A 144,179-nucleotide genomic window follows, 5' to 3' on the forward strand; every position below is an offset into this window, starting at 1 on the left:
ACAGTATGACGTATCTGGAAAAGCTCATAAAGCGTACGGTACCACTCCCAAGGGAGCAGGGTGTTCCATTTAAATCTGAGAGGCAGCATGACACACACTGCAGATTATATTTAGACCAGACATATATGTCAAAATGAATCAAGATCTGTTATCCTTTTAAACTGTATGATGCCGAATAACTTAATGTAATCTGACATTGGCAACAGCAAGCTTTATCTCCATTCAGTCTGGAAATCTCCCTAGCACTTCCATTCCCCAAATAATTGCTCTCTTCACAATTCAAATAAATTGAATACAACAATTTCTATTACTGAGTAATCAGAAAGGAGATAGACGTGAAAGAAACTAGTCTAGGGTTTTCAAACTAATAGCTCAATCATAAAACAAAACTTATGTCAGAAATAACAGCGTGGGGAGTAGGAGTATATGTGCACAGTCATAGTTTTCCAACTTCATTTTTTGCTAAACATTAATTTAATAATAGTCATTTAATAAGAAGAGATAACAACATTTAAAAAATAAATAAAAGCACAACTTTAATACCAAGGCACTTGACAGTGGAATTTTTTAAGTGCTGTTTACCTAGGAAAACTTCTCCGTTCTCTTTGAAATCTGTATTTCTGTGGGATAATGTTATTCTTTAACCAAAACATGCTCTATATAATCAGATCCATCACACCCAAGTGTTCATTTCATTCGAAACATACACATGCATTCACAGTAATAGATCAGTGTATAATGATGAAGATGAAATTTTTGCTGACATGATATTTTTATAGGATACAACAAGTGAGTCAGGACTATATTCTAAATTTGATCTTGTAACTAAAAATGCATCTGAAAACCTCATTTCAGAATGTCATAGAGAATTTTTTATAGTTATAGTTTCTAATAGAACTTGTCTTCCCATAAAAATAAATTCAACTAAAATATAAACTCAATTTTCAAATAAAATTAACATACTCTTTTAGGAAAGTCTAGCTTATAGATCTGGAAGAATACAAAGTGTCCTGTTCAAATCTTCTTCCTGAAGGTAAGACTCCTAATCTGTTTTATGCCAATTTGTACAGATTTCTGGAGTGGAGTTTTCACTACAGGATAATCATGGTTTGAAAAATCGCAATGACAGATTGGTGTCTCAGAGCACGTAGAAAACAAGAGGCTTCCATGATAATGAGGTCTTTTCTAACTCAAAATATACATGGTTCTATACTTTTTGGTAAAGTTAGGAACTGCATTAATCTGTCAGATAGTTTCATGGTAGGATTCATATAAATCTGTTCCTTTGCTATACAATTTAGAACAAAATAGAGTCTAAGAAATAATCTTTGGTAAATTGAGAAGAGGTATTATGTAATAGATCATTTAGAAAATACAGCCAAACTATCCCATTTGGAAATTTTGCAAGGCTTTGTTGTTGTTGCTTAATCATTAAGATATATATCAGGGAGTATGCTTCCACTCTTTACTTATTGTGTCAGGATAATTGTGCAGCAAAGAATTAACCTTGACCAATGAGAGGTTTAGCCTTTGCCCTGGTTTCTAGGAGGTAATTTCAAGGTTCTTCTCATGTCTTACCTTCTTTACCTGGTGGCCTCTGGCCATGCCTGGTAATCTATGCTAACAATGTGGTTTATGGTGGGGGACTTTGGACCACTCAGTATCAGCTCAACCCCTGCAAGGGTTGAGCCTAAGGTCAGCCATGTGGGTGGTGAATCATTTTTATATGATCAAGCCCTAATAAAAATTCTGTACACCAAGGCTCAGGTGAGTTTTCCTGGTTGGTAATACTCCATGCATATTGTCACACATTGTTGCTGGGAGAAATAGGTGTTTTTTGCACTACTCCACTGGGAGAAGACAATTGGAAGCTCTACACCTTGATGTCTCCTGGACCCTGCCCTATGGACTTTTCCTCTGTTGATTTTAATCTATATCCTTTCACTATGTAAGTCCTAACAATGAGTTGATGGTGCTCAGGGCAAGCTGCCCCAGGAAGCACCACTCTGGTATGCGGATTATTTCGAGCTGAAGACAATAAGGACTCAGAGAGCTCAGGAAAAATATTTGAGTTTCCCCTCCCAAACTGCCTAAAGAATTTAAAACCAAAAAAATCTGTTTTAGGAAGGGGTTATTATCATGACTGCTATAAAAGATAATTTAGGATAGAGGTTACAATAGAAAAGGCACCAACAAGCCCATCTTATCGGGAGTCCTGTCTCTCTGGCCACATTCTTTGGATGGCCCTGCGAGGAGTTGTCAGACAATCATTTACAAGGGAAGTCTCCATTTGTAAAGGTATCTCCCTCTCTGTATTGAGAAAAAGGGGGGGTGAGCTCATTTCTAGTAACTTATCAATGTGGAAGATGAGGCCTTGGGGCTGTATAATAAACCTTACTCTTGTTTACTGTGCTTTAGTGGTAATCTCCTGTAACTGACTCCCCCACCCCCAAAATCCTCCTTTGTCATTGGCTGAAAATGATATTTAAGACGAGAATTTCTGCTATTGTGTTGAGAAACGCAGTGTCCCTGCTTTCTCCCATGTATACATGTTATTAAACTTGGTATTATTTTCTCCTGCTAACCTGTCTTGTTGATTATTTGGCCAGCTAGAAGAACCTTAAGGGAAAGGGCAGAGGGAGATTCTCCCTCTTCCCCCAACAGAGTAAAACAGCTTTTCTAAGTGAAAAGTCCTTCTAGCAAATTATTGAATCTAAGAGGGGTCTTGGTGACCCTGAAACTTGCAATTGGTGTCAGATGTGAGAGTAGTCTTGAGATACTCAAACTTTGTACCCTCAGAGGTCACTTTACCTCTTAACTGCACCAAATCATGAACTAAATCCATTTACTGGGAACAACATTTTCTCATCTCTTTTTTGGGGGATTAGGGGAGGGAAAGAAGCTGCTTAACCTCTATCAATCTCAATTTTCTCATCTGTGTAATGAGAATAAAAATGTCTATCACAAACTATCTGTGAAAATTAGGTTTTTATAAATATGTAAGTATTCTATCAAATAAGTCTGGCATGTGGTATGGAGGCAGTAAATGCTAGAACCTAGCTCTTCTTTCTAACTGAAATAATATATACCATAATAATTTACTGAGCTTTATAATCAATTCACTGATTTGTATACAAAAGAAAATTATTTTTCTTTTTCTAATATTATTTAGTTGTATTCATTTCACCTAAAGTATTTTCTGTCACTGAAGTTGAATACCAATATACGTGGGTGTACTAAATTATATAGAAATATAACTAAAACACTTTGGTTACTACGAATATTCTGTTTCCATGACTTTGCAGTGAGTCCATGTATCTCCATAACAGCATTCTGTTGATTTTTCTCTTGAAAGGTTTTAAAGTTATGTAAAGAAAAAAATATATATAACTCTGTGCAGTTCTGAGACCTGCCGTGATGGTGCTGGGAGTTATTTACAGAAGATGTATTTCTTCTGTTGGGAATACATAACACAAGTTTTCCTTATTGTTCTGGACATCTCACCCACTAAACCATTCGTTTTCTCTGAGGACAGAAGTAAATAGCACAATTTGTTCTCAAAGATGACTAGCTGTTTCTGAAATGCGAGGAAGCTCATGGTAAATGGGCAGAATGTTAGAAATAAATAAGAAAAATGGGGCAGCAGAAATAAATCTTTTATGATGCCATGTCTCATTCATTTATACGGAAGTAGTCTTTTGCCACAGCTACAGGTGACAAGAAACAACAGAGATTGCTAATTTGAAATATTCCTGAGAGAATAACTTTAGCATCAAAGTACTTTCATCAGCAGCCTCAAAAGGCACTTATGTAAACTTTTTTAAAAAGTACAAACCAAAGATTGGTTTACAGAGAACAATGATTTATTTATTTACAATCCTAGGAGTGTTATTTTGTTATTATTAAATTTAATCCTTATGAGTCTCCTTTTTTTTGCAGTAAATATTATATAAATCAGTTATTAGAGATGAAGGAAAGAAATATTGGGATTTCCAAAAATGTTATAATGGTTTTCTTTAACTGAGTATAGCCACTTGTAAGTCGTAGCTTTATTACTTGATAGACAACAAATAGTTTTATCACCTTTTTCCCAGGAAATACTTTCTTCTCACTCAAAGTAATTGGAACAAGATAAATTGTCCTTCTTCAAAAAAATAAGGCAAACAACAAACAGAACAATGTGAGATAGAGGGGTAGAATTAGGCTAGGTCAGTACTTATTCAAGCTAAAGAAATTATGGCAAATTATATTTTCCAAACATGGCCACGCCCATATGTATTCCATCTCTTATGTTCTTACAAAGTGAAGTCTAATCCCCTCCAATTGAATATGGGTTAGCCTCAGTAACTTGCTTCTGTGAAATAGAATACAGCAGAACTGTCACTTTATGACTATACTGCTTCTACACCGTTATCTTTCTCTTGTGAAGCTCACTCTTGGATCTCAACCACCATGTATTGAAGAAACCATGCTGCTACACAGTGTCAACAAAAATCTCCAGAGTACAAGAATTTTTAGTCAGGAAAGCTTTACTGTGCAAACGCTTTGCAAACCCAGGAGACGTGACAAACGGAAAGTACACTCCCAAGAACAAAGAAAGGGGCTGCCTTTATAGAAAAAGTTCTCACCCAGGTTCTGTTACTGAACCAAGTGGGCTTGCCTCCTGGTGAGTTAAATAAGACTCTACACCAGTGGAATTTGTCTCACAAAGTAAAGTGTATTTGCAACAAATAGGAGGCCATGAGGAATCATTTCCAAAGTCATGGTGTCCCGGAACAAAGGAAAGCAGGAATTTTTATTTGGTTGGGGAATGAATATTCAAAAGGGAGAGGCGGGTATTAACTTGCACAGGCTCCATTGGAGAAAATACTTCCACATAATGAGGCCTAAACTCCTCCTGGAGAGATCTTTGCATTAAAAACAAGGCAAAGGTCATGGGCATAGCTTTTGTGGTGAGGCTTGGTCAGTTTCAGGATGGTTGGCGGTTATATCTCCTTTGAGTGCCTCACTTGGTCAGTTTCAGGATGGCTGGTGGTTACATCTCCTTAACACACAAAAGGAAAAGAAACAACTTGGAAAAACAGTTAATTGCTTCCAAACTCACTTTTGAGTTTCTCAAGGCACCTAGTCCATGACAGTTCCACTCAGCTCCGCTTTCACAAATGAGGGTTTCAAGCCAGCTTAGATTGGTTGGCTGGGTCACAGTTTTATTGGTGAAGTCCACGTGGCTGTTAAGGGCTTCTGTAAGATCAGGAACTTTGGCAGAGTCAAAGCTTAAGAGTGCATTCTGTGGTTTTTCCTAGAACAGAGTATGTGTCTGCATCTCGTCAGTCTTCACCATCTTGTGTTGAGGTCCTGGTTAGCCACACAGAGTCCATCTCGTTCTCAGGGATCTTTTTGATTTCATCTTATTCCACAATAGAAAGGAGACATGTGAGTTTTCTGGTGGTAACCCCAGCTGATAACACAGCTTCAAGTACCAGACGCTCGAGTGAGTGAGCCTCTGATGATTCTAGCTCTCAGTCTCTGACGCTGTGTGCCACGTGGAATGGAAATGAGCTGTCCCCCTTGAGGCCTGTCCAAATTGCATATTTTTGAGCAAAATAAATGTTGTTACTGTCTTAAGCTATTAAATTTTGGATTTTTTTTTTTTTTTTAAATCTAGCAATAGATAACAGGAACACTAAATTTGAGGCAAAATGTTTTCAGACAAGATTAGTCCTGTGTGTTATTCAAATAGTAAAGATGATATAGTCAGGGTGGAAATACTGCAAATTATGATTGTTTCTGATGACTTTTAGTGGAGATCTTTGTGCATATTTGGGCATAACCAGTGTTAAGTCTCCAAAGCCCCATATAAACAAACAACATATACACAAGTAACTGGGGTTAAAATTGTCATATATTTGATAATTATTAGGTAATCAGTATTTTAAAATAAATTGGGCTAAATGGAGCATAATCCTAATATCTGTAAACACCTAAAATGGTGTAACAAACTTTATTCCTTTATGTTGACTGAAAGATTGCTTTATTTTAACAACTTGTTTTGAAAGAAGTAACACACCTAATTGCCATGTGTTCTTGAGAATGTGGAAGATATTGCTTTCTATTCTTTGTCATAATTATAGTATTTATTCTGAAGTTCAGCCTTATTGTAAAGGTAATTTCAAACATTTAAATGTCTCATCTATTTTACATAAATCATGTGAACCCTAAAGGTATAGTATATATATAGAAGATAATATGACAACTTTTCTTCACGTTCTTTTTTAAATATTTATACTCAGATAAAAAGAATCACCTGTTTTATTAAAAAAGGTAACCTTGATTGTGCCTTTATATAATCATGACACAAGTCCCTTACATAAAATTGAGAGAAATCTCTATGGATGGTGTAGGAAGTGTGTCCTGAATAAAGGGAGATACACCCTTTCTCTTCACTCATTTATCCATAGGCTATCACCTTTTTTATCACCACTTTTTGGTTCATTTCCTCTTTTTGTGATCTTAATAGGAAACAGTGGAGCAGTAGGAATGTTTACTAATCTTTTCCTAGACTTGTGAAACAAGGAATGAAGAGAGAATTAGTTCGGTACCCTGCATATGTGTATTTAATCTTGTGCAAAGTTATAGTCCTTAGGCAGGGAGCCTCAAAAGGACACAGGCCAATTCAGGCCAAAGAACCAGCAGACAACTTGCCTCTGCACTCAGAAAAGAGTCCAGTATGGTGCCAGTGATGGCAAGAGGATGCTGATGGGTCGAGGTGTAATATCAAGGGCTGTGTTATTTTTTCTTTCTAATCCAAGAAGTCTCATTTTTAAGCCATTCTGGTTAAAAATGAAAAATTTTCATTGCATTTTATTCCAACTCAAGCAAAATGAACAAATTCAGAAGATTTTACTTATACAGTCCTTTAAGTCCCCTTAGCAACAATAATTATAACACACTACTGATATCAGTGGCCTAAAATTTAGATAAGACTTCCCAAGGAGCTCAAAATAATTTCTTTTTTGCCTTGAATATCATCAGACATTTCTGAAGAGTAAGTAAAAGTTATTATTATTATTTCAAAGGTGGAAAAATGAAATAATGAATTAAAATGAATCCCCAAAGATCATATTGCGATATAGTAATAAAACATAAAGGCTTAGTAAGAGAGTTCTATGTTAAAGGCTTATTAAGAATGAATTGCTTATTTTGCATCCTAACTTCTTCCCTCTCTTTCCATCCCTTCCATCCACAGATGTTGAATGAATACCTACTATGTGTCAGGTACTTGGGCTCTGGGAATGTGAAAATTGTTTATCCATGATCTATGCTTTCAAAGTGATCACTGTGTACTTTACTACTAAACAAGAGCGTGATTTATATTCAAGGAAATGCAAGACACCGTTTAGTTATTTTCTGTGGATCCCTGTCTTTCTATCCATCTGGGTTAGGAGTCTCTCTTACATAGATCCCATAGTTCCTCTTTCTGCAGATGTTTTCAAACCGTATTGTAGTCAGTTATTTCTATGTAGCATGTCATGTTTTGTCTAATATGACATTCTTATTAAGAGGCACAATGAATTAGACGAGGAATCAACATCCTAGGCAAAGACCCTCCTCTAGGCTCAACATGAGTGATAAATGATCCATATTCCATAGGAACTGATTGATTCAATCAAATCTTAGTCTCTAGGGAAAATTGAATGTAAGACACTCAGAGAGGGAGTGATAAAAACAAAAACAGACAAAGTAAGAGAATCTGAGACTAGAGAGAGAAGCAAAGTCATGATCAAGGGGGAAGTCAAGGCAGTAGGGAATAAGACTCCCATTTCCTAGAGGACAACAAAAGGCCAAGTCACCAGAGCTGCAATTTGGATCACTAGGATTTCTTGTTTCTGGTCTCCAAGGCTCAACTGTGGTACGTTGAGATGGCTTTATATATTACAATTACATATATATATACACACACACACACAGACACATAATTTATATGCATGTACTTATATGTATATATAAATTTATATATAGTATATATACATATATATATTTTTGCTGTCATAAAAAGAAACAAAGCAATAATCAATTACTTCTCATTCATGGGTATGCTGGCTCAGCCAGTCTCAGCTCTAGGCTGCAGGTAAAGTTCAAATTTGCTCTTTGTGTCTCTATTCCAGCGTCCAGGCTGAACGCTCACTGGCTACTTGAGCCATAATCTTCTCAGATGGATAGAAGGAGCTCAAAAAGTCAAGCTGAAATACAAAGCATATATAAAAATCAGCATGTCTAAAAGCTGATATTCAATTTGTAGGAAAAATGTCTGAGAGTATTATGTAGCTTCTTAGGAGCTAAAACTGTAATTTTAAACTTATTTAAGAAATACCAGCAAACATTTATATATAAATCAATTTAATAACTGAATATATATACATTCAAATACCCTTTAAAAATTGCCATCAAGATTTTTTCAAAGTCTAAAATACTTCAAAAAGTTAACATATTTTGTTTCACTTTCCACTGTAAAAAAAACACAAAACTATATTATATAAGAGCTATCTGAAACAATGGTAGATATGTCAGCCAAAATTCAGATAATGATGCTAGATGTATAAAGATTCAGAATTCAATATATTTTAACACTATGAGTCATTAAGCCTTGTGAAAAATCAAACATGCCTAACCTTGTCCCATCTTATGACCTTTTGACTTGGTATTCCCTCTACAAGGTATTCTCTCTGCCCAGATATTTGCATGGCTCTTTTACTCACTTCATTGAGGTCTTTGCTCAGTGTCAGTTTCCCAGAGGGGTCTTCTCTAACTACCCTCATTAAAATAGTGCAGTGTTAGAACTCTGTTTTGTTTCTTCCAACAATGCTTATCACAAACAAATATTGCTTTATATACTGAACGGATTTTGTTCCTAATAGAGTAGAAACTTCATGAGGGCAGAAGATGTATCCATTTTATTCATTGAAGTGTTTCCAGGGCCTAGAATAGTGCCTGGCACATAGTTGACACTCAGGAAATGTAAGTTGAATAAATGTATTATGCCTTTGAGTGTTAGATAGACAATGATAAACTCATATTGAAAATTAGAAGTCGAGAAACATTGGAATAAACATGACAATTTATATTTCAGTTTTATCTGTGATTTCTCCTCATCTCAACATTAGTTCCATCAGTGAACTATACTCATTAATTACTTTTTTGCCCAGGGCTCCTTTTAATGTAAATTATTTAAATTGTGACAGATTTGCCCTCAAGGAATGTGTTGCCTAAGGATAAAGAATATAATCTAGACATATTTAAATAAGCATATCAGCAAATCTGGGAAAATGATGCTTTAGTGTAACCTTTATCATGATGTATGAATTAAAATCTAAGACTTTTCTACTTAAAAAACATAAAAAAATAAGTATTATTTGTATTGTAGTGTGGCTTTTAAAAAACATTTCTGTTTAAATTTAGTGTTAAATTATAAACATATATACATCATTTCAGTTATATATGTATATGTATTAGGTAGACAGACATAATTTCAGAAATGAACATAGGTTAAATATTTAAGTCCTACTTCTCACAAAATTTAATATTCCCATTTGGCTGAATGGATTGTTAGGCTGGGATTTTGAAGATTAGTGATAATTCCGTTTAATTTAATACATATAAATATAAACAATTACACAAAATTACAGTAATTTATAGTAGTTAGGCTTTTGCACAAAGATTACAAAATTAGAAAAAGCTGTATACTAACAATTTACCATAGAATCTATACCTGTGTGTGTGTGTTTATGGTGTGAAGCCAAGAAGACTCCTTTCCCCAGCACAGGGTTAATAAAATCAAGCAAATGAGAGCATATGCACTGATTCTTCAGAGTTACAATTAAGGGTGGCTTTGCCATTTAGGATCTTTCTGCTATTCGTCAAGTTTTGCATCTATCTATCTGTCTATCTATCCATCTATCTATTCATCAAGAAGAAAAAGTATTTTTCAAGGATAGCGTAATATCATATAAAGGCACAAGAATGTCTAAAAGGAAACATAAGCATCGTTATCTATACTCATGTTGTACTCATTAATTACTTAGTAAAACCAGATCTATTAATTTGGTAGAGCAGATGAGAGGTTTGTGCATTGTTTTGTCTCTAAACAAATTTTTTGCTTTTACTTTGCAAAATTAAAATGTCCATTGAGAAAATTTTTCCACAGAAGTTAATATTTTCCACCAAAGTAATAAGGTCTCTCCCGGTCACAAGAAGGTTGCCAGATCTCTGGATGCTGCATCCCTTAACACTGATTTCCAGTGGGAAGGGATTCTCTCTTTCTCCAGCTATTTATCAATGATTAATAAATTAAATGTTCAGAATTCCACTCTAGTTTGACCATCTTAAGTCAGAACCAATCACTGTCACCAACCTGACGAAATATACCTCAACTAAGAGGTGTGATTAACATCAGCTCTTGCAGAGCTTTTCAGGGTAGGCTTTTCCAAAGCACTTGGCAAGAATGGGGAACCCAGTCCAGAAAGTAATATGACAGAAAACGTATACTTTCTTCCTACAAGGAGCCTTTCACTTTTACATTCATAATACATTTGTTTTTATGTATATGTATGTATTAAATATTCATACCTAACACACATATAGAAAAAGAAAAAAGAACTATATGGAACAATAATATACATCACTCAGAACAGAAAAATAAAGTTTCATGTCTTCCTAAGGGGTTCACAATTTAAATCTTGTTTCACAAACAATCTTGCTTTTCCTAGATAAAGGATTCCTTTAAGAGCCAAGATGTGAAGAGGCTTGTTTGGGAGAATGTTGCTCATTGCTCTAAAAAATAGTGAGCCAAGAAGTAAGAGTTCTAGTTTTATGCTTTCTTACTTAAGCAAGAAGTATATTTTACTGAAGAGAAAAATTGAACTACAAAAATAACCATTTCATAAAGAATTTGAGTCTCAAAATTCAGAGTCTATGGAACTAAATCTGAGGAAGATGAGATACCTCAAAGTAATTTTTTATGCCTTTGTTTGAATATTTGTATTACCTAATTTTATGGAAACTATGATTTTGTCAACTGTAAGACAATGTTATTTTCTGTTTTACTGAGAAAGAAAAAAGGCTACCGATTATAACAGTAAAATGTCATTGATTTTTAACTATGTTCTTATATCAGAGATGTCAAATCATGAAAACATGAGTCACTTACAGTTTAAGAAATATAATTTGTTCATTTTTGGGCAAAACTATTCCAAAATATTATATAAAGAGACAAATGCACTTCTCTATCAATTAAAAAACAAGAAACTCATCAGGACTTGTCTTAGACAAGAATTATTCTTGTTGATTAAAATTTTCAGAATACTTACATGTAAGCTTAGAATATAGATAATATATTTCAATAGGAAATCAGGACATGTCAAATAAACTGGTATCGTTTTTATATGGTAATTTTAAGAGGATATTTAATTTTTTAATCTTTAATCTTATAAAATGCTATCTTTGGTAGTATTAAAAACTAGCAAGTGAAGATAACTAAAGTAAACAGTCAGTCAATATCTTGAACAATGGTAAAGGGCATACTTGAATGTTAGAGTATTACGATATAAAAGAATCAAAGAAATTAGCATTCAAATTCTTAGCACAGCTTTAATGAAAATGGAAAGCAAGCAAGTAATTCATTCTCAAAGTAAACATAATATGGGGGCCGGCCCCATGGCGTAGTGGTTAAGTGCACACACTCTGCTGATGCTGGCCAGGGGTTCGGATCCCGGGCGAGCACCGACGCACAGCTTGTCAGGCCATGCTGTGGTGGCGTCTCACGTAAAGTGGAGGAAGATGTGCATGGATGTTAGCTCAGGGCCAATCTTCCTCAGCAAAAAAAGAGGAGGGTTGACATGGATGTTAGGTCAGGGCTGATCTTCCTCACAAAAAAATAAATACATAAATAAATAAACACAATATGTCTATTGTAGTTCCTTTATTTTTTTTTTTCCTCTGGAGCTGAGCAATCTCAATGATATGGTCATCAGATCAAACATTAATTTATTTCAGCACACTATGTTTGCACAAATTTACTTCCTCTACTTGTTTTCATTTATGTAGTGGTTGTCTGATCAAAATAGCTTGTATAAGTCTGAGTGTCCCCTGACAATCATTGTGGAAATGGTCAACTACACCACAAAAAGTACATTGTTTGTCAAAAACTCTTTTAAGGCTAGTTATCAGTCATACCATAAGCTTCAAGTAGAATTAAAAAATTTTGCTACTTGGTAAGTACATCAAAATAAGAAGTTTGAATAACACTCACTTTGCTAATTGCAGCAAAGATACAATAATCCAAATATCTAACAAAACTGGTAGAACTAGGTAAGAGGAAAGAACTGGTAGAAAAGAAATGAGGTGTCTGCACACTTCTTTTCTCAGAAATATTTCAAGCTGATTCCAAAAGTCTGCAGAAGGCAATAGAAATGTGCTAAAAAATATTGATCTATATTGTTTTTTTTATAACGTGAGTTTTGACCTTTGTTGTCTAATTTGTTGCCCTAAGTATTTCACAAAGTGGTGTAAGTATCTCGTTAAGATCTAAGGGCTCTGTAGAGAATACTTCTTATTTGATTTCTGATACTGGTCATTTGTGTTTCATTTCTTTTTCCTTTCCTTAATCAGTTTTGCTAGTGGTTTATTAACTTTATTGATGTTAAAAAAAAAAAACATTTTTGCCTGAAAAATATTGATCTAGATGGTTCCCCTTTAGTCCCATTTATCCCCTTATCCCGTCTTATTTCTTTATAGCTATTGATGCTGTATATAAGAATTGACTTTGTTAATACACCTTTGTGTTAATAATTTTGTATCTCCATGTCCTGTTTATAAAAAGGAAAAACACCACTGTTCTATGGAAAATTTCTAGTTCCAATTTTGGAAATATTTAAAATTTTGACTCGTGCAATCCATTTTTTTTAACTTGCGTTAAACAAATATATCAAAATTTGGCTTTCTGCGGTCAAGAACTGTTATAAAATTGTGTTGAGAATGGAAATTAAATGAAGCAAAAGAACAGCAAAATGCAACTAAACTTTACCTTCCTTCTGTAAGTGCCCACCAGGAACGTCATGTAAGTAATGTAAGTGCCCATTCCTCCTTCCTCCCCTCATATGAGTCAACTGCAGGTTAATGGCATTCTTAATTTAAGCTCTGTCTTAGGCAATGCAAGGGATACACTAGAAAAGTCAGACATGATTTATACATTCAAAAGTCTAGCATTTTAATTGGAAAGGTTAAATATTTCGTGTAAAATAATAAGCAAAAAATACAAGAGAGTATGTAATAAAAGGCTGAGAAGTATGATAGAAAAGTAAGTGAGGTCAAGTGACAAGTAGGTTAGAAGACAAGGAGGTCCCTGAGGAAGTAGCAGGCACTGGGACATGCAAGTCAACCTCTAAAATGCCCGTTGTCATTCAGTCTTTCCTTGAGTCCACTACCCAGATCCAAAGAGGTCTTCATGCAATGGCGAGATCTGTTAAGTCATGGAGCACTGGTAGTAAGTATGCAGAGGACAATGCAGCATCTCAAATGGGATTGGCCTGTGAAGGAGCACAAGAAATCCATCCTCTCTGACGCCACAGCTCCTGCAGTGCTTACTTCTGAACAGATAGCAGGCTGTGGGCAAAGGGAACTCCACTGGCCTACCTGCACTGTGATGCCTATTACTAACTTACTGTGATCTGAAATCTTTTTCCCTCCAATGATGAGAAAATTGACAAGGACTGTCCTCCATGTAGGTAGAAACCAGGGATAAGTTGGGGCCCTGCCAATGACTGGAGTGGGCAATTATGTCCTTGCAGGTAAAGTCTCTACTATCAATATTAGTTTCTCATGCTTATTAATTTGGGTTTGCAAACCAGCTGAGAATCTCCAACAGCTAGTCTAATATATATGTCCTCATCACTTTAATAAATGCAAAAGCCACCTGAGAAAAAATCATTTTAACTTTCTGTGTTGCCCCATTTTCATTTATTTTTTGAAAATGTTTGATTTGCAAGAAAAAAATGCATGAGATGGTTTCAAGTTTGTAGCCTAGAGCGCAGGGTAAGGGACTGAGAATTAGCCTGGGATTAAAAGCAAGAAAAGCTAAAGCAAAAATAAAAGCAAAAGGCTTTCCAAATTTTTCTGTTTTTAGCCCAAGGAAAACATGTCTGCCTTGTCAATCTAAATCCAGGAGTTGTCTGTCTAATGTTTTCAAAATGTAGGTAGATTTCCTCATTCCTACAAGATTCAAATTCAAAAGATCAGTAGTTCTGTAGCTTCATTGTTGTTACTACTTCAGAAATATACCTCTTATGTGTATTTTTGAATCAGAAGTTTTATGAATAAACCATCCTGAATAAAGTATGAGAGGTAGAGAGAAAAGCAAAATTGGAAGGTCCTACAAAGAGAGAAAAGCTCTACCATTGAGACCTGAGACTACATTCTCCTGGGATCAGGTTCAGGGAATCCACCTCTACTACATCGTTAAGCTATGGATATCAATAGACATATAGTAAATATTGCCATGTAGATATTAATCTACTATAATTGGAAGGAAGTGTGGCCGGCTTCAGACATATCCTGATCCAAGATCATCAGTCTCCATTTCTAGATCCCCCTTGTTATCACAGTCATATATCACTTAACAACGAGGTTGTGTTCCGAGAAATGCGTCTTTAGTTGATTTTGTCATTGTGTGAACGTCACAGAGGGTATTTATACAAACTTAGGTGGTACAGCCTACTACACACCTAGGCTATATGGCATAGCCTATTGCTCCTAGGCTACAAACCTGTATAGAATATTACTGTATGGAATACTGTAGGCAATTGTAACACAATGGTATTTGTGTATCTGAATATAGAAAAGGTACAGTAAAAATAGAGTATAAAAGATAACAAATGGTGAACCTGTATAAGGCACTTTCCATGCATGGAGCTTGCAGGACTGGAAGTTGCTCTGGGTGAGTCAGTGAGCGAGTGGTGGGTGAATGTGAAGGCCTGGGACATTACTCTATACTACTATAGACTTTATAAACTGCACACTTAGGCTACACTTAATTTATAAAAAAATATTTTTCTTTCTTCAAGAATAAATTAACTTTAGCTTACTGTAACTTTTTTACTTATAAACTTTTTAATTTTTTTTTACCTTTTTGACTCATAGTAAAACACTTAGTTTAAAACAAAAACATTGTGCAACTGTGCAAAAATATTTTTTCTTTATATCCTTATCTATAAGCTTTTTCTATTTTAAAGGTTTTTTTATTTTTCTTTTACTTTTTAAACTTTTTTGTTAACAACTAAGACACAAACACACACATTAGCCTAGGGCTACACAGGGTCAGGACCATCAATATCACTGTCTTCCTCCTCCACATCTTGTCCCACTGGAAGGTCTTCAGGGGCAATAACATGCATGGAGCTGTCATCTCCTATCATAGCAATGCCTTCTTCTGAAATACCTCCTGAAGGACTTGAAGATTTGTTTACACCAGCATCACCACAAACACATGAGTAATGTGTTGTACTGTGACGTTACTGAGGCTGTGAAGTCACTAGGCAATAGGAATTTTCCAGCTCCATTATAATCTTATGGGACCACCATCATATATGCAGTCCATCATTGACCAAAATGTAACTATGCAGCACATGACTGTACTGTTTTCAGGCAACCTTTCTCCACAATGGCCAGAGAGACTGCTGCTGGTAGTTATATGCCTCTATTGCCCTTACAGTTCCTTTCCTGAAAAATAATAGTTTGGCAAAAGTTTAAGGAAATACTGACTGGTCCATCTGGTTTCAAGTGTCCAGCAGTGAACTAATTGTTATGGGTGAGCACTGGAAGAAATAATTGGCCAGACATGGGCAACTGAATGCACTTTTGTCTGGAATGATGTTAAGGAGAAGATTCTCAAGTGAAACGCGGATTAAGTATGTTTTTACACATTTCCTTAATGAAGGTGAAAGAGTATGGTAAATATCATCTTTACATGTAGGAAGAAACAGAGAAAATTCTTTTGGAAACTGATATGAAATTACACACATATTATTTACATATATTTATTCAGATTGGATCTATAAGATATCAAAAAACTTTTTTCATAGAGCTTAGCATACTTGCTTATACTGTAATTATTGTTGTACTGAATGGGAAAAATAACGGAAAATTATCTATTGCTTAAAAAAATTAATTTAAAGATGTTTTGGAATTTCCATGGCTAATAGCCTCAAAATATTTATAAATCAAATTTTTTTGTCTTCTGAGAATTTAATACTTTAAATGCACTAAAATTATTGTTTTATTTGTTTTATAAGTCTCATCCAGTTATCAGACTGATAATGACTTTTCTTCAGATTGAGAAGTGTCCATGAGTGGTAGCAGTGAATGACGGATTGATATAATGAGGAATGAAATGACTTCAAGAGACTCTGCTTTTCCTTGAATCATCCATCTGTGGTGCCACTTTATTCAGAAATTAATGCAATTCCATAATGATTTAAGTGTACTCATAATAACTGTTAGTGCACAAGCATTTTCCTCTGCCATATAGTCAGAAAAATTGATGTGGCTGTGGCTAGACTCATGTTCTTTTATAAAGCTATTCAACACAGACACTGACAAAGAACAACAACAACAAAACTACTTCTAATATACAATACATCATGTAAATTAAATGGTAATACTCAAATTTTTCAAACTTGATGTCCTGAGATTGATAAAAAGATCATTTTTAATATTAAGGTCTGTAAGGGTGTTTGTCTCTGGGGAAAGCTACTGTTAAATATGATGAAACTGATTATTTTAAATGTAATAAATAATTCATACAATAAAGAATTTTAACAAGTACAAAATTAGTTCTTTCCATTGTTCAATAAAAGACAAAAAGGGTGATGGAAAGTTAGATCCCAATTAAGTGCAACTTAAGAGAAGAAATGGTTCAGAATCTATGATTTCTTATTTATCAAATATTTGTGCAATGCCTATTTTTTGCCTGTCCTCACAAAATATGGATGATACAGAAATGAAAAAACAAATATTTTATCATTGAGGAATTTATTGTCAGAGAATCTGAGAAATTTAAAAACATGGTACAATGAGAAATGCACCATGATATGAGACTGTCAGGTACTATATTCGTCTACCACCTCTGAGTGAGCCTGCGACCCGAGAGTGCCAAGAAGTATTCAACTCCAAGGACATTGTGTTTGGGTCTGGGATTACAGGCCCGTCCAAGTCTTCTCCGGTGTTGGGATTGAGATATGGACATTGGGAAAGAACTGACATTACTAAGCTGGGATGATATGAATGTGGGTTTGCCAGAAGTCTCTTTGACCATAGTTGGAGAAGAATGAAACCAGAGACGAGCAAAGACAAGAGGTCCAGAGGAACAGCCTTCTGATGACACTTCTGGCCCCTAAATTAATTCACGAACAAAAACAAAAGCTGTGCCAAAAAAATAGAAGGGCTGGCCCAGTGGTGTGGTGGTTAAGTTCACATGCTCTGCTTTGGCCACCCGGGGTTCATGGGTTTAGATCCCGGGTGCAGACCTACACACTGCTTGTCAAGCTATGCTGTGGTGGCATCCCACATACAAAATGGAGGAATATTGCCACAGAAGTTAGCTCAGAGCCAAGTTTCTTCACCAAAAAAAAAAAAAAAAGAGTGAGAGAGAGACAAGTTCCTTGAAATTTGAGCCTCTGGTTCCCCTCCAAATCTGTTTTTAAAACTGGTTCATGTTTCTACTTGTAATTGAATGTGCCTTGCTACTATTATGGATGAGATAAAAAGATGGAACCCTCCTAGAGGTGGAGATATTTAAGCTAAAAATTGAAGTACGGTTATGAATGAGCTATTTAATGATTCAATGGGCACAGGTGTGCTCTATAACTGAACACACATGAACAGCTTGTATAAATTATTAAATAAAAAAGAGTAAAGCATATTCAGGAAAATATGCATGCTGAGGCATTCTAGAAAAAAGTGGTAGGCAGGGTTTAGTTTCTGAAAGAACTTTGACAATATGTTGAGGATTTGGAATTCATGTTGAAATTATTGAAAAGATCTTAAAGGATTTAAGGAGGGGACTGAAATTATGAAAATTGGATTTCTACAATGATCTTACTGGAGCATGATAGGGAAAAATATTGGAGGCAGGGGAGCTACTCAGAATTCTGTTGCAATTCACATGGGAAATAACAAAGGCTTAAATTACAGCATTTGCCAAGACATTTTAGTAGGTAGAATCTACAGTAGTTGGTGCGAGCATTGTGTGTAGAGTGAGGAGAAGAGCTTAATTTAACATGACTACCAGTTTTTTGACTTGGGTAATCCAGTGGCTGATGGTGTCAATTCATTGAGATATGGGTACTAAGAAGAAAGGAAATATAAAGAATGAATAAATTGTATATTCCAAGTGATATACCTATAAGCTGAAACCGGTGTTTCAATGATTCTTTTAGCCACCTCCTATAGTAGTCCCTGTGAAGTCCCCATCTGAATATATTTGGCATTTCTCAGACATTTACCCACCAGGTATCACCGATTTTCAGCCACTTTTCCCCTCAAATCTCTCCCTTTGGCCTCTTCCATTGAATATTCCATAAACATCAAGTGTGGTTTCCATTTTGGGATACAACAATGTCCCATCAGATACAGATACTGTGGTTTCCTAGCATATATAACTTTTTCTGTAGTCATTTCTTTTGCTTCCTCTGGACTATGCTGAATCTTTCAGCGATAGCCAAACTGCACTGAACACTGCTGTTACTGCCAGTGGTCTGGACCTTTTTGGTATCCATTGAAGCAGTATTTTTGTATAAAAGCTGTATTCTATTTGGTGCAGAAGTTAAAAGGCAGAGTTTTCTCCCTTGAGAACTTTATTCTTTCACCTGAGCACCAAAGGAGTACTGCTTACGGCATCAGTGACTCACAGAGGTTTAGTGAAAAATCTTTTTCCATTTTACTCACCAAGCTCTGCTCTCCCCAAATCTGGACATGGGCTGTGACACAATTTTGAATGACAGTCACCAAATTGCACCCTCGTAATATTAGGCAATGTTAATTAATTAACCTGTCTGTTTGGATTTCTCTGTCTTAGAGACTAATTTTCATATAGGCCCCTCAATCAAACGGACTTATCTTGCCAATTTGCCAGAGATGCTCACAATTCTCCAATTTTACTATTAAATCCTTAGACTTTCCAGGGTATGGTTGACTTGTACATGTTTACATGTTCCATGGTATCATACAAAGAGTACTTTTCCCCAAGGGGCTGGGATGAATTCCTGACAAATGAATTAAAGACAGTCTTAACACTCCCATTAGACAATTAAATTTTAGATCATTAAAGACAGGACTGTGGTTTTTGTAGGTTTACATGCTCTATAGAATCATAAATAGTACTTTTCCCAGAGGAGATTTTTACTGCACAAAAATGGGGTTCTCCTACCCAATGTGTGTAAACAAGCCAATTAATTATGGCATCAGCTTTTGGGGGAGAAAGCTTTATTCTGCGAGATGGATCTGCAGGGAGACAGAGGGTGTGTACCCTCAGATCTGTCTCCCTGAGTCAGGATTTGGGGCAAAATTTAACAGGTTAAGGAGAGGAGGCTGACACATGGAAACACTGGTGGGACAGATTTTGATTGGTAGGCTTGAAGCATTTGTGGTAAGGTTCTAAACATTTATGATGAGGTTCTAAACATTTATGATGAGGTTTTAAACATTTATGGTAAGGTGGGGAAGGAATGTTAACACCAAATCTTCCTGAATGAGGGACCCCTCACATCTGAGGAGTCTGACTTCTAAGTTCTGATCATGTCCCGGTCCTTTGGTTCCACGGGGAGGAGAATCTTTGGTTCCGTCGTCATTTCAGGTCAAGATTCCTTCTTCTGTGCATCCTCTGGCTACATGACCCTGCAAATTTTCTGAAAGACAATTTCTTAACTACTCTGTTGACAAGATGGGGTCAGTTGAACTGGTCCTATAGCGCCCATGGTTACAAGATCTGAATAAATTCCTGATAAAGATGTTTTGCTATATCAATCGTGTTGTCTTAAAATATTTTAGAAGGAGGTTTGTATAGATTTCTTCTTTGAGGGATTTCAGCTATATTTTTAATCGTCAAATTCAACTACACATAAGAGAATTTTATTTTGAAAATTTCTGAGGATGATAGGAATAAGCCAGTCCTACGTAGTCTGTTCCAGTTGATTTAATATTAAGTAACATGCTATGTTCAATGTACTCTTCAAGGCACTGGGGGTACAGCAAATGAGCAAGAATGGCAAACCCTGTCTTCAGGAAGCTTATATGCTAGTGGAGTTCACACGGCACTCACATTCTACAAACATACTGAACCTAGGGTTTAAAGAAAATTAGCTCATACTTAAATGATGTAAAAAGTAATGTTAATTCCAAGTTGTGAAACTTGACCAATTCCTTCCTGCGCTTTCAGTGTACAAATGTATTGTGTAGTTACAGAGATAGGCTCAATAAGGTGTAAATAAGAATGCCTTTACTTGTATCTCTGTTATCTAGTTATGCACTTTCCACTTGATTGTAGGTCCCATAGCTTTATTGTCACCTGTAGGTGTTAAAATTATGTCCACTCAAATAATTAAAAAAAAAAAAATCTCATCTAATTCAAAGTTTTTCTTCTCCTACAGTTGAGGCCTGTTTCCCTAAGTTGTTCTTTTACTCCTTTCCCTCCATTCACAGACTGTATGTAAATTTGAATAGGTAGTAGGGAGGAGAGGCACGAGAGAAAAATCCTATTTAACTAGAAGAGTTGTCCTCTGCTTTTGGTGCCCTGTAGATAAGTCCATTCTAAAATTCTAAATACTTACTCTTTATTTCCTGAGGTGCTTTTGAGAATTTTATTTTATACGTCCTCTAGTCCAGGAATCTTTTACTATAGGTTTTCTTGAAGTGAGTGATCTCTTCTGTAACAAACAAAATATGAATCGGACATTGTCATATTTCTGCTTCTCACACCTCAACGACTTCCTGTTACTCTTAGAATAAAACGAAAATTCCTCAGCACAGCCTCTAACGCAGTGCTGTCTGCCCCAAGTCTCCTCCAGCCACAATGGCCACCCCCTCGCTCACCCTGCTTACGGGGTATGGAAGCAAGATGCTTGTTTCCACCCTACATGTGTCCCATGTTGTGGTTCCCTCTGCCTACTATAACCTCCATTCAACTCTCTGTATCTTTTCCATCATTCAATTCTCAGTTTATATATTAGCAAGTTAGATAAGCCTTTTATGAAAACATAATCTACATTGGCCTAACCTTTTATTTTTCACTTCAGCACATTAATTTGCAAATGCATATACGTATTTATTTATTTTCTCTCATTCCACCACACTATAAGCTTCAACGTGCTGTGAGATGTGTGTTCATTTGTTGGTTAGCACTTACCTGTTAATAGGAATGTATCACGGATATTTAGAAGGAATATTTAGTCATGTGTAGCAGAAAATATTGCAGTATATAAGTGAAAACATAGATAAAATATTTACCTGTAGTTAACATTTCATGTTTCCAAGTAATGCATTTGTTCTCTGGAAATGGAGTTTAAAAATATAGTTATAATTTTAATATGCCACAATTACTCTTAATCGTATTCAACGTATACCAAAAAAGAGACTATAATGTTATTTTTCTAGTTTCTCATGATTCTCAAGTAAGGGTCTACTCTCAAATATATGCCTTAAAATTGCAACACTATAGTACTTAAAATTATGTTTCTGGGGCCGGCCTGGTGGCATAGTGGTTGAATCCTTGAGCTCCGCTTTGGTGGCCCAGGGTTCGCGGGTTTGAATCCCAGGCGCAGACCCATGCATTGCTTATCAAGCCATGCTGTGGCAGCATCCCATATACAAAATAGAGGAAGATGGGCACAGATGTTAGCTCAGGGCTAATCTTCCTCAGCAAAAAGAGGAGGATTGGCAACAGATATTAGCTCAGAGCCAAACTTCCTCACAGAAAAAAAAGTATGTTTCTGCTTGTTATAACTTTATAAATCAGAGTTCCAAAGTTAAAACATACACACCATGTAAAGTAAATTAGATAACTTTTTTATTAACATATTATAGCTCTCTAAATATCTGTTTACTTTACAACCATAAAAAATCCTATCTTCCAAAATACCTGGTTATTAGCAATTTCTAAAAAAAAGAATTATACAATTGGAATAAAAGTTTATCAGTATAGAAAAATTGATATTATAAAGACATTTTGAAGAAAATAATGTAAAAATAAAGACAAATAGAAATTGGCTTGACCCTGGAATATAATAAAGACTAATTTTTGCTATCAATTCAACTATATTAATATTTAATGTATTGATCTATTTTGCTAGTGTTATTATTTTAGCTATAATTTATTGAGATGATTTATTAAAATAATCAGTTCAAAGCTGCACTACTCCCTACTTTATCTGCATAGCTACAGTCACTTGCTTTCATCTCCCCCTCTACCAAGCATCTTCCTACATAATCAAAACCTTCATTCTGTATATAAAAGAAGGTCTTGTTGTCCACTCAGAAAAGAGAGGAAATAATAAGAGGAAAGGCTATTTCTCTGTTTAAAAGCAATGACTTGTTAGTGAAATGGAATTTATAGATATGTTGGAAGAAATGTAATAACCCTAGGGACAAACATGATAGAGATGAATTGGCAGGAACAAATACATCCATTAGATAGAATTTAAAGAAAAAACTTTTCAAAAATTCTGAAGGAAAAAGATCCTGATGTTTTCAAAAGGACAAAAAGGCTTGTCCTTGGCAAGAAGGCTTGGAGTGACTTAAAATAAGTAGCTTTTGACTAATCACATATGATCAGGATGAAGAAGATTTAAAGAAACCTCGGAGTCAAATGTGGCAGGCATGGCGCTCTCTGATGAATTTCTGTTTTAAAAAGAAAACTCTGGAATGAGGCACATAGCCAATGCCCACTCTAAACAGGAATGATGAACCTGTATAAGGGTAGTGTCAGGAAGATTAATGTTCAGAATAAACTGAGGCTTGCAAAAATTTACAAGGAGAGAAATAGATTTAGCTTAGACTTCTGAACATCCAAATGAAGATTTGCATATCAGATAAAAGGCTCTTTCTATATTCAATAAATATTTTTTATTGCTACACTGCAGTAATGGTTAATTTTATGTGTCAACTTGACAGGCCATGGAGTGCCCAGATTAAATATTATTTCTGAGTGTATCTGGGAGGGTGTTTTGGGATGAGATTAACATACGAATTGGTGGACTCAGTAAGGAAATTGCCCTCCTCAGTGTGGGTGGCATCATCCAATCCATCCAGGGCCTAAATAAAACAAAAGGTGGAGGAAGGAGGAATTCACTGCTTTTTTTTCCTTCCTCGCTGCTTGAGGGGAGACATCTCATCGCTGGCCCTCAGACTGGGATTTATACCATCTGCTCCCCTGGTTCTTAGGCCTTTGAATTTGGAGTGAATTATATTACCAACTTTCCCAGGACTCCAGCTTGCAAACAGCAGGTTGACAGGGTGTGGGACTTCTCGGCCTCCACAATCACATGAGCCGATTCCTCATAATTACGTATATATCTTACTGGTTCTGTTTCTCTGGAGAACTCTAATGCAATAGCATAGCTAACTAACAAAATGTTTTATTTTTATCTACACGTTTCTTCCAAAGTATTACAGACTGCTCTAATCCAATTTTCCTGAGTTTCCAGACACAAAGCTAACATATCCTAAATTTTCTTAAATTCCCATTTGTTAATGAACTAAATATTGGACATGGATGCCTTTGTGATCATATTCTCAGACAGTTATCAACTCCTGACTATATAGAATTTTCATATAAGACAAGCAAAATTTATCAAATTTCGCCATACTATTTTTATATTTGATCCCCAAGAATTATTGCTCATTTACAAATTTGTGGAAAAAATCATAAATACTATTTTTCCTCTTAATCCCATTGTGTTCTTTTTTTTTTTAACCTCTACTTTAAATCTAATTAGGCTTCTGTATTCTTGGGGCCCTGGAGAACGTCACTCACTTTCATGATTGTAGGCAGAGTGTTCTAAGGTAATGATGTTTAAAGCGCATTACTTATTCTGTATTTCCATTGGGAAACAATTTTTAAATAAACTGGAATGTTGTTAAAGTGAGGTCGGTTGGAGTTGATTAAAGTTCAGAGCCTCTCAATTAAGCATTAGAAGTCTTTATTAACAACTACTTTGGTGTTAGAGAAAAATACCATCTTCTACATTCCATTTTCTTATTTATTAAACCCAGTGACCAAGTGAAAATTGATAATTTCTTACTCTTATATTGATTTTCATTTTTCCTCTAATTAATATTAAAAATCTAGAATATGTTGTTATTTACTAGGATATGAAGGAAAGAGCCAATAAGAAAGATTGTCAGTTGGCCTTGGAACCCACAGCACGTGTGTGGAGGGATGTCAGATTGAGAGGACAAGAAGAAGATGCAGGCATTTCCCGGTTACAGATGACTCTTACAGTGGTGACCTGACTTTTTTTCTCATCTCAATTACCATACACTTCCATATCCTTGCCATGGTGTGTTGTCGTATCTTTTTTTTTTCATTAGTGAGCCTTTATTTTTTTTCAGCTTTATTGACGTGTAATTGATGAATAAAATTGTAAGATATTTAAAGGGTACAATGCGATGGTTTGATATATGTATACATTGTGAAAGGATTCACCTCATTAAGTTCATTAATGTATACATTACTGTACATATTTACTTTTTTTGGTGAGAACATTTAAGTTCTACTCTCTTACCAAATTTCAATTATACAATACGTTGTTATTGACTCTAGTCACCTTGCTGTAAATCAGATCCTCAGGACTTATTCATCTTAGAGCTGAAAGTTTGTACCCTTTTACCAACCTCTCCCTATTCCCTGCCCTCCCCACCCCCACTTCCCCAGCCACTGGCAACTACTTTTCTACTCTCTGTTTTTATGAGTTTAATTTTTGTGTGTGTTTTTAGATTCCGTATATAAGTGATATCATGGAGTATTTGACTTCCTTTGTTTCGCTTCTCTCATATAGCATAGTGCCCTCCAGGTTCATCCATGTTGTTGCAGATGACAAGATCTTCTTCTTTTTTAAGGCTGAATAATACCCCATTATATACATATATATATATATATCTCAGATATATATATATATACGACATTTGCTTTATCCATTCATCCACTGACACTTAGGTTGTTTCCATGCCTTGGCTATCATGATTAATGCTGCAATGAACACAGGGGAGCATATATCTTTTTGAATTAGTGTTTTCCTGTTCTTTAGGCAAATACCCAGAAGTGGAATAGCAGAATCATCTGGTATTTCTATTTTTAATGTTGTGAGGAATCTCCATACTGTTTTCCGTAGTGGCTGCACTAATTTACGTCCCTACCAGGGGTGTATGAGGGGTTCCTTTTGATAGTAATCTTGCTTACAGGTGTGAGGTGATATCCCATTGTGGCTTTGATTTGCATTTCCCTGATGATTAGTGATGTTGAGCACTTTTTCATGTACCTGTTGTCTATTTGTATGTCTTCTTTGGAAAAACGCCTATTCAAGATCTTTGCCCAGTTTTTAATTGGGTTATTTATTTTTTTACTCTTGAGTTGGATGAGTTCCTTGTATATTTTGGATATGAACACCTTATCAGAGATGTGGTTTGCAAATATTTTCCCCCATTCTGTAAGTTGCCTTTTTATTTTGTTGATTGTTTCCTTTGCTGAGCTGAAGCTTTTTAATTTGATGCAGTCCTACTTGCTTATTTTTGCTTTTGTTGTCTTTGTTTTTGGTATCATATTCAAAAAATCATTGCCAAGACTAATGTCTAGGAGCTTATCCCCTATGTTTTCTTATAAGAGTTTTATGGTTTCAGCTCTTAAGTTCAAGTTTTTAATCCATTTTGAGTTGATTTTTGTGTATGGTGTAAGATAGGGCTCCAGTTTCATTCTTTTGCATGTTGCTATCCAGTTTTCCCAACACCATTTTTAAAGAGACTGTCCTTTCCTCATTATGTATTCTTGGCTCCTTTGTCTAAAATTAATTGAATATATATGGATTTATTTCTGGACTCTCTATTCTGTTCCACTGATTTGTGTGTGTTTTTATGATGATAATATACCATATGATTTACTATAGCTGTGTAATATAGTTTTAAATCAGGAAGGTTGGAGTTTATGCCTCCAGCTTTGTTCTTCTTGCTCAGGATTGGTATTAGTTAAGTGTTTGGTAGGATCCACCAGTGAAGTCATCTGGTCTTGGACTTTTCTTGATTGGGAGGTTTTTGATTACTGATTCAATCTCCTCACTAGTAAATGGTCTGTTCAGATTTTCTATTTCTTCGTGATTCTGTCTTGGGAAGTTGTATGTTTCTAGGAATTTGGGTTTCTAGGTTATCCAGTTTGTGGGCCTACAATTTCTTCTAGGTTATCCAATTTGTTGGCATATGATTATTCATAGTAGTCTCATGATCCTTTGTATTTGTGTGGTATGGGTTATAATGTCTCCTCTTTCATTTGTAATTTTATTTATTTGAGTCCTCTCTCTCTCTTTTTTTTCCTTCTAAATCTAGCTAAAGCTTTACCTATGTTGTTTATCTTTTCTAAAAACCAGCTCTTAGTTTCATTGATCTTTTCTATTGTCTTTTTATTCTCTATTTCATTTATTTCCACTCTAGTCTTTGTTATTTCCCCCCTTCTACTAACTTTCGGTTTAATGTGTTCTTCCTTTTCTACTTCCTCAGGGTGTAAAGTTAAGTTGTTTATTTGTGTTTTTTCTTCTTTTCTTAATTGCTGTAAACTTATTTTTCCTTTTCTTATTGCTATAAACTTCCCTCTTAAAACTGCTTTTGGGGCCCAGCCCAGTGGCATAGTGGTTAAGTTTGTGCACTCCACTTTGGTGGCCCAGGGTTCATGGGTTCAGATCCTGGGCATGGACCTATGCACTGCTCATCAAGCCATGCTGCGGCAGCATCCCATATATAAAGTAGAAGAATACTGGCACAGATGTTAGCTCAGTGACAATCTTCCTCAAGCAAAAAGAGGAAGATTGGCAACAGACCTTAGCTTAGGGCCAATCTTCCTCATCAAAAAAAAAAACCAAAAAACAAACCAAAAAAACGACACTGCTTTTGCACATCCAATAAGTTTTGGTATGTAGTATATCCTTCTTCATTTGTCTCAAGATATTTTTTTATTTCTCTTTTGATTCTTTTCTTTGACCCATTGGTTGTTCAGTGTGTTGTCATATCTTGAATTGTTGACTGGTGGAATTGGGTTCTTGACAAGTATATATGTGTACTCATACAAATACTTGTGCACATAAAGGCAATGGAGACCCAGGTCTGATTCAGTGCAGTACACAGAAAGCTTCCCCAAGTTCTGTCTAAATATAGTTCTCTTTGTCTATGGTGATTGACAAAACTGTTTCCCACTCTTTTTTATCAAAATGGTCTCCTATCTGTGATATGCCTCTCTCCTTTCACTTCTATTTGTATGCTATCCCCCCACCAAAATGTGCTCTTGGAATTTACATTCCCGTAAACTGGTTGTCATAGATAGCCAAGGAAAAATGGTCATATTGGTGACTACATCTCCCTTGCTTTTCTCTTATTTTCTACAGAACAGAATGGGTAGTATTTTCCCCATTTACTTCAATAACTTTTCTTGTTTTAAATTTTGATAATCTGATAAATACAATTTTATATCTCATTACATATGTCTTTGCCAAAAACGTTCAAATTTGAAATAGGGTTTCGCATATGGTTGCCCATGTTCTATCCCACAATATGGATTCATAAGGATAAGAATATTTCCCAAATTACTGTAAGCAACGCTGTATTAATCTGAAAGTTTCCCTAGGAGAATGTTCTCCAAGTGCCATCCCTGGAACAGCATCATCATCATCAATACAAACAGAGCCCTAACCTAGATGTACTGGAGCAAAAATGTTGGGGGTGGACCCCAGCATTCTGGCTCTTACAAACCCTCCTGATGATTCTAGTACAAGCCAAATTTGAGAACTTACATGTTAGAATATCAGAGGCAATTCTAATATAAACAGCATGCAATTTACAAGAAAAATTAAAAAATGTTAAATTTAAATCACTATAGGGAATGGAAAATGTCAGCAATTACTACAGCCTAAGGGAAAGAAGAACCACAACTCATTCATTCATTTAAAAATATTTGTTAAGCATCAGTGATGTTTAAGTCACCGGGGCTATGTGCTAACTATAAAGATATGACAAAAGCTGTGCTTTTCAAGATTTCAATATAATACAAATGAAGAAGAGCGAAACCAAACACAAATACCACACAAGAAGAAAATAATTACACATTTTATTACTTTTATATAAAAACCAATAGCAGGTTGCTATGAAAGAGTTTAAAAGAAAAATGTAATTTAGACTTAGGGATCAAAGAAAAGCTTTCTGAGGAATTTGTATTTCCAAAATGACCTGAAAAATGAACCAGAACTTCCAGGCAATAGTGGTGGGGTGGCAGAGGAGGGGAGCATTCCAGGCAAAAGGAACAGAAAAACACGTAAAAGCCCTTGAGTTGGAAGAGATGTTGGTCTGTGCAGATAAACCAGACATGGTGGATGCTGTGAGCCACTCTAAATTATCCCTTCAGGGTGGAGGAACCAGGCCTGGGCCCCTGACTTCAATTTGGGACAACTCTAAAGGACAACATTGAAGCTCTAGAGCTCCTTGTGGGACCAACTGAAGCTTTGGTTTTAACTGTATCCATGTTCAAGTTCTTTCGCCTAAACCTACTACTTCCTTGCAGCTCCAATAGAACTCCACAATAAATCTCGTGAGCCCAAGTCTCTTTCTCAGAGTCCATTTCCAGGGAACATGACCGAAGAACAAGGTCATTGTAACTGAAGGGTAATTAGAAAGGGCTAGAGCAGAGTGAGATGCGTCTGAGTAGTTAGGCACAAGACAGATGCAAGCTCATATTCAAGATAATGTACTTTGTCCTAAGCTCAATAGAAGTCTGCACTTTTTAACAGAGCAGTTAGCAAATATGATTTAAGATGATCACTCTGGTCACTGTATGAAAACAGAATGGGAAAAGTTTTCTTCCTGCCTGTTGATGTAAAGTAAAGGAATTGTGCTTTTTCTCTTATGATGAAATTCTAATCCTAACGTTATGCTGTCTTTCATATTTAGACTTCTCAATCATCGCCTTTCATAGAACAAGAAGAAAATTATTTCAAAAATGAGATTTTAAGATCCTTGGAAAGGGCCCAAGTTTTCTAACAGTGAATTCTCGAGAAATGTTATCATGATTCTGAATATGCGGTAAATGCTCAATATTGAAGTTGAAATAGAAGTTGCCTTGGGCACATGGGTTACAAGAAAGGCGTTGGCTCCCTCCAGGATGCCTCATCTGTCCTCATTATTTCTGAGTGTTCTCTGCAGCTGCCTGCAGTCAGTTCCTTAGCCTTGGCAAGCACAAGGACTGGATGTATCAACACACTAAGAATAGATTTGTCTCATAGAGCAGGCTCACATTAACCAAGCCCCCAGAGACAGATGTTTAATGCCTGAACTCAAAGATGGATCAGCACATTTTCTCTCCCTCAGCAAGCTACACTAAAGGCCCAAATATGACTAAGAGCTATCTACATATGCTAGACTAAAAGTCAAATTACAATCAGAAATGTGTTTGGTAAGCACACAATCAGAAGAAGGAAAGTCACTGTGATCTGAATGTGTAAAAGCATCATTCTATTAAGACAACCTGATTCATTCATATCCAAATATGGATTTTTCTGCTTATTAAGATCAGGCAACAAGTATCATGGTGCTTGAATAAGCAGGCACAAAAGATTCTTTCCTGATGTTTCCAGAGCCAAGCAGAGCTCTTGTTAAAGAAATACATTTTTTTCTTAATTATGTTAATTACTTTAATGAAGTTTTAGTCAATTCTTGCTAGAATGATTTTATGTATTTAGGATCATTTTTTCCTGTCTCTGACATGACTCTGTTTATGATAATTTAATAATTTATCTCAAGATGTTTATGTTATTTCTGTTACATGAGAGGAGGGGAGCTTATTATTTGGGTAGAAGTTAATTTTTGCCATTTTTTTATCACTTGTATAAAAATTAAACTCTAACACTTTAGAGTGAAAATTCCAGTTGTATAGCAAACAACACCTATTGAAACTCTTATATTAGGAGCTAAAATTGGGTAACAATATTGATTACTCAAAAAATGAAGAGTGAAGAGTTCTGTAGAGTAGCACAATATATATTGAATGGTAATTATCTGAATTTGTCACTAGTTAGGAAAGCACAGAACTATCTATGTCAAGGCTTAGAGATATACATAGGTTAAAAACATGGCTTCCAAAATACCTTTTGAAGATTGCTCAGTTGATCCCCTTTGCTTCTAAGTTCCCTTTTACCATATGAGTGAGGAAAATGATCAGGCTATATTATAGTGCATATGTTTATGCAGAGTAATAATTAAATTATGTAATACAGTTCTTCTGTTCCCAAGTTGAAAATAAATTAGAATTTCATCCATTTAAGCTTAGACAAAATGTTTTATTCTCAACTAGGTCAGTAATGAATTCGGACAAGTTCAGTATTTCAGTGATAAATTTTAATTTTGGTCAGAGATTAAAAAAAGGAAAAGAAGTCCCTAGTGAAAGCAAAGCAGTAGGAAGAACAGTAGTGTGACAGAGTAGAATAAATGAGGACTTAAAAGACTCTAGTTCTATGATTGGGTAACATGGAATTATCTAGCATCTCTGATTAGGAGATTCCTTATCTATCAAATGATGATAACATGTGCCCCATCCAAACACCTTGCTTACTGAGGCTAATTGAAATAATGTATGTGAAAATAGAGCCTTATACAAATCTTAGTGTAAAGTATTGTTAATAGTAACAAAAATAAATTATTACTAATATAATAATATTATTCACAATTTATAATAATGATAAAATCAGGATATCTAGATTATCACAATTCTGAATGTATTTAGTACAAGGAATTTGAGATGAAACTAAAAAATAAGAAGAAATTAACTTTTTATTGTTTTTTATTAATCAAAACAAATATTTGAATATTGAGCCTCTTGTTTCTTATTTCTTTCAAAATTAGGCTCTATGTTAACAAGCATATTTTTAATGGAAGGGCAGAATATTTGTGGTTTATTATTTTTGTCATTTTGTCTTAGTTTTGTATTCATTTTGTTTTAAGACTAAAATTCAAGAGCAAAGACTTTTTCTTCTTTGGCCCTCTATTTTCTGCAGACACGGGCACACTGATGTTAACTTTAATATAAACATGGAATGGATTTGTTTTATATAGATTTGCTGCCAAACGTAGTGGATACAAAGCCTTTCCTCCTTGGTTCATTGCTTATGTATAATGCAAATGCTGTGATAGCTCAGCAAGATATCATAGGCATAAATGTCAGATTGAATCCATTGATAGTATTTGTAATGTTGGATATTTTTTTGCATTTGAAAGCATAGATGATGAGATGTTCAAAACATGGCTGACTCAAGCAGCAACCTCCAATAAAAAGTTTTCCGTCAACAGTGCCATGTAATTATTCCTCTAGTATCATCTCAAATAACCACCGCCAAAATATAAGCTTTCTAAACACATTTCATCCTGCCACTTTTCTGCTCAAGGAGCTATGATTGATCCGTACTGCTTACCACTTCAAGTTACAAATCCAACTTTCATTTATTTATTGAGTCAACAAATATTTATTGAGCTCCTACTATAGGGTGAAACCATTCTAAGGACTAGAAATACAGTGGTGATTAACACAGAAATGCTCAACAACCTTGCATTCTGTGTATCTAATTTTCTAAAGTCTACACCTGCTATACCTAACTCAAGTCTCTTACAGCTGTTCCATTTGATTCTTTGTATATCCCGAGTGCTCTCCACTTATAAAATATAGATTTTTTAGTTCTCTGACTTTCAACTTGCTCTTTTTTTCCAGCTTTATTGAGGTATAATTGACAAAACTGTAAGATATTTAATATGTACATTGTGATAATTTGGTATACGTATACATTGTGAAAGGATTCCCCTCATCTAGTTAATTAACACTTCCATCACCTCACATATTTATCTTTTTTTTGGGGGGGGGGGTGAGAACATTCACATTCTACTCTCAGCGAATTTCAGCTATAAAATACAATGTTATCAGCTATAGTCACCATGTTATACATTAGATCCTCAGACTTTATTCATCTTGTAGCTGAAAGTTTGTCCCCTTTTACCAACCTCTTCCTATTTTCCCTACCCCTTAGCTCCTGGCAACCACTTTTCTACTCTTTGTTTCTACAAGTTTGAGTTTTTTTTAGATTTTGCATATAAGTGATACCATGTGATATTTGTCTTTCTCTGTCTGACTTATTTCACTTAGCATAATGCCCTCAAGGCCCACCCAGGTGGTTGCAAAAAGCAGGATGGCTTTCTTTCACATAGCTGAATAATATTCCATTGTATATATATACATGTCATTTTTATCCATTCATCCATTCATAGATGCTTAAGCTGTTTCCATACCTTGCTATGTGAATAATGCTGCAATGAACATGGGAGTGCAAATATCTCTTTGATATCTTGTTTTCGCTTCCTGTGGATATATACCCAGAAATGGGATTGCTTGATCATATGATAGTTCTATTTTTAATTTTTTAAGAAACGTTCATATTGTTTTCCATAGTGGCTGCACAAATTTGCATTCCCACCAACAGTACATGAGCATTTCCTTGTCTCCACATCCTCCCCAACACTTATCTCTTATCTTTTTGATGATAGCCACCCTAACAAGTATAAGATGATGTCTCATTGTGGTTCAATTTGCATTTCCCTCATGATTAGTGATGTTGAGCACATTTTCATGTATCCGTTGGCCATTTATATATCTTCTTTGGAAATATGTCTATTCAATTCCTCACGTCCTTTTTAATCAGATTTTTTTTTTCCTATTGACTTGTGTAAGTTCTTTATATATTTTGGATATTAACCCTTTATCAGATATATAATTTGCAAATATTTTCTCCCAGACTCCACCAAAAAATGGTTAAAACTAATTAACAAATTTAGTAAAGGTGCAGGATATAAAATCAATATACAAAAGTCAATTGCATTTCTATACACTAACATAAACTTTCAGAAAGAGAAATAAAGGAAACAATCCTATGTAAAATTGCATCAAAAAGAATAAAAATGTAGGAATAAATTTAACCAACATCAAGTTGCTTTTAATTTTTGCCTGAAATGTCCATTAATCTTCCTTTAGCCCATTGAACTTACTGTAATTTTTCTAAAGCCTATTTTCTCCACAAAGCTCATTTCTAGTTTTTCTATATCACATACTTGTGCTTGTCACCAATACTCAGTATATCACTTAATTATTTGTTAATATGTCCACATCTGTTAATATTCTCTTCCTACTTAAATTACTGGCTGCCAGGGATATAGTCATATCATTCAAATATACTCACCATGATGTCTACCTAATTTCTAGGTATTTACTGAATATGTAATGAACATCTCATTGATCTTTAAAAATAGAAGACATTTTTCAATGAACAATGTTAATACTGATTTAAGACTAAAACACCTTACTAGATGTAAATAAATTTACTTATTAAAAATAAGTAAATATATTTTAGACTTTGGGATTTTTTGCTCTGCTATTTTAATCATGTACTATAATATATTTAAGAAATAAATACGCCCTTTTTGACTTTACTATTCAGGTCGAAAATCTAATAGCTAATGTCTGACATGTTCTTTGTGACAAGAACTAGTGAATTGTGGAATGCTTATTTCTACCTAGAAATTTTATTTTAATTTTTTTCTAATCTCAGTTTTTGTTTTCTTGTTTTTAGTAATGATTGAAAAGTCTGACTCATGGGGCCATATCCTAAATTACCGAACATAGAATAGTGAAGACGTATCTTGGCCTTGTTAAAGCACGTGTGAGTTGGTCATTCTGTTTCATTATGAACATTTCCTTCTCACAAAAATTGCCCAGCATGCAATTCTTCTGTTTTAACCTATATGCACATAGGTTCTTGTTTTTAAAATAGAGTATGTAAATGTGTAAAGTCTGTAAATATTCTCGGTAAGAATGAATGAGAAAATAATAACTTTTTCAGAGTTTTGAATATTTCATTTGGCATTTGAAGGAAAACGACAGGTAATTTTTTCAAAAAATGAAGTTCTGACCTAGTTCTGATATTTATGTTTTAGGAAAATTATTAAAGTATATTTCTACACCAAAGTGAATATTTGCTTCTAGGCACCTACAACTATACCCTTGAATTTCCAATGATAAAATGAATTTTAAAATAGTTCTGGTAAATTCTGAATATAATGCTACGTTGAAGAGACTAAATTTTCCAGTGTGATTAATGACCATTTTATAATCTTCATTGCATTTCTTTCTTTATCAGTAACATCTATTTCAAAATATGGCATAACTGGAACTTTCCTGTTGAATGGAGTCACTAGGAAGATATTAGCTACAGAAGAATACAGAAGAAAAGAGGCAAGAAAATAAAGAATGTTGTGGAGTTAATTTTCATAGAGTTCTTTATTGGTAGAAGATTGCCAGCCTAAAAGACATACTAACTTTCCTAATGCTATGGTTCAAGGGTTTTATTCCATTGTACTTTTATTTATTTATTTATTTTTTATATATTTTTTTAATAATTTTATTTATTTGTTTATTTTTCCCCCAAAGCCCCAGTAGATAGTTGTGTGTCATAGTTGCACATTCTTCTAGTTGCTGTATGTGGGACGCGGCCTCAGCATGGCCGGAGAAGCAGCGCGTCTGTGCACGCCCGGGATCGGAACCCAGGCCGCCTGCATCGGAGCGCACGCACTTAACCGCTAAGCCACGGGGCCGGCCCTCCATTGTACTTTTAAAAACTTTCTTTGGAGCATTTATAGTACAATCCATCTTCAAAATAGTTTAAAACTGTCAACTGGCTAGTCCTCACAACACCCCTTTGAGGGAGGTAACCATTATTATTCTCTTTTTACACTTGGGAAAAAAGGGTAAAATCATTAAAAAAGAATAGTTAGTGACTCAGCCAGAACCCTGAAGCTGAATTCTAGCCTATTATGCAGACCTAGCCTCAACCAAGTTTCCGTTTAAGAGCTACCCTTATAATCATGTAGGTATAGTTAATTCAAATGTTCAGTAAGCAGAACAACTCCATATAACACTTTAATTTTTGAATAAATTTGATCTTACATCCTCAAAGAACTTATAAACTAATACACTCATAAGTATTTGTGCACACACACAGAGACATGCATGTGTGTGTGTGCATGCGTGTCTGGAAGATGGCAGTGATGCAAAATGTAAACAAATAATGATCATTCACAACAATATGTTTTAAGCTACATGAGCAAGACGCAGTGATTCAAAAGAGAGAGAACCCTTCTATCTAAAAAGGATCAACGAAAGTTTCAATGAGCAGGAGCCATTTATACCACATCTCAAATATGTATTGTAAAGATCTTCCCCTTTATCTCCAGTCCCACAACTCTAGATGCTTAAATTACTTCTCTCAACTATTCCACCTGCTGCTAAAATCAATACCCCTCAATCCTTCCTGTATACATCTGCCTACATCATTTTCTAACAAACATCCAAACTTGATTATGTGTTTTCCTTGTTTAAAATTCTTCAAAGGCTCATCAACACAGAATCTCCTGAAAGATTTACCCTTCTTAAGTAGCCTTGGTGATTTTTGTTATCAGACAAATTTAGAAAAATGGACCTTGAAGGATAAAATCTAACTTGTTTTCGTTGAGACAAGGCCTTCCTGTCCTTTTCCTTTGACTCCTGCCTCCCTGGTCCTTGCTCACCTGCCAGCAGTGGTGCTTTTGCTCTATACTGTCACATACCTTTATGGGATCACTAAGTGATCACTAGATCACTTCTCCACTAAGCTGCCACTCACAGAATATAGTACTGTCTCTCCATGCAGTACCTTAATAAATGTCTATTTCATGTTACTCAAGGAATGAATGATCCACTTGAATGTAAAAGTTCTGTGCACTTCAAAGTGCAGGGAATGTCTCAAGTAAATATCCTCAGTGATGACAGATTCATGACATAATTAGAAAACAGCACACAATTCTGTTTGGCAGGAGCACCGGCTTTGAGTACAGGAGAAAAAGGACAGGGCAGGAGAAGTTACTCGAGATCAGATCATAGAGAATTTTGCATAGTGACCTCTGTTCACAGTTTCCCATCTTTCTTATCAGCCATTCTCTCTTTGGTCTAAGCATTCTCTACCTCACTTTTTACCTTCAATAAAGCATCTAATATTCCTTCTAATTCAATCTGTCTGTACAGATCGGGTCATTCCAGTATTGTCACAGAATTACTTCTTAACAGATATCTATTAACTGACTCTCATTCCCACAACCATTAATTTATCCCATACACACAGACTACTAGATTAATCTCCCCACTGTACATCTTTTATCTTATTCTCCACTCTAAAAACCTTTAATGGTTCTCCATTATCTGTACAATACAGGCAGGGTAAATTGATTTCTGCTTTTTCTTTGCCTTTATCTACATTTGCCTGAATAAAAAAACCTGAAAAATATTATTGAACTGTGGTAAATATAGTGTAGTAATATTTTAAAAGAATGATTATTTGTCCTTAAGTGCATGTATTCTCCACGTCAAACTGGTTGAAGATATACGGTGACGAGAGCAGAAGCTGTGAAGAAAGAAAGTATTATAAACTTAAGGTTTGAAAGGCTTTTTGAGAGAATATTTAACTTTCTAAATTTCTTTGGGGCTAAGACTCATTATTAGGAGGATATGGTCTTTCCTTTTTGGTAAAAATAATATGAGTGTTTTTAGTTAACCTATTTTACTACTATAATCTACGTTTAAGAAGATCATTTATAAAGATATATAATTTTTCTGGATATAAAATCTTTAACAGTTGTTCATCATTTCTTGTTCTTGGGAAGATGGCCAACTAATGTCCAAAAGAACCATCTTAAGGGGGCATAAAATCTTACAGCACTTGTATAGGCTAGTGGGTTATAGGGGAGGGAGTTAGGACTATTGACCCTCTGGTGTTACAGACTGGGAGTCACCATACCAAATCTTTCAGTTTTCTTGCTGATGGCTATCAGCATAGACTCTCTGTTCAGAAGTCATCACATTTCTAAGGAACTCAAAAGAACAAAGTTATCATCTTATCACAGCTGGGAGGTACATGCACAAGCAGGAGTCATAAAATCTACAGAGCAGTTAGATCTCCAGAGGGTGCGTATCCAGCTGGGTTAGTTAATTAAAGTTCATTCAAAGTTACAATAGTGTTTCTGTTCTACAGCATGGCTTCCCTTATGTCAACCTTGTCTTGAGCAGGTATCTCCTCCTTGGTGTATAGTTGCTGATGTCTCTGCTCAGTTTATTTTTTCCCCTGGCTTACTAGTGGTTGCATAGATTAGTGGTCAATGATTTCTGCAGAGCTTATGTTCAAACATTTTAATCCCTTATGTGGCTCTCATTGCCAGGATCTTCTAGTGAATTTTTTGGTTGGTCTCCTGCTTACTCCAACTGGGACTGCTATCATAGGCTAGCAATGCTGTGGGTATTTTCCCATTCTCATTTTCTACCAAGTTTGTCACTTTTAACTGACAACATCACAGAGTTTTGTGTTCCACCACAAATCAATTTCACTCCTCTGGAATCAAAGACGCTGGTCTCTTCCCCCTTTATCCCCATTCCCTGCCATCTCCACCTTTGTAACACTACTGTTCTTCCAACTGAACTGAAGCTGTTGATGGGGGGAACCTCAGGCAAGTTTGGGGCAGAGTGTTGTTCTTACCCAAAGCTCTATAGTTTTCCAAGATTATGCTCTTTTTAATTTGTTAACTGCCTTTGGCAATTTTCAAAGCCTGAAAGGATGCTTTTTGACAATTTTATCCAGTTTTATACTTTGTGTGCATGTGTGTCTAAGGCGCTAACCGGTTTCTTCACATGTGTTAATGGAAGTCCTTCTCCAATTCTCGAATCAGAGGCTACTGCTCACAAGCCACTGCCCCTTAAAGTGACTTCTCTTCAGGGATTAAAAAGATATATTATGAATATTTTATCTTCAGAATCTGTTGTGTTGGATGCTGAAAGTTATTTTCTTAGAATAAAACTGTTCTAAGCTGTGTAAAAGAGAGGCATCAATATAACTTAACACAACTACAGTTCATGCAAACTATATTGTATAGTTTAATATTATCACCACATTACAGAAATTTTTCTCAGACCACATGCCATTTTAAATGATCTATTTGAAGTGACACCCTGATTCTCCATTAGGTATGTGAGTTGCTTATTTACAACTGGTATCAAATCTCAATCACTAAGGAATTTATGCTAACTTCACATTAAATATATTATTTAAATAAATACTTACTCTTAGTGCATAGTATGAATATAAATCCACCACAAAAATGTCTGAGTAGGTAAGAAAATGACAAGAGCAGAAAATTCAAATTATGTATTTGTAAATGACAAGATAGTGTGAATTTTGTAGTGAATTTTCTCATTTATAACTTGGAGCAGTGGCACTTAAGTAGTACAAGAAATCTGAAATTTTACCTGTTTTATATATTTCTATTTTCTATGTGGAAAACATGGTGACAAATAAATAATTTTACAGAAAGATAAAAAGCTTTAGCAAAAATGTTGTTAGTAACATATGTAGTCTTTTAGCACTTTATATAAAATTAGATTATAGACTAATATATTAAGATACATTATATATTAGATTATAATATGACATATTTTATATACTAATATATACTATATATTAGATTATATACTGTTTTATTAAATGTTTTATAAAATTCCAATAATTCATTGTTTATAAATTTATTTGTAAATAAATATAAAATATATATTATATATAAATATTTACATAAAATATAAATATAATATAAATGTCTCACATTATTTAAATAGTATTATGTTAACAATGAAATCTCACTTTATAAGCAAATTTGTGGACATGTATGAATACATCTGATTTGTAAGTATACATGGAGGAAAAGTATATGCTACTCCACACATTTTTATGCTACATTAATAACCAACAACAAATTCAATAACTAATAACAAGCTAAATTGATGGTTACTTATTTTTTAATCAAAAATTTAAAAAGTACAGCTAGTTAAATACAACACTGTTAATACCTTGAAAGCAATGCAAAATACCCTTCATGAAAACTGTATAGCTTCAAATTTTTCTGCATTTGTGGAGTAAGAGTTTTTTTAAAATTAATTAATTAATTAATTTAGTGTGTGTGTGTGTGTGTGTGTGTGTGTGTGTGTGAGGAAGATCAGCCCTGAGCTAACATCCATGCCAATCCTCATCTTTTTGCTGAGGAAGACTGGCCCTGAGCTAACATCCGTGCCCATCTCCCTCCACTTTATATGGGACGCCGCCACAGCATGGCCTGACAAACGGTGTGTCGGTGGGTGCCTGGGATCCGAACCCGGGCCACCAGCAGCGGAGTGCGTGTGCTTAATGCTACGCCATGGGGCCTGCCTCCAGGAGTAAGAGTGTTAGTGCTTGACTGTATCCTGATTTAGAGATCTTGATAAATTCTAGATATGAACTAAATTCAATATAAGAATACTTAAATTGCTATTCCTCAATTAGATTATTATTATGAAAACTTTCTTATTTTAGTCGACACCAGAATCTCTCTAAGGAAAGATATTTTATTCAAAAAAACCCAGAATAAACTTTTTACAATATTTCATTGATGCCAAAATTCGCATTTTTTTGTATTTTAAAATCAAGAGATGTTTTACAATTTAAGTTGTTTTCAAGTTACAATTGGTGGCCTTTCTTCTTAGTGGGGAATGATATAATGATGTATCTACAATCAGTGGCAATTTAGATTAAACATAGATTATGTAAAAAGTGTCTCCATGAGTCAGTTAGAGATAAAAGACAATATGTGATACAGCTGAACACTTTCACATGAAGTAAAACAGCAGCTTGGGGACAGGGTCATCAGAAAAGAGAAAACAGGAGAAACTTCAGGCAACATGGCAGTATAGCTAAAGAACATTTAAGAACAAGATTGTCTGAGAATGTGAACAGTGCCTGGAGACTGGAGGCTCTTCCTGGCCAATGGGCCATGTCAAAGTGCAGGTAGGCTGGGCACCTTAGCTTCTGTGGCCTAAGTGACATGGCTGCCTTTCAGATGCCCAGTGGTCCTGGCTGGCCATGCCTAGCTGTGCCTGGGCTCCTGCCCCTGTGAATGCCAGCACCCAACCTGTGCCTCCCTCCAGCCTGACCACCACAATGAGGTACTGCCCTGGGCCCAGGCCACTGCTGGGTCCCCTACCTGGTTTCTGCCTTTTGAGTGTAAGGAGAGACAGACAGCTCTGGGAGAGAAGGAGAGATGTGATCATTCTGAGGGAAGGTTCTATGCCTGCTCATGCTCGCTTTTGTGAATAGTCCCTGAAGAAAAAAAGAAACTGAAGTGAAAATGAAGAAATCTTGTGACTTCACCACAAGACATAATATATCCTAAATTATCACTCAAAGGATAAGAAAAATATATGAAAAGCATGGAAAGACTCATGGTTAAATATGATGGACAGTTCTCTATCTTTGTTTTCTTCAGAGTACTTCACTAAAATGACAGTCAAGGAAGAAAAAAAACATATAAACACTGAATGACAAAAAAGAATGACACTGGAGATATAGCAAAGATGTCGATATTTGGAAGCTATAGAGTGGGAAGCGCAAGTGGTAACCAACAAGCTAGAGAGAGGTGAAGGTTAGATCTGCATGGTAGAACAAACAAGAAGCAAGCCTGATTTGCACCACAGATCATCCTACCTCTCCTAGGGCAGAGTGGGTTGAAAATAGGAGTAGTTTAAAGTCTTTCAAAGCATCAGATTCTGTAATAGTTAATTTTATATGTCAACCTGACTGAGCTAAGGGATGCCCAGATAGCTGGTAAAGTATCTTTTCTGGGTATGTCTAAGAAAGTGTTTCTGCAAAAGATTAGCATTTGAATCAGTAGACTGAGTAAAGAAGATCTTTCTTATCAGTGTGAATGGACATCATCCAATTCCTTGAGGGCCTGAGTAGAATAAAAAGGCAGAGCAAGAGCTACTTGGTGCTCTTTGCTTGAGCTGGGACATCCATTTCTCCTGCCCAGGGACATCGGTGCTCAAGCCTTTGGACTTGGACTGGGACTTGCATCCTGGGCCTCCTGATTCTCAGGCCTTTGGACTCAGACTGGGAATTATACCATCAGTTCCCCTGGTTGTCAGGGCTTTGGACTTGGACTGAATTACATTACTGACTTTCCTGGTTCTCTAGCTTGTAGACAGCAAGGCTGAGACTTCTCAGTCTCCAAAACTGCATGAGACAATTCATATATATCTTCTCTTATCTATATCTATCCTATTGGTTCTTTTTCTCTGGAGAATCCTGACTAATACGGATTGTGGTATTAAGAGTGGTTCTAGAGGAGCAGAGCTTTAAGGACAAATTTTCTGAATTGGTTCTGGGGTTTCTGGAATTGGATCTTAAATATGATTAGATTTAAAGATGCTATGACTCTATTTCTAGTAGTAAAGAGAGAACTGATGGTCCCTAGTGGGAGCTATTTATAGAGATACGCAAAATATATGCATTGGATACTCCTATTCAACCATTTATAAGGAGCTAAGGGACTCTGTATATGATACTTTCAAAGATTTTTGGAAAATTAAGGAATATAATGGTGTTGGTTGGTTACTCCTAATGTTGCTAGATAAAGAATGAAAGAAAAATATGAGCTCAGGGATTTGAATTCCCAGCTCAAATGCTGCATAAATGATCTGAAATGTTCTCCGTGTGCTTTGAAGGAGAGCCTTATCTCCTGTAGCTGCAGGGCTGAAATCTCTGAAAATCAAATGCAGAACCTTATCCCCCTATTGGCTAAATTATGAAAGTTGAACTCTCAGGCACACAGGGCATCCACAGTTCAAGTGAGGGAATTGATAAGGAAAAATAGAGATTCAGTTAGTGGGGATGAGACCATGTGGGAAGATCCTGATTAAGCTGGGGGCATTAAGCCCCCAAATTCTGATGAAACTTCTTTGCCAGTAAAAGAGATTTCCCCACTCCCAGAAAAGCGGCCTCCCCAACCCCAGCAGAAGTGACCTCCATACTCCTGGTTGCAGTGTTCTCCTCACCCACAGTGATTCCTGCCTTTCCACCTCTGTCTGTTGGCATTGACCCCGCATTGCTTGAGGAAATGATAATGGCCTCTCCTGAGGCAGCTGCCATGCAAGACAATGTTGATTTTCCTCAGAAGCCACCCCCACCACCTCTCTTTGCTTCCAAATCTATAACTAAACTCAAGACCCAGCAGGTTCCTAAAGGCGAGGTATGACCCATCAAGAGGTATACTACAGTCCAAAAGAACTACTTGAGTTTTCTAATTTATACAAGCATAAATCCAGGGAACATGGGCGGGAATGTATACTAAGGTTGGGGGTTAATGGTGAAAGGAACATAAAGTTGGATCAGACCAAATTTATTGATATGGACTTACTAAACAGAGATTCTGCATTTAATGTTGCAGTTTGGAGAGTTAAAAAGGGCTCCAACAGTTTGTTTAGTTGGTTGGCTGAAACGTGAACCAAAAGATGGTCTACTATGAGCAAATTGTAAATGCCTGACCTCCTTCAATTTAATATAGAGGAAGGGATTCAGAGGCTTAGGGAGATTAGAATGTAGGAGTGGATTTGTCATTTGAGACCTACTTCTCCACACTGGGAAGGTCCAGAAGGCATGTTTTTCACCAACACTTTAAGAAATAAATTTGTGGGAGGAGCCCTAGAATTTTTGAAGGGCTCTTTGATCATTCTTCTCTGTAGGTCAAACCTTACAGTGAGAACTGTAGCCACTCCATTGGAAAACCTAAATGCAATGGAAGGAATTGGATCTTGGAACGGCAGGGGCCAAGTGGAGGCACTCAATCCCCAAAGGCAAGGTGGATGTGGTTACCGTAATGGGCAGCAGAGTCAAAGCAGCAGTCATATAGTCTGACAGGAACAGACCTATAGCTTTGGCTGGTTAATCATAGCATTCATAGAAATGAAATAGATAGGAAGCCTATTAAACTCTTACTTGATCTGTATAAGCAGAAAAGTTCTAGGTCAAACGAACAAAAGTCTAACTCAAACCATAAAAACAGAGAGTCATGGCCTCTCAAGCAATTCTCAAACTTGAGCCAGTTTACAGACCCAGACACCCTGAATGAAGGAGAGTCCGGGTCCCCTTGAGGAAAAACCCCAGTATGCTACAGAAAATCTATATTGTTAATCTTTCTCCCAGCCTTCCTCAAAGGGATCTTCAGCCTTGGACCAGGGTAACTGTACATTGGGGAAAAGGAATTAATCAGAACTTTCAGGGACTCCTGGACACTGGTTTTAAACTGACACTGATTCCAAGAGACCCAAAATGTCACTGTGGTCCTCCAATCACAGTAGGGACTTAGGGAAGTCATGCGATTGAGTTTTAGCTCACCTCCATTTCATAGTGGGTCCCTGAACCCATTCTGTGATTGTTTCTCCACTTTTAGAGTGCATGATTGGAATAGACATATTTAACAGCTGGCAGAATTCCCACATTGGTTCCATGCCCTGTGGAGTGAAGGTTATTATGGTGGGAAAGGCCAAGTGGAAACCATTAAAACTGCCTCTACCTAGGAAAACAATAAATCAAAAGCAATACTGCATTCCTGGAGGCATTGCAGAGATTAGTGCCACCATCAACTACTTGAAAATTGCGGAGGTGGTGATCCCACCATATTCCTATTCAGTTCACTATTTGGCGTGTGCAGAAGACAGATGGATCTTGAAGAATGACAGTGGACTATCATAAGCTTAACCAGGTGGCGACTCCAGTTGAAGTGTCTGTACCAAATGTTGTTTCATTGCTTGAGCAAATTAACACATCCCTTGGTGCCTGGGCACACAGCAATTAATCTGTCAAATGCTTTTTTCCTCCATACCTGTCTGTAAGGCCCACCAGAGGCAGTGTGCTTTCAAGGCTCACAATGCACTTTCATTTTACTACTTCAGGGGATGATCAGTGCTCTAGCCCTATGTCATAATTTGGTTTGCAGGGATCTTGATTGTCTTTCCCTTCCATAAGATATCACATTGATTTATTATATCAATTACATTATGCTGATTGGACTTAGTAAGGGAGAAGTAGCAACTATTCTACTCTGATTAGTAAGATATTTGCATGTCAGAGGGTGGGAAATAAATCTAACTAAAATTCAGGGGCCTTCTACCTCAGTGAAATTTCTAGGGTGTCTAGTGGTGTGGGGCATGTTAAGATATCGCTTCTAATGTGAAGGATAAGTTATAGCACCTGGCCCCTCCACAACCTAGAAACAGGCACAATGCCTAGCGGGCTTCTTTGGATTTGGAAGGCAATATATTCCACATTTGGGTAAGTTACTCCAGCCCATTTACTAAGTGACCCAAAAAGCTGTTAGTTTTGAGTAGGGTCCAGAAAAGAGAAGGCTCTGCAACAAGTCCAAGTTGCCATACAAGCTGCTCCGTCAGTTGGGCCATGTGATCTAGCAGATCTAATGGTGCTTGAAGTATTAGCGGCAGATAGGAATGCTACTTGGAGCCTTTGGGAGGTTCCTAAAGGTGAATTGCAGCACAAACCGTTAGAATTTTGGAGTAAGGCTCTGCCAACTACTGCAAATAACTACTCTCTTTTTGAGAAACAGCTCTTGGGCTGCTACTGGGCCTTAGTAGAGACAGAATACTTGACCATACACCTCCAAGTTACCAGGAGACCTGAGCTGCCCATCATAAATTGAGTGTTATTTGATGCACAAAGCCATATGGTTTGGCATGCACAGTAAGACTCCAAGATTAAGATTAAGTGATATATACGTGATTGGGTTGCGTAGGTCCTGAAGGCACAAGTAAGTTACGTGAAAAAGTGGCTCAAATGTCCATGATACTCATCCCTGCTGCACTTTCTTCTCTCTCTCAGCCTGCATTTATGGCTTCATGGGAAGTTCCCTACAACTGACAGAGGAAGAGAAGACTCAAGTTTGGTTTACAGATGGTTCTTCACAATTATGCAAGTGCCACCCAAAAATGGACAGTTGCAACAACACAGCCCCTTTCTGGGACAGTCCAGAAGTATGGTGGTGAAAGGAAATCCTCCCAGTGAGCAGAGCTTCAGGAAGTGAACCTGGTTATCCACTTGGCTTGGATGGAGAAATGGCAGACATTCTATTATATATTAGTTCACGGTATGTGGCCAGTGATTTGGCTGGGTGGTCAGGGGCTTGGAAGGAACATGAAAATTGATGACAAAGAAATATGGGGAAGACGTACGTGGATTGACCTCTCTGAACGGGCAAAAAATGTTAAGATATGTGTGCTCATGTGAATGCTCACAAAAAGGTGACCTTAGCAGAGGAGGATTTTAATCATCAATTGCATAAGATGACCCGTTCTGTGGATACCAGTCAGATTCTTTCCCCAGCCACCACTGTCATCACTCAGTGGGCTCATGAAAAAATGGCTATGGTGGCAGGGATGGTGGTTACACATGGGCTCAGCAACATGGACTTCCACTCACCAAGGCCAAAATGGCCCCCAGTATAGTACCATTCCCCGGAGTGATTAGCCAACTACCTGGTGTCAGGTTGATTACATTGGACTGCTTTATCATTGAAAAGGCAGTGTTTTGTTCTTACTAGAATAGACACTTACTCTGGATATGGATTTGCCTTCCCTGCATGCAATACTTCTACCAAAACTACCATCTGTGGACTTACAGGATGCCTTATCCACCATTGTAGTATTCTACACAACATTGCTCTGATAGAGGAATTCACTTCACAGCAAATGAAGTATGGCAATAGGTTTGTACTCCTGGAAATCACTGGTCTTACTATGTTACCCACCATTCTGAAGCAGCTAGATTGATAGAATGGTGAAACGGCCTTTTTAAGACTTAGTTACAGCACCAGCTAAGTGGCAATATCTTGCAGGGCTGAGGCAACGTTCTCCAAAGGCCTATATGCTCTGAATCAGTGTCTAATATACGGTGCTGTTTCTCTGATAGCCAGGATTCACAGACTCAGGAATCAAGGGGTGGAAATGGAGGTGGTTCCACTCACTATTACCCCTAGTTAACCACTAGAAAACTTTTTGCTTTCTGTTCCTGCTACTTTATGCTCTGCTGGCCTAGAGGTCTTAGTCCCAGAGGCGGGAAAGCTTCCACCAAGAGAAACAATAATGATTTCATTGAATTGGAATTTAAGACTGCCATTCAGCCACTTTGGGTTTCTCATGCCTCTGAATCAACATGCAAAGAAGGTAGTTATAGCGTAGGTTGTAGTGATTTATCTTGATTCCCAAGAGGAAATTGGACTACTACTCCACAATGGAGTTAAGAAAGAGTATATCAGGAATACAGGAGATTCTTTAGGCTGTCTCTTAGTACTACCACAACCTGTGAATAAGATCAGTGGAAACCTACAACAACCCAATCTAGGCAGGACTACTAACGGCCTTCAGGAATGAAGGCTTGAGTGACTCTAGGTAAAGAACCATGACCAGCTGAGGTTCTTGCTGAAGGTAAAGGGAGTACAGAATGGATAATAGAAGAAGATAGTTATAAATACCGGCTATGACCTCGTGACCAGTTACAGAAACAAATTCTGTAATTGTCATGTGTATTTCCTTATTTCGTTATGAATAAGTTTGTGCGTATATACACATAGATTAAGTAAATATATTTATTTTCTTTCTTCTCATATTTCCTTAGCATAAGTTATATTGACTTGATATCATTGTGTTTAAGTATTGTTAATTTTACATCATAGTATTTAAGTTATGGGGTTTTAGTAGAAAAGTGAACATCACTCAAGTACTTACCTCTTTTTCTGGGGAAGGTAGTAGTGAGTTTTTGGTTATACCCAGGATAGTGTATCACTACCACTAATTAGGTAGAATTATGACTTTGTTATTATCTTTTTTGGAGATTAAATATGGTTTAAGGAGATGCATAGGGGTACCAAGTTGACATGGGATGGGCTTGTGATAGTTAATTTTATGTGTCAACTTGACTGAGCTAAGGGATGCTCAATAGTCAAAAAATAACATTTTTTCTGGGTATGTCTGTGACGGTGTTTTCAGAAGAGATTAGCGTTTGAATTGGCAGACTGAGTAAAGAAGATCACCCTCACCAATGAGGGCAGGCATGATCCAATCTGTTAAGAACTTGGATAGATCAAAAAGGCAGAGGAAAGGCAAATTTGCTCTCTTTGATTGAGCTGGGATATCCATCTTCTCCTGCCCTCAGACATTGGCACTCCTGGTTCTTGGGCCTTCAGACTTTGACCAGGACTCACAACACAAACCCCTTAATTTGGGGCTTTTGGACTCAGGCTGAATTATACAAACAGCTTTCCTGGTTCTCCATCTTGAAGACAGCAGATCATGGAATTTCTTGGCCTCTCTAATTGAATGAGCCAATTCCTATTATAAATCTCCTCTGATCTATGTCTATATCTATATCCATATCCTCTTGGTTCTGTTTTTCTGGAGAAACCTAATTAATACAGATTCCTAGACTCTTTTATCACATTAGTGGAAAACTAGAGCTTTACTTTCTGGACTTGGGATATCAGACAGAGCTGAGAGCAAGGAGTGAGGTGCCACACTGGAAAAAATGAGATGGTGTGAAATCAGACTAGTAAACGATGAGATTCCCCTCCATCTTTCCCATTCTTGACTCCCAGAATGCTGGCATCCAGGATTATACTCCCAGGAAAAAAGATTGGTGGAAAGGTAAGTTTGTGAAAGGTTCACATTACAGAGAACTTATGTGTGAAGAGCTCTGATTAGCATTTTAGTGCTTCATTCTTTAATGGACATCCCAGGATCACCAGACGTTTGAGAAAAGCCTTTAACATCAAAGACAGAGATGAAAACATACAAGGCAAAGAGACTATAGAATGAAATGGTGACAACGCAATGAGTAGATGAAAAATTACCAAAATAAAACAAAGAAAACCCCCCCAAAACCTAAAGACAATATTATCTGTGAGATAAGAGAGTAAAAAAATGGAAAGGAAAGTATTTTTTAAAGGATTAACTAGAAGAACATACATCTAATGTATCCAGAGAAAAGAAAACAAGAAAAATGGAGGAGAGAAAATTATCAAAGAAAAATAAAAATTTTCCCACACTGAAGGACATAAGTTTTTAGATTATTAAGGTCCATTGAGTATTCAATACAATGATTTTGAAAAGACTCACACTAAAACAAGCAATTGTGAAATTTCAAAACATTGGTGACAAAGAAAAAACACAAAAGCCTCCAGAAGGGAAAAATCAAGTCACATACCGAAGATCAGGAGTCAAGATGGCATTGGGCTTCCATGCGGCAGAATTGGAGACTAGAAAATTTCATGGCAGTACGTTAAAATTTTGAAACAAAATGATCTTCAACCTATTCTGTATCCAGCAACACTATTAACAAAATATGAAAGTAGGATAAAGACATTTTCAGAAATGCAAGATGGTTTCTCAAATAACTTATCTTCCATTCATTCCTTCTCAAAAAACTACTAGAGGATATGCTCCACCAAAACAAGGGCATACTCCAAAAAAGGGAAAGATATGGAATGCAAGGAACAAATGATTTAACCCAGGAAGGATGCAGAGGTAATTCCTAGGAAGGGAGTTCTATAATAAGACTTGTGTCATTTTCCAGGAGGGTAACTAGTACATAGAGAATCAAGAAAACTGATAATCCGGGAAAGATATTTTCAAGATTTTGGGAAGGATGGGGGAAAATATACTAATGATATATCTAATGTATTTGAATGTATTGATATATATTTTCAGTTTTATTGAGAAGATAGGGAATGAGTTAGTGATAAGTATATGGAAAACAAAGAAAATGGGAAAGGGATATAATTATTAACTTTTTCCAGGTAAAATTGAAAATTTTATAATAAAGTATAATATTAATAAACTAGGTGGTTTAGTTTCAGGTGGGAATAATATTTGAAAAGTAAATATATATATTATAGAAGAATTATATATATTATGATATATAGTGCATATTATTTAAATAATAATAATAATAAATGCTGAAAGTCAGTTTAACAGAAAGGATTATATGAATAAACTGGGAGGATGGGAGGAGGCCTGTGAGTTTTCTGTGTCTGTGATGGTGGGGATAAGTGGAGTAGGTACAGGGCATTAAATCTTTATCTTTTATAGTAACTTTCCTATCCAAAGGTTAGTTTTAAAACTAAAAAATTAAGGAAGAGATACATGGAAAATTACTTTAAAATATGGAAGTAATTACATATTACTTGGCTAAGGAAATGGCTAAGAGTTGAAAGTAGTTAGTTTGGGAGAACAGTAATCAGCAATGGTGAGAGTTGATACAAGGGATTGCTGTTTTTCTTTATAAGCCAATATTATTCCTCTTATAAAACTAGAAGCATGGATTATTTATTATTTTAATAAAAATGGCGCTGACAAAGCAAAAAACAAGATTGTTTGATAAGATATTTAGAAGTGTTAATAGTAAAATAACAATTCTTACCACAACATATTTAGTCAAATTTATAGTGACAAAACAGTTGGCTTTCCTTCCTCCCTCCTTCCCTCCCTCCCTTCCTTCCTGTCTTTGTTTTGTTCGTTTTTGGAAGACAAGCTATGAGGTTGGGACTCATTTAGATTCATGTTATAGTTAGCACAACATGACTGTTAAAAGATGCAGAATGGAGAACAAAAATCAAGGGAATCAAGATGTAGAAGTCTCAAGTTACCTCAGTGATCTAACTCCTGGGAATCAACAGAGACCTTGGGAATGGTTTTTGACTTCCTCTAGGGTTTAAAAAGGAGGTTTGAGCCTTTTTCAGAAGAGCAAAAAGACATCAGGTGACAGCTAGGTTACTGTGTTAATCAGTAATTTCTAATTTTGTGTAAAAATAAAAATTGATAGAATTTCATTTCCTTCAACCCTCAAAACTAAAGAAAAGATTTATATTTCTGTATAATATTCTCATGCATAGTGGGGTGTGAGAATATGGGCGATCTCAGTCAATGAATGTTATCCACATTGCATCACATTAAAATTAGCACACGAATTAGAGCAGAGAACAAAAAGTGTGTCCTAAGAGACAGACTGCTTCTCAGTGCTGAAATAACTTCAGTTTATCAGTGGACTTATACAAAGATGAAAGAATGACTCTTCAGGCATAGAAGCATAAAAAGTGATTCACAGAGGTCAATGGAGATGATAAATTTGAGCTCTGACTACGATAGAACTCTTGGCTGAATATTTGTTTCCTTGGTTGTTGAGAGTGTTTTCAACCACCACACCTGGGAGATGCGGCTTAATATTACCTTATTACTTATATTCTGATTCCATTCTCACAAAAAGATCTTTTTGAAAGTTTAACTTCACACACAATTTGTGTGCAAGGAAAGAAAACGCTCTGAGCAAAAAAAAATACATAAGTTTCTACACAAATAATAGTTTCTCTTCATTATTATAGATAATGAAATTGTTATTCTGGTTATAATTTAGCTTCCCACTGGAAGATAATTAAATTAATAAGCTGTTGTTCTGGTTTATAAACACTTATCCCTATGTGTTTAGTATTGTGATGGCAAGAATGGTAAATAGAGTCATTTCCTTTGTTCCAAAATATCAGATTTGGAGCTTGCAAAGCTGAGTCAGGACTAGACATTGGAATTTGGTGAGTTCAAACAAACAGATAAATTACGTCTTGTGGTGTCCTATTTCTGAACCAGTTGTCCTCCTAATTCAGAGAAATGCAAATGGAAATGTTTCCTCCAAGCTGCCCCTACCTTTTTATGTTTTCAAAGCTTTGGTATTGAAAGCTTTGGAAAATTGAGAAGAACATTTGCTTTGGTGGTGACCATTTAGTTCTGTATCCAGCCACATCTGCTATTCTTCTTATGCTCCTTCATTAAGAAAAAAAGCACAATATGTAAATATGAATTTCATGTTTCACATCAAAAGTTTGTAATGGAGAAAGAACAAAAAGGGGCCAATCTCCCACAAAGGGGAAAAGGAGAGATGACAAACTCCGCTTTTTCTCACCAGTCCAGAGCCACCTTGCATGCTGTTGAATACTGGACTCAGGAATTTTCAAAGGAACCTGAAAACAGTTTCTGCTCTTCTATGTTAACTTTTTCCCCCAATTGCCTGTAATTTCACCCATCACGTGTTTAACAAATGTACATTTGAAAGAGAGTAGTGGGAGGCTTAAGTGCTACCGTTGGAATACAAGGCTTTTTCATGGAGGGCTTAGTATACCAAGATTACAAGGAGCACAAAGGAGAGGATACTTGGAGACTGACAGTAGATAAAAAGATAAAAAAGAATGAAATACAAATTTTACCTACTTAAAATATTCTTAATACTAACTGCGCTGTTTTAAACATTTTTCAAAAAAAAAGAAAAAAAAGCTAAGTTACCCCAGTCAGAAACCCCCTCATTCTAACTTGCCCTACTTAGATCAACAGGGTGACCTTAAGAGAAAGAAGTAAACCACGCCCTAGCGATTGTCATCCACGTGACACATTTGTGTAATCTATCTCTGCAAATATCACTGGTGGATTTATATCTATTATAAAGCAAATTAAGAAAAACAGGTAACTATGTTTTGCATTTTCTTTAGATCACAGATTCGTAGAGTATACATATTGGAAAAATCTTAGAAATCATTTAATTCATACACATCATTTTATCTGGAAGGAACATGAATGACATCATAGGATTTATCTAGTTTTAGATTCGCAATGTATTGTCCATAATTCCAAAATCTAAAATGAAAAAATCTCTGAAATGAGTTTTTCATAATCAGGTGACAATTCCTGCCCTGAACTGAATCAGGCAACTATAATATTTATTTTTATCCTACTAAGTATGACTGTTCATATGTTTTGCTGCTAAAATATTAATGTGTTTGATTTCATTTCGGGGAGTTGCTCCATTCCTGTTGGGGGTGTTAGGCAATATATAATATACGTATTGATAGATAAATTTTAAAAAGAACACGTAAATTAAGAACACATCTCACTCTAAAGATTTTGAATAAAGGCCTGTGAACTTGTTGAGGCAGAGTGACTAGAATCCAGTATTTCTGATTCTCAGATCCCCACCTTTTCTATTATAATAGGCTATCTCCTATCCAAAAATGCATCCAATCATACAATTAAAATTTATATATGAGTAATTGGAAAAAATCACTATTCTATTGGAATAGTCATGTTAGTTGATTCTCCAAGACCCATTCTATCCCAAATGACTAATCTAAATCATTCATGGTGACCTCTTTTTCTTTCTTTTTGCTAATACCTGGCTTAGAAATAACAATGTGAATCATTTCTTGCCAATCAAAATTGAGACAAAGTGCACTGGTTGTCTTCTGGGAAATTTTTCTTTGTCCCAAAATAAGAGACACAAGAAAGAAAGAACACATGCTTTTTTTCCTCTTGAAAATTATTGTCATATTTTATCAACAAGTTGACAGACAAGTGGGCTTAGTTAAGGGCAAAATCTGACAATGAAGATGGTAGCATTGCAGAATGGGGTCTGTATTTCTGATGACATCACTGGTTCACAAATTGAGCCAGCTTTGGATCACAACCATACCCCTGAACTTCTTATCAGTGATATAATAGATAAGTATATTTTTAAGCCAACTCGATCCATGGTTTTTGCTTACTTATAAGTGAAATCATTTAAACATATAATTATTTTAATATCTATCTATATTTTACTCTTTCCCACACAGTATGAAATTATGTTTAGTTGACTATATGCCAAAAATAAAGACTAAGTTAAATATTATAATATGCTTGCAAATTCTACACATTGGAAAAATACATTTGCAGTTGAGCTTCACATTTTGATTTTGTCCTATTGGCGTGAATGAAGATGAACTGGAATCAACGAAGATGAATACGTCAGATTTAAAAATATAAATGACTGGAAATTGTAACTTCCAAAGAAAAATAGGTTGTTTTAGGCCATGTACAAGTAATTCACTGGCAAAGAATCAAAACAATTGAGCTTTTTTAAGGCTATAATTACCTCATATTAGTATTCCAAGTGTTTTGGTAAAGTAAACATTAGGTGCCTATAAAGTATCTGAACACAATACACGTCAAATTTAAAAAAAGGTAATTTTAACAGCATGTACTCCAGGCCTTATCAAAATTGTTGCAGTCATTTAGTACAGGAACAGACAATTCAAATGACTACAGGACCAAGTAAGTATACATACATCAATGAATTGGGCTGGGTGACGGCAAAGAGATTTTAGAGGATGCAAAGCCTACTTAAAGGAATCAGCTTCTATGTAGCTTAGGCAGAGATTCCAGTTTTCCCAAAGACTTCTTGTAAACTGTTGCTTTGGTGATCTCCGATGAACCACACTTTCTATTAATCATGCCACTGTGAAATCACCTTCCACAATAATTCTGGAATTTGCCATGTGAGTAGCTTTGCCGAATGGGATATTTGTATATGTGACGCAAGTAGAATATTAAGTGATAAGTGCTTGCACTTAGGGGCAGTTCTCTTACAATGTTTCCTTTTGGAACCCCACCACCATGATATGAAGCAGCCCAAACAGCCAAGTGGAGTGGCCCACACTCAGGAAAACCAAGACATCCAGTCAATAGCCCCAGCTGAGCTCCAAGTCTTTCCTCTAGACCACTTCATCCTTCTCATTCTATACCATGTATGAGAAAGCCACCTATTCAACTACAGAATTTATAAGATATAACAAATTGTTGTTCTAATTCACTAAACGTTGAGGTGGTTTATTACACAGTAAGAGATAATTGAGATACTCCTCAGATTCAGATTTTATGTGAACTCAATTTTTTAAAAAATTACTTTATTCTTACAGTATAGATGATAAGCAGGATAAAGGTAGAATTTGTAGCCTCTAATCTAGTTCAAACTCCCTATTTTACTGAAGAGACTGATGTTCAGGAGGTCAAGTGGTAAGTTCTCAAAATTAGTGATAGAGCCAGGCCAGTATTAGTCTCAACAAATATGTGAGTGCCTCGCAGATGTTAGATAATAAACTAGATTGATTCACAAGCCTGTCACAGATTGGTCTTCCAAGAAACTCTAGTGAAGTTGAAAAATATGTAAACAAACAATTATTGTGCACTATCTACCATGCTCAACTATTTTCAGTGTTCTTCCCATTATCCAATTCTACTTACCTAAGAGAATGGTTTTCTCAGTTTGTTGTATAATTAAGATGCTGGTGGAATGCTGGAGTCAGACCTAGAGTAGAAGGATGATTTATTTAAATTGTCTGATAGAAGATTTAAAAAAAGCTCCACGATTAGTTTAATTTAGAATACATTCCTTCTACGTCATGAAGTATACCATATTTGTGTTCCTTAAATGAAAAACTTCTGTAGTTGTACAATGTTTTAAGGAAAAAATTCCATTCAGAATACCAATTCTAAATCCTACCCTAGCATTTTACCATATGTATGTTTTGCTTGAAACACATTTCCTGTCAAATAAATGTAAATAATTCTAAATTCTTCTTCCCCTCACTGAGTCGTGAACAGTAGCTTAGAATAGTCTGACAGGCAACAAAGACTCTTATAAAAGCTTCTGTTATGAGACACAAGAGGAGATTAAAGCAGAGCCCTGTCAGTCTGCAGAAAAAGAACGTGTTGCTCATGGCTGGTTATTCTCTTTTCAGAGCATGAACTTGGCAGTAAAATCAGTGGAAGTAAATGGCAGAGGCATGGGACTGGCAGGGACACGGCAGCGCCTGTGGAGAGGCTGTCTGCAGATGACATAACAATAACCACAGGCTCTGCAGGGCTACTGCATGCATATTGACTTCACTGGAGAAACTAATCAAGTGGTAAGTATAAAGTTTAAATTTTCAAAATGTAGATGCTTGGTTGCTCAGAAATATAAAGGAGGTGATCAGAGGCAGGATATTCAATAAAATATTTAGAGATGTGTAACTGAGGGCAAATAACACGAGAGAGGGAAAAAACACTTTTACGGACAAAAACTCCATTCTATTTATTAACTAACATTGATTGTGGAGAGAGATAATGGTTTTTTTCCACTCTCTCTCTCTCTAGATCACTAAAAGAGGCATATGGTGATCATTAAGTCTTTTATTCTTTGCTTTAATTATTGCCTCAAGAATTTTTTTGTAAGTTATTTCCCAATTATTTTTGTTTCTTTCATGTTTTGTTATACTATTTCAATTAGGCTTATTTGAAATAGACTGTATATAAACATGTGGATGTGAAATAATTTAAAGAATTATTTTACCAGATCTCTGGCTACCAAATACCACTTCCCACCAAAACTTATCTATACAATAACATGAAGTCTACTGTACACGTGGTAACAGTGAAGTGCAGTGCTAGAGCATGTGCCTTTGTACACTACACAACAGGGGACACATTGGCTTTTGCACTGAGACTTTACTTACTGTCACTATATTTTATTTGTGGAACAGTTAATATTTGCACTTTCAAATATCTTGTGAATAATAAGTGATATGGCATTGAAAGATGATTTACTCATTTCCTGAGTTACATATAATCAATTTTGAATTTGGCACCAGCTGTGAGATTTTAACATAACTTCTTTTACCTTTCAACATTTGGCCTGCTGTATCATTGTAACTCACTTCTCAGCTGTAGCAATACGTAAAGAGAATAATGCAGGATGACCAAGTGGGGTTTATCCCAGGAATACACAGTAGTCTAACATTTGAAAACCAATGAATGAAATTTGATATGTTATCAGACAAAATAAGATGGACCACATGAGGATATGAATAGATTCATAAAAAGCATTTAAGAAAATTAAAAATTGTTTATAATAAAATCTCTCAGCAAACTCAGAATAGAAAGAAGATTTCTAAATCTGATAAAAAGGAAACCACTAAATATCATATGTCATGGTGAAAGATTGAACACTTTCCCACTAAGATCATGAACAAAGCAATCATTTCCACTCCACCACTTCTATTCAACAATCTAGCCAGGGCAATAAGGCAAGTAACAAATACAAGGCATCTATGTTGGAAAGGAAGGAGCAAAACTCATTATTTATAGATGGCTTGATCATTAATGTAGAAAATTTGTGGGAATCTACAAACAAAGCTACTAGAACTAATAAGTGAATTTAGCAACGTTACAAGATACAAGATCAATCACAAAACTCAATTATATTTCTATACACTAGCAATAAACAATTAAAAATTGAAATTTTGAAATACCATGTATAAAAAATAACATTTATAATAGCATCAAAAATATGAATTAATTAGAGATATATCTGACAAAAGATATGAAATAACTGTACACTGAAAATTACGGAACATTGGTGAGAAAAATTAAAGACGACTAAATAAACGAGCAAATACATCTTGTCCATGGGCGGAAAAACTCGATATTGTTGTCAATATCCTAAATGGATGTATGGATTCAATAGAATACCTCTCAAAATCCCAGCAGGCTTTATTTTTATAGAAAATGACAAGGAAATTCTAAAATTGATATGGAAATTAAAAGGACCTGAATAGCCAAAATGACTTTGAAAAGAAAAACAAATATTGAAGAATTACACTACTTGATTTTAAGATTTATTACAAAGCTATATAATTAAGACATTAGAATATTGGTGTAAAAGAAGATAAATAGGGCAATGAAACAGAGGAATTCTGAAATAGAACCACACATATAAGGCTTATTGATTGTTTTTAAAAGCCTCAAAGTTATCTAACCAGGAAAGTATAATCCTCATATAAGAAGTGCTAGAAAAGTTGCATAGGAATACCTTTATTATGATAAGGATGTAGAGCAACAGGTACTTATACATTGCTTGTTGATAGGATAATTGGTCCAACTTTGAAAACTGACAGTGTTTCCTTAAAATAAATGTATGGCTACTCTATGAACCACCTATTTACCCAAGAGAAATCATTGATTAGTATCAAAAATGTTTATAATAATGTTCATTTTGTCTTTATTCATAACAGTCAAAAACTAAAAAAATAAAAATAAAAACCTGTGGCTGAAACAGAGATGTACTGCTTGGATTCAACTTCAAGAAAAGACTTGCTGCCCCGCCTTCAGAATCTATCTCAGCTTCTGGGCTGATGTCATACTCTTCTCAGGTTGGCCCCTCGCAATTAACTGAGCAAAGTGATGGTATCTGAGGTCTTCTTTGAGCAGCATTCAGTCAATGTATGAGCAAGACAATCGTAGCTGAGGTTACAGTCTTTTGAGAGCAACCCCCAACTAATGAATGACTAAGGACCTAGCCATTACTTGGCAACGCCGGACTCCTCTACTGAGTGATCTTTACTTTGAACTTCCTATTGGGCTTGTTGAGATTGCAGTCTAATGACTCTGCCTTCCCTTTTTTTTCAGGTATCACTCCCTACTATAATTTTTGCACGTTTAATTCTGTCTCAGTACCTGCTTTCCAGAGAACTCAGTAAGCACAAACCCATCCATCAATTAGTAAATGATAAATAGATAGTAATAAAGTCATATAGTGGAATACTCCACAGCACTAAAAACAAACCACTCATAACACAAACCAACATGGATGAATCTCACAGATATTTTGATGAGCAAAATGAGACAGCCACAAAAGAATACATAACGTGTGATTCTATTATTATAAAGTTCAAGAAATGGTACATCTAATCAATGGTGATAGAAACTATAACAATGGTCACTGCTGAGTTGGGGGTGAACTGGGAAAGGGCATGTCAGACATTTCTGTGTTATAAAGATGTTCTTTATATTGATCTGGGTAGTGGTTCATGGGAGTAAATCTATATAAAAACCACTGAGTTGTGCACATGATATTTGTTCACCTCATGCACCTCACTGAATAAGTATTTCTTTTTATTCCCCCATACATATGTGCACAAAATAAATTTCAAATTAATCTTTGCTCCTACTTTGTCTTAGTCTATAATTGGGGCAGCTGAACATTGCTAGAAAAATTCTTACAAGTATACACATCAGTAGAAAAATAAATTCATGATCTTTATCTTCTACTAGTCCTTAAATTCTGCCCTAAAAATTTTTTACATTTCTCTGTTCATTTCTTTTGGCCATAGTTTATGGTGACTACTTAACACATTCTCCAAGTCTCTAAATGTCTTAAAACTATGATCATATCAGCCCTCTCCCACATTCCTTATCAGTATATATAACCTTATCTCCCATTTCATAGGGAAAAAAGAATTGAATAGACTACAACTTACCTACATTAACAGTATAATAAAAAAATAAGAAATATAAGCATTGGAAAGGAAAAAATAAAATTGCAATTAATTGCATATGGTATTATTAATATAAAAATACATAAAAATTATTGAAGTTCACAATTGATTTTAACAAGATTGCTGGACATAAGATCAACAGAAAAATGTCAGTTGCATTTTTAATGCTGGCAAAAATTTGTAGAAACTAATTTAGGAAAGTGACATCACAGGAAATGACAGCTGCCCCAGTGGTCTAGTGGTTAAGATTCAGTGCTCTCACCACTGTGGCCTGGGTTTGTTTCCCGGTCAGGGAACCATACCACCTGTCTGTTGGTTGTCATACTGTGGTGGCTGCATGTTGCTGTGATGCCGAAAGCTATGCCACAGGTATTTCAAATATCAGCAGGGTCACCCATGGTAGATAGGTTTCAGTGGTGCTTCCAGACTAAGACAGACTAGGAAGAAGGACCCGGCCACTCACTTCTGAAAAAATAGGCCATGAAAACCCTATGAATAGCAGTGGAACATTGTTTGATACAGTGCCAGAAGGCGAGAGGATAAAGCAAAAAGACCAGGCAGGGTTCCCCTCTGCTGTACATAGGGTCCCTAGGAGTTGAAATGGAATCAGTGGCACTAACAACAAAGGTATTCAAAGAATCAGTCCTTTCACAGAAATAACCATAAGCAGGCAAAGATTGACATAATCAACTTTTTGGGTCTCTGAAATCTAATCCCAAGCTCACAGCAACCAAGTGACTGCTTAATGAAGAGAAGGACAGCTGAATTTCAGTAAGAGAGGTGTTGTGGCATTTCCCTCACCAGCTTATCATCTCCCATTCCCCCGTGAGGTGGTGACCATGTGGATGGTGGCCCTCATTTCTGCTGGTGCCAGGAGCTAATATGAGTCTTATCCTTAAAATACTGTGGTTGTCTGTTTTGACCTGACTGGTGGTTTCCTGAAGGACAGGCCAAAAAGCTGACCTTAAGTTCATTGTCCCCCAACTTGGACTGCTGTGGATTTCTGGGTGTTGGTGGTCATGTCTGTTGTCAAATTTAAAGACATACATTGCTCATGCCTGCTTGAGGAAGGGGACAAAAGATGGGGCAAGCAGTAGATAGATTCAAAAGTCCAGGAAAGTGGAGTCTGACGAGGAAGTTTCTTGCATTAATGAGGGCTCAGAAGGGGCATCATATATAATGGGGCAAACAGAGTGTCATGTGCATGCCCAGGGCTGCATGCACGCTCAGAAATGCCCTGAGAGAACTCTAAGCTTACCTCTCCAGCAGATCTGTGGATTCCACAAAAGCAGGGAGGAAAGACTGAGGCAGATTTATAGGCAGCCTGGCTTAGCAGTGCAGGAGGTCCCCCAGCTCAGAGCCAAGCTGTAGAGCCTGGGAAAGGAGTATTTTTTTCTTTTGGCTCCAGGCATTTAAATAAATTTCTGACAGTGATTGGGTGACCACTAGATAATAGAACAGAGACTTCAGTGGCCACACGTGACAAGGAATGTACCTTTTGAAGAACAGTTGGGAAAAGTCACTAAACAAATGGACAACTCCAGTCTTAAAAATCAACAACAACATGTCTTGGAGAAAGGGGCGAATCTGATTTCTTGATTTACCACATTTTAATATCCAAAGTATCCAGTTTTCAAAAATAAATTGACAGAAACTCCCTAATGAAGTCCAGACATTGGACTTAATAGACAAATACTTTAAATAAAGTCTTAAATTTTAAGATTTAAGTATTAAGTCTGATCCAATAACTAAAGAAGACCATGGACAAAGAATGAAAGAAAACCAGGAAAACTAAGTGAGAACAAAAGTAGAATTTCAATAAAGAAATAGAAATTATAAAAAGAAACCAAATAGGAATTCTAGAGCTGAAAATTACAATAACAAAAATGAAAACTTCGCTGGCTAATTGCATATTGGAGCTGGCAGAAGGAAAAATTGGCAAACTTGTAACAGATCAGTAGAATTTCTGCAATCTGGAATATGAAAAGTTAAAGAATGAAGACAAATGAACAGAACCTCAGGGAAATGTGGGACACCATTAAGTGTACCAACATACACATAATGGAATTATTATTATTATTATTATTTTTAGGAAGATAGAAGAAAAAAGTAAAGGACAGAAAATACATTAAAATAAAAAATGGCTAAAACATCATATATTTCTTGAAAACATTAATTTACGATTTCAAGAAGCTCAATAAACTCCATGTTGCATACATGCACACATCATGGTACAAAGGTTGAAAGCCAAAAATAAAGACAAAATTTTGAAAGCCTCAAGAGAATAATGACTTGGCACATACAAGGTAACCTCAATAAAGTTAATACATGATTTATCATCAGAAAAAATGAATTTCAAAGGCATAGGAATGATGTTTTCAAGGTGCTGAAAGAAAAAGACCCTGTCAGCCAAGAATTCCACATCCAGCAGAACTTATCGCTCGAAAATAAAAGTGAAATAAAGACGTTACTAGATGAAAACACCAAGGGAATTTTTTGCTATCAGACCTGTGTACTAAGAAATACAAAGCAAGTTAGGCTAAAAATAAGTGACTCCAAAGAGTAATTCAAATCCACATGAAAAACCAAAAGGTATTGGTAAAGGTAATTGTATAGGTGATATGAAACACAGTAAAATTATGTATTTCTTCCCCTTTATTCTCTTATGTAATTTCATAAAAACTATGTAAATATGTTTTTCCTCTCTGTTCTCTTAGGTTTTTTAAAAGACGTAAGATTTCATGAAACAATATTTATAACTATATATTATTGAGTTTGTAACGTTAATGGTTGAACAACTGGGTAAATATACTAAAAATTCATTGAAGCATATATTTTAAATATTTGAATTTTGTGGTATGTAAAATATATCTCAATAAAGATTTTTTTAAGAAAAAAGATAGCTTATAAGACTAATTTTCTTGAAATAGGAAAAAAGTAATAGTTATTTCAGAAGCAGCAAAACTGTAAAAAATTGACATATGGAAAATAAAATTTAAAAATCTATTGTTTGATTCTCTTATTCCTACAGACTAATTTACTTTTCCCATTTTAGAATTTCTCTGAGTTATGTCAATGGAGACACAACATGCAGAAATTAAGTGAGGGAGAGGGGTTTATTGCTGCTCCTGTTGCAATGAGATTATTTTCTGTCTGAATTAAAATTCTTATAAATTTACCTCAATGGGATTCAAACGTGCATTTCCATAAGAAAACTTGAGATATTGTGTTTTTTCCCCCCAAACCATAAGGTAAAATTCCTAATAGATAGCTGAATTCAAAAAAATAATAAAATTACTACTGCTCTCTTTGGTGTTACCTACCCTTAGCCCTGTACCCTGATCCTGGAGCCTGCCATGTACAAATAGGCATTTTGAAAATCCCATTCGTGTTTACTTTGAGAGTAAAAGATGAGTTATATACAGCTACAAGAGGTTCCAATTAATATTTTGGTTCCAATTTCTTCAAATTAAAAAACAAAGATGCTTCTTCTTATAAGAATCTCTTCAAACTAATTAAAGGAAACACAGGAGCAAATTATAGTGCTGTATCTCAGCAGGTTAGTGAGCACAAGCTTGCAGCTCCTGTTAGTGTTTTAACTCACTATTCTGATGTTGTGTACGAGTTTTAAACAGATAAAGTGGTGTCCATTATATACTCCTTCTAACTTGGCTGCTACTGCAGTAAGTATTTACATGAGAATGAAGCTGTGAGGAAGAAGGAAAGGGAAAAACTGTGTCTGTGGCTATAGATCTCATGGTAAATCACATTTTGGTTAAATTTTTACCATTTTCCTCATATTTTCAGTGAAATAACTTCAGGTTCAAACAAACATCAAGTATGTATTCAAAAGGAAAAGAAAGAACTAAGCTAGGAAGGGTGAATTGCTGAAATGCAGTAAAATACATAATGAGTTTGTATGTTTGTGAATCTCAGCTACTTTCTCACTTTGTTTATTTGTTGGCCTAATAAAATAGAGCTCCTCAAATTGTTGTCTTCGTGGATGTGCTTAAAATAGATACATCTTAGTGACATCTCTGATCTCTGATTACTGTTAAGAAGACATTGTGTTTGTTTCAGCCAGTTCTCTCAATCTGTGGAGGTTACCAACCAAAGAGATCCTTGAATTTGGGAATAGACCATTGGAACTTTTAAGATAGCTGATATTTCTTATTTCCTATGTTTTTTCTTGCAGTTCTTTCTCTCAAGTCCCTAATGCTAGTAGATAATTTGATTAAGAACTCTTATTAACCCTTTTGGTGCTGGGCTTAGCAGAAATACTAGGAAGGTTGCAAAGGAAAGGTGTGCAATAATAATAACAATAACAATAATAGTAACAGTGATTATAAAGCTTCCAGTTATTAATTAATTTTTGTCAGATGCATTACTTATCTCATTATTTCCTCAAAAAAGACATGCAAAGTAGGCATTATTATATCCATTTTACAGATGAGGAAATAGATGTGTAGAAAATTTGAGAAGCTTTCCCAAGTTTGCTCAGTAAGTAGAGGGAGAAGACAGATGTCAAACTCATTATTTTCCTGAATCCACTTTGTTTTGCAGCTTCTAAAGGTGTTCTAGAATTATCATTGCTCTACCTTAACACACACACAAACACACTCACACACAGGCACACACGCATAATAATTTCCCAGTTATATTTATTAGTCAGTTATCTTTCTCTCTTAGTAGAATAAACCACAAGTTATATTTGAGGACATTAACTCTTTGCATTGTAAGTGGAAAAAAAGACTGATTTTAGCTTTTATCCAGATATAGTCAAGGAAGAGTTCTGCTTAAATAAGAGAGAAAATAAGAGAGAAGACCTTTTATTATATATGTATAAACTGATGTTTGGGGGCAGAGTTTTGTTCTGATTCTGGTCTTTTTTTATCTTTCTCTATTTTTAAAATTTATCCTCAGAAAATGACCTAGATTTTAACTGTGATCTCCTAGGAAATTTTAAGTGACTAGCTATTTCTGAGCTGATCTATTGTGGAATCAGTACATGCAAAAGAAATCCTTAATTTTATTTAAAATTTCTTTAAAAGATTTTCTAAGTCCAGTGGCCAGAGTAGGAAATGCTGCTGGAAGTGGAGACGTTCTCTTCAATTTTGCTGTGTCGCCAGCCTAAGGAAAACATCAGAGGTGAATGACGAGAGACATGGGACTCACGGGCAACGGGACTGAAGAAAACGCAATGACTGTTTTTGTATCACATCACTTGAATGTAACAAAATGACGTGTTGCAAGGATAACATTTCTCAATGATTTATTGATAAACATTCTAAATATAAAGCATAAGCAACCAAGTTTTCAAGTTTAATTTTAAAATAAATAAAAATCTATTTTTGTTTTCTAGAGTAATTTCCTCTAAATGATCAGTTCTCAAGTCCTGCAGATTTGCTTCTTCACTATAAATGGTAAGCCTAGAAAATATTTAAAGTGAGAGTCTCTTCTTCTTTCATATCTGGGTCATTCAAGCTATAGTCTATATGAATACTCAAATTGAATCGGGAGCAATGGGTGTAGATGGTGAGAGCTGGATACTTAATGTTCAAATATAGTAGGGCTATCTAATTCAGAATAAGAAGCTCTGGGAACTCAGATATTACTCAACTTTTAACAATATTTGCATGCTGTGACTGAATGCCTAAATTGCTACAGGTGGGCATTATTTAGAAGTAGTGCAGTTATATCTTTATTCATCCCCTACCCTCTAGTTGCCCTAGTGGGCTCAGATCCTGCCACTATCTTTCTGACTTCCAAGTCTCAGGGGTTATGCTCAGATTATCTCTGCCCAACCAACCTTTTTTGTTTCAAAGTTATTCTTCTATCTTGTCCCAAAATTGGGATGATTATTTTCCTTTGATTTTTTTATTCTCTACTAGCAGGTGTCATAAATTAACCCATCCAAATTGACGCTACAGAGTTAGTGTGATCTCTCTCTCTTTTTTTCTCTCTCTTTCTCTCTCATTTATTCTCCCAATCAATCATTTATTCATACATTTAATGAACTATAGAGTATACTTGCTTTGTGCCAGACAGAGGATAGTCTTTAGAGATTCAATTGCTTAAAAGAGAGTTTGAATCTAGCAAGATGTGACAATTATATAAAAACAAATAATTGGAATATGAGATAATGATGATCATGATAAAGATATGTGTCAAAGTGTTTTGGAAAAAAGATTTATTTGTTGCGGAAACAAAGAAAGGAAACACAAATTTCTTCTGAACATAATCAGAATTTTTTTAAAAAGTGCCATTTGATATTTTAAAGATTTGAAAAGTGAATGGAAAGAAAAGCAAAGTGAGGCAAAGAAAACAGCAAGAAGAAAGTATGACTGTTTAGAGAACAGCTTCTCAAACTGTGCTCTCAGGATCAGGAGCATCAACCTCACATAGTAACTTGTTAGGAATGCAAACTCTTGGGCCCAATCCAGACAGACTGAATGAGAAACTCTGGGCATGGAGGCTAGTAATTTGACTAATAATCATGCCTCCCAGATGATTCTGAAGCATTTTTTGAGAACTACAGAGCAAGTCTTAAAAAAAAATGTAACTATTTGGTATGGCTCCAATGTAGGCCATACGGCTGTGAATTGAAAGTAGGTTTGGGTTTTATTCAGCAGGCAGTTGGGAGATATGCCATATCTTAAGCATAGGGTCAACATGTTCATAAGAATTTTTAGACAACAACTCTGATGGTATTATTGGCATTCAATTAGGGTGATGAAGAGAATGGAGACCATCAGTAGGATGTTAACAAAGCTTTAGCATCAATAGTGGCAGGAAGGATGGAGGAGAGGGGATAGATATAAAAGAAATTGGAGATGTAGAATTTTTCAGATAACCTGCATATTTCTCAACAGGATTTTCTGGAGACGAAGTTTTACCAAAAAAATCCAATACAGGAAATTGTAAGCACCAGAGCATGTTGATGGGGGGAATAAGGTCACTTGAAGGAGTTTTGTGCCACCCTACAAAGCAAAACTGCTCATCTTCTACTTATAGCAATGTGCAATATGCAACATGGGGAAAACAAAATGCACTCACTGTCTTGTGCTCTTTGCGTTCTTCAGTTAGGTAGCTCCGTGCATCTCTAAACTCCAATTGTGGGTTAGATTTGAGTCAGCCCCGAAATGGTCCCTAGACTCCAAAGAAGCACAAACGCCTCTCCAACCCAGGTTCCTGTCTAGCCTAGCCAAAATATTGTAACAATTAAGTGGTTTTCTGGCAACATTTGAAAAGTGAACTCCTAAATTTGCCTGCAAAATTCAAAGAAATCTTCAAAGAGAGGAGCTGGCTTTTGAGTTGAATCTTTAATACTGCATACGTGTATGTTGACAGAAAGGAAATAAGGTATTCTAGAGAGAGGAACTATATGAACAAGGTCACAAAATGGGTAGGTTTATGGTTACTTATCAAAAAATAATTATTAGATTGAAATGTGCTCGTGCTTGTGTTTTCAGTAGCTCATTCTGGCCTTACTGTGTATCATTTTCAGGAGGAATATATTTGGAGGAAAGGATGACAATAAATGTTCTCAATACTCTAAGTAGGAGATGAGTGGTGATGGAAGGGAGTACCAGTGGGGATTGTGGAGTTATTGGATTTGAAACATCTGGGACAGCTAGCATCTTCCAGTTAGCAACAGCAAGCTGCCCTGAGCAGTTCACTTTCCTTCTCTTAGTGGATTCACTAGGGTTGCCTGAAAGCAATTCCTGTTCACTGCCTCTCAAAAATGTCTGTCATGTGAATTTTTTTTTTATTTCACTTTGCTTTAAAGAGGAAATCATCACTCTAATCTATGAGGATTTTACTTATTCTAAGCTCATCGCACACACAAAAAAAGGAGACCCCATTATTATACCTTTGTCCAGGGAACTTGGGTTTGAAGCTTTGTTTTGGCTCCCAGCTCTCTCTGGGCTCCCCTCCAGACTTCAATAGTAGGGCACCGTTGTTTAGTTGTCTTGTCATCCCAGAAGAGTGTTGTCAGGGAGAGCAAGCCAGGGGAGCTTGCAAAGAGGCTGCTCTATGCTCAGCCTTCATCAACCTCTCTCTCCATTCTCACCTTCCTCCCAGCCACGGAGACAGCTTGAATACTACACATAAGTAGCAGAACTTCAAATCAAGCCCAAAGTTTTCAACTCCTAACACGTGCTCTTTCTGTGAAATACCTAGGGTGACACAGTGAGTTTGTCAGTAAAACATATTGTGTTAAGTGTAAAGAAAGCCTCTGTTATGAGTTGAATTGTATCTCTCCCCCCAAAAAGATATGCTGGAGTTCTAGTCCTTAGTACATCAGAATATGACCTTGTTTGGAAATAAGGCCATTAGACGCAAGCAAGTTAAAATGAGGTCATTAGGGTGAGCCTTAATCCAATATGATTGGTGTCCTTACACAAAGGGGCAGTTTGGACACAGAGACTGACGTTCATACAGGAGAACATCATCTGAAAATTGGAGTGATGTTGGCACAAGCCAAGGAGCTACCAAAGCTCGGAGAGAGGCTGCAACGGATCTTTCCTCAGGGCCTTCAGAGACAACAGATCTGGCTGACATCTTGAACTCAGACTTCTAGCCTCTGGAATTGGGAAAGGATAAATTTCTGCTGCTTAAGCCACTCAGTTTGTGATACTTTGTTCTGGCAGCTGTAGCAAGCTAACATAGGCACTTAAATTTCCCTTAAACTTATTGTAAGCGTTTTTGAATTTACCTATTTTGTTGATTCCAGTTATTCCAAATATTTCTTTACCACTAATCTGCTATCAATGTAGCAATCATTTCAAATTAGTTCCAATAAAAATTAATAATGCCATAAAACTAGTTTTCCAATCATCTCCTTGAAGAGCCCTTGAGTTGGACAAAACCTCTTAATGGAACAGCTGTGCAGGTGAGTGGATTAAGTAAAGCCTAGACTTGGAGGATCCCAGCTTCATTTAAGACATCCATATGTGATAGGCAGAATTCTAAAGATACCAGGAAGATTCTGGTATCCTTGTTACTCAATCAAACACTAATCTAAGTACTGCTGTGAAGTAACTTTGCAAAGTAATTAAGGTACCTACCTTAAAATAGAGAGATTACCCTGGATTAACTGGGTGAGTCCCATCTAATGACATGAGACCCTAAAAGCAAAAACTAAACTTCTCTGGCTGGAGTTAGAGAGATGTGACAGAAGAGAAAGGCAGAAGAAAAGGTGGAAAAGAGAATCTGTGTGTGAGAAAGATTTGATATACCCTTGTTGGCTTTGAGATGCAGGGCCTACGTTCAAGTTCCTCAGAGACACCCCCAGGAGCTAAAGGTAGCCACCAGCCGACAGCCAGCAAGGAAACTGGACCTCAGTCTTACAATCACAAGGTGCTCGATCCTGCCAATAAAATGAAGGTACTTGGAAGCATATTATTACTGAATATCCCAAAAAGAGTCCAGAGACTGACACCTCGATCAGTCTTGTGAAACCTGTAGCAAGGAAGACAGCTGAGCCAACCTGGACTGCTGACCCACAGAGCTGTGAGACAAGACATATGTGCTATTTTGGGGTTTGTGGTACTTGTTACGGCTGTAATAGAAAACAAATACACCATGCTCCAAGGGGGGCACAGAGGCTGAGTTGCTGCTACTCAAGGCACCAAGAGATCTCGGAAAAAAGAGACCATCATCCGTGATCACAACATAGTGAGAATTGGAAGCCAATTTTGTATTTTGAGAGCACAATTTAAGCCTCCAAAAATCTTGTGCAACCTCAAGAATTAGGAGAGGGCTCCAATAATTATGAGCTGAGAATGAATTTAAACAAAACAAGAAAGGCGGAGTCAAGATGGCGGCGTAAGCAGACTCGGAACTCACCTCCTCCCGTGGACACAGCCAATTTACAACGACTCATGGAAATATTACCCCTGAGACAGAACCAAAAACTGGATAACAGGAACTCCTGCAACAATGGACAATCCTAACTGAGGTAGAAGAGGCAGAGACTCCCTTCTGGAGAGGAAAAACGCTGCCTTCACAAGCCGCAGCGCCTCACGGCCCCCGGGAGCAGCTCACAGGTACGCAGCCTCCCTGGAGGCGCGGGGCCGGAGCCGGGGAGCGATCCCGCTGAGGGCATTTTGTGGACCCAGCACAATTGAGACCAGCGGCATAATATCTGACTGTGCCTGCTACTAAAGCATTGGGGAGCACCCCCAGAAAACCCGGTTCACAAAGAAACTAAAACTGGCTCTTAAAGGGCCCACGCACAAACTCACCCGTTTCAGAAAGCATCCTAAAATCACCAGAAAGAAAGGTGCACAGTGCTGTGGTGAAAAGAGACTCACCTAATAGGCCCTGAGTGCATCTCGGTGAGGGGTGAGACCTCTCCAGGGACTGGGACATTGGCGGCGGCCATTGTTGTGGCCTGGTGTGGGCGTGCTGACACAGACGCCATTGGAGTTCTCCCTGAGGCCTGCTAGCCCAGGGTCTGCTCCACCTGCTAGAGCACGGATTTAATCCAGCTCAGCCAGGGCAGGCAGCCCACCCTAGAGACTGGCCCCACCCAACAACAAGCCCTCAGGCAACTTGTGGGCCTGCATAGATTGGTGACTGGATTCTCTGCAGCCTGCCAACTGAGCCGACTTGAGCGGGGCAGGGTGTGCACAAGGAGCGGGTGGAGAGTGCGGGGCGGTGGCGGAGTGTGTGGGGCTCCCGCTGTGGAGAGACTGGGTCGGCTTGGGGAGGTCGGGGCACTCACACAGGGCAGGACTGTGTTGACTGTGTGTGTGGACCTGTGGGCGGCAGGGTTTGTCAGCTGCAGAAGACTTGTGCTTCTCAAAGACCCACATAGGGGGTTTGCCCCACCTTCCAAAGCCTGAAACAATTGGGTGCTCCTGTGCCTGAGGCCAGCCCCACCAAGCTGCAATCCTCAGAGAGCTGACAAGAGACCTAATAGGCTAGAGGCTTACAGCAATTGTAAGGCCCTGAGCCTAACAACCTGCCACGGTGGGGGCCTATTCACTTAAAAGAAATACGGCAACACAAATGTGGTATTAGAACTTGCAGCCAACTGTGCTGGGGCTCCCCACACCTGATAAAGAGACTGAAGGGCCCACAACAACTACAAGCAGCTGAGCATTACAACAGCTGGCCAGGAGCATAACTCAGCCTCCCTGGGTGCCTACAGGGAGAGCAAACAGGCCATAACAGAAGGACACACGTAGACCACATAGGGGTCACCCCTGGAACATTGAGAACTGAGGGAAGCACACTGGAAGCCTCCTAAGGCATCACTTACATACGGTCACCTATCCAAGAGCAGGAGACGTAGCTGACCTACCTAATACGTAGACACAAGCACAGGGAAAGAGGCAAAATGAGGAGGCAAAAGAATACATTCCAAGTAAGGGAACAGGACAAAACCCCAGAAAAGGAACTAAGTGAAACAGAAATGAGCAACCTACCTGACAGAGAGTTCAAACTAAGAGTGTTAAGGATGCTCACTGATCTGGGGAGAAGAATAGATGAACTCAGTGAGAATGTCAACAAAGAAATGGAAGATATAAAAAAGAACCAATCAGAAATGAAGAATACAATACTGGAAATGAAAAATTCATTAGAGGGAGTCAAAAGCAGAATAGAGGATACAGAAGAACGGATCTGTGAGCTGGACGAAAGACTAGAAGAAATTACCCAAGCTGAACAGGTAAAAGAGAAAAGAATTAAAAAGAGTGAGGACAGTCTAAGGGACCTCTGGGACAACATCAAGCACACTAACATCCATGTTATAGGTGTCCTGGAAGGAGAAGAGCGAGACAAGGGGGCAGAGAATCTATTTCAAGAAATAATAGATGAAAACTTCCCTAACCTGAGGAAGGAAACAGACATCCAGGTACAGGAATCACAGAGAGCCCCAAACAAGATAAACCCAAAGAGGCCCACACCAAGACACATCATAATCAAAATGTCCAGAATTAAAGATAAAGAGAGAATCCTAAAAGCCGCAAGAGAATGTCAAGTTACATACAAAGGAAACCCCATAAAGCTATCAGCTGACTTCTCATCAGAAACCTTACAGGCTAGAAGAGAATGGCATGGTATATTTAAAGTGCTAAAAGGAAAAATCTTACAGCCAAGAAAACTCTGCCCAGCAAGGTTATCATTCAAAATGGAAGGAGAGATCAAAATTTTCCCAGATAAGCAAAAATTAAAGGAGTTTGTCACCAAGAAACCAGTGCTACAAGAAGTGTTATAGGGACTGATTTAAGGGGAAAAGAGAAGACCACAAATAGGAAAAATTATCTATTTCCATGATTAGAACGTAATGGATACAAATATACAAATAAGAGGTTAGATATGATATCAAAAACATAAAAGGAGGGAGGAGGGGACTTAAGAGTACAGCTTTCAGACAGAGGTCAAACTAAAGTGACCATCAATTCTGTATAGAAGAAGAAAGGAACAGAGAAGGACTACTAAAACATTGAGAAAAAAAAAAAAAACAAGTTAAAAAATGGCAGTAAGTACATACTTATCAATAGCTACTTTAAATGTCAATGGACTAAATGCTCCAATTAAAAGGCATAGGGTGGCTGACTGGATAAAAAAACAAGACCCATATATACGCTGCATACAAGAGACACACTTCATACCTAAAGACACTCACAAACTGAAAGTGAAGGGACGGAAAAAGATACTCCAAGCAAATGGCAATGAAAAGAAAGCTGGGGTAGCAGTACTCATATCAGACAAAATAGACTTTAAAACAAAAACTGTAAAAAGAGACAAAGAAGGGCATTACATAATGATCAAGGGAACAATCCAACAGGAGGATATAACACTTGTAAATATCTACGCACCCAATGTAGGTGCACCTAAATATATAAAGCAATTATTAACAGACATAAAAACAGAAATAGACAGTAACACAGTAATAGTAGGGGACTTGAACACTCCAATTACACCAACGGATAAATCATCCAAACAGAAGATCAATAAGGAAACATTGGCCTTAAACGACACACTAGAACAGATGGACCTAGTAGATATATACAGAGCATTCCATCCAAAAACCGAAGAATACAAGTTCTTTTCAAATGCACATGGAACATTCTCCAGGATTGATCACATATTAGGCCACAAAACTAGTCTCCATAAATTTAAGAAGATTGACATAATACCAAGCATCTTTTCTGACCACAACGGTATGAAACCAGAAATCAACTATAGGAAGAAAATCAGAAAAGCCACAAATACGTGGAGATTAAACAAAATGCTGCTGAACAACGACTGGGTTAACGAAGAAATCAAAGAAGAAATCAAAAAATATCTGGAGACAAAGGAAAATGAAAATACGACATGCCAGAATTTATGGGATACAGCAAAAGCGGTTCTAAGAGAGAAGTTTCTAGCAATACAGGCCTATCTCAACAAACAAGAAAAATCTCAAATAAACAATCTAACAATGCACCTAAAGGAACTGGAAAAAGAAGAACAAACCAAGCCCCAAATCAGTAGAAGAAGGGAAATAATAAAAATCAGAGCAGAAATAAATGAAATAGAGACCAAAAAAAAATAGAAAAAGTTAATAAAACCAAGAGCTGGTTCTTTGAAAAGATCAACAAAATTGACAAACCTTTAGCTAGACTGACCAAGAAAAAAAGAGAGAAGGCACAAATAAGTAAAATCAGAAATGAAAGAAGAGAGCTTACAACAGACACCTCGGAAATACAAAAGACTATAAGAGGATACTATGAAAAGCTATATGCCAACCAATTCGACAATCTGGAAGAAATGGATAAATTCTTAGAATCATACAACCTTCCAAAACTGGATCAAGAAGAAATAGAGAATTTGAATAGACCAATCACCAGTAAGGAGATCGAAACAGTAATCACAAACCTCCCCAAAAATAAAAGTCCAGGACCAGACGGCTTCCCTGGTGAATTCTACCAAACATTCAAAGAAGACTTAATACCTATCCTTCTCAAACTCTTCCAAAAAATTGAGGAGGGGGGGAAGCTCCCTAACTCATTCTATGAAGCCGACATTACCCTGATACCAAAACCAGACAATGACAACACAAAAAAAGAAAATTACAGGCCAATATCACTGATGAACATCGATGCAAAAATCCTCAACAAAATACTAGCAAATCACATATAACAATATGTTAAAAAGATTATACACTATGATCAAGTAGGATTTATTCCAGGGATGCAGGGATGGTTTAACATTCGCAAATCAATCAACGTAATACACCACATTAATAAAATGAAGAATAAAAATCACATGATCATCTCAATAGATGCAGAGAAAGCATTTGACAAGATACAGCATCCATTTATGATAAAAACTCTGAATAAAATGGGTATAGAAGGAAAGTATCTCAACATAATAAAGACCATATATGAGAAACCCACAGCTAATATCATCCTCAATGGTGAAAAACTGAAAGCCATCCCTCTAAGAACAGGAACCAGACAAGGATGCCCACTGTCACCACTCCTATTTAACATAGTACTGGAAGTCCTAGCCAGAGCAATCAGGCAAGAGAAAGAAATAAAAGGGATCCAAATTGGAAAGGAAGAAGTGAAACTGTCACTATTTGCAGATGACATGATTTTATATATAGAAAACCCCAAAGAATCCACCAGAAAACTTTTAGAAGTAATAAACAAATATGGTAAAGTTGCAGGATACAAAATCAACATACAAAAATCAGTTGCATTTCTGTACACTAACAACGAAGTAGCAGAAAGAGAAATTAAGAATACCATCCCATTTACAATTGCAACAAAAAGAATAAAATACCTCGGAATAAACTTAACCAAAGAGGTGAAAGATCTGTACACCGAAAACTATAAAACATTTCTGAAAGAAATTGAAGAAGACACAAAGAAGTGGAAAGATATTCTGTGCTCTTGGATTGGAAGAATTATCACAGTTAAGATGTCCATACTTCCTAAAGCCATCTATAGATTCAATGCAATCCCTATCAAAGTTCCAACAATATTTTTCACAGAAATGGAACAAAGAGTCCTAAAATTTATATGGAACAACAAAAGACCCCGAATAGCTAAAAGAATCCTGAGAAAAAAGAACAAAGCTGGAGGTATCACACTCCCTGATTTCAAAATATGCTACAAAGCTATAGTAACCAAAACAGCATGGTACTGGCACAAAAACAGACACACAGATCAATGGAATAGAATCGAAAGCCCAGAAATAAACCCACACATCTATGGACAGCTCATCTTTGACAAAGGAGCCAAGAACATACAATGGGGAAAAGAAAGTCTCTTCAACAAATGGTGTTGGGAAAACTGGATAGCCATATGCAAAAAAATGAAAGTAGACCCTTACTTTACACCATACACAAAAATTAACTCCAAATGGATTAAAGACTTGAATGTAAGACCTGAAACTGTGAAACTTCTAGAAGAAAACATAGGCAGTACGCTCTTCGACATTGGTCTTAGCAACATCTTTTCAAACACCACGTCTGACCGGGCAAGAGAAACAATAGAAAAAATAAACAAATGGGACTACATCAAACTAAAAAGCTTTTGCACAGCAAAGGAAACCATCAACAAAACGAAAAGACAACCTAACAATTGGGAGAAGATATTTGCAAACCATACTTCTGATAAGGGCTTAATCTCCAAAATATATAAAGAACTCATGCATCTCAACAACAAAAAAACTAACAACACAATTAAAAAATGGGCAAAAGACCTGAACAGACATTTCTCCAAAGAAGATATACAGATGGCCAACAGACACATGAAAAGATGTTCAAAATCACTAACTATCAGTGAAATGCAAATCAAAACTACGATGAGATATCACCTCACTCCCGTCAGAATGGCTATAATTAACAAGACAGGAAACAACGTGTTGGAGAGGATGTGGAGAGAAGGGAACTCTCATACACTGCTGGTGGGAGTGCAAACTGGTGCAGCCACTATGGAAAACAGTATGGAGATTCCTCAAAAAATCAAGGATAGAACTACCATATGATCCAGCTATTCCACTGTTGGGTATTTATCCAAAGAACTTGAAAACACCAATTTGCAAAGGTACATGCACCCCTGTGTTCATTGCAGCGTTATTCACAATAGCCAAGACTTGGAAGCAACCTATGTGCCCATCAAGGGACGAATGGATAAAGAAGATGTGGTATATATACACAATGGAATACTACTCAGCCATAAGAAACGATGAAATCCAGCCATTTGTGACAACATGGATGGACATTGAGGGTATAATGCAAACTGAAATAAGTCAGAGGGAGAAGGTCAAATACCGTATGATTTCCTTCATTAAGTAGTAGATAATAACAACAATAAACAAACACATAGGGACAGAGATTGGATTGGTGGTTACCAGAGGGGAAGGGGGGAGGGAGGAGGGTGAAAGGGATAATTCGGTACATGTGTGTGGTGATGGGTTGTAATTAGTATTTTGGTGGTGAACATGATGTAATCTATGCAGAAATAGAAGTACAATGATGTACACCTGAAATTTTTACAATGTCATAAACCAATGTTACTGCAATAAACAAAAAATTAAAAAAAAAAACAAACCAAAAAAAACCAAGGAAATGTTATCTTTTGCATGTCTGAGTTTATGAACTAAGATTTATTTCCAATGCCCCAGGTCAAAATGTGAATTGAGCTTATTAAGTATTTTTCATTTCCTTTGTGCTCATATTTAATATGTCAAGGACTTTTATATTTATATTATTTGATGCACAAACCCCACCTGTTTCATCATCCTCACTTTATTAGCTCTTCTAAATTCTTCCCAGAGCTTCATTCTCTGAACATCACCAACATATAAAGCTTGTTCTCTGGTATTTGTCATATAGATTCAACTAATATATTTTGACCACCTATTGTATTAAACAAGTTCTTCTAGCCCTTCTGTGTGATAGCATTTAATTGTCCCATTCCTTCTGTAAATGAAATATTCTGTCTCTAGTGTATATCATGAAACTTAAACTCAGATAAAGATGGATCTTACTCGGGATGCTATATTAGGTAAGGAGAGCAGGGGTACAAATTTGTGTCTGCTTGTCTACCACTCTAAGATATAACTATTTACTCAAGCATCAGTTGGAAAGTAACCATTTAACCAGAAAGTCCTATACAAAAAATAATTGCGGGCCACCTAATGCATTATCCTTCTCTGTGGTCTTTTCATTTTAACAAGGCACAAGACCTGGAATTAAAGGAATTAAAGTCCAAGAATAGAAAATCCATCCAGGAAATTGAAAGCCAGAGTGCCATCCAAACATTATCCCAACTTCAACACCAGGCTCTGTAAAGATTACACCTAGTGAAATGGACTTGAATTCATTTTTCTTTGATATCTCCTTCCTCCTGGGGCTAATACTGCTTGTAACTTGGGTTTATATTATTATTACTATACCTCCTGCATCACGTTTTCTTCACCTCTTCCTCTTCTCTGTGCACCTCTATATAGTCAGCATTTATGCATAAGCAGAAGGAAAGTCAGTCCAGGCCTGGTCCTCAGCACCTCAGAAAGTGGATGCTATATACAGTCTGCCTATCAAACATTGGCCTTTGTGCTAATACTGGTCATATTATGGTGGGCTAGCTCTGAGATACTTGATGTGTGCCCTGACTACCCTAGGTGTTTCCCTGTAATAAATAACAGAAATGAAAAATTAATGGTTTCAAGCTAAAACTAACAGTCTGATTTTAAAAATATTAATATTCTTAACTATCTTAAAATTGTAACGTCAGTAAACTTCATTAACAGAGTAAGTCCTGCTTTTAGTTTGAATCACAGTTGAATAAAACCTGCCACTTTGGTATGAAGATGTAAAAGTTATTGGACTGGTTCTTTAAAAATTTACACAATGTTATAAGCCAATATGACCTCAGTAAAAAAAAAAGTGTTGGACGAAATTAGAAAGAATTCCCAGTGTGAAAGTGCAAACATTCAAATTTTGAACTTTTAGCTTTAAAGCAAATAAACTATTTCTGAGAAAAAAAGGGGGAGTGGTAAAGATTGCATTATAAAAATGAAAATAAAAAGGAACTTTGCAAGGACAAAGCTGATGAAATACAGCATGTCCAGTTTGCTCAAATAATTAAATAATCCTTTTCTTAAACTTATTATGATGCAGAGCAATATTTCTCTAAAGCTGAGTATTTTGCATGTTAACCTGAGTAAGTTGACTATTGTACTCTTTCTAATTTCCAAAGCTGCTTGGGGCATCTCCTAGACAGAGAATATTTTAAGCAGCATTGGTTCAGCACAGGTATAAAAATCGAGTGCCCTCTGATGATCAGAATATGTCCTTTGAAGGACATTGATTCCCAGCTGGAAATTTTCCTATAAAACTTTTAGCAGTGTGAAATCCTCAGAGAATTGTGTGATATGTCATAAGATATTAGGAGCCATTATTTCTTTACGGAATATTTGAAGCCAAACCTTATTCCTGAATAACTTCCATCAGAGCAGTTAAAGAAATATTAGACCAGGATCTTCTGAATTTGTATTTCGGATCAACAATATATTAATTCTTAAAGATGGAATTTTAAAAACTGTGTGTGTGGCTTACCTTTTAAATCTCAAAGATTTTATGTTGATAAAAGTGAGGAAGTGATTACTGTTCTATAATTTTAAGCTTCTATTGGCACGTAACTGTCTTATTTTGTCTTCTCTAATATTTTTAAAAGTAATTACTCAAAATTTAATGATGTTAGCATTGAAATCCAATGAAGGCAGCCATTTAAACGTTGCTCATCTCAGGAAATGTACACAGATGATTGAGATAAAATCCTGAGTGTTCTCCTTGACTCCTGTCTGTAACTAGTCTTCTTGTTTGTATTCTTTTGTCTCTTGTTATCCATTCTCCAGCAATCAGAGTGATCTTTTAAAAACGCCAACCAAATCATGTTACTTTCAAGTTAAAATCCTCACGTGACTCCTGTTGCATTTAAAAAACATCCAAACTCTTTACCTTGACTTTCAAGGCCGTACATCATTTGCTTCCCTTTCCAATCTCTCTAATTTTTTTTGTTTTTTTGGTAAAGATCTCAATAGTTTATTTTATTTTATTTATTTACTTTTTTTTTTCTGAGGAAAATTCACCCTGAGCTAACATCCATGCCAATCTTCCTCTATTTTGTATGTGGGTCACCACCACAGCATGGCCGCTGACGAGTGGTGTATGTCCGTGCCTGGGAACCAAACCTGGGCTGCTGAAGCAGAGTGCACCAAAGCAGAGCGCGCTGAACTTAGCCCCTAGGCCAGGGGACTGGCCCCTTATTTTATTTTTTTAATTTTATATTATTGTGGTAAGGACACTTAACATGAGATTTATCCTTTTAACAAATTTTTAGTGTATGATATATTATTTTGACTATAGGTACAATGTTGCACAGCAGACATCTAGAGCTTATTCGTCTTACTTAACTGCAACTTTGTGCCTGCTGATTAGTAACTTCCATTCTTAAAACACTGGCGCTGCTCCTTTCCTATGGTCAAGCTAGATTTTACTTCATTTTCGTCCTGAAAAGCCTTAAACTTGCTTGAAATTTAAGGTCTTTGGACTTGCTGAGCCTCAGGCCTACCATGTCCTTGCCTTAGATCTTGGCATGGTTACATCCTACTTGTCATTAGGTCTAGTTTAAATGTCACCTTTTCAGAGAGACCTTCCCTGCTCATTCAACATTAACTTGCCATGATTCTTTATCATGCTACTCTATTTATTTTCTTCCTATCCTTGTTTGTTCATTCATTCATTCACTCATTCATTCATTCATTTTACTTCTCGGGTTCTCCATTTGCATGTAGGTGCCAAAAAACAGGAAACTATCTTTCAAGTTCACAACTACATCCCTGATGTCAAAAATGCTTTCTGGTGCATACTAGGTACTTTATAAATATTTGTTCATCAAATGAGCAAATGGATGAATAGATGAATGACAGTATATATGTCTTTATTACTTAGAAGCAAACTTTTTAAACTTCACACTCTAAAACAAATATTTAAAGTAAATTCCATAAGAAATTTTATGCAATATTATGCCTCAAAAACCAAATATGAGCATTTTGTTTGGCAAATTAAAAAATCAAAGTGAACAAACAAACTGATGAAACATTTTATAAACCAAAAGAGAAACAAGTCCTATATATACCAAAATTATATATATGTCATCTTTTATGTTTTCAAAAATCATTAAAGATAAAAGATCAAGCATAGATTAAAAATATATCAAATAAGCTGTAATTCAAATAATTTTTCTGCCTGTTATTTGCCATGCAAGACAATATTGTATACTTTCTCTCTCTCTCTATCTTTCTTTTAAAAATCTAGGTAGAGAACTGTGTCCACGTAGTGTTAAGTCCTCCTATGGCTTAGCTTTTTTTTAGTATATAATCCAATATTGTTAGGATAAATATTAAGAGAAGTTAAATAATACAGGTCTTTTGAGCATTTAACATATATTTTAACTATTTAAATAACAGTGGTTTTTAGTACAATACACTATGATTATCAATGTAAATAATAAGTTGGATAGTCAATACCTATATCAATAAAAGAATTCTGAGAGTCCTGATTGAGTCAAGACAATTCCACTCTTCGGATGACAAGATAACCCCATAATTTGTTACTTTAAACCCATGTTTAGTAGTTTCTTTTTACCTGTGAGCAGAAGACGAATTGACCTTTTAACAGTCACCCTCATTAGCCATGTGTAAACATTTCTGTGGGCATAGTTCCTCATGGTAGTGACTTAGGTGCTTAGAAAGCCTATTAAGTCTAAACCAATAGGGTACCACTTAATGAACTGCAGCAGTAGTGCTCCAAGTAGTTCCCTTGTGGACTGAGGAGATTTGCTGTCCTAGATGCCTAAGTACTACCAATGAGGAATTGAGACCTTGGAAAAATACAGGCTATGGAAACTCTATTTAGATGAGCAGTGCAAAGTCAAGACTTAAGGCACTTCTCCAGATCATTCAGAGTAAAAGAAAAACATGTAATGCAACATAATTAAGTACTTGAGGAAAACAGAATTTCTCATTAAAAAATCCCTTGAGGAGACTAATCTGCCACCTTTACTTGTCTAGCGAATTGCAGTATGTAACGTATAGCAGGCACTCAATAAACATTTGTTGCATAAGTGGATAATGTGAATAATTGCATAAATTATTTATTTTGTTTGACTTTGATAGATCAAGGCTTGTTTAACCTTTTATTTTTCTTTTTTATAAACAAGAAACTAAAAAGGACCTAACAACTTTTGGCCATTACGAATTTAATTTTTGAAATCAATAAATCAGACAATTTCTGTTATATGTAATGTTTTTTGATTTAATCTCATTCACTTTTCCTATGAATGTTTTGTGGAAGATTTGTACAGTGAGAAATAAATTTTCTGTTTTGAAAAATCTACCATTTCACCAGAGACAATTTGCATCCTGATTTTTACAACATAAATAACATTTCAAATTATTCTCCAAGGCATAAAAAACATATTCCTCAAAAAAGTTGCTTTTCCACACACACCAAAAAATCAGTTTTGTTTTTTCTTTTTAAAAATATTTTTCATTCAAGAGATTATTTTAGTTCTTGAGGTCAAAGATTTGATAAACAAAATCCAGGTTTATACTATTGCTTTACTTTCAATGTTATTTTCCCATGTAATTTTATTTTAAACTTCTCTCCTCTGTAGCATTCTAGACTGAAGAGGTCTGATATAATAGCCTTTTTTGTATAACTTTTTGTTGTTTTTATTATTTTAATCTGTCTTTCTCTTTTCCCTATTTTAAATAAGAGAAAAAACACACCCTCTGGAAGCATTTCACCGTTAAATAATTAGAATCCTGTGAAAAATCTATTGTAGATAAATTTCTAGCATATGCCAATCATTAATTATGTTGCTTTAGCTACAGAATTATAACAGGTGGATGTCTTCAAATAACCAATAATTACCCTTGACTCTTGTGTAGTGGTATAATTTAAAAGATTATCTCATCCTACAAAGGTAATTTGGATTGCTGTTTTCCTAAATGCCTCACCTGGATATAATAGTCTGAGAATCATGTCTGCTTAGAGGAGTGTCAGAGATTGTTTTTTATTTTATCTTAATACCTTGGTATTGGCATTACAAAACAAAATGTTTTAGTAGAACTTTATTAAACACTTTCTAAAAGTATTAAAATTCTAAATAAATAAATTTCGCATAATGTAGTCCTTTGCTTATGTTCTTATTAATACTCTAAAAGAAATCTAACAAATTATTCTGCTACATTGTTACAATTTTAGAAAATATGCTCTCCCTACGCTGAAACATAAACGTTCAATGATTCTACACTTTAGGTGGGTTCAAATGAATTAATCTGCACTTTAGGCTTTTTGTATTAATGCAGTTCTCAGGATATTTCAATATAAATTTCTCCAGTAACACAAAACAAATAAATGTTAAAAAGAAAGCATTAACACAGGTCTACTGAGAGGCTAGCAATCTGCATTTATACTTCCAAAGATATCTTGAGAAATATTTCAGGCAGTTTATTGAAGCAGACTCTTCAACATTATCAACTTGTACATATGGGACTATGACTATGATCTTTTTTAGAAAACTGAAGAATTTGACAGGGTTAGCATTAGAATATGAGACAAATCTTCATGTTTTGCTTTAAAATAAGACTGGCAGGTACAGGTCCAAGGACTAAGATTCTACTTTGAAACTACTTTTCTGACTCTTTAACACACAAACAGGTATGTGATCAAAGTTAGTACAGCTATATGGTGTCTAGTGTTCTTTAAAATAAAACCATTATAAAAATATTTGTAATATATGTCAAAGTTATTTAAAAGTGCTACACAAATATAAGGTAGTATTTAACACTCAATATATTTGTAAACACAAATGTGATGATACTTTAAGATATATGTATATTCATTTCAGAAGTACTCAACAATGATAATACATTTTACATGTATTTTGGGGATGAGGCAAGCAATTTTACTCAAGTAAATGTATTTTTGCTAATATTCGTAACCCAAGATTTAATATGTTTAAATATTTATGTAAATATACGGAATTCTTCAAAGAGCAAGAATCCCAGAATTACTGGGCTCTGACATTTACTCTTCAGACTTCTTAGGCTCTGAATATCTTTTCTTTAGAATCATGTTGCCATGGTGATGCTTCATATAAATTTGGACACAGAAGATTTAAAACATTCATTTCAGTGGAATTGTAGAATTACTTAAAATGTGGTTGGAATCTGGAAACTATTTGATGGATCTCAGGCAATATTCTTCATCTTTTATAACAAGGTAAGATGTTGCAATTTACTTTTAAATGAAGGTGTTCACACAAGAGCTAGTTTTAGGTTTAGATGTCATTGATTTCAGTTTGAAACTTCTTGATCCAAAGGTGACACCATTATACGATAAGGTAACTTACAAAGTGTGTCATGGCTTTATCTGGGAAAAATTTTAATATAATTTAGCCTTAGGCTAAGCTTTGTTTTGGATACAATTGCAGACCTTTAACTATTTTGTGATTTCATGTGTAAAATTTTCCATGGATGTCTCAAAGCACAAACACTTCAACCTAAATTAGAATGAAGATCTTTTATAGTTTAATTTTTAAATGTGACAGTGAGTGCCAATCTTCTGCCTTATCACTTTTCCAAGTTTTGTATGTGTACTTGGAATGAAAAAAAAGATCTCATTCTGTATCATAGGAGTGAAGCCAAAAACACCCCAAATCACAAGGACTCCTCTCCTTTGGGGACAGTGGGAGTCTCAGAAGTGCAGCTACTATCTTTACAAAAGGTCAGGAGATGATCAAATATTTTGTATATTTTGTCATTCATAAGTAGATATTAAATAAATGACACTTTCCCTAAATAATATAATAATTAATTGTTTAAAATAATTTCTTCAGTGAAATAATTTATTTTTACACTTTTCTATTTTAATTTTGTTTTATTTCATGAAGCAGATTTATTTCTGTTAAATGTATACATTTATAGATTGTGTTAAATGTAAATAACTAACCCTGAAGTCACCAGTTATTGTCACACTAATCAAATCCAGGCTCTGTGTCTAAATCTAGATTTTATTTTTTTCCCTTCTTCCTCTCTGCCAAAACTTAATTTCTCAGGCTGTAAATGTTTAATATGTACTCTCTTCTTTCTAGAAGGAAGGTCATTTCTAAGAAGACTCTTAAAATAATACATGATATAATGCTAATTTTCTGAGATGATGTCCTTTTGAATTGCATATGCTTACCTTGAGAAACTTTCCATTTTTTCATTACAGAAACCTCTTAAGAGAGGCGAAATAACAGAGAGCTTACTGGCAAGTCCGAATTAAATACAAGGAAGGAAGATGAATATGATAGAAGCATAAAGAAACCTGTAAAATTTAATTTTCCCCAAATTCCAAGCGTTACAAAGCAATGTATTAAAGAATATTTTCTGTATACTTACATTAAAATGTCAGAAAAAAAGAAAAGTGTAACTGTAGTGATAAGAAACAAGACTTAGACCTCTGTTTTCAGTAGTGATAGAAATTTGTTTTCCTACAAAACTTTCAACGATTTTTACCATAAGAAGCTTTAAAAGTCTTGAATTTTGAGTAAATAAGAAAACACCAGTTAGCTCAGAGTTTGTACTTGTCCAAATATTCATTGCTTAAATTATTATAAGCAGTATCTCGTATTTGCCTGCTGCATCTCTCAAAAGTGTAACCCCTCAAAAAAATCTATTCAGAAAGTTTCTTTGAACTTCACAAGTGAATGATTTCTTATATAAAGGCAGTAGAACCTCTGGGAAAGAACCTATTATGAGCACTGCGTCAGCAGTTTTAGCTCATTGCACACGACTCGTTCCCTTTCCCACATAACTATTTAACGAATTTAAACTTCAGATTGTATAATGCTGTAGTTGATAGGAGCCTTCAGCCTTTTTTCAGCATTTTAAAAATTAAGATTACTGACCACTGTAGGAAGAAAATTTAATGAAGAAAATGACCCTTAAATGATGCTGAGTGGTATTTGCCTTCCATCATTTCTCTGGAACTAGCACCAGATGATATTTATCCAAAATGTCTTTATGGATTCTGAGTCCATTTCAAAATTTCTTGAGCTACAGTCATGCTTATAAGTTGTTGGTCACGTAAAATCAAAATTATTAATCAACATATGCTGAAGAGGAGAAATGGAACCACAGGGATAGCCCAGCACAGAGTGCTGGGTTTGTTGTCATCATTGTTGTTAAGTATTCAGGAGCAGGACCCTAAGGAAACAGAAGAAGAACTGGCAATTGCAGTTGTACGTGAGAATCTGCAGAAAGGTGTTCACTGTCCTAGAGCAGGTATAGTTTTCTACGCCGGAAGAGAAGGGCTTAAATTCTGTGGATACAATTCAACAGAAGGAGAAAGAAGTGGAATCAAGGGTTCGTAAGGGCTTAATTCTGTTGTTTACTGTTTACCTTTGAAAAGACATTTGCCTTTGAAAAGACTTGGTAAAATGGGAAAACAGCTCCGTGCTTTCCTCACAAGATAATTCTGCTGGTTAAAAGAAGCGCAGACACGCAAGAGCGGTGTTATGAGCACTTTTCTGTGTGCAAATTGTTATCAACACAAACTATTTCAAATGAACACTGTTGGATATTGGATATTTTTTTGCACGTTTAATTCTAGCTCATTTGGTAGGTAACTAGCACATCTTTCATAAGACTGTACAGAATGCTCCATTGTCCCTCAGCTGAAGTATGCCATAACCTACTAAGTGCTCTCCTCCATCCACTCCGGCTCTTCTCCAACCCATTCTCCACATTGCAGCCAAGGTAATCTTTGCAAATCTTGTAATACCTTGCTTAAAATCCAACATTGCTTGGCATGGCCTGTAAAGCTCTGTGTGATCTGGTCCCTGCCTCCCTCTCAAGTTTCTTCATGTATCACTCCCTGTTCTCGAGCACAGTGGCATTTCGTTTTGGTGCTTAAGACTTCCTTCCTATGGGCTCTTCCCCCGATGACTGTGCGCTCATCCCTTTGCTGGGAAGACTTTTGCACCCGAGCGCTCCTTCCGTTTTAACCTTCCGCTACTGTTTATCCTTATACTTTTGCTCAGGTGTTACTTCTTCAGAAAGCTTTCTCTGACCATCTTGTCTAGCTCAGGCCCTTTTTATAATGCCATCATAAAGCCCAGGGACTTTTCATCCAGAACATTTATCTTGGTTTGTAATTATATATCCACTATAATCATTATTTCATTAATATCTGTCTCCTTTGCCAGACTGTAAACTCCTTAAGAACAAGATTCTATTTTCTGCTTACAGTTAATCTGTAAAATATCTGAGAAATTATAGGGGCTCAAAAACTTTATACATCTATGACACTCTTCTAAATATTTTTGATATTTTATTGACTGATATTAACTTGACACTTTACTTGTTTCTAGGTGATAAACTTTTAAAACGGACCTATCCATGGGTCAGGCTAGCGGGCAGCTGATAGGAGAAACACTAGTGTGTGGCATCCCAGTATATCCTGTGAGTATAGTGACGTGCAATAAATGGTCACTTGAGCCACCAGAATTCCCAAAAAGAGGGAGCAACTGAACAGGCAAGATGTTAGGATCCAGCAGTCAGTCTGTTGGTGTTTAACAGATTTAGGAAAAAGTAGCAGAGACTAAGCTCTGGGATTAGGTAGGACTCAGATCAGATGGAGACCAGTAACTAGAACTGGACTCAGTGAAGAGATGACGTTGGGAAAAGGAAAGGAATTACCATTTCTATAAATAGACCCACAACAAAGTGGAATTTATGAAGACTCATCTGAGCTATTTAACTAGAATTTACTAAGGATCACCCTAATTAAGGACAAGAAGAGTCCCTGAAGCCTAAAAAGTGTTGCTCCTGAAGGAGAAGACAAAGGTAAATCCATAGAGTAGCAGAGAAGAAGTTAAAAGGCAGGAAGCCGTGAAGATTTTCACATCAATCAGAATTTATTTTTAATGTGAAAATATTTCAATCAATATAAAGTGTGCATGAATGCTTCGTGCCTGTTGTAGCAGGCTGCTTGATAGAGGGGAGTGAGTGTTAGAAAAGTATATGTGGAGGAGATAAGGGAGGGCTAAAGATAAATCAGTGTTTGGTGGAAAAAATTAAAAACATAGTACAGTAAAAGGGAAGAAGTAAAAAGAAATTAAGTTCTTTTCCTCCTAGGGAATTTGAGAATATTCTGTACACAGTTAGAGTTTATTGAAAGCTAGGAAGGTGCAATTACAGTTAAACCCAGTAAACACCAGGCTTTGGACCATCAGCGAGCCCAGAGTGAAGCTAAGGTGGTTAAATGACCCTGAGTAGAATTAACTCACTAAGAGAAACACCAAAATAAGAGATGACACTTTATAGGACAGAGATGCTGGAGGTAGAGGAAAGGAAAAAGAAAACTCTTTTACCTACTTCTCAAAGCAGTCAATGTGCTAATGTGCATTTTTGAAGGTTGTTCCCTCCACTAAATACATTAAAATAATTCTGTGCCGGCAGTGCTGTAAGGACGCATGAATGAGATTGTTATATGATCCCCATTTCACGGAGCATCACAGACTTTCCTTGGATAACACACCAAACTAACTAAAAAATTTCTTATTCCAAGTACCCCAGCCACAAACAGAAGTGGAGATTACATAAATAAGAAAATAATGATAGTGATAATAGAAAAGGTGATCTATATTAAGAAAAAGATAATGAAGTCATCTACAAATTCTGAGCACAATATTTTGAATTTTTAACAAATAACATATCTTTTTTGGAATTCTTTGTTGTGCTTTTTGAATAATTAATACAAAATGTTCTCTTCTAAAATAATTTTCCCTACGTACATTTCATCTATTTATTTTACGATTTGTTATAATGCATGTTTATTTCACAGACTGTGGCATGCGGAATAATGATCCCCAAAGATGTCCACATCCTAATCCCTGGAATCTGTGGCTATGTTACCTTACATGGCAAAAGGCATTTTGCAGATGTCATTGAGTTAAGGACCTTGAGATGGAGAAAATGTCCTGAATTAGCTACTTGGCTCCAATCTAATCACATGGATTCTTAAAAGCAGATACCTATCCTGGCTTCACAAAACCAGAGAGATGGCATCATGAGAAGATCTCAATACTCCATTGTTGGCTTTAAAGATGGAGTAAGGAGCCACAAGCCAAAGAATCTGTGCGGCTTCTAGAAATTAGAAAAGACAAGGAGCTGATTCTTTCCTGGAGCCTCCAGAAAGAACAAGCGCTGCAAACACCTTGGTTTTATCTCAGTGTGGCCCAAGTCAGACTTCTAACCCACACAACTGTAAGATAATAAATTGTTGTTGTAGGCCACCACGTTTGTGGTAATTTTTTACAGCAGCCATAGAGAAATAATACATGCATACACAGTGGCATATTTATTTATACAGAAACTGAAAAGTTGAGAAGAATAAACGATAAAATAAAATGAGAGAGAAATTGAAGCTTAATAGAATCAACTGAGGAAGAATTTAGAATTCTAAAAAAAAACAAGTGCTGGGGCCCAGCCCAGTGGCGCAAGCGGTTAAGTGCACGTGTTCCGCTGCGGGGACACGGGGGGTTCGCCAGTTTGGATCCCGGGCATGCACCGATGCACTGCTTGTCAAGCCATGCTGTGGCGGCGTCCCATATAAAGTGGAGTTAAGATGGGCATGAATGTTAGCCCAGGGCCAGTCTTCCTCAGAGGAGGATTGGCAGATGTTACCACAGGGCTGATCTCCTCACACACACACACAAAAAAAGTGCTATTTTTGGTTCCCTTTGTCATTGGGATAGAATTAAGTTTAGTTTTTCATTGCATTAAAATTTTATCTCCAAAATATAATTCCAAGAATATGTAAGTCATTCTTTATTTAAAATGGAGTTAACTCCCCAGAGATTCAGTGAATAAAATACATTTCGTCATTTACTACAAAAGTGCATTACCCTTGGAGTAGTAAATATAAAGAGCTCCATAAGGACTGTTCTTTATGTTAGCCCAATTAAAACAATTAGTTAACTTTATGATTCTGAAAGCTTTTCATAAATTAAGATAAGCAAAATTTCAGAAAATATACTTACTCCCAAACCCGTATAAATTAAATGATTAAATATGTTTCAGTGGGTTACCAGATTGTGGTCAATTATCAGTAGGTACGAACTCAGACCACATTTCATTAATCATCAAAGTCATGTATATTATCTAAGGAAGTATGAGAAATGTGGTTATCGTCAGCCACCAGGTGTTGAGCACTTCCACTTCCACTGCGTCATGTCAAACCATAGCACATCAGAGGACTAAAGATTTCATGCTAGCTCACAATTCACTGAAGTGATAATAACGTGAATCATCACAATATTTATTATAGGAGCTCTCTTTTATAGTCAGGAGGTTCTTGGTGCAGTGTTAAGTATGTTATTTCAATCGACTCTTAGTAACCACAACAGCCCATGTAAGCTACAAGAGGTAGGTATCTTGTTTCCTACTCAGTAAATTGAACAGTATCTGACACTATATGGGTGCTCAATAAATACTTGTTTAATGAATAAAAAATCCAATAAGTAGTTTTTTTGTGTGTGTGGAAGATCAGCCCTGAGCTAACATCCATGCTAATCCTCTTCTTTTTGCTGAGGAAGACTGGCTCTGAGCTAACATCTATTGCCCATCCTCCTCCTTTTTTTCCCTTTTTCTCCCCAAAGTCCCAGTGGATAGTTGTATGTCATAGCTGCACATCCTTCTAGTTGCTGTATGTGGGACGCGGCCTCAGCATGGCCGGAGAAGCGGTGAGTTGGTGCGCGCCAGGGATCCGACCCAGAGCAGCCAGTAGCAGAGCGTGCGCACTTAACCGCTAAGCCACGGGGCTGCCCCAAGTAGTTTTTAATACTGTTTGTTTTTTAATCATTTCCCTCGTTACAGAAAAAGAAAATGAGACAAACAGTTGGAGGCCATTCTGCTGTTTGCAACAAAAGCAGTTAGTTGATTCCTGGGTCCAGGGTGCAAAGCACTCTACTGAATTTGATCCCACTAATGCCAGTTCAAGTGGATACTGTCTCTGAGCCAGATCCACACTTTGTGGCTCATATTCCCATTATATTTCTAGGAAATGTATAAAACTCTTCACTTTAGTGCTTTAAGAAGATTATTTAGTGTCTGGTTGGTTGGTTTGTTTATAGAACAGAGTCAACTTCAAATGAAATTTTCTCAGATCAGATTTTTATACCCATCTGAATTATTTAGCTCTTAATCCAAATTTGTCCAGAAGTCCCAAGCTCCTACTTCACTGTTGACACTTTTGGATAAATATTTTACTCAAAATTGGGCCTATAAAATTTGACGGACATATGCTTTCGCTTTATCATGTGTGAAAAAAAAAAATCAAATGACTGTGCAGGAAATTATTTTTCTCGTTTCATTGTTGTCTCATTGTCATTCATTTTGCCTCTTTGTGTTTGGCTGTATTATTATGAAGACACTTTTAAAATATGTTAATATCTGAAGTACCGTACTCAAGTATAATACTGCCTTAAACAGCTGCTATAGATCTTAGGACTTAGAGTGATTTTATATCAGTTTACTTTTTCGTTGTTTCTCTGATAGCGAGGTCTATATGCTTTTTATTGCTCTTATTATTTTGGTTCATATGGCAAAGCCGAATCAAAAAGCTATGGGTAATAACTTTTATTTCCGCTAGTGTATCTTACTCCATTAATATGTCAATACATAGAGACTTGACAACAAACTGATTTATTTTTATTATTTCAGGATTTGTCAAACTGCAAGAGAGGTTTACAAAAGTAAGAAACACATCAGCCTGTGTTTCCTTTTCTAATAGCCAATTATTTCCACAGGAAGTTCGTTGCTGCCAGTCTACAAGCTCTGTCTAGAGTAAATGCTTTGTAGAACCCATGTTGGAATGTAGAGTGATGGTCAGATCCTTTGTCTCTTTGGATTACAATCTTGTGCTCATTACTTCAAGATCATAGGTTCAGTTTCCACAAGACCACCAAACTAGTTATGAGGAGAAACTCAGAGATTTGTGAGTTTGCTTGTTCACACTGGATTGTAACACAGAATCAAAGAATACCTACATGGCAGTGCATGAATAATATAGCACCACTTAGTACTTGTGACTGAAAAGTACTACCCAGTGTATGTGAGTAGGCAGTCATCAACTTTGAGAGAAAATGTTAGAAGCTAACAGATATCCACTCGGCATAAATAGTTAACTGTTTTTTATCATTTCAGATTTATGTTCTGTAGAGACAGGAAAACAAAGTATAAAAAGGACTTTTTCTTATTATAAGTATATTAGGTTTCATAGCATAATTTGATTGTTACCACAATTTATATTGAGTTGTTGGTCACAGCATGATTGCAATAATATTATTGTTATGAAAATATATCTTGTCATTCATATTAAATAATTTTCTTTTTTTTCTTTTTTTGCAGGGAAGTTTCGCCCTAAGCTAACTTCTGTCTCCATCTTCCTTCTTTTTTCTTCCTTTTCTCCCACCAAAGCCCAGAGTTGTGTATAGTTGTAAGTTCTTCTGGTTCTTCCGTGTGAGCTGCCACAACAGCATGGCTACTGACAGACAAGTGGTGTGGTTCCACACCCGGGAACTGAACCCGGGACGCTGAAGTGGAGCGTGCTGAACTTTAACCACTAGGCCATCAAGGCTGGCTCCAGATTAAATAATTTTAAATTGCAAAAGCTAGTTGAGGATATGTCATTTGCTCCAAGATTGCCAACTTTGTTAGTAAAAACAATAAGGCACATAAGAGGAGACTGGTGTGGATCCTGTGAAAATATGTAAATATCAAAATTTGTTTGATTTCTCAAATTAATAATTTAATAATAAAGTTCAGGCAAGAGCAGCAGAAAACTATATGTATAAAGAGAGTAAACAACAGTACTTTTATAACAGAGATTACATGAATTTACTACTTCAATAGAAAAGAAAATTCATCTACTTTTTTAAGAGACATTTTTTGCAAAAATTCTCTAACTATAGATCTCCATGTGGCTCTGTATGTCATTAAAATATAAAGTCAAACAGGGACCTATTTAGTAAACCTATACTTTGGAAGAAAAAACAAAGATTTGCAGTTGTATTCCCATGAACGTTCAACTTTGGGGTAAAATTAGAAGCCAAATATTATAAAATCATAGTATTTCTGAGTCTGCAGATTTGGGATCACATTCCACCAAAACAGACATAAAGACAAATTTTATCTCATCTGTGCTCTATGACATTGTTTTATTTCTCTTTGCTTACATTAGATCCTTATAGTTTTGCCCCTTATTCTGTGAATCATTTATACATTTATTTTTAAAAATACACACTCTTTGGGGTGGCCCCACGGCATAGTGGTTGAGTCCAGTGCACTCTGCTTCAGCTGTCCGGGTTCGTGGATTTGGATCCTAGGTGCAGACCTACACTACTCCTCAAGCCACGCTGTGACGGCGACCCACATACAAACTAGAGGAAGACTGGCACAAATGTTAGCTCAGGGCTAATCTTCCTTAAGCAAAAAAAAAGAGGAAGATTGGCAACAGATGTCAGCTCAGGGCCAATCTACCTCACCAAAAAAAAAGGAGATATATATATACACACACACACACACACACACACACACACACACACACACTCATTGCCTGCTTTGTACGAAGTACTATGCTAGTCACTGGGTCTATGATAATAAACAAAACAGAAAAAAAGAATCTGTACCTTCAGGGAGTTTACTATCTGATGAAGGGTACATAATTAAACATTAAAAAACATCATTAAAAATTGTTTTAAATGTGTTGCAGAGAGAGAACAGAGTGTTAAAATATAGGGATTATGCTTAGATCTGGAAGACCTTAGAAAAATTCTACTTCTGGTAAGCCTTCATATAAATACAATCTCTAGTCATCAGAACTTTCCCTGAATGCCTGAAATGTAAATACAACACCCTTTAAGAACAAAAATATTAAAAATGTTAAGGAACAATGCAAAGGATAAATGATAGTACAAGATATCGATGCACAAAATGACAAAGCAGTGGTGTCTGACAGCTAAATCAGTGGTATTAGTTATCAATGTTATGTTGTTATTGGAGAAAGATACTTTTTTTTTTGTATTGGAGTGGTTAGAATAATCTTAATGATAGATGTTTTCATTTAGCTGGACCTGCACACTACGTAGGGGCAGAAGAAAAGAGATCCTAGCACGTACGTAATGCATTACTTTTTTTGAAAAAAGACAAAACCAAATATAACAACAACAAATAAAATGATGTAACAAAAGAAATTGACATTTTCGAAGTTTTGGGAACTTTTTCTGCTTTCTAAAGATAAATTTTAAGCAATTATGTCTGTTCTGCTTGCTTGTTAGTTTTCTCATTTTGCAGCATCAGATTATGTATATGAGGCAGCCAAAGTGATAATGGAAGAATCTGAAACTGAGAATGACAGGCAAAGCAATTTATTCATTACATTCAAAGTATCAAAGCAAAAGATTTACTATGTCCTGTGCAAAGGAAGGCTATTTTAGCTTCAAAACATACTTAATATGGCAAGCAATGACACAAGAGATAATAAATTTCTGTCTCAACAGTGTCACCTAAATATGCATTTCTGCTTCTTCGATGTTGGTGGAGACGCACAAGAGGAAAATGAGCCCAGGTACCATCACGATCATAACTGAGCCTCATATCACACAATGATGACTGTCAGTTACTTGTGCCTAGCACTAATGCCCCCAATTATATGTGTTTGGTTTTAGAGAACCCCCCACAAACATGGCATTCTTGTGTAGACAAACTTGCCTGGCGTTAACCTCTATTTGCTCAAATTGCTTTTGATCAATTAATTAATTATTATTATTTTTAATAGTACATAATGCTAAGATTTGAAAATCTGGTACATTCATGTACTATTGTTTATTATAGTGAAAAAAATGGGAAAATAATTATTCTACAATGGATGATTTGTTTAATAAATTATAGTAAATATGTGAAACTGAAAACAGTGATATGGAATAATATGTAATGGCATAGAAAGATGTTTACAATACAGTATTTAATGAAAAAGAAAGACACCCTATAGTACTTAGATACAAGAATAGCCAACTGAGTATGACTTAAATGAGAAAAAAAGAGTGAAAACAAATACATGGTCCAGAAATCTAATGGTTAATGTGAATGTATCAAAGGACTATATGACTATATGGTAATTGAAAACCCCAATAACTGTGGTTTAAATAAGATTTTTTTCTCTTGTGAAAGACTTGCTTAGACAATTGATTGCTGGTAAGGAAACGTCATATAATTAGGGCCCAGTCAATTTCTATCTTTCCTCTTTTGATGGTTTTTAATCTTCAAAATAGTCAGTGTAGTCTCAGTGTAGCCATATGGTGGTAACGTGGTAATATGGCTGCTGAAGCTCCAGCCCTCTTGTCCACATTTCAGCTAGGAATGGAAATGGAAGGATGAAAGGACATAACTTCCAGCTGAGGCAGCCACCTTGAGGTACAAGATTTAGAATTAAATGGACGGAAAATGAGGCATGACACCACGGAATCGCACCACATTCCATCACTCCAGACTGGAAAAACACAAAGGTCACAAGACAATGACTCTAGTTTGTTTCTGCCTGTAGCATGTTGCACATTGCTATAAGCAGCAGAAGGTCGGCTTTGCTTTGTAGGGCAGCACAAAGCCCCTTCAAGCATCCTCATCCCTCCATCAACATGCTAAAGTTCTTACAATGTCCTATATTTGATTTTCTTTAGTTTAAAGGTCTATCTCCAGAAAATCCTGTTTTAGGATTACACACTATCTGGGAAATTCTACATCTCCAGTTTCTTTTTTATTTAGCCCTTACCCTCCATCCTTTCTGCCATTATTCATGTTCAAGCTTCCTTCATTCCCCAATGGGTGGTCTTGTTTCTTCATCAATCCAAATAAACGTCTACTATGCCATCAAAGTTATCTGTTTGAAACTGTTACGAACATGACAATCCCGTGTTTAAGACATCAAATATCTCCCAATTGCCTGCTGGGTAAAACTCGAACCTGTCTTCAATGGCCTACGTTTGAGCTGTATGAAATTGTTAATCTTTTTTTTAGACTTGCTTTGTTGTTCTCAAATTTTCTCATGCTTTAGAATCATCTGGGGATGATGTTAATGCACAAATTACTAGTCTCTGCTCCCAGAGTTTCTGAATCAGTAGGTCTGGACTGGCCCAAGAATTTGCATTTCCAATAAGTTCTTATGTGATGCTGATGCTGTGGACCAAGGAGTACAATTTGAGAATCATTTTTCTAAACATTCGTCTCTCCATGCCTTTGTTTTTACTATTCTCTTTGCTTAGCATTACTTTTCTATCCCTTCACTTTTTTATTTCATAAATGTCAAACAGCACTTTAAAAATAAGTTCTAATTTTTCCAGGCAAAATGTTTTTCTCCTGTGTTTTCATAGCAAATAATCTTTTTTCTTTCCTATAACACTTTGACATAATACTCATTATCTCATATTACAATTACTTGTTTATATAACTGTCACATCCTGTTAGATTTAAACTTCTTTTAGGCAACTGAATCCTCAAGGATGTCCCTGAATGAGCCTGGACTCCTGAAAAGAAAAGAAGTCTCTGAAACTGGAAATTACCATGAGTGAACAAATGTGGCAAAAAAAAGGCAGATAGCACGTCGTGGCTTGACTTGTTGACTGGATGTTGATTTCAGGCTAAATGTGAGGCTGACCCTGACAATCACCCGACCACGCAGTCTCCACCACCCCTCCCACTGCTACCAACACGTGCACATACACGCAGATGCACAGGCGCACCTCAGTCCGAGTCTGCAAAGAAGGATATTGTACAAAGGAAAGAACTGGTCCCAAGAAATAGAACTGGGAATAAAAAAGAGAAAATGTTTTTTCTGTTAGTCACGTGGGATGAGAGGGTTGTTCTGGAGTACGTCAAGTGTTGGTCTGGTGCAACTTTGCAGGGGGACTTGCCAGCATACCATGCAAGAACCTGTGGATGACAGAGTGTAGGGCATGCAGAGAGCACAGTGTGCTAATTAGAAGACAAAGACCACGGCACTGCCCAAGTCCAAAGAAAATTTTGATGACCGAGAAGCCATCAATTTGTACTTGGTGATATTCATTTACACTGCTACATGTTGGGATTTCCTTTCTAAGCCAGCAGATAGATCCAAATGTGTTTTTAACACATTTAATACATACACAGATATATCATAACGTCACAAGAATTCAGACCTAGCGGGACCTTAGATGTTAGATAATGTATGAATTGGGATTAAATATCATGGAACATCTAAAAACTCCTAGTGTTATGGCAAAAATGAAGCTCTACATTTATTACTAATTTTCAATACATTTTCTGTTTCTCAAGAAAGAGAAATGTAATTGGTATAATGAAGTACAATAGGAGTTTTTGGTAGGCCCCCCCCCTTACTTTAGTATTTGGAGTAAAAATGGGGACATAGGCATTAAGCTGGGATTGCATCCTCCTCAAAGTTAAGAATTTAGAATTACTTAAAATGTAAACTATGGCAAATGCAAATTTCAAGGAAATTTTATAATACAGTATAACATCAGGAGAGAAAAGATTATTTCACACACAAATTTTAAAAATATGGCTTTAAGTAAATTAAAAACTAAAGAAAGTATCTCTAAAATGTAATTTTCTACATATGGCATGTGAATTTATAGATACATAATTCAAGTCAGGTAACGTTTTCTTGTACAATTGTTCATTTGTTAATTTGGTAGTGAAAACGTCTGTGTTTTTGTCATTTCTGCTTTGTTTTGTGTTGTTTTGTTTCAGTTGTCTACATACGCTCCCGTAGCTTTTCTACCAACAGTCTAAACATACCTCTTTTTCTGTTTGTAAGGTGAAGTGAGTGGTCCTGCTTCTCAAAATGGTTTCTGTTACCCCCCGGTGGTTGCATACTGGGGTGCCAAGTGGTAAACTGAGGCTTTTATTCTAGAGCCACTTTCTTCAGAACAGTTTTTATGGGGAGAATGTGTGTCATAATTAGTGAAAAGTTGCAAATATAATTTTGACAGAGTAGACTGGAATATTTACATAAATTTATTTGTTAAAGTGGACTCCTATTCCTCCTTCCCACTGGTGGGCACTTTGGGATTCACCCAGTGGATCCCTAAGGTATGATACACTTTCCTCTGCATTCAGAGGGCTTCAATGGCAATATTTAAAAAGAATTTTTAAATAATATCTTTCTGTGCTTATATATATAGACCTTTCTTCAAATCAAATTAGAAGTGACCTTTCTAAAATACAAATGCTATCAGGCCATTCTAAAACCTTAAATGGCATCACATTTCACAAAGTCTTTAGTCCCCTCCCAAACAGTTCTTTCCTATCTGTTTAGACTTGTTTCCAGCCATTTCTCCAAATGCACCTGCACTGTGGTAAACATGTCAAGATTTGCTGCACGTGGCATATTTTTCATGCCTCCATGAATTGTCACGAGCTCCTCTGTTCCCTTTTGTTCTCCCCTCACACTCTTCATTTTGATGGATGCCTTTTGATCTCCCAAGACCCGGCTTGCATTACCTCTTCTGCAAAGTTGGCCAAGTAGGGCGGGGTGTACATTCCTCGTTTTCCTCCCGTGTTTCTGTCATAGTACATCTCAGTTATAGAACTTATGAGATATTGTTAAAATTTTTATTTACTGGATATCTAGCTTCAAGAAAAATTGGCTTACAGAATATAGTACAACAATACAGTTGGATCAGCTATTTCAGTTACACAATCCCTAAATAACATTGTGAAGATACCTATCCTGTTTTAATTTTGTTACCACTAATGAAATAAGCACTCTTACAATCAAATGACAGAATTTTGGCTTAAAATATCTGTACCAAATTACTATTTTATTGTTTATTGTGTAAACACTGATATTGAATTTGTATCACATTTTCTTTTTCCATTCTAGGAGGCTTATAGGAATAAGTAATCCCTTCTCTATTATAATATCCACCCTAAATAAAAATCCAAAGTCTGGGGTTCTAGAAGGTTACTTGGCTCATTAGAGTCTTAGACTAACTCATAAATGTTACTTTAAGCTAAACCCAAATTATAGAAATAATGATGCCATTTCATTTAGGACTAAACCATTATTTCTTCTTATAGGAAATTAACTTATAGGTACAGTAAGAACACTCCTCTCCTTTATTCACTCTCTTGTTATAAGTCCCCTCCAGACACAGGCACTAATTGTTCTGTTGATTATTTTTCTACCTCTGCATAAAAGAACGTATCTCTCTCTGTACCTGAAAGTTAGATTTATATATCTAATTGCCCTTACTTGTCATTCATTTATCCAGACATTCACTCATTTATTTATTTACATACTTTTTATTACCTACCATGTGCTCATCACTTTACTAGGTACTTTATACTAAAAAAAAAAAAAAAGCAGACAGTGCCCCTGTCCACATGGAGCTTACACCCTATTGGAGGAAATGACAATCAAGAAATAAATTTATAACTTAAGATCAGGAAGAACCATAAAATATTCAGCAGTTGAAGTGATAGAACTGCTGGCTACAAGAGTTGCTTTAGATGGAATTTTCAGGGAAAGACCTCCTGAGGAGGTGACATTTGAGCCGAGACATGAAATGAAATGGAGTGAGCTGAGAAATTTTGAACTGTTATGTCTCCCAGGCAACTCAAACCTGAACTTTTAATTTTCCCTTTTAGACATGTTGCCTGGCCACTGGACTTCTCCATCTCAGTGAATGGCACTGTCATTCACCAAGTTTAATTAGAATCGTAAGATCATCTTTTATCCCTACCTATTTCACCCTCAAATACATTGATCTTGAATCTTCCCGCCTTTCTCCAAGTCTCCAAGTTCACTGTTGCAACACTAGCACAGTCCATCATCATCTTGTAAAAGGGGTATTGCAATAGACCCCTAATGGTCTACCAGCACCTGTGCCACACCTCTCTATCTCGTCTCTGTACTATGCACTGAACTTGAGCAAACTTGAATCTCCTGTTCAAAGACTACCCATTGCTCGTATGATGAGGATGCAGCGCCGTGGCAGGGCCTGTGAGGCCTTGGTGGTCTGGCCCCAACCTTTCTCTTCACTCTTATCACACAAGCTCCCCTCACTCTGCTCATTCTCACCACACTGGCCTCTTTTCACTTCCTTGGGCTTCCTATATTTTCTCCCACCATGAGTTCATTCTACATCTATGTTCTTTTCCTTGGAAAACGCCTTCATTCTCACTTGATCAAGCTAACTTGTACTTATTTTTAAGATCTCAGCACAATTTTCACTTCCCTAGGGCCTTGCCTTAACCTCCAGGCTAGGCCAAATGCTCCTGATGCAGGCCCTAAACCAGTCTTTCCTTCATAGCACTTGTCATGGACAAGTATTTACATTCATTTGTGTGACCATGTGATTACTATCTTTCTTTCCCACCAGATCGTAAGTCTTTCAAAGCTATGTGCAAGATGTGTTTTTCCAATATTAGTTTACTAGTGAATGAGTAAATGTTCATTGACTGAAAGAACTAATTAATCAGTTAATTAGTGGACCTCCTTTCCAGCACTTTCCCCTTACCTACTACAATTTATATACATTATCTTTTTTTCTGAAACAATCTAGGCTCTTTTCACCACAGGGCTTTTGCATATGCTATTGTCTCTAGAGCAGTCTTTGCATTCTGGGTTTTCTTCACTATTCATGTCTTAGCTTTATTAACACCTTCACAGAGAAGGCTTCCCAGTTCAACTTTTTCAACCTGTTTAGCCCTATTTTCCTCCTGTTCTGCTTGTCTTTTTCAAAAATTGTGTTAATTTTACAATTGCACAGTTATTTTTTCATTTCTTTTTCATCTATGTTGTCCACTAGACTCTGAATTCTACAGAGGTGCAGACCATGCATGCCTGACTTGAATCCCCAGTGACTAGCATAGTGGTTCATGCATATTAGACACAATAATTATTCGAGTGAACAAATAAGTAAAAAAACAATAATCAATAAACTATCTGAGAAATATACCCTATTAAATTTCATATTACTCCCCCAAGCAAAAACACAATATATCAGTAAAGATGTTGGTTATGAGAAAGCAGCATAAATATATAACATGTTCAGTTTTTCCATAGATGCTAGTTTCTCTCTATGCCCCACAGTTGCTCATATTCAAAGTCCCTTGCAGCAGCTTGGGGCTATTTCCATTACCAAATCCACAAGAATTCAGGTGTGGGTGTGTGTCTCCCTCTGCTTCTCTTTCATGTCCTCATCACCAGGAAACAAACCACACACCTCAACTACTCTCCATTCCATAGAATGATCTCTCTTATTTAGACAAAACTCTCAACACCCAGTCATTCTGTTGGAAATTGGTCTTATGCTTTTTTTTTAAATAAAATTCTGTTTATTCTTTAAATGTCTTTTTAAAAGGTTTATCTTAACCTTTACTAGGGAAGCTCTCACCCCTTTCCTTTTGCCTAAAGTCATTCAAGTGAAAATAAAGGCCACATTGTTTTACCACAATGTGGTATTATCATTTGATAGCAGGTGAAATGTGTGCATATATAAAGAGATGTGTGTTCTTGGGCATATGATTTAGTTTCTCATCCTACATCAAACACCAGAGACAGGAAATCATATTACCTAAAAGAGTATTTCTCTACATTTACTGTCCAAGCATACTCATTTATTAAACAAGCTTTCTCAAAGATTAACTAGAAAATGTTACTTTTCAATTCTTTTCAGTATATACTAAGTGATGTGATGTTCGTCACATTAATATTATGCCACTCCAATTGCTTTTCCGTGTGTGTTATAGCCAGGTGTAATCTGTTGAACAGAAGATGTTCATAATCTCACCCATAACCATGAAAGATTGATGTAACATTGTAAGCAGATGTTACAGAAATTACTTTGAAAACACTGCGTAACACCTCCGTCTCTCCATGTAAATTACATGCAGGTTGTTTTATTCTAGATTTGCACATTCCATATTGAATAATAATAGATGAAAATTTGAAGCAGTTCAAGTCATTTCACAGCATGCATTAAAGCACCAAACACCCAAGCAAATCAGCATGAACATTCCATGGTTTGTATTGCTTTCCCTTATGCGCCGAATGAAAGCACATTCTCTTCTTTAATTGAAAGATTTTTTTCCAGACTCCAAATTTATAAGTGCTGAAAAGTGGCAAATGAGAGCAGGAACGAACAAATCTTTCCCTGTGTAGGCATCACACTGTGGGAGATCAAGATTTGGCTACCCTGAAATATATCTCTTTACCTTGATTGTTTTCTCTGAGGGACATTTGACCTCCTCCACTAACTGCCTAAAGAATTTGACATGGTGGCTCCTTCCTGGAACAGATCTTCTATCATGATGGCTGTAATGATAATGTAAGGTAGATGTTACAATGGGAGGGGCACCAAGCCCCTTTTATCAAAACACTCTATCTCTCCCTGACCACATTATCTATAGATGACCCTGAAAAGAATTGTCTTCTTGTCCTCTGAAGTCCCAGACCATTACCCACCCCCAATACCTTCCTCGCCTTTAGCTATAATACTTAAGCAAGCAGCTTAGACAGAGGGAGGAGTGCTCATTTCTGAGCTTCTCCCATGTATACATGTTATTAAACTTGGTATTATTTTCTCTTGCTAACCTGTCTTGTTGATTATTTGGCCAGCCATAAGAACCTTAAGGAAAAGGGCAGAGGGGGATTCTCCCTCTCTCCCCACAACACATTCTATAAACATGTGCTTGTGAACTAGGTAATTTAGTAAAACATCCATGTTTATAGTGAGAGCCAACTAATAAAACACTCTTTAGCTATAAACAGAGGTGACAGGCAAAATATAAGTAAAGAGGCCTGTTTAATGTCCTAGGATGTGAGTTAGACTTGTTTTCATTTTTAAATTCTTTGTTTTAAAATAATTTTAGGTTTAGAGATCTGCCAAGGGTATACAGAGAGTTAATGTATACCCTTCGCCCAGCTTTCCCTGAAGCCAGCATTTTACACAGCCATCACTTCTTTATCAAAACTAAGTAATTGACAATGGTACAATACTATTAACAAAACTGCGGACTTCATTCATATTTTACCAGTTTTCCTACTAATGTCCTTTTCTGGATCCATGAACCAATCTAGGACACCACATTGCCTTTAATCATCATGTCTCCTTAATCTCTTCTAATCTGTGAGAATTTCTCAGTCTTGTTTTTCCTAGTTGAGGATTACTGGTCAGATATGTTGTAGAATGTCCCTCAATTTGGGTTTGGCTGATGTCTTCTGATGAGGAAATTGGGTTTGTAGACTGAGGGGAATAATGCCCATGGGTGAAGTGCCCCTCTCATGATATTGCATCAGAAGGTATATGATGTCACCTTGACTGCTGGTGATGTCACACTCCATCACTTCATTGAGGTAGTGCCTGCCATGTTTCTCCACTGTGACAGTTACTATTGTTTTCCTTTCCATGCTCCGTTCACAAGAAGTGAGGCACTAAATCCAGCCCAAGTGCAAGAGATGAGAATTAAGCTCTATCTTCAAGAGGGAAAAGCTCCAAAAAGTTTGTGGACATGTATTAAAACCATCACAATGATGAATTAATATGTTGGGAGAGATAGTTTGAGGATATGCAAACATCCTGTCTCCATTAAAGTTTAGCCCACTAATTTGAACAGTTATAAGTGGATCTTGCTTGTAGCAATTATTACTATGCATCCCTTCCACAATTATTATTTGAGATTCTTCTGTAGGGAAGATCTGTTATTTTTCCCACATTTATATAATTATTCAGTAGTTTATTTATATCATTATGGACTCATTTCTTCTACTCTTAGGGCTTTAATCCAAAACTATTCTTATTTTATTACGTAAATTATTTTAGCTTTGGTCACTGGGGGCAATCTCAAGCTGGCACTTGTATTCTTTACTTACTTTTTTCTTTTAGCATTTCCTTACTTTCTAGCACTATAATTTTCTACAGGCTCATCTTGTATTTTCCCTATACCAGCCCTAAAATTAGCCATTTCCACAAGGAGCCTTTGTCCTTTTATTGAAGAATGGTATGAAGAAACTAAGACCTGGTGCTGTGTGGGCTCTTGGCTACTGAGGTCTTATTGTTGTGAATCCTTCACAGCAGGTGATATAGCTGGTATTTTTTATTTTAGTCATTCTAATAAGAATGTAGTTATATCTCATTATGGTTTTAATTTGCTGAATTTAGTTGAAAATTATATGACTAAATATACTTTAAGAATATTTTGGGTACATGTTACTTTCTCCTAAATTAATTCTTTCACATTGTTACTACATGAAACACATTATAATTATCAGCTCAGTGAATAAAACGGTACTTCAAAATTTATGAATCTGTCAGACAGCAATATCTCTCTGTTGCTATGTTACCACTGCTTCTGGCCCAACCTCTCTAATTTTAATTAATTCTTCATAATCTTTAGGTTCCTGTCAATGCTGCTCTTCACTCAAAAGGGGACATCTTGATACTGGACGGGGTGGGACCAGGGTCCCGGGTGAGACCCGGCCCTCGGTGTGGGTTCTTGACCTCGCACGTGAAGGAATTCAAGAGCGAGTCAGGAGAGATTATGCAAGTTTACTAATGGCAAAAGCCAGGCTGATTAGAGAGAAGCTGAAGAAGGAAAGCAGGCCGGCCTGACCGGGTGGAAACTGATCAGCCCCGAGTGGGGGTCTGGGGTCCTGATTTATAGTGGTTGAACTGGGCAACTGGGGACTGGTCAGTTTGAAATGGGAGTCAGGCTGGCCACTGGGAACTGGTCAGTTTGAAGCCAGGATGCTGAGGCAAAGGGAGGGGGATGTTCACGGAGCATGGAGTGCCTGGGGCTTGTGAGTCGCAGGCCGATGGTTAATCCCGGTTGCTGAGTGGCAGCCGAATCCTGCTGCTGCTCTGTCTGCAGCTCAAGAGACAGTTTTTGGTTTTGCCTTTTCCCTGTCTCAACCTGGCCAAACTACGTAGAGTTATTTTTTTATAAATTGTAGTTTGAACTTACATAGCCAATATTTTAACGTGGATATATTTTTATTAAGACTATTTTTAGGTTTTAGGTTTTAGCAGTTTTAGGTTCATTTATGTGGACTTTTACAGGTTGTTAAAGTTTAATGAAAATGTTTATTTAATATGACAATTGATTGATTGATTTAAAAATTCTATTAAGTATCACTTTTTGTAAAGTCGTTTTGTCCACATCTACATTTGAAATTGAAACAGAAAAATCATAATGAAAAGACCAAAATACAAGGTAAACCTATTTAAAGAGTTTAGGATTAAAAAAAGTCTTTTTAAGGCAAAATTCATCCATATAGTTTTTTTCTCATAACTTAAAAATCAGGATCTGAATTAAAAATTGTATTCTCTGTCTTACATTAATTTGAATTTTCTGCATTAAAGTTTTCTCAGGAAATGATGACATTAACACTGTTAATTAATCTTCATAAAAATCTATAAATTTTTTAATCAAAGAATGATCTTCTCAGCGCAAAGAACTTTAGGTTCATAATTATTTTTTCTCACAATTTTTATACTATACTCCTTGGTTTACAGCACTCTAGTACAAGGATTTTGATTCTATTAAAATTTCTATTCCTTTAATTCATGGGAAGAATTTTGAATACTCTTAGCTATTGGTGGTCTGATATTTTACCAGGAAGTGTTAAAACTGGTTCAAAGGAAAATTCAAAGTTTTATATCTAGACACACACACACACACACACACACACACACACACACAGAGGTAAAGAATGCTGAGCTGAATTTACAAATAGATGCAAAATTGGCTTGAGGGAGAAATAATTTCTGTCCAACAAAAATAATTAATTTGCATATCTGTCAGAAAAACAATTCAATTGATATTGCTATCAATAATCTACAATTTACAGAATTGTAAAGTAGCTCAGAGATAATGACAGGGCAAGAACTCTGGTTGGTCAATTGGAAGGCTAGTCAACACACCCACAAATCTGTCTGTCTCTCTTTTCATTTCAAAGTCTGTCACAGCTTTTCCTGATATAAATACATGAATAATAAGCAAATAAATATCTGAGTCCCTAGATGCACTCACATTTAAATAAGCAAAAATCAGCAAACTGCATTTAAATTAATAAAGGATTTTCATTCTTTACTTGTCTTTCTAGAGGACTTTTGAAAGAAATCCGAATAAAATTCCATAATATCCTTGTCAAGTGACCCTCTCCACTTCCCCACCCTTAACGCCCTGAGATACTCCAGAATCTCTCTGGCTTCAGAAAACCAAAACTCCATTTTAGGCCTAGCCCTTAAGCAAGAGAGTTAAATTTCCCCTCAGCTTGACTAACTTTTGACAGGCTTCCTCCTGACAATAAGTTCCTGATCTTCCTTTTCTTAGATCTTTTATTTTAGTAACTTGCAATTGTTAATTTTTTCTCTGCTCCTTTGAGATGTAAATCTCCTTCCAGTGTTCTGCCAATTTTACAACCCAAGAATGTCTTTCTGAAGGACCTGGGAGCCATCCCTTTGAAATGTAATCATCAAGAAAGATCTGGCCCTATTTTCCAGTCTCTCTGGGAGGGTAGAAACCTAACTTCAATAGGCACCAGTTGCCAGACACAGATGGCCTCACCACATTGACTAACTATCCACTACTCCAGTACTTTTCCACTAGCCCACTCCAGGCTTGAAAAGTCTCTCACCTTTTGTTTCAATGGAGTTGGGTTCAATCTCTATCCCCTATTGCAATAGTCTTGAGTAAAGTCTTCTCTTTTATCCAGTGTAATTTTTCTTTGACATTTGTGGGAGATCAAGATTTGGCCACCCTGAAATCTATCTCTTTACCTTGGTTGTTTTCTCTAGGGACATTTGACCTCCCCCACTAACTGCCTAAAGAATTTGACATGGTGGCTCCTTCCTAGAACAGATTTATCATGACTGCTATAAAGATAATGTAGGGTAAATGTTACAATAGGAAAGGCACCAACAAGCCCCTCTTATCAGAAGTTCTGTCTCTCTGGCCACATTCTCTGGATGACCCTGCGAGGAGTTGCCAGACAATCATTTACATTTATAAGGGAAATCTCCATTTGTAAAGGTATCTCCCTCTCTGTTTGGAGAAGAGAGGGGGATGAGCTCATTTCTAGTGACTTATCAATGCAGAAGGTGAGGCCTTGGGCTGCATAATAACCTTACTCTTGTTTACTGTGCTTTAGTGGTAATCTCCTATAACTGACTCCCCCCACCCCCAAAATCCTCCTTTGTCATTGACTGAAAATGATATTAAGACGAGAATTTCTGCTATTGTGTGGAGAAACGCAGTGTCCCTGCTTTCTCCCATGTATACATGTTATTAAACTTGGTATTATTTTCTCCTGCTAACCTGTCTCGTTGATTATTTGGCCAGCCAGAAGAACCTTAAGGGAAAGGGCAGAGGGAGATTCTCCCTCTTCCCCCGACACATTCTTCAAGGACTTGTTTTTATTTCTCCTTTCCACCTACCTTTTGTTATGAAGATCACTGTTCTCTCTCTTAAATTAAGTCTGCATTCACCCTGTTTATTAGCCCAGACTAGTCATAGTTGGAGAGTGAAAAATTAAGCAGACAAGAACACAAAGTTTTCTAAGCAGACAAAGAGAGGGATTAAGAATGTGAACACCACCATATATAATTTGCTTTAGTTATTTTTTTATTTATGTTTTGATCATGTATACTCCCAAAAGTATACCCTTATCTTCTGCAATAAAGTGAAAAGTTGACATCCTTATCACATTTTATAGTGTATACATTATTTCATTTTTCTCCAAAATCTTCTCAAATTTATGTTTATGTCATTTTAATGGTCAGTGTGGATTTTGACACTACCTAACTCTTTATGTGACACACAACTTTTCCATTCTTGAATTCTAATTTTGAAATAATTTGTCCTCTGGTGTATATCTTCAATTCATTTTTTTCTGAATAAATTTCTGTGGTATCTATGTCTGCAAATGTTCAGACCTAAGAATATCTTTCTGCTCCTTCACATATGAATTAATAACTTGTAAAAGTATTAATTTCTTAATTCCAAGCTTTCTCTCTTGAATCTCAGTAGATTTTGCTCTATTTTAGTCTATTATTAGTACAATGGAGGGGAAGAACTGGGACAAATACAATACTTATCACTGTGTAGGTAAAATAAAAATTGATTTTCTTCTATGCTTATATGGATTTTTGACTATAAAATGTAAAAATTTCAGTAGGCTATGCATAAATGTAGAATTTTTTTTTCATCATTTTGCCTGAAATGCAGTTACTTCTCAATTAGCTTAATCAGTTGTATAATATTGACCATTTTTTAGCTCAAATAAGTTTTTTTATGTGATATTTTTACTTTTATCTCTGATTTATTCTGGTCTCCTCTAAGAATGGCTATGAATTTTTAGTTGAATATTAACAGTATATTTTCTATATTTATAATCTTTTAAAATCAATTTTTTTCTCTTCTTTATTTTGTGGGAATATTGTAAGTTTGCATTCATCAATTTTATTTTCCTTATTATTAGATCTAGTATTTATAACCTCCAAATAATTTTTAAATTTACATGTGATGTTTTAGATTTTGAATTCTCTGTTTCCGTAACCACAGGCCCTCTAGGACCAGTTCAAAGCAATCCCTCTTATCAAGAGAAGGTTTTTCAGGGGCAAGCCAAAAATTTGCAAGTCACATAGCCAGAGAAAGGAAATCTTGACCTGAAATGACCCCAGAACCAGAGATTCTCCCCACCATGGAACCAAAGGACCAGGACACGACTAGAACTTGAAAGTCGGCCTCTTATCAAAAGCAGAAGGTCTCTCGTCCAGGAAGGTTTGGTGTTAAAGCCCCTTCCACACCTTACCATAAATGTTTAAAGCTTTACCATAAATGTTTAAAGCCCTCCAGTTAAAACCTGCCCTGCCAGCATTTCCATGTACCAGCCTGTTCTCTCTAACTTCTTAAAATTTTGTCCCAAACCTTGGGTCAGAGAGACAGATCTGAGAGCTTATGCCTCCTGTCTCCTTGCAAATAGATCTTGCAATAAAGCCTTTTCTTTTCTCAAAAGCTGATGCAGTAATAATTGGCTTTTTATATGCATCAGTAGGAGAACCCCATCTTTGTGCAGTAACATTTCCACACATAATGACTGGTAATTGATTCAAAATGGAGATGAATTAAATATTCCTTTTTTTTTTAAAGATGTAACTATTTCTAAAATTGTATTTATCATATGTACTTAATGTAGATTTTTCTTATCTTATGAAAATAAATGTCACAGACTCAGGTTTGCAGCTGAAGTGGGATTTAAGAGTTACCTCTACTTTTTTCATAGGTTGGATTAGGGCTCGTATAATACTCTTTACACACAGACATTCCTGTTTTTAAAGAAAAAAGTTAGTTGATCTTCCAATTACTAATTCACAGATGAAATGCAAGTATGGAGGCAAAGTAGACTAGCTCCTTTTCAATAAAAACTGCATACATTATAATGAAGAGGATTATATCATGTGGACAAATGATGTAATCATTTGGGATTACAATCAATGGGAGATCCCAATTTTAGTAATATGGCAGTCTATACAAGATGAAAAATTTTCTGATACTAAGCATGTAGAAAAGATTAATAAAATATGAAAAACATACTGATATATGTATTGAAAGCACAAGAAAGAAAAGGAAATTTCTGTAGTTAAAACCAAGGGAACTTCCAGTTTCACCTCTGAAAGTTAAAGAGTTGGAAGTTGTCATTCTTGTTCTTACAACCAGAAAAAGATACAAAAATTGAAAAATCAATTGTTTTGTAATTAACAGGCAAACCATCACCCTGAAATCTGGAGACACAGCTCCTACAGAGACAGAGCAAAGATCTGTCTACTGATAGCAGAAGCTGTAAGGAGCACTTTTATGGTAATTTTGATGAATTATTGAAGGGTGATTGTGGAGAAACTCTTAGGGACCATTCTCAGGGGGTTACCCACACTTTTGTGGGCTTTACATCCAGCAACTGTACCATTTTTTCACTGGGAAGATTTGAAAGATTGCTTCATGCCTTTGGCAGGGAGAAGGGAAGAGTAATCATTGTAAAATGAACCCAGAGCTTTCATAACAAAGGCCTACAGTCCATGGGATAGAATGTTCCAGAGCTTTATGTCAGTTGAGGGAAGAGCATATCTCCAATTCAGCCACCTGTAGCCTTACTGTCTCACCTAAGAAGACAGAAACACAGTCGACAGGAGTTTGGGCTTCAAGGAAATAGACTGAGAATGCTGCATCCAAGGACGGGAATAAGGGACAGGGGAAACAAAACTCTATCACTGGAAGAATACTTGTGAAGTTTAGAGACCAAAAACATAGACCCAATAAAACACTGAAATTTAAACATAAGATTAAAAAATCTTCCCCTCCTCCACACCTTACCACCACACTAACCCACATTAGCAGGGTTCCAGTCTAATAACACTGGATCACAGCTGAATAAGGTCCAAAATACAGACTCCCTGTGAATAGAACTGCTTAGTGCAAAGTCAAGTCAAGGCAGGAGATGAAAACAAGGGCACTAGAGGAATCTGAAGTCACTAGCCTTTATAAGTACCTATAGCAAGTGTTAAACATAGCCCAACTCCTACCCAGAGTACCATAACTCCTCATGCGAAAGGCTTATTTACTTGCAAAACAGGGAAACTTAAACTTCCAGTGTGCGGTACAAAAATTTTGGTGAGCAACTTGGCAATATCTAGGAAATTTGATAGGGTATGACCCAGTAATTCCAGTCCTAGATTTACAGCATACAATTACTCTTACACATATGCATAAAAATACTCATAGCAACATTTTCCTTTTTTTTTGTTGAGGAAGATTGGCCCCGAGTTAAGATCTGTGCCATTTTTCCTCTTTTTGCTTGAGGAAGATTGTCTCTGAGCTAACATCTGTGCCAATCTTCCTCTATTTTGTATGTGGGACACTGCCACAGCATGGCTTGCTGAACAGTGTGTAGGTCCATGCCCGGGATCAGGACCCATGAACGCCAGGCGACTGAAGCAGAATACATGAACTTAACCACTATACCACCGGGCCAGACCCAATAGCAACATTTTTTAATAGCTAAAAGTTAGAAACCATCAACATATTTATTAAATGGAAAATGCATATATAAACATAGTATATTAACCCATCAGAATTTATACAAAATTACAAAAGAATAAACTAAAGATATATGTATAAAAATGACAAAATTTCCAAATGTAACATTTAAAAAGACAAATTATGATACTATTTGTTTCCATTTTATAAAACAAGTCTATGTATTCTTTAGATTTACAAATACATAAAGTAAAAATATCTAGTGAGGTTAAACACCTTCTTCATCTTTAACCCTAAATACCTTATTTCCATCACACCTCCCTACCACCTTAACAGGAGAGAGGGAGCTCCAGTGCTATGAGTAATCTTACATCTTAAGCGGTACTGTGAACATGAGTGCTTAATATATTATTTTTCTTGCATTTTTACACATATTATTTCAGAATTATAATATCAGAAACAGAATAGAGTACAGTTCCAACATGGGCAGCTTTAGTGAGATCAGACAGGAAGATATTCTTAGAGCAGGTTCCAAAAGGGAGGGATAATAGTAATAATATAAGGTTAATATCTATTCCTTTAACTTTACCTGGTGAGATCCACTGAGCCAGCATTCTACAAGAAGCACTCCGGGAAATTGTTTTTCCTTTGTGCCTATTGAGGCACATCCAAGGCAATTGCAGCAACACCCTTCTATTTTAGCATTTACCTTCAATGTCTGCAGCCACAGTAAATCTTCAGAAATGGATAGCCACAGGCCTTGGACTCATCTGCCTAACTCAATATATCCTGACAGTAGTGATACCAAATAGCATAGGTTACTGGTGGGTGACCCTGTAGTTTAGAGATGGTCCTTTGGAATTTCACATTATTGAGATAATTTGCTGGCCAGTGACAAATAGTTCAGAATGGAAACAGCTATGGCTCTTGGATTTTTCTTACTAAAATTTAAAGGAGTGAATCATTCATATCTTTCATTGTTGTCATGAAATTTACTACTTTGGATTCTTTGTGTCCCTTAACCTAGGAGCAGTGAATCATTATAATAAATTTGGGCCCTGGATCTCTTTTCGCCATTGGGCGGGAGCCTTTTTCTAGAAAAGTTACAGCCAAATGACTATCTGTTCATGTTGATCTAATGGCAGCAAAGCACTGTTCCTCTAGTCTTTTCTGTAGTTAGGCACAAACAGTCCTGATACGTACCAGCAAGTTTGGTCATTCATGATCTTGGCTTCCTGGGAAGAGTTTCATACTAAACACACAGTAAATGCTGTCTTTAGAGTTTAGATTTGTATTCATGGTTTCTATGCCACCCAAGAAGTTATAAATTATCTTTCTTGGTGATTTTTCCCCCCGTGGCTTGACTAGTTGAGGCCAAGTGAATTGGCTGGCCCTCTTCCATGTCTAGCACTATAGAGTTTTTACATCAGCATCAACTCTTAACTAGAGGTTAATTACCAGAAGAAATTCAGTTGCAATATTCCCCCTCTTCATCCCCACCAGCAGTACCACAATCTTCATGATTTAGAAATTGGTACATGATGAAGTTTTGCCATGCTTACCTCCGGCAGACCGTTCATGTACATATTTTTGCTCGTCTCTGTTTAGATTTCTTGGGAAGACACCATGTGATAAGTCTCAAACCATCTGCTTTTTGAGTTTTAGATGCTTTATTTGCTTAATAGTGACACTATTCTTTTGGCTAATTATCACTGGTAATGAGGCTGCACATTTCCCATTTCCCAATGACTGACTTCATATTTCGGCAACAAATCCAAAGTATTTCTGTTCATATTTCCTGCATCCTTTAATTTTCTACATTTGAATTTCATTACCATTAACTCTACTTATATATTTGGCAATCTTTTAATGAAGAATATATGTGTGTGTGTATGTGTGTCTGTGTGTGTATAAATTTTGTGTCAGTGACTTGAAGAATGCTCTTTACATAATTAATTTGATTCATGTTAAGTATAAACATTACTGTAAGCTAGCTCTTTGAAGACTAGGTGTGTGTGTGTTTTTTTTTAAATGCCCAATCTCAAATTTCTGCATTTTTTATTGAATTGTACTTTAGAAATAAATACATCAAATTTGGTTTTTTTTACTTCTAGCTCAGGGTCTATAAGTTATAAACTTTCATACGTTTTAAGGTTGCCTGGACCTCAATTTGCACCCCTGAGTGGAATCTATTCATTTGAAACCATAAATATTTTTAAGCAATTTTCATGCTCAAAATAGTCATGAAATCGAGGGGGTTTTCAGCTTCAGTAAATCACATACATTTTCTATTCTCAACTCCTTTTCCTTGTGCAGATGCAGCTTGTGTTTCTAAGTTATTTATAGAAGAATGCTCTTAGTAAGAAAGCACCATTAGGAAGAATTCTACACTAACTTAGTTTGAGTTGCACCCAGAGGAAGTGAAGAACCATTCAAAATGCCATGAACTAAAAAGCTTATATCAAAAAGTCACAATTAAGATCAAACAGAATAAAATTTTTCAGAGCCTTATTTTGAGATCAAAGACCATAGTTAAGATGATGCTCAAAAAATGATATTATATTTAATGTACACAATTATTTTCACATTTTCTATTTTGAATAACCTGTCATGCTTACATTAACATTAAAACATATTATGAAATGCCCATAACATAATAAGAGCTTCACCAGGCAGTTTCCTATTGGTTTTCATGTATTATTTAGTTTCATTCTCACAACAAATCCACCAAATAATACCAATGTTATTATTTCCACATTGCAGATCAGATCAGGGAACAAGTAGGGGGAGGGCATACCAGCTAAACCAACTCTAGAACGAACATGCTTAATTCTCACACTGTGTTACTCCCCTCTCCATATGTATTTCCTTCAAAATACATCAATCACAGAGTAATAGCTGTTATTTAATGTTTACTTATCCTTCTCTTGAGAAGTGATTAATATACCTACACATGAATTTGTCACTATAATTTTTATTTAAGATTACTGAGGTATAGCATGTGCATTAATTCTCACTTTATTTTGTATATGTTGTGAATACAACTAGTATGAACTCCAAACATTACAGAGGTCTAATGCTACAAAGATCTTACGTCAACCATTGGGAGGTTTAATATTCTAACAGAAATTTAGTGTAGTGAACTATAATGCAGGATAGATAATCTGTACCTCTGTCTCTTTTTCTGTGGCTCAGTCAGATACCTGACAAAGAGTTAGACACTCGGGGAGCTAATTGATGGGAAGAGGATGAAATTAGGAGGAACTTGAAGACATTATTTTGGTTTTCATGGCATCACATTTTTTTTTAAAAAAGCGTTTTACAAAAAAAGGTGTTTACCCTGAATGTAGGGTGTGGTTGAGGCAGATACCAATTCCATGGTGTCATCAGGCATCTTGTTTTTCATGGTAAAATATTCCAAGTTTACGCAAACCATTGAAATCCATTCTAGTACATTATGTTAGGATCCTAAGGGACTACAACTTTTAGGAATGTGTTCTGGGACCAGTAAAACAGTTTTAAAATGGTGACCTAAAAAAAGCTTGTGGAATACATGATTTTCCTGTTAGCGTTGACTCTGAAATACATTATCAAAGGAGACAATATTTGAAATGCAACATGTTAGATAGTTTTATAAATTATTTTATGGACCAGAAGATTCTATATAAACATACAATATCCTTAACCAGTGCTGATATTTAAAGAATATGTCAATAATAGTGTAAAACTTATCCTTATAACTAAATGCTATGAAAGTACTAATATCTGTTTAATGGAATCCTTTCCATTACATAGCAGAAAGACATCCTCATTTTCCAGGTGTCTGTTTTAATAGTTTATACCTATGGGATGATGTATGCTGGTCACTGGAACACAATTTAATATCTTAATATTTGTGAATCACACTAGCGTACTTCAATTTTAATAAAAGAATATGCATTCTTGAGTAATGATTGTTATGAGTAAATTTTCAAAGGCAAACTTTGTATGAAAGAAATTACTTAATAACTCTCTCCATTATATGATGTATCATATTTTATTTATTGAGTTGCTTTTATCTCTATGAAATCTCCTTGTCCTCTTTTGTCTCCCTTATATCTAGGGAATTTTTCAAGGTAGGACATTAGGAGAATATCAATACTATTTTAAGAGGAAATAAAGATAGTATCAATAGATGCGGAGAATTGAGTTCCACATAGAATAATATTTTAGTTTTGATATGAATAAAATCATTTGTTAGGACAAATCTTAGTGTTCAAACTATTTAAATTTATTAATATGCTTTAGGGAATATCTTTTGTGTTGAAACAAACTTTTTTGGCGTAAAACAAAGAACTTTATATTTGAACGTGGTCCTTTTGTGAAGATAAGGGAAGTAGTTCCTTATAGGTATCCCCATCTTCAATGAAAGTATGCAACTGTCCATAGGCCCTGGATAAACCAGAATTTAATCAGGATTAGTGGGCAGCATTCCCAATACTCCCTTTATATAAAACTTACTTCCTTACATAAATTGTTTATATGTCTCTTATCCTTCAAGATGAATTTTTTCTAATGACATTGTTAACAAGAAATTCATAGATTAACATGAAAGTTCGTAGATCTTTCTTGATGGACCCACATCAAATATTTGCAGTGCCAAGGAGGACTCCATACCATATGTCTAAATACTTAAAAATATAAATCATGCTAACAAATTATTAAATATGTCTTCTACCTTGACAAATATAACTTCGTTATGACAAAATTGAAAAATATAAGAATATGAGTGCAATCATCAACTTCATCAAAGATAATTATATTTAATTATTATGATTCATGTATGGGCTGCTAATGATTGTGTCAAAGCAAAAATTGAACTGAACGAAGTTAAACAGGCAAGGAAGACTTTATTCAAGGCTATTATAATGGGGAGGAGAGACCAGAACAGAGTCTGTACACAACTGCACTAAAAAAAAAGTTGCTGGAGAGTTAAAAAGCTAGAATCAAGGTGGGGCTCGAGGGTTGGGAGACAATTATAGGCCATCTGTGTTTGCTAATTATGTTTCCCCAAGGAAAAGTAAGCTTTCTTATATCTTCATGACAGGAAGTAGTTTTACAATTTGATGCCAAAGGAAGTTGGGCTCCTATCCTCCCACATAGAATGAGAGATGGGGCCCTATCTTTCTTGACGATTACATTTCAAAGACATGGCTCCCAGGATCTTGAGAAAGACAGTCCTGGGTTGTAATATTGGCAAGAGGCTTTTTAAATAGATTTACATATCAAAGGAACAGAGAATAATTCACAATTATGAGTTTTTTAAAGTAAATGTTTCACGAAAAGAGAGGGGGAGAGATCTCTGTGGTTGGGTCATTTAAATTCTGTAATGGACAGGATGAGAGGGAGATCAGGACCCTGGAGGCAGGAAAAAGCCTGACTAAACCACTATTAATAATAATGATCTAAAAGAGTTAAAATATAATTGTGTTTAAAAATGTATAAATTGAATATAAAGTAAATTGAAAAATTGAAAAAATAAAATTAATTTTAAATGTTCTTAAGCTTTTGCTTCAAAATGATCTATCAACGTTAAAAGGCAAAATACAAGTTCTAATTGAGTATACATTTTTAAATAAAAAGTATTAAAGTTGAATATTTAAAATTAATTTTTTTTTTTTTTTGTGAGGAGATCAGCCCTGTGCTAACATCCGCCAATCCTCCTCTTTTTTTGCCGAGGAAGACGGCCCTGGGCTAACATCCGTGCCCATCCTCCTCCACTTTATATGGGACGCCGCCACAGCATGGCTTGCCAAAGCAGTGCGTCGGTGCGCGCCCAGGATCCGAACCAGCGAACCCCGGGCCGCTGCAGCGGAGCGCGCGCACCCAACCGCTTGCGCCACCGGGCCGGCCCCTTAAAATTAATTTTTTAAAATGTAATTATATGGGCCGGTCCCGTGGCTTAGCGGTTAAGTGCGCACGCTCTGCTGCTGGAGGCCCGGGTTCTATCCCAGGCGCTCACCGACGCACCGCTTCTCCAGTCACGCTGAGGTCGCATCCCACATACAGCAACTAGAAGGATGTGCAGCTATGACATACAACTATCTACTGGGGCTTTGGGGGAAAAAATAAATAAATTAATTAATTAAAAAATAAATAAATAAAATGCAATTATAAATCTACTCAAATATTTTGATAAAAATGAAACTACTCATAACTCTAATGCTCAGTGTCCACTAGGATGACAATGTTAAGAATCAGTATTATATTTCTTGAATGCTTTATCTAGATCTATCTATGTGTCTATCTATCCAATTTCCAGGATTGCACAATTTGTAAAATAGGGCAAAATGTTTCTCAGCCACTTTGTACAAATAATTCTGAGTTCCTCCAGAACAACAAACGAACACAAAAGGAAGCAGGAAAATGGACATTAAGCTCAACTGAGAAGTGACTTTTTTTTTGTTTTGTTTTGGAAGACTCTATTTCATTCCTGCTGAGAAGAAAAATTTGATAATACTTTTATCTTTTCTCTTACCTCTTGTTCAAACCTTCCACACTCATAAGCAGTGTCTGATCCTAGGTTCATTGGCAGCACAATCCACAAATTCTCATGCTTTAAGACCATCATCTTTTGTTTTGAGGATGTGGATCTGCACTTCCTGGGGGGTATAATGATGTTGGTAATGAGAGGGGACGTTTGTTGTTTTAGTACATGATGTCCTAGAGCTGACTACTGAATTCAAGGGTCACCCATATTTTCTTTAACATTATTTATTTTTGTGAATATGGTTGTGACATGCAGATGACTCTAAAGCATAAGGTTCACAGCAAGGGTCGCTCTTACCTGAGTCTGTGTAGAGAATTGACCCAAGACTGAAATCTATAGGCTACAGAATCATCATTACTGCATACTGTAACTTTTCATTAACGTTTTAAACCATTTACCTGAACATTGCTCAAATGCTACTCTTGTTTTGATAGTAAGAATGTATTTAAAATCTGTTTTTGTCTCATTGAAATGTGGGGGATAGTTGATTTGGTATCTTCAACTATCTGAATGTCACTAATTAAAGGTATTAATCCATCTACATTTGTCTTATACCTTTCCTGAATCCATACAGCACTTTTTAGACTATATGGTTAGGATAAATTTCATGTTCTAATGAGGAACTCATTTTAATAATTTATATCTATCAGCCAATTATGCCTTTGTGAGATTTTGTGCCCTTGATAAGAATGCTAACATTTGCTAAAACAATACTGTCACACACTAAACATGTTAGTGATGGACTCAAATAAGAGAAGAGATCCACTTTAGGCAGAAGAATTCAACTTTTTAACTTTTTTATTATAAATTAAAAAATAATGTTTATATCATCGTGAAGCATCATAGTTATTGTCATAGAATGATATTTTAATGACTTGACTGAGGGTTGTAAATATCTCCTATCAAACCAAAGTAATGTGTTTGCCTCAAATGGAATATCATAATTTTAATTTTTTAAATATATGGTATAAATCTGTTGTGAATATTTGAGTTATATGTTGGAATATTCTAAGCATAGTCATAATATATAAAAGAACAGTAAAGAATATATGAAGTGAGGGGTAACTAGCTTGATCAGAAATATCTGAGAAGATTGTATCAAATTTGAGAACATTCAAATTTTACAAGAAGGTAAAACAGTTATTGAGTAAAATAATATCATCTTACAAACAACAGTATAATTTAAAGCTCAAAAAGGATTTCTGATTATGGGCTGTTATTGTTACAATTATTGTTGCAGTGATTTTACAGAAGATTTTGCTCAAAAACTTAAATTTTAAGCCAAAATTAAAAGTTAAGCATTGTTTATGTATTTTTAACTATTAATTTTTGGTTCATATATTTTATCACTAGAGGTTTATTTCTTGACTATCTAACATTTCTAGTTTACTTTATAAGATGGGCTGAATGATCTGCCAAGACAGATAGGGCTTAGTTATGTCTCACAAGAATATGGGATTTTGCTTACCAGAAACATTTATTGTGATGTTTGCCGGCATTGCTTCCTGTTAACGACTTTAGAATAGTTGTTTTGCCGTTGCACTTACATTAGACTTAGATGTAATTGCATAACCTGGGAGTGGAGTGAGGAAGGCCTGAGTCAAGCTGAGTGGGACAACCCTCAGGAGCAAATCGGTCCTTTGTTTCTGGGTTAAATATTCAGGTAGCTTGAATCTGAGTAATTGTTGTTACACTTTAAATCCTGAGATTATCTTAATTCTCTGATAGGTATCAGTGTTTGCATCTTTCAATACTTGAGATTGATGGTTCTAAAAGATATAATTTAATATCTTTCTTCAATTAAAAAATGAAAGTATTGAGATTAATATAATAGAATTTCAATACAATATTTTATTATTCATTTTATTAATATTTCTATCTCAAATCTTATCATCAGCTCCTAAATTAAGTATAATTTTAAGGTTTATCTTTCAAACACGTGTTAACTAGACATTGACTGTGTGAGGCTCAACACCCTGAGCCCTCAAGATGAATACTGTTTCTTCCTGCCCTAGAGGAGTGCACACACTCCATGAAGAAAATAAGCACTAATTTTATGAAGCACAAGACATCTACCATTTATTCTGCTCTGTAGTAATAAAAACATGAAGTATCCCACAAAAATTTTTAAAATTAAAATCAAGTGTGTCCATAAGGTGAATCAGAAAAGCTAAGTGGGAATAGTCTGAGATCAAGAATAAGGAAGCATTTTATTGGTTGACTACAGCAAGTTTTGATATTTTATTTACTCATTTAGAATGAATATATACTATTATTACATTAAAATTAACTATATAGTTTTAATATATAATCATATACATTAAATTATATCTTATTTATGTAGATGTATTCTATATAGAATTCGATAATATAGAATTATAATACATTATATGATATTTTAGAATCTTACATACAAAAAAGAATGTAGGAAGGTAATACCAGTACCTTTAACTTTCTTTTTGAAAGAAGTTTTGTCTACCTCTGTGGGTCTTTTCATTTTAGGGGTCCTTCAGCGACCTGCAGCTCTCAGACACTTAAGCGTTAGGCCGCTCATCTATGCAGTTATGAAGAAGAGGATGGAGAAATTCAATAATCTTATGTGTCAGGAAGAAGGAATGGCTTTTAATTATGGATTGCCATATGCAAATTTAGAAGACCATATTAATCTCCTAAGATTGTATCTGAATTCAGTTATTTGAATTTCATGGTCTCTGAATATCACCTTTCCATACTCAAAACTTCTGCCCTCATAAGACATAGTTATTACCTTGTTTTTTATTCATAACCAAATCTATTTATTATGTATGTAATAAAAATCAAGATTCTTAGTGCTATCATATTAAAATAGCTAAATCACCTCCACATATGTGATTAAGAGACTGTAAAGTCATTGACCATGAATTACCACCACAAGTAATAAGGCACAACTCATCTTTCCCTGCAAAATCAAACTGCCGGCTACTTGCTTTCGTAAGCACACCAGCCGTCAAGATGTTGGCATGTGACCTAGGCCTCATCACTTATTGCACTTATTGCAGTAGGAAATACAAAAAGCAGTGACTATGAGGAAGCTCTTCTCCTTCGTGAGGGTTGCATCAGGGAAGCAGCTACGTCCTCATCCAGGTGGCAATACTAGCAGCGGTTTTAGCAACAGCCCCAGCACCCAAAGTTGGTGACATCAGAGGTACAATTTGCAGTATCTGTTCTCAAGGACACTGGGGAAGGAGTGTTTGTGCAACAGTAAGGTGACATAACTTTTGATGTTATTCCTGACTACAGAGACTTCAACCTTGATTATAGACAGGTACCAAAGTTAGTGTGAGCTACCGAGTTTTCTGTTATTAAATTCCCTTTCCGTTTAAATTAGCCAAAGCCAATATCTGATGCTTTCAATTAAGAATCCTGAATGACATAGGGAACAAATTAAATACTCAAAATACTGTCTCCTAAAGATGAAAATTTCTCTGTAGTTCAAAGCAATTTTATATCCTTTTTTAATTAGGTAAATAATAGATGGGATTCTCTACGGTAGAGCTTGCAAATTTTGGAGTATCTTGAGTCTTCTGCTCATTGTAGTTATTTTTTTGTTTTTAATTAGATTCTAACTGCCTATTGGCAGCTGGAAAGCATTCACTCATGTGACTCCCTAAATGAACCAATTTTTTTCCAAGTCAGAGTTTTTATGCAAACACATTTGTAAAATTCTTCCTATATCTCTATTTTGTAATCACCTTTGTGATATATACCTTTGTCATTATTATCACATATATATGTATATAAAATTTTCATGAGCATAACAAAAGAAAGACATTTAAATATTTTTCAAAGTATTTTGAGGGACGAATTGCCTGGACAATGTCTCTGCTCTACATAGTTCCCTTTCTCTCTATCCCTGGGGCTATGGGTGCTCTGTTAAAAGCCCCAAAAGCTACTCTTTTAGTCTGAAGGTTTTGCCCCACAATCTGTGTTTAAGCACCAAATGCTCTTTGCATTTGTCTCCCAGTCTTAATTCCTTTGCTCAATAACCAGATTTTCAGTCGCTGTCCCTCTGTTTCCTCTCTCTCTCTCCTTCTACATGGAAGCTTGGCGTAAGATTTTCCTGTGCAGAATTGTGCTTTCTCCCCAAGGTGCTACCTCTTACTTGCTCCCCACATCTCCAGGAAATGCAACCTGTGAGGAGTACCCAGCTCTGTCTGACCTTGGCACAGGCCCCCTGCCTGTTGCACCCAGCATGAACCTCTCTCCACAGGCCCCAGCCTGTCTGGGACAGGAGGTAATCCGACAAGAATAACTTAATAGCCAGAGGCAGCCTGCACACCAAGGGCATAGTTGCCAGAACAGCAGAAATGCTAAGTTTACTGTAAGGGATGAGCAGCTTTTTAAAGCGTCTAGCTGCAGGGAATTAAACCTTCCAGATGGTGGAATTGCTGCTGATCTGCCTCCAGACACTCCACCCTGCAATTCTCCGAGACATAGTGTCATTCTTAGCAATTTTAGGCTTAAACTTAAGAGGCAATCTTTTCCCCTTTCCCATCCTTCCTTCTTCCCACTCTTAGATGTGTAAGGCATTCTTATTTTTTTCTGCTCATATTAAAGGTACAGACTAAAACTGACTTAAAAATAGCATATCTGGTTTAGTTTGGAAATATCAAGAAATAGATTCAGACGGCATAGATTCTCTTACAGTTGTGCTGAATAGTGCAAATAATTATACCTGCCTAGGCTTCAGGAGATTCTTCTGAAATTTCATTGTCTACAATGTTCTGTGAGAACAAGAGTCACACTGCTTTGATTTTAAAAACGGCTACTGTAAAAGGCTCTAAAATCCTAATCCAAATCCAAATCTCAGTACTGAAACATTACTGGGGAGTAACGTCTCCCCATCCGGAGATCAGACTCCTGGCAACTTGAAGCACAGGCACAGCTCCAAACTCAACAATAGTTCGTAGAGGTTCTGGGGAGTAAATATAGACTCACGTGTACCAGAGAGCACGCATTTTACTTCTTTCATGGGAACACATTGCAACTATCATCAGACCTAGAAAGTTGTTCATAAAGGAGGACAAAGTGAAATATTTTATTTCTAGACAAAACCAGATAAATATTAAAGGGAGGTCAGCAGTATATCATTTTAAAAAAAATTCTAATAGCCCTTTGTTTCTGCACTATTTAGTGGGTAGACCACCCTCTTCCCACTGATTTGTCAAATTGCCTTACGTCAAGTTACTCTTTACGTGTGGGTCTATTTCACAGCGCTTTATCCTGTACCATTGGTTTATTTCTCTATGTTTATTCCACAATAATTTTGCTTTAATTACTAAACTTTATAGTATGTCTTGAAATTGAACAGAGAAAGTTTCATATTTTATTCTTCAAAATTTTCTTGGTTCTTCTTGGTCATTTATTTTTACATGAAATTTAGGACCAGCTTCTTAAGTTCCAGTAAAAAGAAAACACATTTGTGATTTTTATAAGTATTTCCTTGAATTTATACACCTTATCAGAAAATCAACATCTTTATTTTTTTATACCTGCCTTTAAATATGTTTTATATATTTCTCAATAAAAATCTTAAACATCTTTGGATAGATTTATTTCCCATACCTTATATTTTTATTCTATTTTAATAACATATTTTCAATAACTTGAGTATAAAATATTATTACTTTTTTATCCAATCTTGCATCCAGTTCACCTGCTCATCTTATACTAACTTATTTTTAAAAATTATCTTAGATGTTATATGTATTTTTCTATGTAAACAGTCACATTACATAAAAATTGGAATTTTTCTCCATTTCAATCTAGTATATGTCTTTAAGCTTTACTTTTTAATCGTCTTATTGCACTGGTCAGGACATAACGTAATAGAAACAGTGAAATAGGGCATCTATTTTTTACTGTAAAATTAATGGGAATTATTCTGTAGTATCTTTATTATTAAGGATGTTTGGTGAATAGATTGGTTAGATGGACTTAATTATATTAATGAAGTTCTTTTTAATTCACAATTTGCTCAGAATCCATTTTTTTAATATCATGAATGAGTATTGAACTATATTAAGTGCTTTTCTGTATCTATTGAGATAATCTTTTCTTTTAAATCTAATAATTTGGTGGCTTACATTGTTAGATTTTTAAGTTGAGCTATCCTTTTATACCATAATACAATATTTGTTTCTACTTTCTGACTCCATTTACTGAACTGTTATTTAAGATATCTGTATCTGATTAGTAAATGAGATTGAGATTATCTATCTGTATCTATCTATCTATCTATCTATCTATCCATCCATCTATCTCTAACCTAAGACAATCAGGGACCAACTTGTAGTCTGAGAAAGTTAGGTTTATTGACCGATAGCAACAAGAGAAACCACACTCTAAAGCCGCCATAGGACATCTCACCCAAAACTGGAAAAGAAGTAATCATTACTAGATTAGAAGGAAGAGTGGAGTTTAGGTAAAATTTAAATGAAGTGTTTTTTAGGCTCAAATCAAAATAGGCTGTATGTAAAGGGCTCAATATCAGCTCTGGACTGCAAAGGGAACCCAGGCTTCTGTTTCTTTGAAAACTACAAAGTTATGATCAATGTGGAAAGGTGTATAGGAACCCTTCATTTAACATTCTCCATCTGGATTGGAAATCAAGGCTGCTTCTCTGTGTCAAAGCCAATTAGATCCTCGAGGCAAGAGAAGGATGTTACATTTTTACTGATGTAATTTCAAACAACAGAGTTTCTGATATTCTTTCATTTTGGAGATACAGAACAAAGTTTTGCAGTGAATACGACAGACTTTACTCAAAGGGATTGCTGTGATACTTGAAAGCTGCAGGGTGACCTCAGGAAAAAAACTGTTTCTTGTTAACTCCGCAGCCAGCTTCATCTGTGTCTGTCATCCCAGCCTGATGAATGGAAGACCAGATTTTTGCTTTCTCACACAGTGCTAATTCTCTCTTTCTCATTATATATATATATATATATATGAATTTATATACGTACGCATAAAAATGTTTACACATCGATATGCACGTATATTAGTAATAATGCAATTATATACAAACTAATGAGATTTTATAAATACACACAGTCGCACACTCTCATATAGGAATAATTTAAAACTCTTGCTGTCCCAGACTGTTTTAGTACCAAAGCTTTAATTGCCTAAAACAATTACGTTGTAGAGATGTCCCACTTTAGAAAGGTGAAGTCATCCAAATTATGAACAATATGTTTTCTTTCTGTTAATTATTTTGTTATTGGATATTAAATTCTCATTTCAAGAATACAGAAATGTATAGAGGATAATATAATGAAGTAAAGCAATCTGTGGTTCTACTAAAACACTTTAACTAATATGGACATTTTGCCAAATATGCCTCAGATTTGTTTTTCTTTAAGGAACAGACTATTCCTAATCCTAATCTCCCTAGTGTTAGCAACTGAATTTTAGTTTTACACAAATACATATGTACATACACACACTTGTGTGTAAATATCCATGATTAAAATGAATAACAGTCACTAAAAAACAAAAAGAATATATATACACATGTTCACACTCACAGATATATTGTTTTTGTTTTTTATTGACTGTTTTTCTTTTTTAGGATAAGTAATTGATAGTTTTCTTGTCCATTGTTACTTCTTTTATTTCTGTTATTGTTTTATACCATCTTGAGTTTCTAGTTGTTTGATTTGTTTTGTTTTGTTTTAGACCTTGTGTTCCTTTTTCTGTTTTAGGAACCTAACCATACTTACTTCCAGGTTCCTTTTTATTGATACATCATATCAATTTTGTCAAAATTATGTTTCTATTTTTGGTTTTGGTAATAGATTTATTCGTGTGTTTCTTCAAAATCTTCATCAATTTTAATTTTCAGTTTCATCATGGGTGGAATATTTATTTTCCTTCTCTTTTTGCCCTGTCTTTTTGCAGTCACCTTTATTTGTCTAATAGTTTTGTGTTTGCTTACTCTTGGATTCTCTGGAGTGTCCATGTTTGAACTAGATTTAAAGACTTTCACTATTTCCCCTTTCATATGGTGACGGGGATATTGAAAATAAATCATATCCAATGAACAAGCCTGTCATCGAGTTGACCAAATCCTAGATTTAATGTTACATTTGCGTTGTTCTGCCCTCCCATGTATGAGGCTTCAAATAAGTCATTGCTTAAAGAGTTATTAGTAAGAACTTTTCTTTAGATGTGTTCTTGAATGTAGGAACCCCACCCCAGTTTCTGGTTTCAAGCGTTCTATCTCAAACACCCACTTTCCCCACTCAAACTGCTGGCCCGCTTAATGTCTAGTCCCTGTTGCTCTGTATCCACATCTACTTGCTTTCAAAACCCGGAGATCAGCAGACTACTCCTTCTGCCTTGTTCAATACTTTACATTTTAAATCACAGAGATATTCTTGTTTTTAAATACAGCTCTGTGCTTATAATTTGCTGTTTCAATTATTTATAAATCATTGCTATGTGTTTGCAGTAGTGGATAAGGGAGAAATTTCCCAAACAGAAATTTCCCAACCATCTTGAAGGGAAGTATATTTACCTTATTTTCAAATTTATGGTGAAAGTCCCATAAATGCTTCACTATTTTGTGTATATCGCATCTCTGCTAGGTTAGCAGTGGTGATATTTGTTGAAAGAATGAATGAAAATTAATAAATGAATATTTCTTGGCTTGGTAGAGCAATTTTAATATGAAAAGACATCATTGGTAATGCATTATACTGACGGGCATTCAGGTGCCATATCTTATTTGATAAGTGAAATTACATGTATTTTAGATTCCTTTTATCTTATTTGAACAATTTCCTTTTGAAAAATGACTCAACTCTCCACTGTGTTAGATGAATAGGTCAAGGAAAATAAGATAATACTTTCCTAAGGATATGGTAGTTTGGAAACTGAACTTGACCTGAAGACACAAAGAAAATTATTTTTCTACTGGAAGATCTAGGTCGATTTTAAACTACTTAAAACAAAAAATTATTTTAGATCCTATAAAGGAAATTTATTAGAAAAAGATTTTTTAATATTTCAAAAGGCATTTTTAAATAAGTATATTTTTCTTAAATAATGGCATTTAAAATTTATATCTTCTGGGGGCCATCCTGGTGGTGCAAGCAGTTGGGTGCGTGTGCTCTGTTTCGTTGGTCTGGGATTCACAGGTTGGGATCCCAGGGATGCCCTGATGCACTGCTTGTCACGCCATGCTGTGGCCATGTCCCATATAAAGTAGAGGAAGATGGGCATGGATGTTAGCTCAGGGCCAATCTTCCACAGCAAAAAAAAGGGGAGGATTGGCATCAGATGTTACCTCAGTGCTGATCTTCCTCACCAAAAAAAAAATTATATTTTCTGAAGCAAAACCTTAATCTGAAATAAGGCTCTCATGGAAATATTACTTAACATATAAAAATAAAATTATCTAAGAATGAAATCATTTGGATGTAAACGGAGTTGTTGTGATCTTTAATTTTATAGAATTGTTCAATTTACTTTTTACTTTATTCAGATAACAGTGGGCTAGGAATTTAATTTTTAAAAATATTATATAGCGTTACCTTTATAAGAAAACAATTATATTCTCATTCTGGTGTCTTTCAAACATTCTGTGAATATTCATACGCTATTTTCTGACATTTTAATGTCAAAAATATATTCTCATGTCATTTAAAAATAGTAACATCCTTCCCCGCCTCACCTTTTTTTGTATTTTTCTTTGTTGTTTAGTCCCAGCATGAGCTGCTTCATGATTGATGAAACCCAGCAGGCTGTTACAACCATTCAGAGAACAAGCTATGTCTTCATTTATACCTTATTAACTTAAATGCCAGGGTTCATTGGCATGTTACAATTGCTAAAACACAATCTGATCAACCACTTGGCAGGGAGAAAAGGCTGAAAATTTACTCAAAAATCTCTGGGTCTATAAGTATCCGAGATATGAGTTATGGGAGTTATCTGGTTCAGAGTACAAGATTTACCATCTTATAAATCCAATGGCAAATTTCACAGTCAGTTGGATTATTGTACTTAAGAACAAACACAAATCTGATGATCCCACTTCTCTAGTTAGAAATAATGTTTGACCCCACTGAAAGTTATTTTATTTCCAGAAATAAACTGTATAAATTAAAGTACACTTAATTGATATTATCTCCAAACCTATCCTGACACTCTTATTTTACTGAGCTATATCTCTTACTATCCATTCCTGGAAATTCTGTGTCCTATATTCTGGTAATACAGACCATCTATAGTTCTACCAGAATGTCACAGACTTTCCTTCCATGTCTTTGCTCAAGCTATTCTTAATTTTTGGAGTGCTGTTCTTTGAACTGCACAGCAACTAAATTCCTACCCATCCCTCAAGGAGGAGTTTAAAAGGGAAGTGTTACCTGCAGACCACCTCGCTCTCAGAGGCAGTATTGTTCTCTTCCGCCTTTCCAGATGATTTTATATCTACATCAATGATAATAATTCAATTTAAACTGTACTCAATCCAATCAAATGAGCATGTTTTGAGTGTTATTCTACTCCAGGTACTATGCTAGTCATATAAATATATAATCTCCCTTCAAAGAATTTACAGATTGACAGAGAGAAAAGTAAATAATTATTTGATCTTCTGTATGTTAAGTGCAGCAATAAGCAAAAGTATTTTAAGATAAGCCCCTGTGGTCTGCTGAAGCATGACAAGGAATTAGTATTGCTGAAGGTTAATGTCTTAAGCAAGGAACTGCATGAGATAAAGCTGGAAAGGTAGGCTAAAGCCACATTATGAAGGACCATATTATTATTGAATTGTAAGATATGAATTGTAACATATATTAAAGAGTTTGGTATATTTCATTTACGTGCTGGAGAATTATGGAAGGATTTAGAGCAAGGAAGAGTAAAAAATTACTAAAGGGAAAAAGAGATGGGATTTAAATAGTTGTTTTTAGAATAACTGTGGAAGAAAATGAATAGGAATTGATCTTCAATTTGAAGTATATAGTGAAAGAAAATGAAATGAAAGAACAAAACAGGGGAGGAAGTAGTTCAAAATATTTAGGAAGTAGAAATAAAAACAGTCACTGATTGATGGCACATGGAGGAGAAACAGAAGTCTCAATGGCACTTCCAGACACTCTACCCCATCTTTGTGAGGTGGTAATGTGAAGGTTTGTTCTATAATAATACCTAATCTTTCTGGTTATAGCTATTTTCTACCAGCTTCCCAGTTTTTCTTATTCGTGAAAGACTTTAGCCTTCACTCATGCTTTTCCTTTCCAATCTAAGTCCCGTCATTTTCCTAGGTTGTCCTTAAGGATGCACATCCAGCACCCGGCCTCCCAGGGCTGTAATCTCCTCTATTCCAAGAAGGAACTATTCTTTGACTAACCTAGTCCCGAGGATAAACTCTTTAAATTATTATTGACAACGTTCTCTCCTTCCAACTCCTTTGTTCATACATATCCCACTTGTTTGATTTCAACAACCATCAACCTGGAACACCCCCACTTGGCTGAGCTAATTAGCCGAACTAATTCCTAAGCATCTTTCAGAATTCAAGGTCACTTATAGACCAGCTCCCCCACCTCTGGTCTAAAACATTCTCCCTGCTATGCTTTCCGACCATCTTTTGTTTTCTGTCTTAGATCTTATCAGAACTTATTATTATATATTTGTTTTGAGAATAGATTTTTTATAGTTTATTCTCTGCAATAAAGTTTACACTTGATCGTAGCCAAAAGGCTGAGAAGTAATTGCAATAAAATTTAAATCCAGTTTTTTAAATGGTTCTATCTTCACCACCAAGGAACAACTAACTAGTCAATTTTCTGTCCCAGGCAGCTAAGTTACTGCTGTTATCAACAAGTGAGAATAGTAGAAAGAGTGGATTTGGGTTGGAGATGGAAGAGGGGAGATAAACATAATCTGAGGTGCTTCATTGCCTGTTTACAAAATTTCTTTCCTCATAACACTTTCAAGTATTTATCTTTCTGTAAGGGATGTAAGGCTGAGCACTACCCTCTAGTCAGGACTCAAGCCAGGATGCCTGAGTTCAAATCCTAGCTTCACCATGGACTACTTGGTTAAACTATGGCAAATTACTCAAACTCTCTGATGCCAAATTTGTAAAATAGGCATAAAAATGGAGATTAGTTTATAGCTTTTGTGAGAATTAAATGAATTACTATAAGCCAAATGCTTAGAAAATTGCCTCTGAAAATAAGGCTTGAAAAATATTAGTTATCACTCATATTACTTTTGTTGGAAATTAATACTGTCTCTAAATTGAAGACAAGGGTAAAATGTGATTCTAGAATTGTTGAGAAAATAAAATTAAACTATACTGCAAACAGTTTGAGTAGTATCTCTCACGTGGTGTAGGACACTATTATTATTATTGTTGTTGTTGTTAACATATTATTACTTACCTGCTAATTTTTACAACTGTGTACCAGGGATACATTATTACTTTCTTTATAAGGTAACAGTTGAAAATTTTTCCACATATATTATTTAGAAATATATATATTTAGAGTTCTAAAGTAATTCAAATAGTTGGTTTATTTAATTCACCTTATATTTACTCTCTTGTCAATTGACTTACAAAAATAATCAGTATAAAAATCCCAAATAAATAAAAACTAAAATGAAAAATGCTAAATGTAGGTTATTATATGCAAAATTCATGGTAATCACAAACCAGAAGCCTATAATAAATGCACAAAAAATTAAGAGAAGGGAACCCAAACACTAAAGAAGGTACGAAAGAAAGTCATCAAACCACAAGGGAAGAGAACAACAGAAGAAGAAAGGAACAAAGAAGAACAACTAAAACACCCAGAAAAAAAGTAACAAAATGGCAATAAGTACATTCTTATCAATAGCTACTTTAAATGTCAAAGGACTAAATGTTCCAATCAAAAGGCATAGGGTGACCAATTGGAGAAAAAAACAAGACCCATATATATGCTACGTCCAAGAGACACCCTTCAGACCTAAAGACACTTACAAACTGAAAGTGAAGGGATGGAAAAAGATATTCCATGCAAATGGCAATGAAAAGAAGGCTGGGGTAGCAATACTCATACCAGAAAAAATAGACTTTAAAACAAAAACTGTAACAAGAGACAAAGAAGGGCACTACATAATGATAAACAGAACAATCCAACAGAGGATACAACACATAAATATCTATGCACCCCACATGGGAGCACCTAATTATATAAAGCAATTATTAACAGACATATAAAAGGAGAAATAGACAGCAACATAATAATAGTAGGCGATTTTAGCACTCCATTTACACCAATGGGTAGATCATCCAAACAGAAGATCAATAAGAAAACATCGGCCTTAAATGACACATTAGACCTGTTGGACTTAGTAGCTATATACAGAACATTCCATCCAAAAATTGCAGAATACACATTCTTTTTGAAGGCACATGGAACATTCTCCAAGATAGATCAAATAGTAGGCCACAAAACAAGGCCAAAATTTATGGGATACAGCAAAAGTGGTTCTAAGAGGGAAGTTTATAGCAACACAGGCCTACCTCAACAAACAAGAAAAATCTCAAACAATCTAACAGTACACCCAAAAGAACTGGAAAAAGGAGAACAAACAAAACCTCAAATCAATAGAAGGAAAAAAATAATAAAAATCAGAAGAAATAAATGAAATAGAGACGAAAAAAATACAGAAAAAAATAAGGAAACTAAGATCTGGTTCTTTGAAAAGATAAATCAAATTTACAAGCTTTTAGCTAAACTCTCCAAGAAAAAAAGAGAGAAGGCTCAAATAAATAAAATCAGAAATGAAAGAAGAGAAATTACAACGCACACCTAAGAAATACAAAAGATTATAAGAGAATACTACAAAAAGCTATTTGGCAACAAATTGGATAATCTAGAAGAGACGAATAAATTCTTAGAATCATAGAACCTTACAAAATTGAAGCAAAAAGAAATAGATAACTTGAATAGACCAATCACCAGGAAGGAGATCAAAATGGTAATCAAAAACCAAAAAATAAAAGTCCAGGACCAGATGGCTTCCCTGGTGAATCCTATCAAACATTCGAAGAAGAGTTAACACCAATCCTTCTCAAACTCTTCCAAAAAATTAAAGAGGAGACAAAGCTTCATAACTCATTCTATGAAGCCAATGTTACCCTGATACCAAAACCAGACAAGGAAAACACTAAAAAAGAAAATAACAGGCCAATATCACTGAGGAACATCAATGCAAAAATCCTCAACAAAATATTAGCAAATAGAATACAAAAACACATTATAAATATCATACACCACAATGAAGTGGGATTTATTCCAGGGATGCAGGGATGGTTCAACATCCACAAATCAATCAGTGTGATACACCATGTTAACAAAATGAAGAATAAAAATCACATGGTCATCTCAATAGATGCAGAGAAAGCATTTGATGAGATACAACATCCATTTATGATAAATACTCTGAATAAAATGGGTATAGAAGGGGAGTACCTCAACATAATAAAGGCCATACATAACAAACCCATAGCTAATATCATTCTCAATGGAGAAAAACTGAAAGCTACCCCTCTAAGAACAGGAACCAGACAAGGATGTCCACTTTCTCCACTCTTAGTTAACATAGTATTAGAAGTCTTAGCAAGAGCAATCAGGCAAGAAAAAGAAATAAAAGGGATCCATATTGGAAAGGAAGAAGTGAAACTGTCACTATTTGCAGATGACATGATTTTATATTTGGAAAACCCTAAAGAAACCACCAAAAAACTTTTAGAAATAATAAATCCGTGCAGTAAAGTTGCAGGATACAAAGTCAACATACAAAAATCAGTTGGGTTTCTATACACTAATAATGAAGTAGCAGAAAGAGAAATTAAGAATACAATCCCATTTACAATTGCAAAAAAGGAATAAAATACCTAGGAATAAACTTAACCAAAGAGGTAAAAGATCTGTATACTGAAAATTATAAAACATTGTTGAAAGAAATAGAAGAAAACACAAAGACATGGAAAGATAGTCCACGCTCATGGATTGAATAATTAGCATAATTAAAATGTCCATACTTCCCAAAGAAATCTACAGATTCAATGCAATCCCTATGAAAGTTCCAATGACTTTTTTCACAGATAGAACAAAGAATCCTAAAATTTATATGGAACAATGGAAGACTCCGAATAGCCAAAGGAATCCTGAGAAAAAAGAACAAAGCTGGAGGTATCACACTCTCTGATTTCAAAATATACTACAAAGCTATAGTAACCAAAACAGCATGGTACTGGCACAAAAACAGACACATAGATCAATGGAATGGAATCAAGAGCCCAGAAATAAACCCACACATCTACAGACAGCTAGTTTTGACAGGGGAGACAAAAACATACAATGGAGAAAGAAAAGTCTCTTCAATAAATCTTGTTGGGAAAACTGGACAGCCACGTGCAAAAGAGTGAAAGTACACCATTATCTTACACCATACGTAAAAATTAACTCAAAATGGGTTAAAGACGTGAATGTAAGATCTGAAGCCATGAAACTTCCAGAAGAAAACATAGGCGGCATGCTCTTCAACATTGATCTTAGCAGCATACTTTCAAGTACCATGTCTGATCCGGCAAGGGAAACAATAAAAAAAATAAACAAATGGGACTACATCAAACTAAAAACTTCTGCACAGCAAAAGAAATAATCAACAAAATGAAAAGACAACCGAACAATTCGGAGAAGATATTTACAAACTATATATCTGATAAAGGGTTAATATTCAAAATATATAAAGAACTCATACATCTCAACAACAAAAAAACTAATAACCCAATTAAAAAATGGGCAAAAGACCTAAACAGACATTTCTCCAAAGAAGATATACAGATGGCCAACAGGCACATGAAAAGATGGTCAACATAACCAGTCATTGGGCAAATGCAAATCAAAACTACAATGAGATATCAGCTCATGCTGATCAGACTGGCTACAATTAACACCACAGGAAATAAGAAGTGTTGGAGAGGATGTGGAAAGAAGGGAACTCTCATACACTGCTGGTCGGAGTGCAAACTGGTGCAGCCACTATGGAAAACGGTATGGAGATTCCTCAAAAAATTAAGAATACAAGTACTATATGATCCAGCTGTTCCACTGCTGGGTATTCATCCAAAGAAGGTGAAAACATGAATGTGTAAAGATATATGCACCTCTATGTTCATGGCAGTATTATTCAAAATAGGCAAGACTTGGAAGCGACCTAGGTGCCCATCAAGGGATGAATGGATAAAGAAGATGTGGTATACATACACGAGGGAATATGACTCAGCCATAAACAGATGAAATCTGGCCAGTTGTGACAACAAGGATGGACCTTGAGGGCATTATGCTAAGCGAAATAAGTAAGAGGGAGAAAGTCAAATACTGTATGATTTCACTCATAAATAGAGGACAAAAACAACAGCAACAAACAAACACATAGAGACAGAGATTGGATTGGTGGTTAGCAGAGGGGAAGCAGGGAGGGAGGAGATGAAAAGCGTAATTAGGCACATGTGTCTGGTGATGAAATGTAATTAGTCTTTGGGTGGTGAACACGATATAGTCTACACAGAAATTGAAATATAATGAAGTATACCGGAAATTTATATAATGTTATAAACCAATGTTACCACAATAAAAAAAAAAGAAAAAAAGAAAAGAAAAAGAAAAATGCTATTTATACTAAAGATAATTGCGAGTTGAAAAATATTTTGTTAAACATCACATGAATATGTGTGTATGCATGTGTGTCCGTGTGTATATATGTGTGTGTAGTGGAGGCTAGAAATGTTTTTGATAGAGACACACATTAAAGAGACACATATAAATTGAATACAATCATTTGTAATTGAATAAAATACCAAATTAAAGTGATTTAAACAAGAAGTCAATGAATAGAATGCAAATGAACAAAAAATAATAATTTCAATATTCTAGGTCTTTTCCCTTTCTCTATACGTTTTAAATTTAGCTTATAAATATACAACCAAAATCTGATGGAATTATGATAGTAGACTGCATTGAATTTATCAATCAATTTGGAGATCATTGACAGGTTTACAATATGGAGACTTTCACTCCATGATTACATTGTATTCCAATTTTCTTATGTCCTCTTTAATATGTCTCATTATTGTTTTGGCCTTTTTAGTGCAGAGGATTTGCACATCTTTTGTGGAATTTATTTCTGAGGATTTTAAGTTTTTTTTGTGGCTACAATGTATCAGTTTTTAAATAAATCCATTGTGGTCAGAGAACCAATTCTATATGATTGCAATCTTTTTAAATTTACTTAAATTTTTCTATGACCCAAAATATGGTTGATATTAGTGAATGTACCATGTGCCAATGAAAAGAAATTTGTATTCAGCAGTTGTTGTGTGTTCTATAAATATCAATTAGCTTAAGATGAGTGACAGACTTATTCAGATTTTCTATGCTTTTACTCTTATTTCCTATGTTTTCTATCAATTTCTGAAAGAAGAATATTAAAATTTTCAATTCTGATTGTGGAATATTCTATTTATTTCATTCACTCTTTTGATTCTTGCTTCACGTATTTTGAAGCTCCGATATTTTGTGTCTACACATTTATGATTAGTGTATATTGAAATGTCCCTATTTGTCTCCATCAATATATTTTGTCTTGAAGTCCACTTTGTCCAATATTTATATATGCATTCTAATCTATTAAGGTTTACTGTTACCATAGTATATTTTTAACCCTCCATTTTGGGGGTTTATATGTGTCTATATTTAATTATAAGTTTTGTAGGCAATCTCTGTCATTTAAATGGAGATTTTAGTTTATTAATAATTAGTGTAATTACTGATATGTTTGGAATAGATTTTTCATTTTATTATTTGTTTTCTTTTTTGTGTCTCCTCACTTTTTGTGTTTTTTGTAATACCTCTCTTTCTGACTACTTAGAAGTTAGATGAATGATTTTTGCAATGTATTTTTAATATGTTGACTTTTTAGCCATATCTCTTTGCATCATTTTTAAGTGATTGCTCTAAGAAGTACAATATGCACACACTTTTCATAAAATCTTAGAGTTAATATTACAGCCCTCAAAAAAATAGAAACTTTGCAACCATGTGCGTCTAGTTACCACCTGCCCAACATTTATGTTCCTAGTGTCAAAAACATGACACCAACACACATAAAAGTTTCCTAAGATATCCAGATTTACCAAGAAAAATGCAAGATTCTCAGTTAAGTTTCAACTCCAGATAAACAACAAATAATTTTCAGGGTAAACATATCCTACCCAAAATTTGGAACATATTTATACTTAAAAAAATTATTTGTTATTTATCTAAAATTCAAATTTAAATGAGAATATTATATTTTAACTGGCAATCCTATAAATTCTCCAACAATTTTTGATTTAGTCTTATTTATTTTGAAGAAATTAAGAGAAAAAATACTTCTATATTCATCAAGATGACTTCTGACCTGAAAACCCATGTTTTATTTTTTTATCCCTACCTGAATATCCAAGTTTTAATTGGTATCATTTCTCTTCAGACTGAAGACCTTTTTTTCATTCTTAAGGTCTGTAGATATTAAAATTTACCAGTTGTTTTCAGTAAATACCTTCAATTTTTCCTTCCTAGGAAAATGATGAGCTTTAATGAAAAAGATATGTTAAATAATTTTCCCTAAGCCCTTTACTGTAGACCAAATATTTGTGTCCCCCGCCCTGCAAATTTATATGTTGAACTCCTACGGCTCAATGTGTTGGTATTAGGAGGTGAGGCATTTGATTCAGAGCCCTCATGAATGGAATTAGTATCCTTATAAAAAACATCCTGGAAAGCTCTCTTGCCCCTTGCACCAGGGCAGGCCACAGAAAAAAGACATCTGTCTGTGAATCAGGAAGTGAGTTCTCACTAGACACCAAATCTGCCAGCACCTTGATCTTGGACTTCCCAGCCTCCAGAACTGGGAGAAATAAATTTCTGTTGTTTATAAGCCACCCAGTCTGTTGTATTTTGTTATAGCAACCTGAACAAACTAAGATGAACTTTGAATTTACTTTTCTATTGTCTACTCACATTTATTTTTCACATTTATTTATGCTTAAAACTATCTTCTTTCAATCAAATTGACATTCATTTGTAGATTTTACTTTATTACTTTCTGGTTGTTTAACATTTTTTTCTTTGCCTTTAGTGTTCTGCAATTTGTCTACTTGTGTTTTTGTCTATTTGTCCATCAGTGTTTTTTAAAGGCTTTTTATCCATCTGTGGACTTGGAGTGATTCTTTCAAACTCAGACTAATGTCTTTCTTCAATTCTAGGAAATTTCATCAATTTTCTCTTTAAATATTGTTTTTTTCTCCATTGTCTCTTTAAGTTTCTTGTCAACAATATTTGGAACTTCTCATTCTCTCCTCCACATGTCTTTCATATTTCTCTCTATCTCTCTTTACTCCATTGTGGGTTATGTTCTCAGACCTATATTCTTCTATATTGCATCTATCTTCATTTAATTTAATAAATTCTTTAGCCCATCTATTAAGTTTTTTATTTAAATATTTATATTGTTCATTTCTAGAAGTTCTACTTATCTTCTCTGGAGTTATCTGTTCTATTGTTCATGGTCTGTTTTTCATTGTGTTTTCTATTTCCTCTTAAAAATCCTCTTCCTCCCTCATGCGAACATAATCAGGAATGTCAGGATTACCTATTTTTAAATAAGATTCATTTTCCCCAAATTCAAGCTTGTTCAACACTTTCTGCCTGGAAAGCATCTGTACAGAATTCATTATATCCTTTATCCCTATTTACAATAAGAATATCCAACTTCCAGTTTATGTCTGACAGCCCAAACCCTCACATACAGACCTTTACACTTCCTTTTCTGTCCCCGTCTTCCACCCTTACTTGACTTCTAAAATTCTATTGGGATCCATGAATTTTATGGTCAGCCATCAAAAAATTCCTAAATCTATTCTGAATATTCCCTTTACTTCTTACTTTAGCTAAAGTATCAGTCACTTCTTTGATCATTGTTTCATCCATAACCCTCTCAAGTTATGACTTCTTTCCATTCCCAACCACTGCAAGATCTTCACAGTCTCTGTTTCAAGTATTCTACATTGGCAGTCACCTGCACTCTTTCCAAATCATTTCTCCTGCTCCCCTGGCTCCAAAAATTCTTCAACCCTACTGGGACCAACATCTTCTTGGGCCTACCAACTTTTCACTGCTACTCCCAACTTCATGTTCTCGTTTCTCTCTTTATATAACTTGGAATTCATGGTCCATTATTATCCATTTTTATCATTTTTAGTTCCAATCACTTTGTTGCCTCCTGGATGTCTGCACCTATGCAGCTGAACTTAGCTGAAGGAAGATGCACAAGAATGCTGACAGGACTCACTTTAAATTCATCACTACCAACTTAGAATGGTCTCAGATGACAACCAAGGATTGCTACAACACAGTTTTGTTCTATTTACTCTCTCACTCTCCTGGTTGACTATTTCATCCTTTTTTCTCTTTTCGAGCCTCCAATAATTCCTCTCCTTCTATACTCTCAGCTGATAGCTTTTTTTTCTGCCTCCCTGACAAAGGAGAAGCCACTAAAAGAGATCCTGCAGAAGTTCTTAATCACAGAAACTTCCCACACAGATGTCCTTCTTCTTGGATGCACTAAAGCCAGCTCCTTCACATGTGTATAAAACACAGCCCCTCTCATCTTTTCAACTACATCATTTTTTATCAGTTTTCTTCTCTTTATCCTGTAATAATACTTGGACACTTTACTGGATTATTCTATCAGCTTACAAACAAGTTGCTATTTCATGAAGTTTATATAAACTAACAAACTGACACACGAAACCAAAAACCTATCATGAGCATGTATTTCCCTTTCTACTACAACCCCATTTTTTTCTTCCTTTTTTAGAAAAAGAATCTTAAGGAAATCTTTATTTCAATATGTCCTCGTATTCTGCTTTTATTTTCATTTAAACCACTCATTGAGGCTTTTGCCTCCACTATTCCTATTGAGAATTCCCTTTTAATGTTCCTACTCCCTTCTGTATCGGTAAATCCAATGGTCAAGTCTCAGCTTTCAACAGACTTAAACCATCAACAGCTTTTGACACAATTGATCTCTCTAAGGTCCTTGAAATAAAGTAGGTATAGCAGAAGGCACTCAGGTGAATTCTGTGCAGTAGTCACAGTGACAGCCTTAATATGCAAAATTAGACCCTTACGTCCCCAAACAGACCCCTCCCATGAAAGCCATTTAACGATATAGTTAAAAGAAATATGCAGTCGAACCAGATGTAATATGACATCGTTAGATTTATGAAAATTGACAGAAGCTTGATAATATGAGAAAAAGAAAGATATCTAGGGATTATGACAATGTAATTCCTACAGAGCATATCGAAAGTTATGTTTCCCTTGCCCATAATAAATATAGTGGTGCATAAAAATTACCTCATAATCATTTACTCAACATCTATATTTTTTCCAAAGATTCCATTACAATAATAGATTATTTAGGAAAAAAAAGATCTAGGTTCTAAACTACATATAACTTTAAGATAAGATAGAGTGATATTGGTTTAGATACTAAGACAGATTTATAGTTTTAAGTTATTCTCAGGAGTATCATTGTAATATATAAATAAATATAAATATGGCTATATTTGTACAAACACAACTCCTTATCTTACACATGCTTAAAACAGTCACAATGGAATAATCTCTTGGAAACATTTCATTATGTACATTAAGAAAAGAATTATAGAACTATTTCGTTTCTATGGTTTTCAAATTCTATTTTTGTTTATAGTCATTTTTATAAATGTCAATAACTCCTTTAGTACACACATTTACACATCTCCATTATCATATACAATTGTATTTAATTCATAAAAATAGAATATATACATTATTATTTAAAATACCAAGTTTGCTAAATACCATTACAAGTTGAGTGTATATCTGTATATGAACAGAACAGATTGGCCCTGCTATTGCTTTGAGCCATTTGAAATGCTCTGACTTTGGTTTATATAACTAATGCTATTTATGGTTCATAAAAGGAGATTCTCAGAGGAAACTAAAGGTGTAAGGCCGCACACTAAAGACTTTAAAATGTGTGCAAAGAATGCCTGTTTAATTTTCAACAGCATAGATGTGAAATATTTTCTTTCCCCTGAGTTTATCATTTAGCTATGAAATATTTATGACAGAGGCAAGAATAAAAATGAGAAGGCTGCAAAAGATGGAAAATTAAAGGTGATGAAATAAACTTGATTGATTCTGAAACAGAAGAAGAACCAAATACTAAACACTATCACAAACTCTTGTCATAGAGATAGAAATGTATTTAAGTCCAAATGCTATAGTAGATCTTCCCTGTCTATAATATTAGTTTGCTTAAAGAATATTAACAGAGAAATATAAATCAATGTTCTAACCTTGATATAATCTTGAATCTTTTTGTGGAGTGATGATCAGAGAACTTCAGAAATGACAAAGTTCACACACATAAAAATAGCAACAACTTAAATACATACACACAAACACACACACACACACACATACACACCCTTACCTAATCTCAAAGATTTGATTGTTATTGGTTACAGCTAGTGATCTTTAGAGTGTATGACCTTTTGTGTCCCTTCCTTAAGTTTCTCTGACCCCATTAGATAAAAGCAACCAGAGAAATTTTTTTTAGGTCCATGTGAGGAAAGTGGGTTAAGGAAGCTTAACAGAGGAAAAATGGGTTCTTTTGGGAATTAGTGCATTTTCTCACATGGAAAACATTCTAGTATAGCCCAAACTATCACTTAATTGGAAAATGTAGAAGGATTACAAGTGTAATGGGTATAAATTACACATTTACAAAGTTCAGATGTGAAAAAAATGGAACTTTATATCTCCATAGCTGAACTTAGTTTAGCTTGTTAGTTTTCACTTACATTTGGGAGAACAATGTTCTCAACTGATGGTAAACATAGTGCAGGGGTTTCCTTCCTTCTCCTTTTACACTTCTGCTCAGTGGGGACTTCATCTGCAGAGCTTCATGTACCATCGTGGTATCCAGAGAAATAGGACGCATGGTTCATTATGGTCGTCTGTTCCCTGCAGGACTTTGAAAAGTACATAACCCTTTCTGATCTTTATCGTGAGAAAACATTTTCATGCCGTCTTTGCATCTCTAATGGTTCTGTTAACTCTTTTGCTTTTCTGTTTCTATGTCTACTCTGCTCTCTCTACATCATCCTCTTTCCAAACATGATGCTTCTCCAGATTGACTAGTTATAGGAAGTCAAATTTTGTTTCTCTCAGGAACATAGGAGCCATTCAAATGTACTATTGTACACCATTCTGGGAGCCCAAAACTCTGTGTGTCTGTTTTCAGGCTCATATGTCTAGCTGTCTTATTATCTCACCGAATTGCTATTTAGCTTATCACCTCATACACCTGTTTTTCAATTGCTCTGGCATCAAGCTAGATGTTTAAACTTCTCTAAGAGGTTTGCAGTCTCCCGGACTTTTACTTAGGAAGCAAAAGGCATACTCCTTAGACATTCAGGGATCCCTAAGCTTATCCAGGTTTCCTACTTCCCCGCTTCCTCCCACCACTTAGGATTTGGCCTAGTATAAGAAAGAATCATTGTCTTCTCTGGAATACTGTTTATCTTACTTTATTACTTTCTTAGTCTTCTTTCAATTCTTAGGCTCTTCCAGATCTTGGCCCAAAAATTGACTTTATCTCTTTTCTGTGTGATGGAAAAATTAGTCCTTACATTTTTATGCATATTTTATAATTTATTTCTGGGTATACACTGCATGCCCTTATAGTGGATTGAATAATGGCCCCAAAGATAGGTCCACATTCTAATCCCTGGAACAGGCAAATGTTACCTTATTTGGAAAAAGGATCTATGTAGATATAATTAAGTTAAGGATCTTGAGATGAAGATATCGTTCAGGACTATCCAGGTAAGCTCTAAATGCCATCACAAATATCCTTATAAGATGAAGGCAGAGGGAGATGAGACAGACACACACAGAGCAGAAGACAATGTGAGGATGGAGGCAGAGATTTGAGTGATGCAGCTATAAGCCAAGGAATCCCAGTAGCCACAAAAAACTGTAAGAGGCAATGAATAGATTCTCCCCTAGAGCCTCTGGAGGAAGCGTAGCCCTAACAACACCTTGATTTCAGATTTCTGGCTTCCAGAACAATGAGAGGATAAATGTCTATTGTTTTAAGTCAACTTGCTTGTGGTAATTTGTTACAGCATCCACAGGAAACTAATACAGCCTGACTTTCCCAAGGATTAGCTTTTGATAGTTAAAGATAGCTAAAGAAAACCTTTCAAGGTAAATGTGTGTGCACGTGTGTGTGTGTGTATCTCAAAATGCTCAGGTTCTGCAAATAAGAATGTGGCTTTAAAGACTGTGGTTACTGTTATGAATTTGGAGATCTATTCAGAAACTCTCTCTGCTTTAGGCTGTGTTGTAGGCAAAATAATGGCTTCTCAAATATGTCCATGTTCTAATCCCCAGAACTTGTGAATATGTTATGTTTCATGACAAAGAGGAATTAAGATAGCAGGTAGAATTAAGGTTGTTAATCAGCTGACCTTAAGATAGTGAGATGATGCTGGGTTATCCCAGTGAGTTTAATGTTATCACAAGGGTCTTTAAAGGTAGAAGAGGAAGACAGAAGAGTCAGTGTCAGAGTGATATGTATGAGAAAGACTCGACTGTGTATTGCTGGCTTTGAAGATGGAAAGCAATCACAAGCCGAAGAATGTAGGCAGCTTCTAGAAGCTGGAGAAGAAAACAGATCTTCTCATAGAGCCTCCAGAAAGAACACAGCCCTGGTGACACCTTGATTTTAGCCAAGACCCATTTCAGACTTCTGATCTCCAGTAAGATGTCCCAAATATTCATAAATCTCTATTGTGTTAAGCTACTCAGTTTGTGGTAATTTATTACAGCAGCAATAGAAAACTAATACAAAGATTTACCAAGCACTACATTTGATAAAGATAGCTAAAAATATCCTTTTAAGAAAAACGTCTGTGTATATATATCTTAAAATGCTAAGCTTTTGCAAATAACTTGGTTTCAAAGATTGTGTTTTCTGTTATGAATTTGAAGATGTATTCAGAAACTCAGTTGACCTCTGCTTAAGGTTATTTCTACCTAAGCTCAAAGGCAGTATAAACGGTCATCTATCACTGCAGTAAGAACCAGGAAAGAAGTTTATTGGCTACAAGGACGCACTAGGAAAAGATCATTCACTAAAATTCTAGCAATCTCTTCCCATCTTCCTATTCTCACAAAAAACAATTATTTCTCATCCAGTGGTCCTTGCCCCCTCCCTATCTAAGAAGGTAGAACTGATGTCCTATTTCTAGGATGAGGTATGGTGTTCTTTTTGTTTCCCTCCCTCGCCTGGAAGATTTTTCTTTCTTCCAATCTAATGCATGTGAGTTGAGGTCCTCTTAAAGGGAAATTGATAACCTTTCTTGAGAGCTGAATACAATTTGCTCTGCTTTCCCAGCTCAAATCTTCTGCCATTAGTCCATGTGTATCAGTTGTCTAATATCGGGCACCAGGAGGACTAGACAAAGACTCTAGGGATGATGGAAGCAAAAAAATTTTTTTCTTATGGGTCTAATTTGACTCTACTCACTGGTCTCTCTCTGGCTTTCTAAACCCTCCCAGCCTATTTTGCTTTGATATTGATAACTGAGCTCATTTTCTTAGGTACCATTTTCTTGACATTGCTCATTTTCCGTCAAACAAAAGAGAAGGGTCATTGTGCTTTCTTCAAACCATGAGGAAACAATTCTCCTTCAAATGTTAGGACTCCTAGCTTGGCTAAGAATCCTTATATCTTTTACCACAGACACAGTTAGACGAGGCTTGGTTCTTTCAGAAAATTAAAAGCTATTGAGTTTTTCAGCAAATTATCTCAAATCTACCCTTCTAAATTTTCTTCTCTTTAAAATTGTGGTTAAATTGTTATTAGAAAATGAATGTCTTAATTTAGAAAAACAATAAATATTAGTAATCAAGAGTAGAGGGGGGCACACCCATGACTTTACAAGCATAGACAATCTCCATTATCACTTAGATGTTTACCCATCCAGACTACCTTGAATATACATCAACAAAAAAAGCTGATATTATAAGCACATATCCTGCTGAAAATGGATTCTTTTATTAATAGGATTATGTAAACACCATTTCATATTAATATATTTATATTTTTAAGTGTTATGAAGACTGACAAAACCAATGTTGTGAGACATTATCATAATAGAAATAGAAAAATAAAACTTTATTTTTCACGATAATCCAACTAATTATTGTGATTTCTAAGAAAAATAATCATGTGGTGCACATTCCTAAAAATATTTTAAATTAATTTATGAAATAATATGTTCATGTAATTTTGAAGCATCTTTATTTCATTATTTTACATTTAAGAAAATGTGATAAATATTACAGTGTCGGTGAGAATTGGTCCACCTTGACAGCAGAATTCACATTAGTAATGTGCCAGTAAGGAAATATCTTCCCACTTAGGATAAATTTAAAAGCCTGAAAAAATGGAAACAGAAAGAAGTCTATAGTAAAAATAGGTTATAAGGATTTGGAATAGTGGCAGCAACTCTATAAACAAATATAAACCTTTTTGTGCCTTAATATTTCAAGAATATCTTAGAGGATTATGACTTTTTTATGGAGACTATCTACAAAGAGTTAAATCTTAAAACTATTTGAGCAAAGAAAATAGTTTTTGTTCTTATTTTGGTGGAGTAGAATTGGAGAAAATGACGGGAATCACATTAAATTAATCTCTGAAATTGTATTGAGTCTGTCCATCACTTTCGCTCGGCAAGGTTCAAGAACCAAGGCATGGTGGACAGTACCCAGCACTCTGCCCATCAATAGAGACAGATCATGAGTAATAAAATTATTCAACAAGGATTCTTTTGGTGACTTCAGACAGCCCCACCTAAAGTGGAGACCATTATTTCTGAAGATTAAAATATTGTGAATTGTGAAACCAATTTCAATAATTATCAGCTATTAATATTGTCTCCAGATTATTAATCAGTTGATTTAGTAAATCTTTTTCATTTCTATTTCAATTTTCTTCTATTATACTTACTGTAATTTCCTTCTTTTTCATCCAAGGCGATTCAATTGACCTGCCACGAAACTAACTATACAAATGCACATATCTTAGACCTTTCTTTATATCAAATATAAAATAAATATTATATTACTTCTCTTCTACTGTACAGCATTCAGAGCATCTTGTGAGAAGCCCGCAAAACTACATAGCCTTTGTGATCTAAAAAAGTTTTCCAAATAAGAATGTGACAACTTTCTATATAGTATTTCATGACCCACAAAGTAAACGAACATGTTCCTGGGTTAAATACTCTTGCCTGCATGGTTTTTCACATCTACATTGGGTTGCTCAAAACGTACCAAAGGAGCCAGGCAGTGGGATGAGGCCCAATCCTAAATTACCTACAGCCTAAAGGCAGCGCATTCCAAGTTTTGCCATGCCAACACATTAATGGGTTGGGAGGCCCACTCTAGTCTGCTTTTAATGCTTATAGAAATCTGTTAATTCACATCAAATAGACAAAAGAAACATGTGTAGAGTTATGGTAAGAGGAAGAAAAATAAAGAGATAAAGAAAACAGAGTTTATCTGATTTCTCACCTGTCAAATTTTCATCCCTCTTTTACTTCTATTGCCCTCTCTATGGTGACTAAAAGAAATGTCTATTAAAAGTTACTACCAGTAAAACACCACTGGGTTAATAGCGGCAGTTATATCCGCTTTGCAATGACACTTCTTCCAGAAGTAGACTTTTCCTTAATTACTGACAGAAGGAGCTTCTTCAGGTGGTGTAGATTTAGCTGCTCTGAGGCACTGGGATTGGCAGTTTTGACTGAAAAAGTAAAATGGTGAACACTAAATACTGGCAATAAATACGAAAGGGAACTATAACAGTATTAACGATGTATCTTTCTTATAGCTTCCACATTTACCAACTGTAGCACGAGGTCACAAATAATGACCACACATTTAATACACATAGCAGTTGGTGGTCACTAATACCTTTTTATTAGGTGTACAAAATGACTGATTAGGCTTCAACATAGCAAAAGCATGTGGCGACATCAGCTAAGCCAAAGTCTCCCAATCACAGAGACTCTATTAAGGCCCCGCTGGAACAAATCTCGAGTTAATTTAAACTCCACAGGAAAGGGTGCTCTCTGCTCTTCAACTGCTGTTTTTGCCTCCACACCAAGGAGTGGGACTTCTTATCAGCCACCTGCTCTTACACAAAGCTGTCTAAACTCAAATGGATATTTTGTCTTTTTATTTCTATGGTTTTTTAACAATCAAGGTTCGTGATGCAGATCTGCTGCAGAGATATCGCTGAGAAAGAGAAAGAGTAAAGCCTTCTTAACATTTTGAATCAGCTTAAGCAGAATAGGAAGATTTATAAGTAAAAATCATGACTTAACACTTTACATGTTGGATGCGAGCATAAGGGGAGGCCAATGCCATTGCTGCTCTAGGCTTTGTGTTAAGTGTTTTTGAAGGGGTAAATACAATTTCCAGTGGAATGTTCTCTTTTTTAATTACTTCCTACTCTGCATCACACAAATCATTTTTGAGGGAGACTGGAGATCATAGTTTCTCTCTAAACAAAATTTTTTATTTCAAAAAATGTTATACCATTTCTTGAGTTAGGATAGACTAAAGAAGACTAAATGCTGTGGTTGCATAAGCTCAATAAATGTAGTATTTAAAACATTTCTTCAATAATATCCTCCTTGGTAATGCTGTATTTATATATTCTGGTCACTAAAGTCATTTCGGATGACGAAAGGGTGGGAAATTAGGGT

The 144,179-nt window shown here is 35.7% G+C and overlaps 1 long non-coding RNA gene across 2 annotated transcripts; it reads right to left on the reverse strand.

Annotated features, from left to right (window-relative positions):
* Positions 1–6,155: 6,155 nt before the first annotated feature.
* LOC131414999 (uncharacterized) lies at positions 6,156–68,835 on the reverse strand. 2 transcript variants are annotated; one of them, XR_009222286.1, is made up of 4 exons: positions 68,805–68,835; positions 21,550–21,591; positions 20,874–20,969; positions 6,156–8,240 (listed from the first exon to the last, which is right to left on the reverse strand). It is a non-coding gene; the product is annotated as an uncharacterized LOC131414999 (long non-coding RNA). The 2 variants fall into 2 exon arrangements; XR_009222285.1 differs by lacking the exon at positions 68,805–68,835 and adding an exon at positions 48,522–48,544.
* Positions 68,836–144,179: the final 75,344 nt, after the last annotated feature.

This window comes from Diceros bicornis, chromosome 15 (genome assembly GCF_020826845.1).
Source record: "Diceros bicornis minor isolate mBicDic1 chromosome 15, mDicBic1.mat.cur, whole genome shotgun sequence".
NCBI classification, from domain to species: domain Eukaryota; kingdom Metazoa; phylum Chordata; class Mammalia; order Perissodactyla; family Rhinocerotidae; genus Diceros; species Diceros bicornis.